The 144,179-nt window shown below is 38.3% G+C and overlaps 7 protein-coding genes and 1 long non-coding RNA gene across 13 annotated transcripts in view; 3 read left to right on the top strand and 5 right to left on the bottom strand.

Annotated features, from left to right (window-relative positions):
* Positions 1 to 3,898, top strand: part of LOC311296710 (NACHT, LRR and PYD domains-containing protein 3-like) — a 24,149-nt gene extending 20,251 nt beyond the window's left edge. Inside the window, exon 9 of the mRNA XM_084418586.1 lies at positions 2,001 to 3,898. Coding sequence (XP_084274712.1) covers positions 2,001 to 2,002 — 2 coding nt within the window. The 3' untranslated portion in view covers positions 2,003 to 3,898. The remainder of the gene's footprint in view (positions 1 to 2,000) is intronic.
* A 15,977-nt stretch (positions 3,899 to 19,875) lies between these two features.
* LOC311296715 (NLR family CARD domain-containing protein 3-like) lies at positions 19,876 to 41,590 on the top strand. Of its 2 annotated transcripts, XM_084418591.1 has the most exons (13): positions 19,876 to 20,059; positions 20,936 to 21,028; positions 21,188 to 21,304; positions 21,607 to 21,711; positions 22,054 to 22,170; positions 22,636 to 22,749; positions 22,889 to 24,688; positions 27,945 to 28,118; positions 28,333 to 28,503; positions 29,629 to 29,793; positions 37,037 to 37,210; positions 37,598 to 37,768; positions 40,290 to 41,590. In XM_084418591.1, exons 2-13 carry the CDS (start codon positions 20,979 to 20,981, stop codon positions 40,456 to 40,458), a joined length of 3,327 nt encoding a protein of 1,108 aa, XP_084274717.1. In that variant the 5' UTR covers positions 19,876 to 20,059; positions 20,936 to 20,978; the 3' UTR covers positions 40,459 to 41,590. The 2 variants fall into 2 exon arrangements, with proteins under 2 accessions (XP_084274717.1, XP_084274718.1); XM_084418592.1 differs by lacking the exon at positions 19,876 to 20,059 and having other exon boundaries at positions 20,717 to 21,028.
* On the bottom strand, positions 31,151 to 33,893 carry LOC311296766. The gene is made up of 3 exons (XR_014628700.1): positions 33,840 to 33,893; positions 31,549 to 31,700; positions 31,151 to 31,438 (listed from the first exon to the last, which is right to left on the bottom strand). It is a non-coding gene; the product is annotated as an uncharacterized lncRNA (long non-coding RNA).
* A 10,816-nt stretch (positions 41,591 to 52,406) lies between the features above and the next one.
* LOC311296725 (NACHT, LRR and PYD domains-containing protein 3-like) lies at positions 52,407 to 72,229 on the top strand. 3 transcript variants are annotated; one of them, XR_014628691.1, is made up of 12 exons: positions 52,407 to 52,780; positions 53,410 to 53,573; positions 53,726 to 53,842; positions 54,089 to 54,211; positions 56,170 to 56,220; positions 56,825 to 56,911; positions 60,548 to 62,356; positions 62,710 to 62,883; positions 63,015 to 63,188; positions 65,446 to 65,624; positions 65,981 to 66,103; positions 71,410 to 72,229. XR_014628691.1 is itself a non-coding variant. In XM_084418603.1 (11 exons), coding segments are annotated over exons 2-11 (2,766 nt in total). In that variant the 5' UTR covers positions 52,407 to 52,780; positions 53,410 to 53,523; the 3' UTR covers positions 65,983 to 72,229. The 3 variants fall into 3 exon arrangements, 2 of the variants coding, with proteins under 2 accessions (XP_084274729.1, XP_084274730.1); XM_084418603.1 differs by having other exon boundaries at positions 65,981 to 72,229; XM_084418604.1 differs by lacking the exon at positions 54,089 to 54,211 and having other exon boundaries at positions 65,981 to 72,229.
* Positions 72,230 to 72,232: 3 nt separating this feature from the next.
* Positions 72,233 to 110,226, bottom strand: grik1b (glutamate receptor, ionotropic, kainate 1b). 3 transcript variants are annotated; one of them, XM_084418608.1, is made up of 16 exons: positions 109,690 to 110,226; positions 95,230 to 95,397; positions 93,875 to 94,132; positions 92,947 to 93,128; positions 92,162 to 92,215; positions 90,580 to 90,753; positions 88,725 to 88,868; positions 84,334 to 84,441; positions 84,185 to 84,223; positions 82,712 to 82,825; positions 82,437 to 82,640; positions 79,557 to 79,780; positions 77,814 to 77,932; positions 76,993 to 77,210; positions 75,446 to 75,671; positions 72,233 to 73,837 (listed from the first exon to the last, which is right to left on the bottom strand). In XM_084418608.1, the coding sequence occupies exons 1-16, from the start codon at positions 109,856 to 109,858 to the stop codon at positions 73,548 to 73,550; spliced, it is 2,691 nt and encodes an 896-aa protein (XP_084274734.1). In that variant the 5' UTR covers positions 109,859 to 110,226; the 3' UTR covers positions 72,233 to 73,547. The 3 variants fall into 3 exon arrangements, with proteins under 3 accessions (XP_084274734.1, XP_084274733.1, XP_084274735.1); XM_084418607.1 differs by having other exon boundaries at positions 84,185 to 84,226; XM_084418609.1 differs by lacking the exon at positions 84,185 to 84,223 and having other exon boundaries at positions 72,589 to 73,837.
* Positions 110,227 to 114,782: 4,556 nt separating this feature from the next.
* On the bottom strand, positions 114,783 to 122,706 carry cldn8.1 (claudin 8.1; the record flags this gene model as incomplete). The annotated part of the gene is made up of 2 exons (XM_084418892.1): positions 121,842 to 122,706; positions 114,783 to 115,805 (listed from the first exon to the last, which is right to left on the bottom strand). The coding sequence occupies exons 1-2, from the start codon at positions 122,649 to 122,651 to the stop codon at positions 114,783 to 114,785; spliced, it is 1,833 nt and encodes a 610-aa protein (XP_084275018.1). The 5' UTR covers positions 122,652 to 122,706.
* Positions 122,707 to 125,518: 2,812 nt separating this feature from the next.
* Positions 125,519 to 132,862, bottom strand: cldn8.2 (claudin 8.2). The gene is made up of 2 exons (XM_084418893.1): positions 131,765 to 132,862; positions 125,519 to 126,812 (listed from the first exon to the last, which is right to left on the bottom strand). The coding sequence occupies exons 1-2, from the start codon at positions 132,427 to 132,429 to the stop codon at positions 125,891 to 125,893; spliced, it is 1,587 nt and encodes a 528-aa protein (XP_084275019.1). The 5' UTR covers positions 132,430 to 132,862; the 3' UTR covers positions 125,519 to 125,890.
* Positions 132,863 to 138,867: 6,005 nt separating this feature from the next.
* The window catches only part of tiam1b (TIAM Rac1 associated GEF 1b), an 86,748-nt gene continuing 81,436 nt past the window's right edge, over positions 138,868 to 144,179 (bottom strand). Inside the window, 6 exon segments of the mRNA XM_084418648.1 lie at positions 138,868 to 140,443; positions 141,808 to 141,980; positions 142,785 to 142,872; positions 142,977 to 143,082; positions 143,260 to 143,318; positions 143,573 to 143,681. Coding sequence (XP_084274774.1) covers positions 139,938 to 140,443; positions 141,808 to 141,980; positions 142,785 to 142,872; positions 142,977 to 143,082; positions 143,260 to 143,318; positions 143,573 to 143,681 — 1,041 coding nt within the window. The 3' untranslated portion in view covers positions 138,868 to 139,937.

A 144,179-nucleotide genomic window follows, 5' to 3' on the forward strand; every position in this document is an offset into this window, starting at 1 on the left:
TTGCCTTTTTCTTGCAATACTTTGCGTTATATATATATTGCGTTGCATATATTTGACAATCGGAATATCAGATATTTCATGCCATAGCTAACAAATGTAAAAAAGGAAAAATGACATAAAAGCAGATCATCATTCATTCAGCGCTGTTGTGGATGCGGTGTGTCATGTAACAAGCAATGACGCGTCACCATGGAAACCAAACAGACAGCGACTTAAGCGCATAGACTTGTTGCATGTTAATGTTTTTTCCTTTTTTGGAAACTCAAAAAAAATGAGAAAAAAATGTTTGGTAACCGCTTGCACACCTGTTTAGTTTTTCCTTTGATTTGTCTGCTGTTTCTTTGCTCCTCTGGATTTGTGAATGTATCCTGACTGATTCCGTTTACTGACCTTTATCGCCCGGCTTTCGACTAATTTACCGTTAGGCCCATTAAATAATAATAAGGATAAACAATATTTAAAAAGTATAGGCTATAATTATCTAACATCTGACTAATTAAAAATTAACCCCAAAACATAACATGCTAAAAATTATCCCCCATTATAAAAATATAAATTATCCCCCATTATAAAAAATTTATTGTCATAATGTCGTCTCTCAGTTGTTGAATTTCGCGCAGACATTGCCACAACGTAAATGTGTTTGCTCAGCCCGATCTCGTGAAAGTGCGAATACCACGAATTGTATTTGTAGTGCTTATGATACGCAGTTTTTTTTTGCGTGCATATGATACGCACTTTATAGCGTGTAATAGGCACGCGCTCCGCACCCCTAATCCTAACCAAGGAGTTTACAGTGCGTAGCATATGCATGCAAAAAACATTTTTGGCGTATAAATGGCACGAGAAATAAAATTTGTGGTATAGATACGCACTTTCATGAGATCGTGCTTCATAATCTGCTACTGGGCCGGCCCTCTGTCAAATTTTAAAACCCAGTGTGGCCCTTGAGCCAAAAAGTTTGCCCACCCCTGCTTTAAATTGACAAAATTTCAGTGACAGGTCTCATATGTGTGTAACTGGAGAATATAAGATAATAACTCAGCTCCACTTTAGTCTCTGTAAACTGTTTTTAATAAGAGTTTAATTCTGTGATGTGAATATGATCTATGATAGGCTAGGTCTATATGAATATTTTCATCTCTTACATGTTTACACGCACAACTTTTGTTTCAGTTGGAATTAATTCATTACGATTGATGAATCCAAATGAAGTGTTTACATGAGCGATAAATAAAATGATCGGGTTGATGTGTGTGTTTATATGTCACAAGCTTCAAATGGGAATTGAGTTTTTGACATGCACACACTGCACGAATATTTCCCGCTGTTTGCACATACTATTCTCCTACTTTATTTGTTTTAAACAGCAGACTTAATATTTATATATGACGGGTCAGGTCCTAATTAGGAGACAGTGAGCACATGAACCGTTGTGCCGTGCTGCTTATATTTATCACACAGTAAAAACACCCGTACCTGCACCCGAAACAGCCTGTGGATGAGAGTCTGAAAGAAGGACTGAAGGCCGTGAGATTGTGTTGGTCATTCATGACACTTCATTCAACAACTACAACAGCTCGTACTCATCATACGGCATTACGTCATTGCACACGCACAGAACTTTCCAGATTCGGTTTTCAATCTGATCAAGTGTTTACATGTCCTCTCGATCAGATTAGAAAAGGAATAAACCACCCAATCCGGTCGAAATTTCATTCAGATTGAGTTCATACGATTAAGGTGTTTACATGAAGGCTTTTCAGTGCGAGCCGTCAATCTGATTACTAACAGATTATTTGTTTGCATGTAAACGTGGTGTGTGTGTGGGTGTGTTTAAGTAAGTGATAAAGTGAGAACTGTTTATCATTTGCTGTTATTAATCTATTCCAGTTTTTCATTAATATCTCTGGGTGTGTTTTTCTGAAATGATCTCCAGATGTGATGTGACTCAGTAATGTCTCATACTCATATTTGTCTGTCTGTGTGTTTTATTGTAGGACTCTCAGTGTTTAGACGTCAGTTCAGTTTCCTCAGGATCAGCTGATGGTGAATAAAGAGCCGCTACAGAGACTGAAGACACAGAGACACACAGCGATCACACTGACGTGTGTGTGTGTGTGTGTGTGTGACTTCACACCAGTTTCTTGTTTTATAATAATAGCTCATGAAAATGAAAACAGCAGCTTTGAATTGTTTCAGATTTGTTAGATTTTGATTACAATGTAGATGGTGAAACACTAATGTTATTTATTATATTACTAATTGCAATGTTAAGTTCTATCATATTCCTCTTGATGTATCTAGTATTTCTAAAACCAACAACATAAAAACAGTGATATGAGTGCAGGCAGTGATCTGATCCAGAAATCAATCCGGAGGGTGAGTGTTTGTTACACTAATCTAGTTAAAGTTTATTCATAAACGAAAGTGTTACTTATTATTTGTATACCGCGCTATATATTATTTACCTTCATACTCTTACGTTTCAATGACCAAACGAGAGCATGCATGGGTCTGGTTTCTTGTGTGTTTTAAGAAACACAATGGAATCAGAAATATGCAGTGTTGTTAATAGAAATAATAAGCTTGCTTTGTAGAATATAATGCATATATGTGACCCTGATATTCAGTCTGCATATTGCATATTAAATGGATTTCTTTCATCTTATGTTAGATTTCTGATAAGTTTAGATAATCATATAATATGTGCCCTGTAACCTGTATCCTTATAATATTCTGGGGTACATAAACATAAGTAACCTAGAGCTGTTTTATACACTACTAATATGTTATCCTGGATCACAAAACCAGTCACGAGTCGCACGGGTATATTTGTGGCAATAGCCAACAATACATTGTATGGGTCAAAATTATAGATTTTTCTTTTATGCCAAAAATCATTAGGATATTAAGGAAAGATCATGTTCCATGAAGATATTTTGTAAATTTCCTACCGTAAATATATAAAACATTTATTTTTGTGAGTGAATGCAGCACAATCGCAAACATAAATGGACAACTTTTTGAGATTTTCTCAATGTTTTAATTTTTTTGCACCGTCAGATTCCAGATTTGAATTGTTTTAGATTTGTTAGATATTGATTACAATGTAGATGGTGAAACACTTAAAATACGTTGCAAATGGTTAAAGCAAAGTGAAAACAAGCCTTAGACAATAGATTTATTGTGCAATACAGACAGCGTTGGGAAAGGTTTTATAAGTTTTATCAAGAGTCTGACTACAGAAGAGATGTTGTAAATTATACCAGCAGAGGAAGACAAAGATTATGCAAATAATTTCACTGAACATTTATTTCTGTCAAATATTTTTTTATTATTAATCGATTTTTTATATGATGATCTATTAATGTTTCCAAATAAATCTTCACATTCTTTTATTGGTTTCTTGTTTTTTCCCCCTCCTGCTTCTAAACACAGTTAATTACTAATTGCAATGTTAATTTCTATCATATTCCTCTTGATGTATCAAGTATTTCTGAAGCCAACAAAAAAAAAAAACAGTGATATGAGTGCGGGCTGCGATTTGATCCAGAAATCAATCCAGAGGGTGAGTGTTTGTTTCACTAATCTACTTACAAAGTTTATTCATGATCTAAAGTGTTACTTATTTGTATCTATTATTTACCTTCATACTCTTACGTTTCAATGATCAAACGAGAGCATGCATAGCTCTGGTTTCTTGTGTGTTGTAAGAAACACAATGGAGTCAGAAATATGCAGTGTTGTTAATAGAAATATATAAGCTTGCTTTGTAGAATATAATGCATATATGTGTGTTATTGTGAACTGGACAGCACTGCATACTACTAGAGCTCAATGAATGATGTGCTATCCTCCTTATCAAGGACTCTTGCATTATAATAAAAGATCATCAAACATTAATGTATAAAAGATCATTCATTTGTAAATGAAAATGTCACATAATTTAATTTATTTGCCTTTTTTTTTTCTGAAACATTACATACTTGAAGCATTAACTTTAAAATAATTTTAGATTTTATATTTTTTATTAATTGTTATTATTAAATAATAATAATTAATATATTAAACTGATATTTGTGATCACATGCCACACTGACACTGCTTGACAAACATGCATATGTTTGTTAATATTATTTTAAGTGTTACCCAAGTTTACGTCTAATTATAATTGAGCTTTTTCTTGAACTTTCTTGAGAAAAATTAACAATTTTACGGAAAATCCTTGAAACATTGTTTTATTTGGATTTTGCTCCCTCATTCAGGTTCAGCTACACTGATTCAAGAAAAATGTATTTAAGAAAAAAAATAACAAAAATATGAATAAAATAATAAAAACAGTAAAACAATTACCAATAATACTAATGATTTTATCATTCACAAATGTTAAAATAAGTGATTGGAATCAGACCGCCTTGACCGACCTGCGCAGCGCGACGGACCTCTCCCTTCGCACTACGAAGATAGCAGCACAGGCTATCGGGCGATCCATGGCCTCGCTCACTGTTACAGAGCGCCACCTGTGGCTAACGCTCGCTGACATGGGTGAAGCTGAGCGGTCCGTCTTCCTCAACGCCCCGCTCTCCCCCACCGGCCTCTTCGGCCCAGCAGTGAGTGGCCTCGTGGATCGTTTCTCGGAGGTACAGAAAGCTTCGCAGGCCATGAATCTCTTCCTGCCTTGCCGCTCGAGTTCCGCTGCAGGCCGCCCTCACACACAGCCTCCTGCACGCAGCTCTATTCAGCGCTCGTCTCGTCCTCCGCCTTCGCAGCAGCGTCAGCGTGGCCGCCCCAGGTCGCGTTCAACCAGCCAGCACAGGCCGCCTCCCCCGCGGGGCCCCCGGCCTAAGGTTTCGCTGAAATCTGAGCCTGCGAAGTCCTCCTAGCATGCGCCGGGAGAAAAAGACGGTTGAGTCCCGCCGCGGCCGGACCACCGTCAAAGCTCGCCTGTCTACCTCTGCCAGTCCCCTTAGAAAAGGCTACTGCAGTAGTGTTCACCGCAGCCAACAAGCCAGTTCTACAACTCGCTCGCCTGCACTCAAACGCCGTTTTTACGGCGACCCAGATACATCGCAAAAAGAGCATAAAGTCTGGTCATTCGGCTCACGCCGACAGTGTTATGAGTGTAGTAAACATGCCCACACCCCAGTGTTCATTTCTACACACAAGCACGATCTCCCCTGTGTATCCCACAGAGCACACTCACATAAAGCGCGCATTTGCCGCTCGAGTGTTAAATGTAGGAAATGTGCCCACTTCCCAGTGCCCACGCCTACACACTGCCCGCTCTGCTTCACATACTCGGGGTTTAGATCTTATAAAGCCCCCTGCCACCGGCCGTGTTGTAAAAAAGAGTCCTGTGCCCGCTCTCCAGCGCTCACACTCACTTGTAAACACTCCCATGCCCGCCCCGCCTTCGCGCCTCGGGCTGCCCATGACAGCGCGCTCTCAGTCCCAAGGGGCCGTGTTCATGAGCGCTGTTCAGCCGGTTGTCGCTATCAGCGAGCCCCCGTTCCCCAGCACCGACAGCGCTTTCGTCGCGCTTTCGCCGCTTCAAGTCCCCTGTCCCGCGCTTTCGGGCTCGGATCGAGACGAAAGTGAACACGGAAGCAGCCCATCTGCTTCATACAGAAATAGCGAAACTGTTACGCAAAGGGGCGATAGAGCGAGTTCACCCTTCTTTGGCCGAGGCAGGCTTTTACAGCTGTTACTTCCTCGTCCCCAAGAAGGACGGAGTGCTCAGACCTATATTAGATCTGAGATATTTGAACAAAGCTCTCATAAGACGGCCGTTCAAAATGCTCACGACCAGACAAATCCTCGCGCAAATTCGCCCGAGGGACTGGTTTATTTCTCTCGATCTGAAAGACGCATACTTTCAGATTCAGATTATACCCCGTCACAGGCCATTCTTGAGATTCGCCGGCCAGGTATATCAATACACCGTCCTTCCGTTTGGCCTGTCTCTAGCACCCCGTACATTTACGAAGTGCATGGATTCGGCCCTCTCTCCCCTGAGAGGACAGGGGATGCGAATTCTGAACTATTTGGACGATTGGCTCATTCTGGCGCAATCGGAGGAAGAACTCATTTCTCACAAGATAGCGCTTCTCAGTCATCTAGAAAGCCTGGGTCTTTCTGTGAACTGGGCCAAGAGCTCACTAATCCCCAGCCAGTCAATCTCCTTTCTGGGAATAGAACTGGACTCGGTGGCCATGACGGCCAGGCTGTCAACACAGCGCGCGCGCCGTGTTCGACACCTTGCCGCGTCTTTTCAAAAAGGCAGGTGTTTCCCCCTGAAAACATTCCAGAAGTTGTTGGACCATATGGCATCAGCTGCAGCAGTTCTGCAGCTGGGCTTACTGCGAATGCGCCCGCTCCAGTGCTGGCTGAGTTCGAAAGTGTCCCGCAGAGCGTGGATTTCAGGCTGCGCTCGAGTCAGCGTGACTCAGGGCTGTGTCTCAGCCCTGCAGCCCTGGCTGGCAGCCGAATGGTACCAACAGGAAGTTACGATGGGGGTAATCTCACACCGCAAAGCGATCTCGACAGACGCGTCCAACCTGGGTTTGGGAGCGCTTCACGAGGGCAGACCGGTCTATGGCCTCTGGTCAGATCGGGAAAAAAGCCTTCATATAAATTGTCTGGAGATGCTGGCGGTCGAAAAGGCACTGAAGCATTTTCTCCCATACCTGCACGGATACCATGTGCTAGTCCGCACGGACAACATGTCAGTGGTGGCCTATGTGAACCGTCAGGGCGGAATCAGATCCAGAACCCTATGCGCTCTGGCGGAGCGCCTTCTGGTCTGGTCTGGGCTCAGGGCTCACTGCGCTCTCTGAGAGCCGCGCACGTGCCCGGTCGCCTGAACGACGGCCCGGACAGACTGTCCAGGGACTACGTTCCCCCCGGGGAATGGACTCTACACTGCCAAACAGCCCAGATGCTGTGGCACCGCTTTGGCAAAGCAGAAGTCGACCTTTTCGCCACGAGCGACAACGCTCAGTGCCAGAGGTTCTTCTCGAAGAGCGAGGATGCGCTGGCCCAAGTTTGCCCCAGCGTCCCGTTGTACGCTTTTCCCCCGATCTCGATGCTGCCACAGGTGATAGCGAAGATCAGGGAGACGCGCTGCGCGGTGCTCCTTATAGCCCCGCACTGGGAAAACCAGTCATGGTTCCCAGAGCTGACGGAGCTGTCAGACACAGCCCCATGGCCCATTCCGGTGAGGAGAGACCTTCTCTCTCAAGCCCGAGGTTCAATTCTACACCCCCATCCAGAGCGCTGGTCTCTGCATGCGTGGGAAATCAACGGATATTCGTTGATCTGCCAGAAGGGGTAGTTAACACGATCGCGCAGTCCAGAGCTCCCTCGACGAGGCGGCTCTATGCGTCTAAATGGTCAGTGTTTAACAAATGGTGCGCGGGAAAGAGTCTAAACCCTCAGTCTTGTGGGGTTCCACAGGTTCTGAACTTCCTCCAAGAGCTCTTGGACGCAGGCAGGTCCCCCTCCACGCTCAAAGTTTATGTTGCGGCGATTGCTGCGTTCGCCGACTCGGCGTGCAGCCGCGCATTGGGAAGGAATGAACTCATTACCCGCTTCCTCCGAGGGGCCAGGAGATTGAATCCTCCGCGGCCGCCCTCGGTCCCTATCTGGGATCTGTCTTTGGTCCTAGAGGCCCTAAAAGCTTATCCCTTTGAACCCCTGGACTCTGTGGAGTTGAAATACCTGACGTTTAAAACCGTTTTTCTGTTAGCTCTGGCTTCAGTGAAACGCGTGGGTGACTTACACACGCTATCAGTTAGCGCGGCGTGTCTTGAGTTTGGACCTAATGACTCGTTAGTCATTCTCAAACCGAAGCACGGTTATGTCCCCAAGGTGTTGGGTACTCCTTTCAGAGCTCAAGTCATTTCCCTCTCAGCCCTGCCGCCTTCTGGCAGTGAGGCTGGTAGTAACCTCCTTTGCCCTGTTAGGGCTTTAAGGTGTTACGTCACACGCTCCGCCGCTTTCAGGCTCTCGGAGCAGCTCTTTGTTTCGTTTGGAGGGCGCACCAAGGGTCTCGCCGCCTCGAAACAGACTCTGTCCAGATGGATAGTGGACGCTATTGCAGCGGCTTATGCGTCCAAAAACCTGCAGTGCCCTCTGGGCATACGGGCTCATTCCACCAGAGGCATGGCCTCATCATGGGCATGGTCCAGCGGAATTTCCATTCATGACATTTGTATGGCGCCAGGCTGGGCCTCCCCCTCTACATTTGTTAGGTTCTATAACCTGGAAGTTCCCGCCCTGCAGGCTAAACTTCTGTCAGTCTAAGTCGTGTTTATGCCCTGCTCAGAATTATGTGCGCAGGCTAGTTACTCGATTTAGCTCTCCTGGTTGAGCTGCACCTTTTAGGGTTGCGTCAGTAGATGTATAGACCGGCGCCGCCGCTCTATTTTCCCTAACGTGTGCTTATGAACATGTGTTGGCCCGCCCCCGCTGGCCACCTATTTTTTCCACTTCAGTGCTCCTCGGGCTTCCCGGGAGTTATGTGTGGATGCAAGGCGCGCACGGCATTGACAAAGGGTTCCCGCAGCGTAAGCTAGCTTACGCAATACGAGAGAACCTCACGTAAGAGAACGATACTTGGTTACTAACGTAACCTCGGTTCTCTCAAGAAGAGGGAACGAGTATTGCGTTCCCTGCCGTGCTCGTGTTACCGGCCTCAGACCTAGGGGATATCTGGACTGGTAGCAAAGGACACACAGGCAGTGGAGCACTGTGTATCTGTGAAAACACTGTGAATAAATAAAGAGACAGACAAAATGAGTGTCGTTCCTTTGGTGCGTTAGTTTACTTCTGAGATCATAAAACTTTAGTAACTGTAAACACTTCTTGAGTTACATACACAAATAACATCTGCACATTAACTTATGTTATATGACTCATACGTGTACACATAAGATATATGAATACATACACACCTGTATTCCATAGCCTGTTTCACATAAAGGCAATATATGATTTACATATTATGTGGAAAGAAGTGTGTGTACAGAATAAATCAATAAAGATTCACATAAATGTCACTCTCATTACTCACATAACTAGAAAGATGACAAATGTGTCACTTAAACACACAGAATGCATAAACTAAAATCCAACGCCATTTTACATACACCACTTCACCCTGATTGCCTCGTGTCACTCATTAAACATGTGCGCAAAGCACTCAAAATGGCGATTGAATTGTTAATGCACAGATAATACTCAACTACTCAATTAAAACACAAAAATAACAAGCAACCTCGCACTACCAATGCACTCAAACATCACAACAATGCTGTATGACTTAATACTTTTGAATGCATAACTAAATAAATCGTTTGCATTTGAGACCCTCGAGTTAATTCAATTTGTATAAAACACATTAGAACATGAAAAAGTTACTCCAAACACTTTCACAATTACGTTCCTAAACCTTCCTATAGTCATGTGAACAATCAGAAGAACGTTTAAAGTGCATATTATTTTACCTGTGAATAAATAAAGAGACAGACAAAATGAGTGTCGTTCCTTTGGTGCGTTAGTTTACTTCTGAGATCGCACCCGGGAAAAAGCTAGTCTCTATAGTGTGCTTCACAGGAGCGCTCAAGCGCCATCCGCTGGCGTAGCGGTGAACTGATTCTGAACTATTGGTGTTCACATAAAAAAAATAGGGAGGTATAGGTTTTCAATTAATTATTGAATAAACATTTTAACACCCTTTACACTCTCCCCTGCTTTTAGAGATGCCTCCGGGCATCCAGAACTAACCCAACAGAATAGAAGAAAGTTATTTTTTTCTTTTTTTTTCTGAAGATAAGAGAAAAGAGCTATCAGTCTGATGAAAGGACAGGTAAGTATTTGAATGTCAACAGTCCTGCCTCATTTGTCCTTTCTTAAGTCTAATATGCCCACACAAGTGGTGAAGGATAGTGACGAGCATCAGGTATGACAGGGTAAGCATGAATAGGGTACAGTACACAGGTGTGCATTGCATTCGCTCCTGGTCTCCAAGGCTGGTATGTGGGTTGTCCCATTTGATTATATGTGAACACCTCCTTTGGCTTTACTGCACGTGCAGACCTCCGCAGGGTGATGTCTTCCCCATTCATTGGCTGTGCAACCGGCTCCACTCCCAGGTCAGTATCCTCATTACTTCTTCCAGCTATGCAGTCATCTACTTGTTCCTGAGTTTCCAGAGATGGCAACAGGTCAGCCAGTGTTTGCTCTGGTTCTGGTGTCACAAACCGGAGTGGTTGCTAATATGTTTGAGGGTTATCTGGCTCAGCTCTATGGTGTTCCGGGTGAAACTCTGGTGCCGCTACTCGAAGATCACTACCTAGCTCATGATGGGACTGTTCGAGAGTGACTTTTCCCCTTTCATATACTGGGACTGGTCTGGGATTACAAGCATATTCTTCCTCGTCCCCTGAATCACCGGGGTCGTGCTCTAAGGTATCAGACCTGTGATGTCGGCTGTTCCTGTGGTGTTGTCTCTGCCTTTGTTGTTTCCGTGTCAGATTGTCCTCTCCATTATGTTCAATGGGCAGATCATTCACAGGCAAAAGAAGATTACGGTGCAAGACACGTAGAGTGCGATCACCAGTTTCGGCTTGAATTCGATACACAGGACCAACTCCCATCCTCTCAACAACACGGTGAACCTTGTTCTCCCAGTAAGGACGGAGTTTGCCGGGCCCGCCTCTCTCTGACAGGTTGCGTACAAGCACGCGATCACCTGGCTGAAGCACAATTCCTCTGACACCACGATCATAGTATTTTTTCCCTTTTGCAGAGCTCTTTTTACTATGTTCAGAGGCGATCTGCATCCGGGAAGCCCACTTCTGCGCATATTCCTGACGGGTTTCAGTCTGTGGCTCAGGATCCAGGTTAAAAAGCAAATCAATGGGCAACTGTGGGGCCCTTCCAAAGAGGAGAAAGAATGGTGAATACCCTGTGGCTTCATGCCTCGAACAATTGTATGCATGCACTATGTGTGGTAAGTGGTCTTTCCATTCAGATTTCTTTTCCTCTGACAGTGTCCGTAGCATCTGAAGAAGTGTTCTATTCAAGCGCTCAACGGGGTTCCCCTGTGGATGATAGGGTGTCGTTCGAGAATGGGTAATGCCAGCCAGTTGCTGAAGCCGCTGGAATAAGTTATTCTCAAATTCGCGGCCCTGATCATGGTGAAGCTTTTGTGGATACCCAAAGCGTGGTATAAAGTCAAAGAAAATCTTTTCAGCAGCCGTTTTTCCAGATTTGTTCCGCGTTGGGTAGGCCTGGGCGAAACGAGTAAAGTGATCTACAAGAACCAAGATATACTCGTAGCCACCCTTACTCGGTTCAAGATGCAGATAATCAACAGACAGTAGCTCAAATGGTACACTCGTCGTAATTGAGCCCATTGGTGCCTTTTCAGGAACAGCAGGCCGCTTTTGCTTAATACATGGGCACAGGCGGATGACATAATCTTCAATGTCACGCTGCATGAAAGGCCAATAAAATCTTTGCCTTGCCAGGTGGGTAACTTTGTCAGCCCCGACATGCCCCATGTCATCATGAAGGTGTTTGAGCACAAGAGACTTTAGAGAATCAGGGAGAACCAGCTGTCTGTGTTGCCCGGTCTGTCTGTATAAAATTCCCTGGTCAAGTCGAAGTTTGTTCCATTCGTGTATGAGCCGTCGTGTGGTGGGTTCCATTCGTCTCTTGTCTTTGTCACTGGGGTTCCATCCTTTCTCTTTCAATGCAATTACGTCAGCGATGGAAGCATCTCCTTTTTGGGCAGCTCGAATGTCTTCTGGAGGAAACAAGGGCATACTGGCCGGAAGCATATTATCATCAGTGGAGCCCAGCTGAAGGGCCGCAACCCACGGTACTTCTCTTTCTCTCTGAGCTTTATCTCCCTGCCATATGGCAGACACAACATCTGGAGGTAAAACCTCAGAGTACTCTCTGATGTGGTCCTGGAGCTTCACTGGGAACCGTGATAGGGTGTCAGCGTCAGTGTTTGTCTTGCCTGGTCTATATTTTATGGTGAAATGAAAGTCGGCCAATTCACCCACCCAACGATGCCCAACAGCACTCAACTTGGCGGTACTCAGGATATAGGTAAGGGGATTATTATCTGTGAATACGGTGAACGTGGGGGCGTAGTAAAGGTAATCTCGAAATGTATCGCAAATGGCCCACTTTAAGGCAAGGAACTCAAGCTTGTTAGAATGGAGATGATAATTCTTCTCAGCGGGTGTGAGTGTCCTCGAGCCATAGGCGATAACGCGTAGTTTACCCCCTTGTTCCTGATAGAGTACAGCCCCCAGACCTTCATTGGATGCGTCGGTGTGAAGGACAAAAGGTAAATTAAAGTCTGGGTATGCCAAGATAGGAAAGGTGGTCAACATGTCGACAAGAGAAGCAACCACAGCACGGTGTTCAGGGGTCCACTGGACTGGTGTCTTGGATGGCAGCTGACCTTTTTGTATACTTTGCTTAGTTGTCCTAGTTTTGACAGATTTCTCTCCAGACTCCTCGGGACTCTCTTGGAGCTTAAACAGTGGTCGGGCTATTCTGGAAAAATCCTGAATGAAGGCCCGATAGTAGCCCAAAAATCCCAAAAGAGCTCTTACTTCTCCAACATTCTTTGGTTCCCGCTCCTTCCATTGCATCACTGCTTCCAAGTCTTTGGGATCGACTTGAATGCCCTCACTTGTAACTAGGCGCCCAACATACCTCACTTGGCGTTTAAATAATTCACACTTCTTAGGTCGTAATTTCACACCATGCTCCCGTAAGCGGCAAAAGACTCTCTTCAAATCTTTGACGTGGTCCTGAAAGGATTTGGAAAAGCAGAGAACATCGTCTAAGTAGGGAAAACAGCATTCATCCCTCAGACCACTCAACACACCTTCCATACACCTTTGGAAAGCCGCCGGTGCATTGGAAAGGCCAAAAGGAAGACGGATCCACTCATACAATCCCCAAGGCGTGCTGAAAGCTGTCAGGTGCCTGGAGTTCTCCTCAACAAAGCCCTGGTGATATGCACTGCCCTGGTCAAGTATGGAAAACCACGAGTAACCTCCCAGGCTATCTAATAGATCCTGAATACGTGGAAGGGGGTGACGGTCGGGGATAGTTTTGCTGTTTAGTCCACGAAAATCAACACAAAGGCGTAGGCTCATATCTTTTTTTCTTACGCAGACCACGGGAGAGGAATAAGGTGATACAGACTTTCTAATCCATCCATGATCTAGCAGCTTTTGAACATGTTCCTTAACCTCTCTATACAAGGGCTTTGGGACTGCGTTGTAGGACCTTTGGACTGGTGTATCATCTTTGTGTGTCTTTCTCGTGAAGAAAGCATTTAAGGAAAGTATTGCCTTTTCTGTCTTACCAGCAGAGGGCGATAAAAGCTGAAAATTATTATGGCCCGAGCACAGATGGTGTGATGACCCTTTTGGAATTGCTCCGTTTTTTTTTCTAGTACATTTTTAAGTGATGCGATAAAGATGGATGCTTAAAAAAAGCACAAAACCTGTATTATTCCCATTACAGAGGACACAGTGTTTGGTGTAACTGTAATTTCTGTAAAATCACATTCCTCTTCACCTATACAAAACAATCTGTACAATATTGTAAGTATGGTGGGATTTTCTGTCATATAGTGTATCAGGGGGGAAAATACATTCAAGGGCCCCATTGTACCCTTTCATAGATAACTGTTTAAAGCTGTTTAGAGGGTTAGTTCTCACAAAAATGAAAAAAAAAATTGTCAACAATTATTTGTCGTTCATCTAGGAAACACATATGAAGAAAATTTTAAGGAAATTTGAGAGATTTCCGTCCCTCCATTGACAGCTACGCAACTACCACTTTGATGCTTCAAAAAGTTCATAAAGAGATTGTAAAACTAATCCATATGAATAGAGCGGTTTCCACATTTTTCAGGCTTTTATTCACATATAAATATGCCCCTCGTTTACTTTCAAAAAGGAAGTAAAATCATTCACTGGCTTACCTGGTGACTCTGAGGTACGAGTAAATGTCCGGGTAAGACACCTCTGGCCACTGGGTGGGGTTGTTACACCAATTTGACGCTAAGTAACTTCAGATTTTTATTAAAGTGTAAATAGCAGGTTAACCACCACAACCAATTAATGTGTAAATTAAAGTGCTCAATATGTATATATTTAAATATTTCTTAAAATGCGTTAAAATAACATTTATTGGGGTTTCTTCAAAGGTAGATTACCACGGCAAACAATTTTTTTCTGTGTATTAACTTGAATGGATTAATTGTTCACCACAAGACTAGTAATATGTGCTAACAAAATAAATATGGTCAATTTTGATTTCATGTCGACTTTAATTACGAAAACGATTGTTTATATGTGCAAATTATTATTTTATTTCAGTTAGTTTTTTATTAACTGTTAGTTTCGTTTAGTTTTTCATTAATTATGAATTTTTTATTTTATTTCAGTTTACAAAAATGTTTTTTGACCAATAGTTTTAGTCTTAGTTTCAGTTTTCTTATACGAAAATAACCTTGGTATGTATCATTATCGCTAAATACAATGTTTTTTATTAGGAGATAAATTTTGGTCATATGGCCCATCCCTAACTGAATGTGAATTATTAGTAATTATATTACCTAGTAATTCATGTTAGTTAACTTATGTATATATGATAAAATACATTTCTGACCACACTCTATGAAATGTTATTTGCTCTCACACACACATGACAATGTTGTCTTTTTATACCTGAATTTGTCTCATTTTTGATAAAGTTCAATCATCATTGATTCTGTTTTCATGTTTATTACAGTGCATCTGCTGTATTGTATAAAACGCTGTAGAATAAATGTGACTTGACACAATTATGCTACCTCCTTTTTAAGGCTTTTTCGCCTTTGGCGAAGATGTCACTGCTAGTACTAGTGTGATGTTGATTAAACTAGAGAGATGGAGATGAGAAATAATTTTTGCCATTATTTTTTTAAATGTGAACTGCATACATTGTATGACTATTCTCACTTGAGGTGAAGGATATGAAGGGAGTTTGTGCTTGTAGACTTTTATTTCATATTTATAAATTCCCAATTATATACAGAAATATAATATTTAGAAAGATCACTGCCGTTTTGAGTTGTGAAGAAGAAAGTGAAGATAATGGAATGATCATAGTGTGTTTGAGCAGCAGAAGACAGCATAGACACTGTGAAAATGAGGCCTTGCCAGTGGGACAAATTTAGATATGATGCATCTAAACAAAGAGCCAATTCAATATACAGTAGCCTATACGATGGCAAGAATAAGTTTGTGAATCATTTGACAATATCTGGATTTCTGGAAGTCACACTTATAAACAAACAGTACTGATCTACTAACACACAAACAGTTATATTTTTCTAAATTATATTGAAGTCATTGACTGATTTAATGTTCTGGGGTCATTTGTGCGTTAGTAATTTACCAAAACAATAATTTCAGGGACATTGCGAGTTACAGGCTGATGTTTTTTCCCCTTCTGTGCATTATAAGTAAGGCTTTGTGAAACTACACGGCTTTTCCAGTTTTTTAAATGACATACTCCTTCCCACACCAATTTTTTTTTTTTTTTTTATTGCAGAACTTACACATAATACAAGCTCAGGGAAGTGAAACAAGGTTGTATCTCTTACAATGAACAAACAATGATACGAAAAAAAATAATTTGCATACAGCACATTATGTAATTATATAACCAAAGACGAAAAGCATAACAACAAGGTTAAGTCATATCTTTGAATAACTCATCATGATGCATCAACAATTTTGCACTTTTCTTGTTATTTATAAGTCTAAGGGATGAAATAAAAGAATTGAGGTCAGCAAGAAAAAGAGGGAAGTGCAAAGGAGACTTAAGACATTTTTGCTCAGCTTTATCATTGATAAATAGAGAGAGAGCAGGGTATACAAAGCGAGAGAGCCCTTCCACCTTAGAACCGGACTCTACCACATAATGAAAGATCTCTCTGAAGCCAGATTTTTTTTAGATGACAGATGACGTTTTTAGAATTTGTCATTTTATCAGAAAAGTTTAAATGATGCCTGCATGGTAACTGGATTTTTAGTGATATGGATACCTAGATATTTTACAGTTTTTAACTGGGATCCCCTCCAATGATGTCTCATCTATATCATGAATTGAGATAATTTCACATTTCGAAATATTGAGTTTTAGACCCGAAGCACATGAAAATTGTTCCACCAATTCCAGAGCATTAGGTAACTGTTTTTAATCCTCTAAGAATAGTGTGGTGTCGTCGGCTAACTGCAATTTTAAACTTCAGATCAAATATAGAAATTCCTATCAAACTTTTATTTTGGTTAATCCTTAGACAAAGTAATTCAGAGGCTAAAAGAAATAAAAACGGGGAGATGGGACAGCCCTGTCTGACTCCACGATGGATGTCAGACCTTTTTGGACGCATCATATTTGACGATCACTGAGCTGTAAATATCTCTATAAAACAAGGTTACAGTATCAATAAATGATTTACTGAATCCAAATAACAGTGCGGAAAAGGAATTTGTGTTCTATGGAATCAAAAGCTTTTTGAAAGTCGAGAAAAAGTATGAGACCATCTGAATGAAGTAAATTAGAATAATCCAGCACATCTAATACTAACCTTATATTATTAGATAGGCCTATGTGACGGCCTTTCATGAATCCTGACTGAGATTCTGAAATAATGTAATTTAGACCAGTACTTAATCTTTTAGCATAAACAGAGGCTGACATTTTATAATCTAATGTTAACATCTTCCAGAAGTTAGGACTCACCTGTGACCCTTACCAAAGTTACTTACGTATCCACCTTATTCCTATGCCCCATGACGCTTTGTGCGAATTATGGGTGTAACTTCCTTTAAACTGTAAACAATCAGTGAAAAGGCTAGCTCTATGAACGTAGTAATAGGCCGCCAACTGTCAATTAATAAAGGGTCCTTGCTTGACTTGGGTATAAGGGATATAGCCTAACTCCCTGTTTCATAGTAGAGGTAATTTCTCCCTGACTGATGCATTCCTTATACATATAAAATAAAGGCAATTTAATAAACTCCCAGAAGTGGAGATAAAATTCTACTGAAAGCCTGTCAATACCAGGGGATTTACTTTTATTCATTGAGTACAGAGCTTGATTAATTTCATCTATTGACAAATCAGTGTCACAAATTTGACTAAATTCACGATCAATAGTTGTAATACGGTGTTTAATTATAGCAATATAGCAAGCACATTTTTCACAGATGTCATTTAGAGGTATAAAGATTGCTATAAAATTTGGTTACAAATTCTGATATTTATTTTGGGTCTTTAGAGGTAACTCCATCGATGTTAAGTGCTGAAAGAGCTTTCCTCTGACCGTTTCTTTTTTCCAGGACAAAAAAAAATTGCTAGAATTATTTTTCCCCTCCTCAAGCCATTTTGCCCGAGACCTTATATGCACCTTTGGCCAACTCTAAGTAAGCTCTGTCAAAATCCAGATTTATTTCCATATCTTTTTCTTCTGTAATCTTATCTTTAGCTAGTAAAGTATATTAACCAACTCTGAATCAGTTTTATGTTTAATATCTTTAAGTTCCTTACTTCTTTTAACTGCAATATATCTCTATATTTAAAGAACTCCCAGTTTTTTACAAGGTATTATTAAGTTTCCAATAGCCCCTCATTCTCGGGTTATCATTGATGTCACTCAATTTTATTGCAACTAATTTATGATCTGATAAGGGGGCATTGACGTGAGAAGCATCTTTTACAGTTAAGGATAGAAGATGAAATTAGAAAAAAGTCAATCCTAGATCTAAGAGATAAACTTCTATTGGACTTTTGTAGAAGGATTAAAGAACCATGCATCAGTAAGGGAGAGCTCGGAGCACAGGAAAAAAATTAGATCATTATTCACCCTGCTATCAAGTCTAGGGGGGTATCTATCCAGGTGATCGTCCATACATTCATTAAAATCTCCCCCAAAATAAAATATGCGTTATTATATTTTTTGTGTAACTTTTTAAGCTTATCCACTAGATGAGAGAACATTACTCTATTGGATGCACAAGAGTTGTGTCCATATACACAACAAGCTATAAAGGTGGCGTTATCTTGTTTTATTACAGCACAAACCCATCTGCCTTCATCAGAGAATAAAGTTTCTAATACAGTCCCTTTAAATCTATGTAACAGTCCCAGCCGAAATAATACATTTCTTTTACAAAAAAAAAAAATTGCTTTTCTTTTCATATTGTCCCACAAACCTCTAACATTTAAAGTTACAACCAACAAGGAGTTAAACGTATACTCCATAATAAGAACCCTCAAACAAATTGAGAAAAAAATAACAAAAAAATGACTTTCTTTAGACTTAGCTACCTGAATGTAAAGGGAGAGGTGGATTACATCCTTATCGAGGTGATAAACAAATAAGGAGATTAATAGTAAAGGTAACAAAAATTAAAGAAGAACAAAAATATCATTAAGTGATAGGAAAAGCCTAGTTACAATACAATATATATATATATATATATAGATGGGTGAAATCTAACACAATCTTGGTCTTACTGTAGCAAAACCAAACCTTGTGCAGCTCCAGTGGCCTCACAAGGATCAAATGAATATTCACATGGGAAAATATACAGTATAAAACAAATTAAATTTTCTGCCACTTTTAGTGCAATCATATGGAATCAGAAGACTCGGCCATTACGATATTTTAAGTTACTTCTTCCCATACCTTGTTTGCCATGATCATTCTGCTTTCCACTTGACCTGAAATCACACAAAAAAATTATAATAATTTTTTACAACTCAGTAGGCAAGGCAAGGCAAAGCAAATTTTATTTGTATAGCGCATTTCATACACAGCAGCAATGCAATGCGCCTCACACAAAAATATATATATTAAAAAAAATGGAACTACATACAATTTTGGCAATAGTAAAAATAATTCAAATTCTATACATATAAAACACCAACAAAGAGTCTGTTAAAAAAAATAAAAATAAAAATAATAATATATTTATTTATTTATTTATTTATTTATTTATTTCGCATTAACTTCAGAAAGCATCTGAAAAAAGCTTGGTCTTTAGTCTAGTTTTAAAAATTGTGATAGTTGGAGCAGATAGTCAATATTACATTTACACATGTCAGAATATGTTCCACTGGGACAAAGCAAATCCTCAACATATGATCTGGAAGCTAAGCAGCAAGCAGGAAAGGCTAACAGTGATGTTTTGAGCTGCCATGTGATTTTAGCTATAGCAAAATGATTAATGCATTTTCTTAAAGTGTTAAAATCAGGGAAAATCCTGCCTTCATCATCACATCAGGCATTTAACAAAGCCAAAAAGGTTTCCAAAAAGGTTTCTATTTTATTATAAGATAAATTATAGTTTGAAGACTAATCATTTTAGTGATAGAAGAGTTGGCAACATAGTGATAGTTCAGAAATCAGATCAGAAATGTCAATAAACATGAGATAAGTTTATTAGGTGTCATTACAAAATCAAAGTCGGAGACTTTAGGTTTTAGACGATCTTACCTAATTGCCTAATTGCCTAATATAAATACCTAATTGCCTAATAACTCGATGATATGAGAGAAAACCAGAAAACACATAAATTTAGTAGGGATTAGATTGGATAACTGGCAAACTCACGTTGATATACTTTTAGCTAATCAGATACGCCTGAGATACAGTATAGGTCACATAATTAATATTCATATACCAAGTCTCATTCGCTCTGTTTATGGAGACATGTCTAATATCCTAACAGCCTATTCCCAAAGGTGTGTATTTACGCGAGGCTTTAATACAGATTGTTTCATACAAATCTACTCAAACACTTGACTGATAAAACAAATAAACCAAAAAAAAAAAAAAAAAAACCCCGCTGAAAATGGTTTCTTCCATGTTGACAAAACCACTGATCAGTTTGAAGTGAAAGTAAAAATTACAGGAGCCATTTAATATTAGAGAAACTGCGTCATAGCACAAAATGTGAGTATAAGGTAATTAATACACAGCTCACGTGACACCACTTGTAAAACTACAAACTAGGCATACGATTTTTCGCTTATTGTTGTACTGTTTGGACTATTATTATTACTCAATCACCTTTATTTTCTTGTTTCTTCGATATAGCCACCTATCATATCCTTACCTAACTCAAAGCGAATGAAATGTAATCGAAACGATACTGCAGGTCCTTACAACGTAAAAAAGAAATAGAGTATAAACCCATGTAGGCTAAACCCAGTTAAACCATCCAAATAAATCCATGTATGTAACGCTACAAAAATACAGCGATACAGTCATATTTAAGAAGAAAGTAGACAGCAATTGTTTATTCTGTTTCAATGACAGTTTGCCGATTTATTGTAGACGAACAGTTGTTTTGTAGCAAACGAGGGTGGGTGTGACTGTTTCTCAAGGTAGGCTATAGCAAAAAGGATCATACCAAGTAAATCGTAGTGGTAGGAGAGCAACTAACTAGTCCTCTGCCTCTAATAGGAAAATAAATATTAGGCATATATATATATATATATATATGCCTAATATTTATTTCACCTAATATTTTATTTTTCATATATATATATATATTAGGCCTACACACACACAGGAAATTGTATAAACTACTCGTGAGCATCTTTGCTCGGTCCAAGTAGCCTACTACAGTTAGGTATTTCAAATCTATTGACTACCAGTAATAAATGAACGTATTTTTACTTAATTAGCTATTTTACCCATGCCTTCTGTCTTTCGTGTTTATGAAAAAACACGATGTAGGCTACTTTAATGTAGTTAAATTTCTAGTTTAATTACTGTGGTAGAGTTTATTGTGTCTGAATCAGTGTTTCTGTAATTTCCATTCAGAGTCAGTAGAGGAGATCAGACGTATGCACCAGTGGAGGACAGAATGAGTCATGGACAAAAAATTAAAGATGGAGACTTTTCTCCAGGATACAGGTACTCTCATTCAAAGACAACAAGAAATCAGAATGAACCATTTTTACATTATTAATACACTTTTACTGTTTCTATTGTGAAAGACTCAGCAGTGGACATCATCAAAATAAAAAGTTGCTTTGCTGATGTCACCAAGCCTTCTTGTTTGCTGTATTACAGTTCAGTCCAGCTTGAGAGATCAGATTTTCCAGAGCCCAGCTGTGTGTCCATGAAGAGTGACTGGTCAATAGATCATCCACCCGAACTTAAGGATGGAGAGAAACGGCCGAATTTAAGGTGGAACCTTTTTTTCTGCACTGGTTTTGGGGCAACGTGAAATTTTGGAAATCGGTTTAATTGTGATTGGTTAAACAGAACTGAGAGTATACTGCACTGAAATTAGTAACTGAAAGTATTATCAAATTATCCACAATAATTAACAAACATACAGTGGGTGAATAATATGTGTAACTTCATAACTTTCCAATTCTTTGACGTTCTGCAGGAGCAGATTCCACGTGGACCTGCTCATGTGTTCTCATCATAAAGGATAAATACAGTAATTCAAAGATTTAAATATAACCTCAGCTCTGTTACAGTTCAGTCCAGCAGGAGAGATCAGATTTACCAGAGGCCAGCTGTTTGTCCATGAGCAGTAACTGGTCTATGGATCATCCACCAGAAATGAAGACTGGAGACAGAAGGTACACAATTGCTTATGGGATTACCGACCTTTCCTGGTCTCTTAATGGTATTATAAAATGGCAGCAACATTAATATGAAAAAGCCCTCCAACATTCAATAAATAGTTAGCATTTTGGAAATGGGTTTAAATGTGGTGTTAAACAGAACTGAGAGTACTGCACTCTAATTAGTAACTGGAAGTGTAAACAAACATGCAGCGGGTTGGTAATAAGTAAAACTTCCAATAATGTCCAGTTCTGCTGATATTTATGGATGCGGATTCCATGTGGACCTTCTCATAATAAAGGATGAATATACAGTAGTAATTCAAAGATTTTAATGTAACCTCTGTTCTGTTACAGATCAGTCCAGCAGAAGAGATCAGATTCACCAGAGGCCAGCTGTTTGTCCATGACGAGTGACTGGTCTATGGATCATCCACCAGGAATGAAGGGTGGAGACAGAAGGCAGAGTCTCAGGTACACAGTTGCTAATTCTCTGGTGGTTGCTTCTCCTAGGCTGTGTTTCTCAAAGTCATTGTGAGCTAAGGTGATCATAGAGTCCATTGATGGCAATGGTTCTACAATCTACTTAGATTTACAATGCTTTTTGGAAATGCAGCCCTGGTCTCTTTATGGTTTTATAAAATGACAGCACCAGTAATATGACCCCCTTACCAATATTCAATAAATGTTTGTATCTAATAATAATAATAATTTATGTGATCTTATTTCCATCAAGTAATCTAGTTCATTAGCCTCACTGTATCAGCGTTTTTGGCCACCAAACTACATAGCAATTGGGAACATTAATATAGAATGGATACATGTGTGTGTTTATCAGCATTTTGTCAACACTCAAGTGTTTAATAGAACTAATCAATTAGTAACAGAATTCATTGTCAACAAAGTATCTGATTATGTATCTACTTCTTGCTGTTTAAGGCGAAAACTGCGACCCAGACCAGATGTAACAGAACCCGTCTGTATGAAAACGAAATATGACGAGTCTATGAATCAACAACAAGACTTTAATGAAAGCACTAATCCTGGCATCAGGTAAAATACATGGTTTTGATGCTGCACAGATTCATCGTATAGTTTATAATCATGATATGATACATAATTGAAAGTCTTCCCTTGATTTGATGTCTGCTGTTTTTTTACTCACGTAAAAATGTGCACTTTAATTTTACAGCCATGAAGTCCTCAACACATTTAGATCAAGTCTGAGGAAGAGGTTTGAGTGTCTGTATGAGGGAACAGCACAGCAGGGAAACCCAACACTCCTGAATGAGATCTACACAGAGCTCTACATCACAGAGAGTGAGAGTGGAGAGATCAGTAATGAACATGAGGTGAGACAGATTGAGACACAGTCCAGGAGAGCAGCAACAGAGGACACACCGATCAAATGCAATGACATCTTTAGACCTTTACCTGGACAAGACAAACCCATCAGAACTGTGCTGACAAAGGGAGTTGCTGGCATTGGAAAAACAGTCTCTGTGCAGAAGTTCATCCTGGACTGGGCTGAAGAGAAAGAGAATCAGGACGTCCAGCTCATATTTCCACTTCCTTTCAGAGAGATCAATCTGATGAAGGACAAAACACTCAGTCTTTCAGAGCTTCTTCATGTCTTTTTCCCTGAAACAAAAGAAATTGAAATATCCAGTGACAAATATAAAGTGTTGTTCATCTTTGATGGTCTGGACGAGTGTCGTCTTCCCTTAAACTTCCACAACAATGAGATTCTACGGGATCATACCAAAGAGACCTCAGTGGACGTGCTGCTGACGAACCTCATTGTGGGGAATCTGCTTCCCTCTGCTCTCATCTGGATCACCTCCAGACCAGCAGCAGCCGATCTCGTCCCCTCTGAGTGTGTCCATCGAGTGACAGAGGTACGAGGCTTCAATGATCCACAGAAGGAGGAATACTTCAGGAAGAGAGTCAGTGATCAGAGTCTGGCCAATACAATCATCACACACCTGAAGTCATCAAGGAGCCTCTTCATCATGTGCCACATCCCAGTGTTCTGCTGGATCTCAGCCACTGTTCTGGAGAAGATGTTGAGCGAAGCAGAGAGTGGAGAGATTCCCAAGACTCTCACTCAGATGTACACACACTTCCTGATGGCACAGATTAGCATCAAACATGAGAAGGACTTTGAGAAGAATGTGACAGATGAAGACATGATCCTCAAACTGGGGAAACTGGCTTTTCAGCAGCTTGAGAAAGGCAATGTGATCTTCTATGAGGAAGACCTGAGCGAGTGTGGCATTGATGTGACAGAAGCATCAGTTTACTCAGGATTGTGCACTCAGATCTTCAGAGAGGAGTTTGGCTTGTATCAGAAGAAAGTCTTCTGCTTTGTTCATCTGAGCGTTCAGGAACATCTAGCGGCTCTATATGTTCACCTCTCCTTCACAAAATACAGAATAGATGCATTTAACCAAAGACATAATTTTTCTGACCGGTATCGAAGAGCTATCAATGATGAATTTTACCAGTTCTGTACCCATTCATTATCTGAGCTGCATCAGAGAGCTGTGGATGAGGCTCTGCAGAGTAAAAATGGACGTCTGGACCTTTTCCTTCGTTTTCTCTTGGGTCTGTCATTGGAGTCTCATCAGACTCTCTTACAGGGTCTAAAGATACAGACAGAAGGTTTCCACAACAATCAGGAAACTGTTCAATATATCACTAAGAGGATCAGGATGTGTCCCTCTCCAGAGAAATCCATCAATCTTTTCCACTGTTTAAACGAACTGGGTGACTATTCACTCATGGAGGAAATCCACCACTATCTTAAATCCGGTAAAATAAAAGAAATTGATCTCTCCCTTTCTCAGTGGTCAGCTCTGGTTTTTGTGTTGCTGACCTCAGAGCAGGAGATGGATGTGTTTTGTCTAAGTAGATATACAGGACCAAACATTACTCCAGATAAAGCTCTTCAGATGCTGATACGTGTGGTCGAAGCATCAAGATCAGCTCAGTAAGTAACCCTGGGAAGAATCATTGCAGTTCAATGACCAATGTTTAACAACACCATCACAGTACCAGATGTGAGCTCTTGATGAAACACTGAGATTACATTAAGATTTAACATGTTCTGGTATAGGTCTTTTTTAAAATATAATTTAGTCTGAACAGAGTTAAACCGTTTAAATATTTATTGTGTGAAAATTTTTTCCCAAAAATTATTACTATGCCACCATGTTTCCATCATTTCCACCACAATGAACAGAAGTTATTTAGTTTATTTATTTAGTTTCTTGTTACCAAGGACACAACAGTTTCCATAAAGAGCTGTGATGTATGAAGATATTTCCAATAAAGCTTGGTTCGTCACAGAACGATAACAATTTGAACCATGCTGGTAGAACACGTGTAGTGCACGTTAGAGCTTCAGAAAGAACCAATTAGGGTCCAGACCTGCCAACCTGTACGTATTTTGCGTAGCGGATACACATTTTGACTTCAAAGTACGCTGGTACGATTTGTCACTCTAAACTACGCAAAAACCTGGTGACGCCTCTGTGCACGCGCAGTCCTCAAATCAAGCTACAGCAAAAGAAGAAGAGTTCGACCAATCATAGTGCTGGGTTCATTCCCAAATAGCAAGCGGGGATGATTGACAGATGCGTAAGGCCTATCATTAAAGAGAGACTGAAAATCGACACCAATAAAGATTCCCGCTCGATCCCCCTTCCACTCCCGCAGCCGCCGTCTGACTGATTTCATAAGCGAGGACAGTAGGCTAGAGTACGGTACTTCTGACTCCTAACGGCCTGGGGTCGATGTGGAAAGTTGATTGTTTAGTTAACTTAATCTTTCGATGATTCGATGATCACACAGATCGCATGGATTATCTTAAAATACTCCGTTAAGTTATTCATGGTCACTCAGAAAAGAGGAAGACATCATTCAGTCATGCAAATAATAAAATGCTCAAGTAATGCTGAACTATAAATCTTGAAATCGCTATGGCTAGTGATTATGAAAGTGCTGTGATGTGTGGATTAGCCTACTGATAAGCGCGAGTCTGGAGAAACGGGCGTTTATTATTAATTCATGTGTTGAGAAACGTATGTGTTACGTTATTGTGTTAATTATCAGAAAGAACCAATGAGAGTCATTCTCGTGTTACGCATCACGTTTGAGCTTCAGAAAGAACCAATGAGAGTCATTCTCGTGTTACGCATCACGTTTGAGCTTCAGAAAGAACCAATGAGAGTCATTCTCGTGTTACGCATCACGTTTGAGCTTCAGAAAGAACCAATGAGAGTCATTCTCGTGTTACGCATCACGTTTGAGCTTCAGAAAGAACCAATGAGAGTCATTCTCGTGTTACGCATCACGTTTGAGCTTCAGAAAGAACCAATGAGAGTCATTCTCGTGTTACGCATCACGTTTGAGCTTCAGAAAGAACCAATCAGGGTCATTCTCGTGTTACGCATCACGTTTGAGCTTCAGAAAGAACCAATGAGAGTCATTCTCGTGTTACGCATCACGTTTGAGCTTCAGAAAGAACCAATCAGGGTCATTCTCGTGTTACGCATCACGTTTGAGCTTCAGAAAGAACCAATTAGGATCATTCTCGTGTTACTCATCACGTTTGAGCTTCAGAAAGAACCAATGAGAGTCATTCTCGTGTTACGCATCACGTTTGAGCTTCAGAAAGAACCAATGAGGGTCATTCTTGTGTTACGCATCACATTTGAGCTTCAGAAAGAACCAATGAGGGTCATTCTTGTGTTACGCAGCACGTTTGAGCTTCAGAAAGAACCAATGAGGGTCATTCTCGTGTTACGCATCACGTTTGAGCTTCAGAAAGAACCAATGAGAGTCATTCTCGTGTTACGCATCACGTTTGAGCTTCAGAAAGAACCAATGAGGGTCATTCTCGTGTTACTCATCACGTTTGAGCTTCAGAAAGAACCAATGAGAGTCATTCTCGTGTTACGCATCACGTTTGAGCTTCAGAAAGAACCAATGAGAGTCATTCTCGTGTTACGCATCACGTTTGAGCTTCAGAAAGAACCAATGAGAGTCATTCTTGTGTTACGCATCACGTTTGAGCTTCAGAAAGAACCAATGAGAGTCATTCTCGTGTTACGCATCACGTTTGAGCTTCAGAAAGAACCAATGAGACTCATTCTCGTGTTACGCATCACGTTTGAGCTTCAGAAAGAACCAATGAGAGTCATTCTCGTGTTACGCAGCACGTTTGAGCTTCAGAAAGAACCAATGAGGGTCATTCTTGTGTTACTCATCACGTTTGAGCTTCAGAAAGAACCAATGAGAGTCATTCTCGTGTTACGCATCACGTTTGAGCTTCAGAAAGAACCAATGAGGATCATTCTTGTGTTACGCATCACATTTGAGCTTCAGAAAGAACCAATGAGGATCATTCTCGTGTTACTCATCACGTTTGAGCTTCAGAAAGAACCAATGAGAGTCATTCTCGTGTTACGCATCACGTTTGAGCTTCAGAAAGAACCAATGAGGGTCATTCTTGTGTTACGCAGCACGTTTGAGCTTCAGCAAGAACCAGTGAGGTTCATTTTTCGTTTTACACAGCACGTTTGAGCTTCAGCAAGAACCAGTGAGGTTCATTTTTCGTTTTACACAGCACGTTTGAGCTTCCTCAAGAAAAATGCACTACACGTGTTCTACCAGCATGGTTCGAATTGTTATCGTTCTGTGACGAACCAAGCTTTATTGGAAATATCTTCACACATCACAGCTCTTTATGGAAACTGTTGTGTCCTTGGTAACAGAGAACGGTTTGGCCCGATGGTGAAAAAAATGGCTATTGTGGTAAATATAATTTCTGTGCAAATTAGTTTTGTCCTTTCCATTTCTAATCAAGCTTTAATTTCATTAAAATATGGAAATATGAAAATTATTATTTCATTGTTTAATGGAGTGTTTTTAGGGTAAATAAAATGCTTACTGTGAAATAAGGGGTCAGCCAAATTATTTCCATTTTATTCAAATCATTTCTATTACAGAATGCTATTACACACAATACATAATTTGAGATGTGGTGGAAATGAAATGACACTGTGATTACTCTATTTCCATAGTCTTAAAGTCCACCAAAAGTGCCATTAGTCAAAGAAACACCCATATATTTAGAGGTCACACTGGTTTGTGAGGTTTACTGATTAGTTGTTATACAAAGAGCATTTACAGAACAAATCTAGTTTATTGTGGTTAAAATGTGTCAACTTTCATTTTATCAGGCTTGATGACCGCAATTTAACAGAGATAAGCTTCACTCATCTGGCTTCAGTGCTCAGTTCAAAATGTTCATGTCTGAGAGATCTGGATCTGTCTGGGAATAATCTGGGAGATTATGGAGTAGAGCTGTTTTGTGCTGGACTAAAGAATCCACACTGTAACCTGGAGAAACTAGAGTAAGAGTCTCACACTTACTTTCGAAACAGTAATTTTTACCATATTTTACCTTTAATTCCAGTGCAGCCTGACATGTCCTTTTGAAAGTCTCATTCTTTATCTTTATCTCATTCAAATCTTTATTCAGCTCTCGAGGCAATTTACTGTACATTTTAAGGCTTTCTTTTAAATTAACTTTTCTTATGGAAGTTTATACGTCATCTTTGTTTGCAGGTTGATGTGTTGTGGTGTCACAGCTGAAGGTTGTGCTACTCTGGCTTCAGCTTTGAGATCAAACCCCTCACACTTGAGAGAACTCAATCTGGAGTGGAATAAACTGGGGAAAGGCATGGAGCTGCTCACTGATCTTCAGAGGAATCCATACTATAAACTTGAGACACTGAGGTGAGACCATGCATCTTTCTAACCTGCTTTTTTCTTGTGTCTGTAATTTGGTGACAATTGTATATCTATCCATGATTTAAAAAAAAAAAAAATCTTATTTTTGTTTGGATATAGTGCCTTATCAGTGTATTTATCCTTTTAACCTAAACCTTTTTTTAAAGATACATTTTTACAAAAAGACAACAGCAGCTTCAGATCCATCTTCAGTGCCCATACCATCCTTGTTGGTTTGTTGTTAGGTGAACGTTTGTTCCTGGTGTAAATAGCTCCATAGAAGTCCATTGTTTCTATTCCAAATTTTGAGGGATTTTTTATGATTTTAATATGTTCCTTGATGTTCACTTATAATGTTAATAAAGTTTTTTTCTACAAAAAAAACAAATATATATGCGGAAAAACGGCTCAGTTAACGTCCATTGTTATGATTGGCTAACATCATTGCATGGGAAATGGTATCAACAGCCACTCGTTATTGCATGTGATTGTTTTGGGGAAAAAAACATATAAAACCATCCTTTACATACAGAGTATTATGAAAGCTCTCCAATACACTCTGCCTCATTAACAAAACAATCTGCAGTTAAATGCTCTGAACAAACATATAATGCCAGTGGGTGTGGCCTATGGTGCGATGATGTATGATATCATATTCAAATGTATTTGCCTGTGTGACGTCACAGATCCCACAATATCCAAACGAAACATTTTTGGAGCTTGATAAAATAAATGATTTGTTTATAATGAAGAGGACGTTTTAAGCTATGAAACTTGCAGGATGCTTTAATGATACAAAGACATTTTATATGTCAAAAGATCAAGGCAAATTTGATTCTCGTGTCATGACCCCTTTAATGCTGGATATTTTCGTTTGGTCTTTAGATTTAACCAACAAAACATTTTGATGAGTCAAAGTCCTGATATGCTCAGAAAGCAAAATGAGATGAATTCAATCGCTTGTGGCCAGCAGGGGCCCCCTAAATCTCATTGTGTAGTAAACACCACTACTTTCAATGTGTCGTGAATTCAAGCGTCACCCAAGGAGCGAGAAGTGTGGGATTTATTCCGCATATATTGTTTTGAATATTAACTTTCCAGAGAAAATGTTTGTCATTGTTCTCTTCACAGGTTGAATGATATGGATGTCACAGCTGAAGGTTGTGCTGCTCTGGCTTCAGCTCTGAGATCAAAGCCCTCACACCTGAATCTGTGTGAGTGTAATCTGGGGGCATCAGGCATCAAGCTTCTGTCTGCTGTACTCGAAAATCCTGACTGTAAAGTGAAAACACTGGAGTAAGATCATTTCTCTCAAAGTCATCCAGGATCTGGTGTTTAGATATTATTCAATAGTGACTGAAGCATAGGTTTCTCTCAGGTGTGAGGGGTTTTAGTCATACAGGATTGGGGGCATTTTAACTCACATCCATTTTCACCTCAAGATCAACAGCACATTTCTAATGGGCTGTAATTTTCCTATTATTTTAAGTAATTCTATCACCAGGGTTAGGAAGGTTAACATACCCCTCCTGACTTGAATCATTAATATTAATTAGGGGAAGTGAATGTGGAGTCAATGCGGAATTAAAGCATTGTGGAGCTAATAGTTTCGATCAGGCGAGCACTGAATATTTCCACCGCTAAAACCCATTAATTTCAGCCCTTACAGAAAAAACACATGAACTTCACATGTGCAAAAACTCATGTGATCACATGTGACCACATGCACATGTGATTTTGCACATGTGAAATTTAACATGTAAAAACATGTGACTTTGCACATGTGAAATATGTGGATCACATGTGAAACATGTGTTTTGCACACGGGAAATGTGTGCTTTTGGAACATTTGCACATGTGATTGCATGTGAAACACATGTGATCACATGTGAAACCCATGAGCTCACATGTGAAACGTAAAATTCCTATGTGAAACCTATAATCACGTGAAACCCATGAGATCACATGTGAAACCCATGAGATCACATGTGAAACCCATGACATCACATGTGAAACCCATGAAATCACATGTGAAACCTATAATCACATGTGAAACCCATGAGATCACATGTGAAACCTATAATCACATGTGAAACCTATGATCACATGTGAAACCCATGAGATCACATGTGAAACCTATAATCACATGTGAAACCCATGAGATCACATGTGAAACCCATGACATCACATGTGAAACCCATGAAATCACATGTGAAACCTATAATCACATGTGAAACCCATGAGATCACATGTGAAACCTATAATCACATGTGAAACCCATGAAATCACATGTGAAACCCATGAAATCACATGTGAAACCTATAATCACATGTGAAACCCATGAGATCACATGTGAAACCTATAATCACATGTGAAACCCATGAGATCACATGTGAAATCCATGAAATCACATGTGAAACCCATGAAATCACATGTGAAACCTATAATCACATGTGAAACCCATGAGATCACATGTGAAACCTATAATCACATGTGAAACCCATGAGATCACATGTGAAACCCATGAAATCACATGTGAAACCCATGAGATCATAAGTGAAACCTGAAATTTCCATGTGAAACCAATAATCACATGTGAAACGTAAAATTTCCATGAGAGACCCATGGAATAATATTTGAAACCCATCAACAATCTATGTTAAACCTACACCCCACGTAAACCTGCAACTTCATGTGAAACCCATGTAAAAATCATTCAGCAATATACCACAGAAAATGGTAGTCCTACCATGTTCTTTTGTAGGGCCTATAGCCATGTTTCCCAACATTAAAACAAATAATTCAAATTTAGCTTTTATTTCATTTCAAAATATGCAGTACAAATTGAATGTTTAAAACAAACAAAGCAAAACCAAATTAAAATTATACATTTAAAAAAAGTGTATTGTCTCAGTCCTCTGTGTCTCCTTCAGCAGGCATCCTGTTTTGGGATAGAAAAACAATCAAAGATTAGGGCAGTGCAATATGTCTTCTCCTCACAGATATCACTGAACTCAGAGTGAAATCTTGGCAGATGAGTCTTTAACGCACCCTTTGGTTTTGAATGTACACACACAATGTATGTAAATGCAGTGAAGTGTTCTGGTCACGTGCCAGTGTTTCAGTAGATCTTGCTGTAGGAGAATTGACTGGCTTTTGTCAGAAAACTTGCAATGACGACAGAGCATCACTTTGGCTACACCCTGATGGAGAAATAAAAGTACAATTGATCATTAATAATAAAATAAATTAATAATAATAATAATTTGACGCTTATAAAATAAATAATGTAACATCACTATATTAGTTAGGCCTGTTTCCTTAAATTTGTGATGAAACCAGAGTTGCAACCAATTTTACTCCATATTGTAACGTATTTATAATTGAAATACACATACAATGGCTATACAATACAAAGTGTTTGCACATCCCTGGCAGTTGGTTTGTAAAATATCTTCATTGTTTTGACAGATATCTTTATTTTGTCTGAAGATATGCAGAGAAGTGTGTGTGTGTGTGTGTGTGTGTTGTTGTTGTTGCTGTTAATTAGGGATGCAACGATACCATTTTTTCAGAACCGATCCGATACCAAAAATTCTGAGTATCGGCCGATACCGATCCGTACCGATACCAGCACAGGTTTTTTTTAATCAAGTAGAATTTCTATAACTCTGTGTTGAACTGATAATAAGAACTGAAAAAAAGAAAAACAACAACAACAAAAAATATATGATCATAATCTGACATAAATGCTATTATAAACGAGATTAGTGGATAATTCAGTAAAATTTAGTCTAGAAAAATCCCGAGTGCACAATAATTGTATAAAATCTGAACATTTTGTGAAAAAAAAAAATTGTTTAGTGGGGAACAAATTAGAGACAATAAGTGTAACACTAAATCTGGTAAAACTTAGCAATTAATAGCAATTATTTTATATCCTACTATAAAATTGAGACATTTTTTAACTGTATAGCACAGCTGTTTAATGAGGTAGCAACATATGATAGATAGGACAGAACAAGAAAGGCTATTAATAATCTTTCATTGCGTCCCTGTATTATGATATGAAAGGCTCCAATACAGTGCGGCACAAAGCGCTTTTATGCGCATCCCGAGGGCAGAATGATGCGCTTGAAGCAACATGAGTCACAGCGCGCAGCGCGTCGAGTCCGCATTGAAAAGTTTCAAGCACAAAGAAAATACATATTGATGCGTAGTGTATTATACAGTATCTATCTATGCAATAGTCTATTCAGCATTTTCTTTTAACAGTTTTAAATTTCAGTTACTGTGCGCGTGAAGAACTGCTCTGACTTTACTCCAGTGTTGTGATCTAACAGACACCCGGTAGAAAGTAACATGATTAAGGTACAGCAATAAAATCTAGCAAGATAAGAGTTGTTTTATGCGAAACCATAGACCTGTATCTGCAGATCAAGTATAATAATAGTAACATTGAATCATCTTGGAGAGAGTTTCATCGTGTTAACTGTCGTAACCGAACGCGACGCGCTGTTTGAATGCTGAATGAAGAATGATTGACAGCCGCAGCTGAGAGAAACATTTACGTGATCTTGAATTTAACGACTTAAATATTCATTTATATCTCACATTATACTATATAATGGCTTCAGAACACTTATAATATTGTGCACAAAAATGTATGGTGCTTTATAATGTTTGTGTGCCTTTTGTGTGGCTTAACAATAACACAGAATAGTATACACACAATATCGGATTTGGATCGGCCTCGTCTGACCGATACCCGATCCGCCAAAAATGGCAGTATCGGAGCCGATATCGATACTGAGTATCGGATCGGTGCATCCCTACTGTTAATAAACTAAAAATAATAGGCCTATAATGTTATTAAACAATTGAAAATATTACATTGTAATTGTATTAAAAAGAAAGAAAAAAAAATCCTACAGTTTTTTTTTTTTGATTCTTAATTATGCATTAAATTCAGGTAGGCTACTGAGTCGCTGTCCTCAGTGCCGCAGAAAAGCGCCTACAATCAAAATCCTGATTGCCGCTAGTGCCTATCACATGTAATTTTGTAGCGAACTGTCTTGTGTGATTAAAGTTTTGAGCTTCAGAATTTCCGATAACATAGTGAGTTTTTAGGGAGCAAATGTTTCAGTGCACTGTAAGGATTTTGTGATAAAGACGGCCCTTAACCACTGACTACTGAGCTAGAGACCTGAGTGATATTTACCCAGAGTTTAGCACCTTGACTAGCTTGTTCAGGTGTGCTGGACTAGGTTGGAGTAAACCTCTGCATGTAAGTGGACCTTGAGAGACGATATTATATCTCCTGCAATATGTTCTGAACTTACAACACTGGTGTCCAGACCAAAGTTCTGCAGAGTTTCTGGTGATCCTGGATCAGCTGCTCATGTCTGCTTTATTGGGTTTGGGAGCTAAACTCTGTGATCAGGACTAGATGGCAAACAATACTGTAAAGGGGAGAAGACAAACACTATTATTATGTTATAAATAACTTGTTCTGTGTTCATCTGCTAACCTGTACAAAGTATGCATCATGAATAAGTGGTATGAATTTGCTCTTTTAATAACACTGTTTTACTACATTAATACTAACTACAAACCTGATAAAAATGACTGGTGGGCAATGGAGGAAAGGCTTATTTTGCCCTCCAGGTCAAGTACAGCTCGCTGCATCCTGACGTCACTTGATAACTATGAATTAACCATACAGTCCGTACTTTTAGGTTAAATAAATTAGACTATTCCCATTCATCCATTGACCAATTGTCAGCAAAACCTTTACAAAACTATCAAAATATCTCATCTACACATAATATGTGATTAAACGCCCATACTTACAGCTCAAGTCTATAGTTAACCTAACTTAACGTTAAGTTACCTCAAGTTAGCCTAACGTTAACGGTTGAGATGCTAACGGACTTTTGCGAAGACACTAAGCCATTTCTATAAAGTAAATATTCAACGGAAGCGAGTCATTTACATGAAAGAAAGTCTCAGAAACACTTGTATGTACAATCTGTGTAATTTTATGGACTAAACTTACCTTAAAGTAGTTAAAACAACAGTGAGAGACGGAGTTTCGCTGATTGTCAGTTGAACTGCTGCCTCGTTTCCATGGTAACGCCCTCCGCTCCAGTTCAAATGCTGCTTGAATATTCAGCGCGCGCGCCCATTAAAACACGTAGAAGTCACGCAGCATTTACATACATTTTGAATTGATGGAGTGAATTATTTGATAATCAGCTAAAATATCCTGAAACTCGATACATTATTAAGTGGATAGTAGGCTTGTGGCCATCGCAAACTGTAAATAGAATGAAAATATAAAAGCATTGAAAACGTACAAGTCTGTCAGTTATATATAATAGGCTACATTATAATATAATATATAGGCCTACCTTTAGGAATGGTAAACGCGGTGTGGAAACAAAATAGCAAAAACTACATGATATAATTATGAACGTTTTCTACACAAATTCACAGATGTGACACGAAGAACAAAGCTTTATTCTAAGTATTTTTTTAATGTATTTCAAATCTATTAAATGTATTTCAATATTTAACAGTGCTTTACATATGTGAATATATTAATATTCACATGTGAATATATTAATAGTGCTGTTGTTTATCGGGGTCTACAGTGTTTAAACTACTTTGATGTTTAATGTTTTTATGGATGCATTATAGGCATATTTAATGTAGTAACTGTTAACAAATATTCAGATATAGGTGTAATAATATTCAGCACAAGTTTTCAACGAGATACAAACCACTAGGGAGCGCTTTTTACTGGATTTATGCCAAATCATGTAGGTAGATGGTTTACGAACATAGGTGTTCACAAATAATGTATTTCTGGGATGTGCAGTGACACGTAACTTTGAAACTATTTCTACAATCTATTTATTCACTTGCTACAATAGACTTTAATTGTATTTATGCTATATTAGGGCTAAATGTGGTTTAAAACAGACGGACCAAACAAAGCCCGAATGTCAACGTCTATTTTTGGGCTAAATTAAGACAATGACGGGCCGACTTGATTCAGCCCAAAAAACAATGTCTTAATGACGTCTGGTGCTGGGTGGGCTTTCTCTCGACATGATTATGTATAACTTATAAAACATTTCTAATACCAATCACAAATACGTCTCAGGACGTAACAACACACAAAAAAACATTGAATATGGTTTACATTTTTGTCGTTATTAAGTCTAAAATTGATTATTTATTAACTGGCACTTACTTGAAGTTAAGTATGACAGTGACAAAATGGGACAACTTCCCATTACAAAGAAGCTGAAAATGTACAGTATTTGTGATGTGGAAACATGATTCACATGTTAAAAATTATTTTACAACATGTGCAAATATATTTCACATGAGCTCCACATTATAACCTATAGAAACATGTTTTCCACATGTGCCACATGCTCCATTATGTTCACATGTGGTGAAATGTTGTTCACATGTGGTGAAATGTTGTTCACATGTGGTGACATGTTGTTCACATGTGGTGAAATGTTGTTCACATGTGGTGAAATGTTGTTACCATGTGGTGACATGTTGTTCACATGTGGTGAAATGTTGTTCACATGTGGTGACATGTTGTTCACATGTGGTGAAATGTTGTTCACATGTGGTGAAATGTTGTTCACATGTGGTGACATGTTGTTCACATGAGAACACATGTGATCACATGAGGTCACATGTAATCACATGTGGAAAACATGTGATAACATGTGAAATTCATGTGTTTTTTCTGTAAGGGAGTGTTTCCCAAGCGCATTCGCTGGTAATTTGATGAAATGACTGCATTTTTTGACATTTTATCGCTTTAGCTGAGCTCACATGCATCTATATAATATTGGTATTTTTTATGTTGCCAGATAAGTTAATGTTTATCTTTAATTCAAGTAACTGGCTTTGTCAAAATACAAAGTTTCTTAAGCTACCCTGAATGAGTTTCTTTGAAGACTGCCCATTCAATGAAAAACTTATCTACCCTCTCCCTGGATATATTATATAATAAGTTTTGTTGAGAGCAATTAGTTGCCAAGTCACCTTTAAGCCACCTTTATTTGTATAGTGATTTATACAATACAGATTGTTTCAAAGCAGCAACATTATGCGTTAATATTTACTAAAAATTTCTGCAAATATAGTTGCTGCTGCTATCTGTCCCATTCAAGCAGGTTGACACCTTTGCACATGTCGCTGGTTTAAGCAATCACAAACTGATTTATATTCATGAGCTAAGCCCCATTAAATTGACTATACAGTAACATCCATATATAGTGCACAAAGCAATATATAGTTTTTAGGAAATAGAGACATATTATGTGCAATAATACTTTGTATAAATCATCACTAACATGGTATCATTTAAGATTTAACACAGTGTCTTCTCCCTATTATTGCCTGTTTCCTCTTCTGATGTCAATAATAATAATAAAAAATGGGAAAGGATTTTCCAAACATTTGAAGTCCAAAGAGCATTGAATTGTGTCATTGTTCTCTACAGACTGAGATATTGTGGTGTCACAGATGAAGGTTGTGCTGCTCTGGCTTCAGCCCTGAGATCAAACCCTGAACACCTGAGAGAACTGGATCTGACATGGAATCATCTAGGAGATTCTGGTGTGACACTGCTCTCTGCTGGACTGGAGGATCCTCACTGTAAGCTGCAAAAATTGAAGTAAGACAATCAAATGATGTTAATATTAAATCAGAATCTTGGCTTAGGGCTGTTGCTAGATTACTTTTTTTTTTTTTTTTTTTTGAATGGGCCAAAAATATATATAATTCAGCTTTGCATCACATATATAAATTACATTTGAACATGTATTCAATTAGAGAATAATTAATTTAAAGAGTAATAATATTTCACAATATGACTGTTTTTACCATGTTTTCACTTTGATCAAATAAATGCAGCCTTTTAAAAACTTGAGAGATAAAAAAAAAAATATTCCAAACTTTTGACCAGTAGTGTTTATATTTTTACACATGTAAATGAAAAATAAAACCAGGGACATAAATATTATGACTAAACTGATCCAAATTGTGTCATTGTTCTCTGCAGGTTGGAGCATTGTGCGATCACAGATGAAGGTTGTGCTGCCCTGGCTTCAGCTCTGAGATCAAACCCCTCACACCTGAGAGAACTGAGTCTGTCTTGGAATGAACTAAAAGTTGCAGGGAAGCTGCTCTGTGTTACTCTTGAAGATCCTCACTGTAAACTGGAGAAACTGAGGTAATATCTCTCTGATGACCTGTGTAACCTTGTTTTGTATTTGAGGATACACTCAAACGCTGCATCTGAATTAGAATACTTCCCTATATAGTATAAAAAAAAAAAAAAAAAAACAACAGTAGATGAAAAGTACCCAGATGACCTACTACTTCTGCCAAAATTTGATGGAAACTTTACTATCCCATGAGGCCATGGGAGAGGATTTATGAATGGCTGTAAAGCAACGTAATTGACGCTGGTAGGTTAAATGACAGTAACAACATGGCGGATGTAGTGCATCCAAATTTCATTCATGTCACCCATATTTATACTATATAGAACCATACTTTTTTAAACGATCACAAAGAAAGTTCAAATTCAAATGTACTACCTACTCAGACAGTATGTTATTTCGGATGCACCTACAGTTTTATTCATATAGTGATTTTCACATGACATATTGTTTCAAAGCAGCTAGAACTAGCAGGAGCTAGAGAACCTTTTGATGGGTATGCCAACATAAAGACAAGGAAGAGGATTGTAATCTTATCGTAGTTATATGTATCATCAAAGTCCCTTTCAAAGAAAGTCTGTTCACTCTATGGACATTTTTGCAATGCCTCTGGGCGCCTAATTATGGCATCGAAGACCAAGTCATATTTACTCTTATAGGGGAATCCTTAAATCTTCAAAACCTGCTTTTGAACCAACTGAACCTTGTTTTGCAAACTGCAGAACTGTAGTGCATAATCCTGTCATTATTATTAGCTTTTCTGCATTAGAAAACTGAAGGATCCAGAAAGAAAAGAAAATAAATAAAAACTTAACCAAATCCACAGTTCTCATGTTGCTGGATCTGTCTGCTGCGTTTGACAAAGTTCAATCCTAAAGACGAAGGGCATCTCGGGAACTGCACTCCAACCATTCAAGTCTTACCTCTCAGGTAGGTCGTTCAGGGTGTCGTGGAGGGGTGAGGTGTCTAAGTCACAACATCTAGCTACTGGGGTGCCTCAGGGCTCAGTGCTTGGACCACTTCTCTTCTCCATCTACATTTCATCAGTAGGATCTGTCATTCAGAAACATAGGTTTTCCTATCACCGCTAAGCTGATGACACACAACTCTACTTCTCATTCCAACCAGAGGATACAACGGTTGCTGCTCGCATCTCAGCCTGCCTGACAGACATTTCTAGCTGGATGAAGGACCACCACCTTCAACTAAACCTGGCGAAGACAGAGCTGCTTGTGGTCTCGGTCAACCAAACACTACACCACAACTTCTCTATTCAACTAAGTTCAACATCCATAACTCCATCAAGGTCACCAGAAACCTTGGAGTTGTGATTGATGATCAATTGAACTTCACAGACCACATTGCTAGAACTGCCCTGTCTTACAGATTTGCCTTATACAACATTAGGAGGATCAGGGCCTTCCTATCGGAGCATGCTACACAACTCCTTGTCCAAGCGCTTGTTCTATCCAAGCTGGACTATTGTAATGCTCTCTTTGCAGGCCTTCCAGCTTGCACAGTCAAACCTCTGCAACTGATCCAGAATGCTGCAGCAAGAGTGGTCTTGAACGAGCCGAAGAGAGCACACGTCACTCCTCTCCTCACAAAATTGCACTGGTTGCCAATTGCTGCTTGCATCAAATTCAAGGCACTGATGCTTGCCTGGAGTCTGGAGTAAAATCATTACTCCAGACTTACATGTCATCCAGAAGCTTGCATTCTGCAAGTGAACGTCGTCTCGAGGGGGCCATCTCAAAGAGGCACAAAATCACTTTCACGGACCTTCACCTTGACTGTTCCCTGCCGGTGGAATGACCTGCCTTACTCAACTCGACCTATGTCCGTAGTCATTTTCAAACGGCTGAGGCCGCATCTTTTTCGGCAACACTTGATTCATTAATACTAACTTACTTACTACTTACTTAGACTTAGACTAAACTGGGAAGGGTCACAGCACTTGTAAATTGTTGTCCTATTGTTAGTTTAACTGCTTATATTGCTCTCCTCATTTGTAAGTCGCTTTGGATAAAAGCATCTGCTAAATGATTAAATGTAAATGTAGTTAAACCTTCCCTGAGTCCTTAACTTCATTATTCTGATTTGTGAAATCTTTTCACAGTACAGTTTCGGTCAGTTAACCCTTCCCTGAGTGCCTAACCCTTCAAGGGTTAACTGACCAAAACTGCACCGTGAAAGATTTCATTTATATTGATCAGTGGTTCAGACATTGTACGTGCTCATACCAGTAATCCTCATTCTTTGCTCACACACAGCATCATACAGGTAATGTACTGGTATGTTTCAACTTCTTTACTGGTAAATTGCTAGAACAGATTTACAGATTTTTTTAAAAGGTCCTGTCCACACATGATTTCTTAAAAGTAATTTACCAGTGAAAACTATGTGTGAAAGGGGCTATTGTGATATCTGCTACACATTTGTGGTCATTCTTTGAAAAGCTAGTTTCTGCTCTTCTGATCTGCATGTTCTGGAGTAAGAGATTTAAGAGTGTGTCATTGTTCTCTACAGGTTGAGTTATTGTGGCGTCACAGATGAAGGTTTTGCTGCTCTGGCTTCAGCTCTGAGATCAAAGCCCTCACACCTGACAGAACTGGATCTGACTGGGAATAAACTAGGATTGCAGTTGCTTTCTGATCTAAAGAAAGACCCACGCTATAAGCTAGGGCTGCAACGATAAGTGCAATATAGTACAAATGCATATCCAAATCTCAAGGACAAAATGAAGCCAACAATTTGTCTGAAAAAAATCTGATTTAACTGAAAAATGTAAATTAGTCCAAATATACAAGTATTCTCAGTGGTAGATTTTTTTCAAGATTCAATTCTTGCTGTACCAAAATCGTATTGAACGGTTACTACAAAACTGAGGTATTCCAAAGTGTGAATTTTGTGTACCGTTGCAGCCCTATTTTTTATAATCTGGGCATACTCCGTAATAATAAAAAAAAAAAACATTTTCATTTCAAACATGCAAATTTGCAATTTGTTTTAAATATGTAAATGTCTGTATATGAATATTTTCACTATGTGAAGGTGATAAACCGAGAGAATTGTCTTATTATAAACTTGTATTAAGCATGTTTGCTTAGTTGTTTCCAAATTAGATCTAATTTTGTGTATCAGAAATTATGTCTCATTCGGCATGCATGTGTTATTTTAATATTGTTAAGCTTTTAGATACCAATGTCATATATGATCAGCTGATGGTGAATGAGCTCTAATTTGAGTTATTCCCGTAAACCAAATGGCTTAAATAACCTACTAAACTGTTTTTTTGAAAATGTAAAAATGCAGAAGGTTTACTGTGATGGGTAGTTTTAGGGGTAGGGTATACAGTTTGCACAGTATAAAAAGCATGTCTATGGAAAGTCCCTGTAAACAACGTGTGTGTGTGTGTGTGTGTGTGTGTGTGTGTGTGTGTGTGTGTGTGTGTGTGTGTGTGTGTGTGTGTGTGTGTGTGTGTCTTTTGTGTTCTGAATGAAAATGACAATGCATAATTTGAGATTCAAACTTCCAGAAAAAAAAGTCAAGCATTACAGAATGCCTGTGATGCATGTGTATATACACTGGTCATTGTTGGTAAAGTGTTCATTAGTTCATAGGGTAAGAATTTGGAAAAACATCCACCTGTGAGTAAATGAATAGTAAAAAATATATTATTAAAGTGAACGGGATGGAACAGACATTATAGTGTGTTAGATGTTCTTCACCAGCAGAGGGCCACATAGGCACTCTATCAAATGTCTTTCAAACATCTTTGGTGTATGGTCACATTAAAACTGTCTTTACATACATTTATTTATTTTTTTATGAATGAATGGGTTTTATGCTGCCTTCATGTGCTATCGGAAATTTCTTCCCATTTTGGGGCCGGTTGCAAGACTAGTCTTACGAGTTAGTCATCAATTCTTTTTTCTTTAAGATTGTTCATTAAACAAGTAATAAAAACTCAGTGAGTGTTTTAGCGCAATTTTCTGACGTCATGGGATCACAACACTAAGTAAATTTAAAAGTAGATTTAAAAGTAAATCTTTTTATGTTTTTTTTTTTTTTTTTTTTTGTGCGTTCCCGAGATTAGACCTTCCTTAACATAATGCCGAAAACCCGAAGTCTCTAGGTGGTCTGGTTGAGGAGGAGATAGAAGTGCAAGATTGGTGCGCACAGACAGAACAGAAATCATGAGTTAACAATCGCAATTTTGTCCGTTGGAAAATTGCGCTAAAAACGTAGATTGGCCTATTCTAATATCAAAAAGTAAGACTGACTGCCCCTTGACTAACTGCTAGTGGGTCGGTCCAGATCTTATTGTTGTGTTCATGCCATGACGTTACCATAAATAAAGCTGCGTATGCTTTCGAATCGCTCTTGCAGTACTTTGATGTCATACACGACCGGTCTAAACACCTCCGCTTCAAGTCGAACACACCTTAAAGGCCATGTTGCAGGTTAGAGTACCCAGTAAGCCAATGTATAGAAAAATAATGTAGGAACTAGATTTAAATATAAACATATACTTATAAAACGCTATTTAGGCTTCTGGAGTCGTTTTTGTGAGAAATTTTTACTTCCGCATTTGAAAATCGCTTAAACCGCCGAACCTGAAGTGACGTAACATGAGGTAGAGCGGTCAAAGTAAATCAACTAGCGAATAGGAAAGCAATGGATGACAGCTCGGAAAGGGAATTGTAGCCTAAATGTTTACTCGTATGATATATATATAATTCATTTATAATTGATATATATGATGATATCATATAATTATGAGCCTGATATGAAGCCAAGTGAGCAGGACAGGCCAGGGTTAGACAGAACAACGGTGAGTTGTGGTGTGAGGAGAACAGGGCGAGAGAACAGTGTTAGCTTATAGATGTATTCACGTTAGCCGACGATATGTACAACACTATGCTCAGATCACAATACTGTACAGATTATTATCATCATGTATCAGGCAATAGCAAAGCTAGTACTTAGACCCTTACCTGCATGATTGTGTTGTGTGTGTCAGCCATTAGGAGACAGTTTCCAGAGGAAGAGGGACTTTATAAAGGCTTTGAATTGACCCATTTGGTGACGATGAATAAAATAAATGATCACAATCACAACTGTCTTACTGTATAAAAACTTTATATGTAAACAGCCAACACAAACATTAAAGTCGGTTTGTACAGATTGAAAAAGAATTATAGAACATAATATATTATATTTATAATAATAATAATAGTGTCGGCTGCAGACTAATAACAAACACATAAATGCATTACATTACAAGTTTATGTAGGATATGTTAATTAATTAAATTAAGACAAGGCACATTTTGTAAAACAGATGTACAATAAGTGATCTCTGACGGATCCGTGAGCGTCATGTTTCCCGCTGGCGGCCGAACCACATGCTGATGGCGGACCGTCACCGGGCGACCCGATGAAGGAGCTGGGACAGTGTGCACATATCGCCGGGATTATAATCATTCGGTCCACACTACCGCGTTTTTCAAAGCAGAAGCAGAAGTGAAGTCCCGTCTCTTACCCGGCACAAAACGCACACTGGCACGGAAAATTGCACCGTCCTTTTTCTTATTCGGAAACCTGTGGACTCGATGTCCTGACAGGCCATAATTCACAATCATTTACCACGACGATGATTCATTGAAATACAATAAGCACAGAAAACACACTGAATCATGACCGCTCCAACTGACTACCAACCATACCTGTCAACATTTGGATACCAAAATACGGGAAATCTGAAGGGGGGGGGGGGGGGGGGTTCTTTATTTATTTTTATATTTTTTTATTTATATCATGTTTCTTTATTTATTTTTATCAATTGCAACAATTAACTGCATTAATTAATCACGATTAATTGCCATTAAAAAAACTTACTTTTTAACATTTTATAATGTAATAATTTCACAATTAATCTCCAAATTAAGGTAGAAAAACATAAAACAGTATATTTTAAATATTTGTCTAACAGGTAGGAAAAATATACAGAAATTGAAGTTATCAAACAGTTTGCACTGCATACAATTTAAATTGTACATAGATTAATCCTTATTAAAGTAAAAAAGATCTTTAGTCAAGAGCAGTGAGTGCTTTTCTCTGTTACCTTTGTTCTTTGATTAACTTTACTGACAGAAAGCTTTATTGGCTACTGTCTCTTTAAAAACAGCCGCTGACGGATCTCACTCGCGTCTCATTCTCTCACCTCTTTGCTTTCATTTACGACTTTTTTTAAAACTAATTTAAGACTGCTCAGACTGCTCTTATGAGGATACTCGACAAAACGGACATTTTGACATAATTGCGTGTGTTAATGCCATCTCTCTCATGTTCGTCCATCCTCGGATGCTGCTGTTCTTCTTCGCGCGATTTTTTCCCCCTAACTACTTCAGTGGAAATCCCGCCCTGCAGCCGATTCTAAAGATTTTATTGGTCATGTGAATCACAGTACTGATTGCCTACACCAAACACTGATCCCTAAACCTACCCGTCATTGTAACCTTAACCAATGAAATTAGCTGCAGGGCGGGATTTTCGCTTAACTGGTTTGCGCCCATTGGGATTTAAAAAAAAAAAAAATTATAGAAAGATTAAAAATACGGGAGAAATACGGGAAAATATTTAAACGGGATGATAGCGGGATAGCAATGTAAAATACGGGAGAATCCCGGGAAAAACGGGAGGGTTGACAGGTATGCAACCTATCTCTGCACTGAGCGCGAACGCAGAGCCAAACGACTACCTCATGTGACGTCATATGACGCGATGGTGAAAAAAAGCGCTTTTTCAACACGGTCAAGGAAATGGTCACGTTTTCTATTAAATTTGTGCCCTTATGTCTTGCAAAACAATTTTTAATCCTGCATTTACTTTTCATATGGTATTTTCATACAAGGTTATATTAATAATAATAATAATAATAAAACCTGCAACATGGGCTTTAAATCTGCAGTGGCCAGGTGGTACAGCAGCCACGTGGTACAAGTCATAGCTCTCAGACAATTATTAGATTAAACATTGTAATTACAAGTTCAAAAAGCACGTGAAGGCTTTTTACAGTTCATAAGCGCTCGGTAATTAACATGGCGTGAATGCATCTTAAAGGTGCTCTAAGCGATGTTGGGTGACGTCACTTCTTGTTGACGTTTGAAGTATTGTCAAACAAAACGGAGGCTAGCTCGACCCTCCCTCCTCCTCATCCCGTCCCCTCCCCCTCCCTTGCGTGCTTCCTGAAACAGTCATGAATGCCAGACTAGATTTACCCTGTCCAGCAAAAACAGAGCCACCTGAATGTTGGATTGAAAGCCCTTCTGCCGGCGGAGTTCTCGCCACCTTTCGAAGGCTTTTCCGATGTAAATTCGGGACTTCGCGCATTCCCTCTCCTTTTCCCTATTTTTTGTTATTTGTTCATCGGAACGTCGTCTCTTTGGTCGTGTGTCGGCCATATCAAAATTCTCAAGAATATACAATTTTAACGTTAGTCGTTGTCTAGGTCTAGGACATCTCTCCTCTAGCTAACTTCCCTCTTCATGCTTCTCTCTCCTCCACTCCCCACACCCCCCTTCATGTGCACGTGCACTAACACCCCAGCCCCCACCCCCAAATCATTCTTGTCGGTTATAGGCTGGAACACTGTTTGTTATGTTTCGTGGTCCAGGCTGGGCCAGTTTGTTTTTGTTGCCGTTTGTGGAGCCTAGGCTATCTACAAAGACCATGTTTTTTTTACAGTGTGTTCAGAGGACAGGCAGCTAGCGGATAGCGGGGAGATGTTTGCTGTATGTGACAAGAAAAAATTCGGCCTAAAAAACATGTGACATCGCTTATAGCACCTTTAAAGTAACAATTAATACACCACTGTTAAAATTATACACTCATGACATGTATCATAAATCAAAATGTACGATGACTTCCGGTTTGGCGATGTAAGAGAGGGCAGCAGAGGCGAGGACCTCCTAACCACACTCCTTTAAAACATATTTATGCGTCTTCTTTTTCTAATCTAATTGATTTGCAACATAACATAAGTATTACACCTAGCCCAGAAAGCGAAATGAGCAACTCTAAACAGAAGCAAAGTACCGCACCAGCAACACGGTCAGGTGCAACCCTAGCGAGTAAGCTAGCAGTAATGGCGGCTAACGACACAACTACTAGCAACAAGGATATACCTGTAAAAGACAATACGGATAACTTGACAATGAGTCAACTAGTCTCCGAACTGTCAAAACAGCGGGCCAGTTTAAAAGAGGACATGGCAAGTTTAATTCAAGATTCAATCAAGCCGTTACAGGCCTCCCTCGAGACGCTACGCGAGACAGTCGGCTCGTTTCAGCACCGACTTACGTCTACCGAAGTACTGGCCGGTGAAAACTTTGAAAGGCTAGCCGCCGCGGAAGCGACGATTAAATCCTTGAAGACACAGAATTCATCTCTTCTTGACCAAATTGACGATCTTGAGAACAGATCCAGAAGGGCTAACCTGCGTATTATCAACCTTCCGGAAGGCGCTGAGGACGGAAAAGACCCCATTGGATTTATATCTGGGCTGCTTAAAGATGCCATGGAGAGCGTGTTTGACAAACCTCCTGAACTTGAGCGAGCGCATCGCGCGCTTCGCCCCAAACCTGGAGCAGGGCAATCTCCAAGACCATTCATTGTCTGCTTCCACCGATTTCAGGAAAAGGAAAAAGCACTTCACTGGGCCAGAAGACATGATACTAAATTCAACGGAGTGTCACTGCGGCTATACCCGGATACGAGTGCAGCTTTAGCGAAAAAACGCGCCGGATTCAAAGAAGTCAAACAATCCCTCTATCAAAAAGGCATAAAGTTTCAACTTCTGCACCCTGCACGTCTCCGTGTGAAATTCGGAGAGGAAACTCACACTTTTGATTCACCTGAGGCGGCCGAGGCTTTTTACAAACAACGCGTCCTTGTACAAGACTAAATACGACTCTGGCCGTAATATGTTGTCTATGAGCTTAAATGGCACAGACAATATACTTCAAGTAATAAGGTGACTTTCTCCGCCTATTCTTCCATCGCAAATTTATCTAAAACTTCAAGAAAAGACGGCATGTTTGTTTTTGTTTATTTTCTCAAAGCTCATTCAGTACATTGCGTAATATTGACGCTATGCTGTATTCAACGTCAATATTGTGGTTTGGAGTCTCTCAAGAAGATCGAGAGGTAAAGACTGGATAATCGGGAGCCATGCAAGTTATATAGGTTTCTGCGGCTTGTTTCAGTTGGGGAAGCAAGCATTAGGAAAATGTTGGGAAGTTTGGTTCTAAGTTTCATTTATCTAAAAAGTTTTGGGAAAGTTTTGTTTTATGTTATGTTTTTATACAAACTGAATAGTGAGGAAACATTTATGCTGTTGTTTGCATTTTTGATCAGTGAACTCTTGACTAAATGTATATTTGTTCATGTCTGATATGGCTGATTTAACTAAATCTCATGGGGGGTCGAAAGTTAGATTTGTTAGCTGGAATGTCAAAGGCCTAAATAGCCCAATCAAAAGAGGCAGAATTTTTGCATACTTAAAAAAATTAAAATCTGAAATAATATATTTACAGGAAACCCACTTACGCATTGTTGATCATCTCAGAATTAGGAAATCATGGGTGGGGCAAGTTTTCCACTCTAACTTTAACTCTAAGGCAAGAGGAACTGCCATTTTGATACACAAAAGCATTCAATTTACTGCCTCTGCTTCTATTGCAGATCCTCAGGGAAGATATGTTATAGTCTCTGGGATATTATACAATGTTCCTGTCGTATTAGTTAATGTATATGCGCCTAACTGGGATGATGTGAGTTTTATTAATAAGCTAGTCTCTTTATTGCCAGACCTAAACTCCCATCTTATGATTTTTGGTGGTGACATAAACTGCGTAATGGATCCGTCCCTTGACCGCTCTAATCCCAAATCTTTATCCCGTTCTAAGATGGCCCAAGCCTTATCTACATTTATAGAGCAAGTAGGGGCGGTTGATCCTTGGCGATTTCAATTTCCACACAGCAAAGAATATTCCTATTTTTCACATGTTCATCACTCCTATTCAAGAATTGATTATTTCTTTATTGATAAATCTCTCCTTCCTTCTGTTGGACAAATTGAATATCTACCTATTGTGGAATCAGACCATGCTCCTTTGCAATTAGACCTTATTTGCAACTTGAGGTATAACGAACGGCCTTTGTGGAGACTAAACACGGCCTTGTTATCAGATCCTGCGTTTTGTACATTTGTATCAACAGCTATAGACGATTTCCTATTACATAACAGGTCCGAATCTATTACAGCATCTACATTGTGGGAGACACTTAAAGTAGTTATTAGGGGAGAAATAATTTCATATACCGCAACTCTCAATAAAAAACGTAAACAAAAACTGGACGATCTAATTGATTCTATAAGAAGGGTAGACTGCCTCAACTCTACGTCTCCGTCACCTGAACTTTATAAAGAGAGGTTAAACCTTCAAGTTCAATACAATCTGTTATCAACAAATAAAACTGAATGGTATTTATCACGTTCTAAAGGTTATATTTATGAACATGGAGAAAAGGCAGGTCGACTTCTAGCCCACCAGTTAAAATCTAAAGCTGCCTCTCAACTTATACCTCAAATTTCGAACAGTAATAATGATTTAATAGTTAATCCAATTGAAATTAATAACACTTTTAAGAACTACTTCTCAAATTTGTATACTTCTGAAAGCCCTGAATCTAACTCTGAAATCTTTGAATTTTTAAACAATATAGATATACCCACCCTCAATTCTGTGCAGAAAACTAATTTGGATAAGCCCATACAAATTGAAGAGATTTTAAACTCAATCACATTAATGCAGAGCAAAAAAACTCCTGGCCCTGATGGTTATCCAATAGACTTTTACAAAAAATTTGCAGATAAATTAGCCCCTATTCTTCTTGATATGTTTGAGGACTCATTGGAAAAGGGTAGCCTGCCACAAACCTTGAATGAAGCAAACATTATACTCTTACTAAAACCTGGAAAAGATCCCCTGAAATGTAACTCGTATAGGCCAATCTCTCTCTTAAATTCAGATGTAAAAATTTTGGCAAAAATCCTTGCTTTACGATTAGATACAGTAATAGAGAATTTGATTTCAAAAGACCAGACAGGATTTGTCAGAGGTCGACACTCTTTTAGTAATATCCGGAGATTGTTAGGGGTAATACACTCGTCTAAACTTTCTCAAAACCCTGTTCCTCAAGTAGTCATCTCGTTAGATGCTGAAAAAGCATTCGACAGGGTGGAGTGGAAATATTTATTCTTTGTGCTGGAAAGATTTGGTTTTGATACATCTCTTCTCTCATTGATTAAGTTATTATATTTTTCCCCTAAAGCATCTGTAATTACAAATAGAGTATGTTCAAAGTATTTTCCCCTATCACGGGGTACAAGACAAGGATGCCCTCTTAGCCCTTTACTTTTTACTTTAGCCATCGAGCCCCTATCTATAGCATTAAGACATTCACAGTATTTCACTGGCATCATCTGTAAGGGCATAGAACATAGAGTATCCTTATATGCCGATGATATGCTGTTGTATCTTTCAGATCCGATCTTAGGTATTCCACAGGTAGTTAAAATTTTGAAACAATTTGGAACTTTCTCAGGCTATAAACTGAACTTTTCGAAAAGTGTCTGCTTCCCCATAAACAGTAAGGGCCTCCAGATTTCGAATACCAATATACCTTTTCAGTTGTCTACATCGGGTTTTAGATATTTAGGTATAAACATCACACAGGGCTTCCCTAACCTTTACAAAGAGAACTTTGTCCCTCTAATTGACAAGTTAAAATTAGACCTCAAAAAATGGAATTTGCTATTTCTCTCTCTTGCAGGTAGAATTAACTGTGTAAAAATGAACATTTTACCAAGATTCTTGTACTTGTTTCAATGCATTCCAATATTTTTAACAAAATCCTTTTTTCAGAATTTAGACAGACTTATTTCATCATTTATCTGGGGTGGAAAAACACCTAGGATTAGGAAGGAATTTCTCCAGAGACAGAAATCTCAAGGTGGTTTAGCGCTTCCTAATTTCAGGTACTATTATTGGGCTGCAAATATCTCGAAAGTACTTTATTGGCTTCAGAACCCCAAAGATGTCTGGTGTATCTCAGAGGCAAACTCCTGTACCTCATCATCCCTTCCTGCTTTAGCTTTATCTAAATTGCCCCTTTGTATTTCTATGTATACTCAATGCCCAGTCGTCGCAAATACTCTCAAGATTTGGTTTCAATTTAGACAATGTTTTGGTTTTAAAGACTTCCTCATAGCCAGTCCTATATGCAAAAATCACCTATTCCTTCCAGCTCAATTGGACTCGATCTTCAGTCAGTGGCAGCAGACAGGTCTTGTCAAATTTAGTGATCTTTTCATTGATGATTTTTTCGCCTCTTTTTCCAACCTCTCCTCAAAATATAATCTGCCAAGTTCACACATGTTTAGATATTTTCAGGTTCGTCATCTAATTCAAAATCTTTGTCCCACATATCCATCCATTCCTCCCAGTACAGAATTGGATGCAATTTTAAACATTCCCTTACATTTGAAGGGAATAATTTCTAATATATATAATATTTTAATGTCAATAAAAAATATTAATCTAGATAAAATCCGTGCAGAGTGGACAAAAGATTTGGCAGTGGATATTTCAGAGGAAACCTGGAATAATGCATTATCTAGAGTGAATGGAACAACCTCCTGTACACGCTTGGGTTTAATCCAGTTCAAAGTCCTCCACAGACTTCATTACAGCAAGGTTAGGCTGTCTAAGATATACGCAAATGTGGCTGATACATGTGAGCGTTGTCACTCTGCTAAAGCAGACCTTGCTCATATGTTTTGGACTTGTCCCAGACTGCTGGATTACTGGACAGCTATATTTAAAATTTTGTCTGAGGTATATGTTAAGGATATCAGGCCTAGTTTTGAGATGGCTGTCTTTGGAGTACCTGAACAAGATGTGGTCATGTCCAAAAAGTGTCAGGACGCATGTGCTTTTGCATGTCTTTTGGCTCGTAGAAGAATATTACTTGATTGGAAGTCAAGTAAACCACCCTTAGTTTCACTCTGGCTTAGTGATGTGATGCTGTTTTTGAAACTGGAGAAAATTAAATATTCTCTTAGAGGATCCACCAAACGTTTTTATTCAGTATGGTCCCCAATGATTTCTTATTTTGAAAAGGATGCAACTCTCCCCCCAAACTAAAACTAATTATTATTAAAAGGCTTGTGCACATTGGGTTGGATGACGTAATCCGACACAGTTGGCTGACAATATTGTCAATTATTTTCTCACTGTTTATAATATTAGAACTTTGAAAGTTTTTTTTTTTTTTTTTTTTTTTACATCGTTTATATATTGTATTATTATCTTTATTTATTTATTTATTTATTTATTTATTTTTTCTCTCTTTGTTCAGTGGGTGGGTTGTGGGAAAGGGAAAAAATTGTAAAAACAAGGAGTATTGTTAAACTCTTTATGTATGTGATACATCACTTTGTTCTTCCTTCAATAAAAAAAATTATAAAAAAAAATAAATAAATCAAAATGTACCTCTGGCTTAACCATATTCAATTGTAAGCTAAAATGTAATTGACACCCTGAGTTTTGTGAATCCTTTGACAATATCTGGATTTTCTGGAAGTCAGACACAATCTGCTTATAGACAAACACAATCTGACTGATCTACTAACATACAAACAGTTATATTTTTCAAAATTATATTGAAGACAATGATTTATCATTGACAGGATAGTATGTGAAACTGTGTTAAGACTTCTCCAAAAGATAACCAGAGTCAGTTAAGGAAATGAGATTGAAAGTGTGGGTCACACAGGTGCCATGTCCTTTAAATGAAGGCACACAAAACCTGGTTACTGACAAATATGAAAAAGATGGGTTAGTGTGAAGGATGCCTCAATCCAAAAAGCTTTCACAGGCATTCATTCATCTACCTGAAGACCCTCGGATCCGGTGCTGTGGATAATCAGCCATTTTTTTTAATTTTTTTTATTATTATTAATGTTCTGGGGTCGTTTGTGCGTTAGTAATGTACCAAAACAATATTTTTTTTCCCCTTCTGTGCATTATAAGTAAGGCTTTGTGAAACTGCACAGCTTTTCCAGTTTTATGACATTCTCCTTCCCACACTACGAACACATTTTCTTTCATGTATGCCTATAAAAGACAATGGAACCAATCAGAGTAGGTATGGGGCGGGACAACACGTGCAGCCACGCCCCGATCTGCAGGCTGCAGCCAGGTCCTTCACGCCTGGTTCTTCTTTGATCGTCAGGATTGTTACTGCACTCCTTTGAAGCTGCAATGGCTTAATCCTGCGGTCATAGGCGGAGTTTGGGGAGTTTAGGAGTTATCATCTTAGTGCAGAATGAGTAAAGCTGTTTGTTGTTAGGATAACAACAAGTTTTAAAAGTTACATTTTTAGGATAATTACATTTTCAGGCTGCTCTGCCTCAGTGGTCTAAATGCGCTCGTCAATGTCAAAACTATCGAGCTAGCCAATCAAATCAAGGAGGCGGGACTTACTGTTTCTCTGTCACTCGCAACAAGTTCGTGGAAAGAAAAATAAGTAGCTAACAGCTAACTGTTTTACGATAAAACATCTTCATCAACCGTTATAGCCTATGATGCAAACGACTTGGCAAGAAACGTTTGCATTTTAGACATTTTCGACACACGAATGAATAAGAGTGTGTGCACATTTAAAATAAAAATATTATTTGCAAATATTTTAAATTGATTTCTTAGACCTAGAATGTATTTTACAATTTTTATTTATTCATTCCATTAAATACATTTTAATATTTTAATTATTTAAAACCATTTAAATGTTTTTTTCCCGACGTCGCCTCAAAGAAAGTGAAAGTTTTTGTCAGGGGCCATTTTGTGCATAAAAGAACTGCTTCACGTTGTCAAAATAGCAAAGAGAGTGAGTATTAAAGATGATCGCTTTATAGGCTTAACAGCATGCGATAAGTTTGTTTGTAGTATGCTATGTATTACCGTAGAAAGACGCTTATCTTGTAGTGAGGTCCGTTTATGTCAGTATCACCAGTTACGGATCATAATGTATAGGAAAGTTAGTCACTGTCCATTTAATCTTTGAGTAAGTTAATTCTGTTTATAGCATACTGAATCACATATCTGTGTAGTGTGGGTTATTAAATATGAAGAATATGAACTGCAAAATATTTTAAATAGAATAGTTTATTTAATATTTTACATTAAGGACACTATAAAAATATATAAATATTAATAAGAATTATATCACCATTCTGTGAAAGTTTATCCAGGTAGGGGGCAAACATTTTTTTCTTGCTTTTTATAATTTAGCACGTGTCCAAACACAAGATAAGAGAATATTTTCTTTATTTTATTAACTAGAATGACAACCACATTGTATTACTAACTAACTAACTAACAGCCTTACATTTAGAAGACTCACAACCGCATTTTTGGTAAATCTTTGCTGCTTAAAATATGAAAGTCTGGAGTCACTGGACTCTACTGTATATGCAACAGTCAGCAGATTTTACAGTTGTTTGTTTGGTTTTACAGTTGTTTACGTGCACTTCTCAACGATTAGGCAAAACTCTTCTCAACTCAATATGTGAAAAATTATGTGGATGGATGTAAGATAAGACTCATCTGATCCACCTATGCAGCTTCAATATGGATGACACACAGACATCCGGTAATGGAGATTTTTGTTCAGGATTCAGGTAGGCTACTCTTAAAAGACTTGAAATGTACTGATGCTCCAGTAAAATATCACATTGGTGTCACAAGTTTGTGTCTCAGGTACTCAATTTAAGTAAAGATATGCCAATATTCATTCACATTCATTCATAAAGCAGTTTCTTTACTGTTACAGTTCAGTCCATCGTAAGAGAACAGAATCTCCAGAGCCCAGCTCTGTGTCTATGAAGAGTGATCAGTCTATGGATCCTCCACTACGTTTTAATAACGGAAACACTTCATCTGGCTGCAGGTACAGATAATATTTATGCAAACATACGGTATCAGTGTTTTGTCTACATTGTTGAATGAGACAGGAAATTCATATTGTTAATTATGTGCTGCCTGTTGTGCTTCACAATGCTGTTCACACAAAAGCACTTAGTACTTCTGCATTATGTGAGCCTTTATCTGCATTATCTGTTCTTCCTGACCTAAGGACAACATGTTTATATATAAAAAATCTGCTTTATAAAGCTATATCTCTAAACTCTTACAGTTCAGTCAAGAAGAAGAGAACAGAATCTCCAGAGCCCAGCTATGTGTCTATGAAAAGTGATCAGTCTATGGATCCGCCACTACGTTTTAACAATAGAAACACATCATCTGCCTGCAGATACAGGTAATATGTATGCAAACATACAGATCAGTATTGTATACATTGTGGAATGAGATAGGAAATTTATAGTGTGAACTATATGCAGCCATTTAAATTGTCATCGAAGTTTTCATGTTCATGAAGCTGTTCACACAAAAGCACTAATTACAGGATACAGCTTTGCACTTCAGCTCTTTGTGAGCCTTCTGTTCTCCCTGACCTAAGGACATTATGTTTGAATATAATAAAATCTGCCTTATAAAGCTATAAACTCTTACAGTTCAGTCCTTCATAAGAGAACAGAATCTACAGAGCCCAGCTGTGTGTCTGTGAAGAGTGATCAGTCTATGGATCCTCCACTACGTTTTAATAACGGAAACACTTCATCTGGCTGCAGATAAATTTTTTCTGCAAACTTATTCTAAAAATGTATGTAACATTTATAAAACATGCGATACAAATAAATATGCCTACAGTGTTTTGCATTGGATTTTGTGAAACTGTGGTGGGTGGACCTCGGTCCCTCTAGGGGCGTTCGGAGGCATTGCCCCCCCCGGAATTCTTTTTTGTGAATTTTAATGTAAAATTTATCAATCTGGTGCACTTTGAGAGTTCAAAATTAAGAGCTCCAACCCATATTCAGTGTCCAAATAGAACAAAGAAAAAAGTCTGTGCAGACTTGTACCTGAACTTTAAAGGGGACTCTACATTACACTACATAATAATAATAATAATAATAATATAGTTATAATATTAGTCCTATGACAGAAATAGCCATATATTGTCTAACAAATACACTGAAAAATAAATTAAACTTTCATTATTAGTTTTGTCCTAAGTTCTATACCTGAAAGAGATAAACATGTGAGCTTTTATTTTGGCAGAAACTGCAGTCTAGCTTTTATGGTAGAAAACATGCTTACAAACACGTCTCATTACAAATCTAGTAAAATGCGGCAATCGTCAACTATGCAGATGTGAAAATAAGGCGCAACTTGTGCCCACCACGTTCCCAAATGCACAATAAACTCAGCACATGCACACATCAAGTTCACTGATCTTTTAAGAATATTCTAATGCTTGGCTTAACTTGATTACATGTAAGTGGTTGTATGTTGTATATGGGTTGCGTCAATTAAAAAAAAAAAAAAAATGGGTTGCTCTTAAAAAAGTTTGAAAACCACTGCCATGCCGATCTCTGCTAATAGGACAATATAAACATTGCTATTGGCTACTTTAGTTCCCCTCACTCCTCAACAAATCCTTTAAATTTAACAGTATTCAGAACAAAACAAAAATTAAAAAATATAGCCAAAACAAATGAACTTAAAACAAAACTGAAACAGAAACCGGCTTTGGGCTCACGTAGCCTACCTCTCCCATTGGGTATGAATCCAAATGTTTCCATATACGCCATGTATGGATGCTAAACTATTATCTATTATGTATACTAGGCTTTGTACTTCACTCGTGTTCCAATATTCACATAAAACATCATTCTTCACATGTGCAAAAATGTGTTTGGCTGAACTGCGCATTGTACTACTACGCCCTATTTAAATTGAGCAGTGTAACTTTTTATATGTTTGATAATGAACAGACTGCAATCTCAAGTTCAACATATTCTAGTTCTGTTGTTTATCCTGGTATTTGCACATGTAAAACTAAACAAGTTTTGTAAAAAAAAAATGTTTTGCTATATTTTATTTTTAATGTAACTTATATACATATACATTTTCCTTAAATCTTGGCGACCCATTTTTTTAAGTCTGTGACCCAGGGTTTGAAAACCTGTGTCCTATGGCATAATCACTGGCACGTGATAATAGCTAATGAGTTGTATGTATTTAATTAAAAGAAAGTCCCTCGAACTTACATATGGAAGTACATTTTGAGGTAATCATTCCTCAGTCACAGCCTGTTTTATTAAGTACCATTATCATTCACCAGTTGGTCTGACTCTTCAATATCTTTATGCTTAGTTTACGCATAGGACATCCACACCAGAGAACAGCTGCATCAACTGTTTTCAGGTAACCTGAGATATTTTTTTATTTTAATTCAATGATCAAAACTTTTAATGATATAACTTTTATTTCATACACCTCATAAAACTTTTACTAGGCATCCCAACTGTAATATTAAGATTATATGTCTCACTGCATAGTGTAAAAGTATATATTTTAAAATATTCCACATGGGAAATGACTGCTGGTTTAAAAGTTTTAATATTTTCAGTCATAGTTACTGAAAAAACTGCTTTTGTTACTGTAGCAATATGGGATTTTTTTTTGATAGATGTTTACACTATAAGAGGCTTCGTTCATACAGTAAATAACATGTCGTGTCACAGTCAAGGTCAGTTTTTTTTTTTTCACTCAGTCACATGTGCTTCCTTTGTCTAGTTTCCTGCCACTTATAAATTGTCACGGTTACTGATATGGTTAGTTCTCTTAGTTCAGCTGTGTTATTAACCTTGTTTGTACTGTACCACTACTTAAGTTCCTTTGGTCCCTCAGTTCATTGTCCGTTGTTGTCTTTGCACTAGCACATTGTTTCGTATGTTGGCTTGTTATTCTGATTTCATAATAAATCTTATGTTCTTTTATAATCATCTTCGTCTTCTGTGGATCTAAGCATTACAGCCGGACCCTATAGATCATCATGTGTTCCAAATGATTACCAACCTCCTCCACAGAACAACCAGTCTAGATCTGCTTACAGGTGATTTTATGTTTGAATATGTGTTCAATACCAGCATTCATTTTGTCTGTTTGTTTCAGCAGTAACAGCAACAACATACACAGATCTAGTCCTTTAAAATGATAGTTCTCCCAAAAAATTAAAAGTCTCTCATTTTATCTTTCTCTTGAAAGGGAATGTCTCAGGTTACTACTGTAACCATTGTTCCTTGAAGGCAACAAAAAGTTGCGTCGTTCTGACATACTTCCGGCTTGCCATGGTATTGGACTGATTTCACACGTGCTTCAAGACGCAATCACAGAGAGGCGTTCTCACACCGTCGCTACTATGACACAGAGTCTCGTTCCCTTCTCAGGAAACAATGGTTACAGTCGTAATCTGAGACATTTTTCCATTTGGAGATAATGGTTGTCAGTGTAGTTCTTTTGAGTCCAAGAGCCTTTGTTAGGCCTGTAAGTACTTGTCGGACTTAACTGGCAAGGCTTACAAGGCCTTTGGGGAAGCCGCCTCTGCACGCCATGGCGTTGCTGCAGGTCCATCAGGCCAAGGCACTGAAGGAACTGCACAAGGATGGTCACAATCCACAAGTTCTCCAAGAACTTCGTGCTGCGACGGACCTCGCGCTTTGTGCGACGAAGGTCACCGTGCGGTCAGTGGGTCGTGCGATGTCCACTCTGGTGGTCCAGGAACGCCATCTCTGGCTGTATCTGGCTGACATGAGGGAGACCGACAAGCTCCGGTTCCTTAACTCCCCCGTGTCCCAGACTGACCTCTTCGGTGACGCGGTCAAGAACTTGCACAGCAGTTCTCGGCTGTGCAAAAGCAGACTGAGACCATCAAACACATCTTGCTGCTGCCTCCACCCCACTGCCCGCGGCCCCTCAGTCTGCTCGTCGCCGGGGGCGGCCTTCTGCGTTTGCCCTCGCTCCCAACAGCAGTCTCCACCTAAATGGCGCCGTGGAGTCAGTCGCAGACAGGCCCTCCCGCCCGTCCAGGCCCCCGCCAAGAAGGGTGGCAAAGCCAAAAGCAAGCGTCTTTTCCACCGCTTCCTCCCCCTGAAGAGGGTCGGGTGGAAAATCCTTTGTTCCCTTTTGTTTTTGTTCCGCCGCTGGCCTCAAAACCAGCGGTACCCAAATTCTCAATAAAAGAGCAGTTTCTTTCATTTCTGGGTCCGAAGAGGGCCCGAAGAGCAGTGGGGGGAGAGAATCCTCACCACTCTCATCCGATTTTTCTACCGCCAGCGGGCAGCAGTGTGCAGTTCGAGAGCGCAACCAAGCCGTCTCCTGCACCTCCTACCCCATGGAACCAGGTAAGTGTTGCTCAGCACACTCAGACTCCGCTACGGGCCGCCTCACAGAGAGAGCCTCCCGAGCCGCGTCCCTGTGTTCCACCTCTGCAAGCCTGGTTAGCACTCCCCAGTCCGTTTCGCTGGCTCATCTGGACCATCAGGCTCGGCTATGCGATTCAGTTCACCCGGCGTCCCCCGGGCCATCCACTCAACATCCAAGTTTCGGGCCATCCACTCCACTACAGTGAGAGCAGCCGATGCCCATGTCTTGCGGGCAGAGATCGCAGTCCTACTGGCGAAGGACGCGATAGAGCCGGTCCCTCCAGCCGATATGAGGTCAGGGTACTACAGTCCCTACTTCATTGTACCCAAGAAAGGAGGTGGGTTACAACCGATCTTGGACCTGCGAGTTTTGAATTGGAGCCTCCACAAGCTACCATTGACAGGAAGCGAGGTGGGAGAGAGACGGGGGAAGGGATTGGGAAAGGTCCACGAGCCGGGACTCGAACTCGGGCCGCCCGTTGGTAATTGAAATTCTTTCAGAGGCTCCTGGGGCATATGGCAGCGGCAGCAGCGGTAACTCCGCTCGGGCTGCTCCATATGAGAACGCTTCCCGAACGAGTCCCCACATGCGTGGCATCACGGCACTCACCGGGTGACAATCACACCGGCATGACGCCAGACCTTCAGCCCGTGGTCAGACCCCTCGTTTCTGCGGGCAGGAGTCCCCTTGGAACAAGTGTTCAGGCATGCTGTGGTGTTCACAGATGCCTCTGCCACCGGCAGAGCCGACAAGATGGTCATCAACCGACAAGATGGTCTACGTTCCTGTCGCATGTCGCAACTCGCCCGCCATCTCCTCCTCTGGAGTAAGAAGTATCTGAGGTCGCTTCGAGCCATGTATGTCCCTGGTGTGCTCAACCGTGTGGCCGACGAGCTGTCACAAGCTGTGCTCCCGGGAGAATGGCGACTCCACCCCCAGGCGGTTCAGCTGATCTGGAGAGAGTTCGGGGAGGCTCAGGTAGACCTGTTTGCCTCCTCAGAGACCTCCCACTGCCAGCTGTTTTACTCCCTGACCGAGGGAACACTCGGCACGGATGCACTGGCACACAGCTCCGCAAATATGTGTTCCCCCCCAGTGAGCCTACTTGCGCAGACCCTGTGCAAAGTCAGGGAGGATGAGGAGCATGTCCTTCTGGTGGATCTCAGAACTCATGCTCCTTGTGACAGTCCCTCCCTGGCCCATTCCTCTGAGGAAGGACCTCCTGACTCAGAGACAGGGCACCCTATGGCACCCGCATCCGGACCTCTGGAAACTCCATGTCTGGTCCCTGACTTACCCCCAGAGGTACTTGAGACGTGCGTATGAGACGTGCGTACGCCTTGAAATGGAACCTGTTCGTTGAGTGGTGTTCTTCTCACCGAGAGAACCCCCGAAGATGTTTGAAAGGGTCCGTGCTTTCCTTCTTGCAGCAAGGGTTGGAGCGAAGGCTGTCTCCCTCCACCCTCAAAGTACATGCAGCCGCAATTTCAGCATATCACGACCACATAGATGGCAAATCAGTCGGAAAGCCCGACCTGGACGTCAGGTTCCGTAGGGGGACGAGACGGTTAAACCCTCCTCGACCTCCCTCCATACCCTCTTGGGACCTTTTCCTGGTGCTTCGAGCACTTCAGGATGCTCCCTTTGAGCCATTGCAATCAGCAGACTTAAAGCTTCTCTCCTTGAAGACTTTGCTGCTGATTGCACTGGCCTCTATCAAGGGACCTGCAAGCATTTTCGGTCGACAAATCGTGCCTAGAGTTTGGGCCGGGTGACAACCATGTTGTACTGAGACCCCGGCCTGGCTATGTGCCCATGGTTCCTACCACTCCCTTCAGAGACCAGGTAGTGAACCTACAAGTACGACCAGCTCATCAGACTTGGCTCCTCAGCAAAAAACTGTGCAATCGCACCTTCTGCTCATTATATACCCGCGCTGTGTGGCTGAGCAGCAGATGCAAATGATTGCACGCCAATAGGCTCATTTAGTTTCACTCGAAGTAGATTGGCCTCTCTAGCGAGATTCCTATTAGTCGGTCCGACGTACGTCTCCATTCCCTCCTTCAGGGAAGGAGGGTTACCATATGTAACTGAGACATTTTTATTTCTGAAACAGTTTAGTATGAGATATACACAAAACAGAAGGAATTTTAAAGCACTATTTTAAACTTTTAAACATACACCTATCAAAGTCATATGCAACTGGAATGGCATAAGTAATGATGAGATAATTTTTGGTTGAACTATCCCTTTAAATAAGTATTTTAAATAAATTAGAGAGTTGTCATGTGCACAAGTGTAATAATGTGTTATTTTCATTTTACAGCCATAAAGTCCTGAACACATTTAGATCAAATCTGAAGAATAAGTTTCAGTGTCTTTACGAGGGAACAGCAAAACAGGGAAACCCAACACTCCTGAATGAGATTTACACAGAGCTCTACATCACAGAGAGTGAGAGTGGAGAGATCAGTAATGAACATGAGGTGAGACAGATTGAGACACACTCCAGAAGAGCAGCAACAGAGGACACACCAATCAAATGCAATGACATTTTTAGACCTTTACCTGGACAAGACAAACCCATCAGAACTGTGCTGACAAAGGGAGTCGCTGGCATTGGAAAAACAGTCTCTGTGCAGAAGTTCATCCTGGACTGGGCTGAAGAGAAAGAGAACCAGGACATCCAGTTCATATTTCCACTTCCTTTCAGAGAGATCAATTTGATGAAGGACAAAACAGTCAGTCTTTCAGATGTTCTTCATGTCTTTTTCCCTGAAACAAAAGAAAGGAATATACCCAGTGACAAATATAAAGTGTTGTTCATCTTTGATGGTCTGGATGAGTGTCGTCTGTCTCTGGATTTTCAGAGCGATGTGAGGTTGTGTGATGTAAGTGAAACAGCCTCAGTGGACGTGCTGCTGAAGAACCTCATTGTGGGGAATCTGCTTCCCTCTGCTCTCATCTGGATCACCTCCAGACCAGCAGCAGCCGATCTCGTCCCCTCTGAGTGTGTCCATCGAGTGACAGAGGTACGAGGCTTCAATGATCCACAGAAGGAGGAATACTTCAGGAAGAGAATCAGTGATCAGAGTCTGGCCAATACAATCATCACACACCTGAAGTCATCAAGGAGCCTCTACATCATGTGCCACATCCCAGTGTTCTGCTGGATCTCAGCCACTGTTCTGGAGAAGATGTTGAGCGAAGCAGAGAGTGGAGAGATTCCCAAGACTCTCACTCAGATGTACACACACTTCCTGATGGCACAGATTAGCATCAAAGACACAAAGTACAATGAAAAGAAGGACACAGACAAAAAGATGATTTTCAAACTGGGGAAACTGGCTTTTCAGCAGCTTGTGAAAGGCAATGTGATCTTCTATGAGGAAGACCTGAGAGAGTGTGGCATTGATGTGACAGAAGCATCAGTTTACTCAGGATTGTGCACTCAGATCTTCAGAGAGGAGTTTGGCTGGTATCAGGGGAAAGTCTTCTGCTTTGTTCATCTGAGCATTCAGGAACATCTAGCGGCTCTATATGTGCACCTCTCCTGTACAAACAACAACAGAAATGTGTTTGATCAAATCGCCCAACGAAGTTTGTTGTCTAAAGTTAAGGACTGGTTTAAACACAATTCATCAGAACATGTGTCATTATCTGAGCTGCATCAGAGAGCTGTGAATAAAGCTCTACAGAGTAAAAATGGACATCTGGACTTTTTCCTGCGGTTCCTTCTGGGTCTGTCAGTGGAGTCTAATCAGATTCTCCTACGACCACTGATAAAACAGACAAGAATAAGATCTGAAAGCAATAAGGAAACAGTTGATTGCATCAAGAAGAAGATCAGGACCATTGACTCTCCAGAGAAATTTATCAATCTGTTTTACTGTCTGAATGAGCTGGGTGATCATTCACTGGCGGAGGAAATAAAACAGTATCTGAAATCTGGAACAATAAAGGAAGCCAAACTCTCTTCCTCTCAGTGGTCAGCTGTAGCCTTTGTGTTGATGACATCAGAGGAGAAGCTGGATGAGTTTGATCTCAAGACATTTGTTGTAGGAAACAATAAAGCTGAAAATATGCATGTTTTTCAGAAGCTGCTGCCTGTGATTAAAGAGTCCAGATCAGTTCAGTAAGTATCATTGAGAACAATCACTTCACTGTTAAAACATTTTAAAAATGTCTACGTTAAAAGCTCATAAAGCTTCAGTGCTGCGGGTGTTGATGATGTTTTGTGTTTTCTATACAGTTCTATCTGCAGATTAGTTTTAAACAAGTTTAAAGTTACAAATGAATCAATACAAAATATTGAGTTAATTCAAACTGAAACTTGGAAAAGAATGTGTATGAATAGGTTTTTTTATAACAGAATGAATGAATTACATTGGAAATGCAATTTATTGTTTATTACAGGAAGTACATTTTTTTGTTGTTGTATGTTTTCAGTTCATAGTGTTTACAAGTATGATTTTCATCTCTCTCCAGCTTGAGTGACTGTGGTCTCACAGATGAACGTTGTGCTGCTCTGGCTTCAGCTCTGAAATCGAACCCCTCACACCTGAGAAAACTGAACCTGTCTTGGAATAAACTAGGAAGTTCTGGTGTGACGGTTCTCTGTGCTGCTCTCAAGAATCCTCACTGTAAACTGGAAATTCTGTGGTAAGATCATATTTGACCCTCACACATGAAACAATGTAAAGTCTGCTGCTGTGAGTTCAGCTGATTGAACTGTAAATGATTAAACACTTTGAGATGATATAGAGTTAAGAGTGTGTCGTTGTTCTCTACAGGTTGTGGGAATGTGGCGTGACAGATGAAGGTTGTGCTGCTCTGGCTTCATTTCTGAGATCAAACCCCTCACACCTGAGAGAACTGGTTCTGTCTTGGAATAATCTACGAGATTTGGGCGTCAAGCTTCTCTGCACTGGACTTAAAGATCCTCACTGTAAACTGGAGAAACTATGGTAAGATCATCTCTCTGATAGTCACACGTGTCTGTCCTTAGCAAGACAAGTCCTTTAATATAAATTCTAAGACTAAAATCATCTATAAATAAATGCTCTGTTAAACACACTAAATCTCAGCACAAGTGACTCTGATGACTGAAGATTAAATTCATTTCATTAATCTCCATCACATCACATGACCTACTGCTGTTTTTGACACATCAAACATTTACTTCAGTTGCTTATGGTAGTTTGATAAATACTGAACTTTGAGATAACATTAATGTTTAAAAATAGTAATTTAAAGCCTCTGTGACTTACCACGCAGAGGACGGCTGACTCAGAGGTTTAGAGTTGAACAGACAAGAGTCTAAATGTGTTTAGTTTGAACTCACTACTACGGTGATCAATGAGTGAATGAAGGCTATAATCACTTTAGATTTCAACAATGAAAGGAAAGGCCTTCGCTCTAAATGGGTGATGATCTGAAGGAAATGAAGCTCGTTAACATGATTTCAGTGCATGTTTAGGCTGTAGTTCTTACATTGTACATTAAGACTTTGAATATATCTATTGAGTTCATCACATTTCTATTTACACTGAACAAAATTATAAACGCAACACTTTTGTTTTTGCCCCTATTTTTCATGAGCTGAACTCAAAGATCTTAGACTTGTTCTATGTACACAAAAGGCCTATTTCTCTCAAATGTTGTTCACAAATCTGTCTAAATTTGTGTTAGTGAGCACTTCTCCTTTGCCGAGATCATCCGTCCACCTCACAGGTGTGGCATATCAATATGCTGATTAGACAGCAGGATTATTGCACAGGTGTGCCTTAGGCTGGCCACAATAAAAGGCCACTCTAAAATGTGCATTATATACAACATGATATGTAATATACGACAGCGTGTTCCAGGTCCTGCCAATATCCAGCAACTTCGCACAGCCATTGAAGAGGAGTGGACCAACATTCCACAGTGTTGGAAAGTTTTTCTTTCTTCAAAGCAAGAACCAGGAGAAATTGGGTTCACGTTCAAGAAGTTATTCTTTATTGAGGACTTCGAGTTGACGCGGCTGCAGTTCTTCCAAAATCTGACTAACTTAACTTTACATGGTATCTTATAGGCATTTTGAGGAGGAGGGACTTTTGGAGGTGGAGACAAATTCAAACAAAGCATGTAAATGAGTATACAGGTTAAGGAACCAGCCCCAGACCCCAGCGGGTTACCAGTCTCAATTTAATCAGCATACCTATTCAAATGCTGATACTGGCCAGGAACTCTGGTTCCTAGGGCCATCCCAGAGCCATTAAAGACAAAAGGTGCGTCTGGGGGTACTGGCTCGAGCCATTAACGACAAAAGGTGACTTATAATAGAGAAAACAGGTCTGGCAGAAACTGTTGATACCATTATCCTAACCTAACCTTAAAATGCTAACTTCAATATACTCAACTTTTACTGTTGCAAACTAAATTAAACATTTAATAAATTTGTAACACAACAACAGCCCAAAATCAACAACCTGATCAACTCTATGCGAAGGAGATGTGTTGCACTGCGTGAGGCAAATGGTGGTCACACCAGATACTGACTGGTTTTCAGCCCCCCCGGACCCCCCCAATACAGTAAAACTGCACATTTTAGAGTGGCCTTTTATTGTGGCCAGCCTAAGGCACACCTGTGCAATAATCCTGCTGTCTAATAAGCATCTTGATATGCCACACCTGTGAGGTGGATGGATGATCTCGGCAAAGGAGAAGTGCTCACTAACACAGATTTAGACAGATTTGTGAACAATATTTGAGAAAAATAGGCCTTTTGTGTTCATAGAAAAAATCGAAGTTCTTTGAGTTCAGCTCATGAAAATTGGAGGCAAAAACAAAAGTTTTGCGTTTATAATTTTGTTCAGTGTAGTTTATAAGCTGCCTGATGAGACAAAGCGTGTGTTTGATCACAAGAGTTAATAAATTATATGTAATGGGGACCACGTGGGTCCTGTGAAGCAAATGTGGGAGTTTATTAGAGGAGCAAGTGACTGTTTCTAAAGTCAGAACAGTCTTTTATATCACTTTGAAACAATATCTCTCATTCAACTCTGTGTGTCTGTTTAGCCCTGAAGCACATGACCGTTTCAAACAGCACCACTGAGCATCAACATGCATAAATTTCATTCTATCAGTATGTGGCAATGCTTGTCGTTATTTCTCCTCAGCGTGAACCATAAACTACAGACATTTAAACTACAATTTAAACAGTGTCATTGTTTTCAACAGGTTGAGGGATTGTGGCGTCACAGATGAAGGTTGTGCTGCTCTGGCTTCAGCTCTGAGATCAAACCCTGAACACCTGAGTCAACTCAATCTGTCTGAGAATAAACTAGGAAGTTCTGAAGTGCAGATACTTTTTGATCTAAAGGATGATCCACATTATAAACTGGAGAAACTAAGCTACTGTGGGTATATTTTTTATTTAAAGCTTTTAAATTGGCCCAAGTTCAGTAACAGGCCTCATATGTTTGTAACAGAGAATATAAGATAATAATTCAGCTCCACTTCAGTCTTTGTATTTTTTAGTTTAATTCTGTGATGTGACTGATCTATGAATATACAGTGTCTCTGTGCAAGTGATTAAGAGAGAGTTGTTTATCATTTATTGTTGTTAATCTATTAGCAGTTTTTCATTCATATCTCTGACTGTAATATACATATTTTAATATCTCTGGCTGTTTTTTCTCAAATGATCTCCAGATGTGATGTGACTCAGTAATGTATCATACTCATATGTGACTGTCTGTGTGTTTTATTGTAGGACTCTCAGTGTTTAGACGTCAGTCCAGTTTCCTCAGGATCAGCTGATGGTGAATAAGGAGCCACTACAGAGACTGAAGACACAGAGACACAGCGATCACACTGACAAGCGTGACTTTGTAATGTAATTATTTTGTTGTGTCCTTCTCTTTTTGCTGGTATTTTTATTGTAATATCTGCTTTCCTAATGATCTTACACTCTTGCTAAAATAAGAGTATAATATTTTATAAACATTTTCTATACATTTAAGTATAGGTGAAAGCATGGTGTTACTGAGGGAAAGAATTGCCTTTTTTATCTTACCAGCAGATGGCGACAAAAGCTGCAAATTATTTATTACTTTTTAGTACATTTTCAAGTGATGTGTGATGAAGATGGATGCTTAAAAAAAAGAGCACAAAACTTGTATTATTCCCATTAGAGCACACAGTGTTTGGTGTAACTGTAATTCATTTCTGTAATTCAATTTAATTCCACTGTTAAAATTCCACTGTCTAATTTTTTAGACAACTTTAGACACTGACAGTGAATGAATTTGAAGAATTTTCAAAGCTATTAACACCAGCAGCCATATCCCCCTGTAGCCCAAGACTGGTTGCCCACTGAAGCTAAGCAGGGCTGAGCCTGGTCAGTACCTGGATGGGAGACTGGGAAAACCAGGTTGCTGCTGGAAGAGGTGTTAGTGAGGCCAGCAGGGGGTGCTCATCCTGTGATCTGTGTGGGTCCTAACACCCCAGTGTAGTGATGGGGACACTATACTGTCAAAAGAGCACCGTCTTTTGGATGAGACGTTAAACCGAGGTCCTGACTCTCTGGTCATTAAAAATCTCAGGATGTCCTTTGAAAAAGAGTAGGGGTTTAACCCCGGCATCCTGGCCAAATTTGCCCATTGGCCCCATCCATCATGGCCTCCTAATTATCCCCATTTACTGATTTGCTTCATCATTTTGTCTCCACTCCACCAATAAGCTGGTGTGTGGTGTGCGTTCTGGTGTAATATGGCTGCCGTCGCATCATCCAGGTGATGCTGCACATTGCTGGTGGTTGAGGAGATCCCCCCCCCCCCCCTTCCATGTAACGCTTTGAGTACCCAGATAAGCGCTATATAAATGTAACGGATTATTACATTTTAATTTACTATTATGTAAAAAGAAATGTTAAAGATGAAAGTTGTATTCTTTTTCTGGACAATTTCAATGACGTTTGCCATTTTATAGTATTTTGACTTATGATATTAGTTAATGAACGATCAAAGATGTACATCTTTAGAGCTACAGCTGAATTTACTATATGTATTTCACAAATTAATTACATTGTTACTCTCCAGTTAATATGAACCAATTTATTTCAATAATTACATTCCTTTTCACTTATGCAAAACAATCAGTACAATATTGTAAGTATGGTGGGATTTTCTGTCATATAGTGTATCAGGGGAAAAAATACATTCGAGGGCCCCATTGTCCCCTTTCATAGAGAACTATTTAAAGCTGTTTAAAGGGTTAGTTCACCCAAAAATGAAAATGTCATCAATTACTCTCCCTCATGTCGTTCATCTTCGAAACACGAATTAAGATATTTTTAATGAAATTTGGGAGATTTCTTTCCCTCCATAGACAGTCCACGCAACTACCACTTTGACGCTTCACAAAGTACATAAAGAGATTGTAAAACCAATCTAAATATGAATTGAGCGGTTTAGTAAAAATAATTCAGGCTTTTAATTTACATATAAATCTGACCCGTGCTGGCAAAATGAGTCGCAATGATCACATTTTCAAAAATGAGTTAGTTATTTTCTATAAAAAAAAAAAATTCAAAACAAGTTGTTGGAATTAGACAAAAAATAAGTCTATTTCAAGTCGATAGAGTCAGCAAAGTAAATTGAGTAAAATAGAGTTAGTTTTCTGAAGGTTCCAAAACAAAATCACCTAGCAACCAGATCTTAAAATTCCTTGTAATAACACAAATTTTGTCACACATCAAGTCAAAACCAAAATATTTATAGGAACAATATATTTTCACCCCTTTTTTCCCCATGATACAATTGTTTGATTAACATTGATGAAACCGACAGCCTATGTAATAAGACCTACTGTACCGCATGGATCTAATACAATGTTACACATCAAAAGTTTTCCCCTACAGTTAACCAAACGTTCACTAAAGACTTAACAGATAATGTGTGCGTGAATACCAAGATAGATATTTTGAAATACTGTACTTCTGTGTATACACTATTTGTATTTTGGGATCGCGTGCTGTCTGAGACATCTTTGTGCTCACGCTTCAGATCTGTCAGTTAGCGCAAGTAAGATTGCCTTGTTTACATCAGTATGAGTTTGAAAATCACATTTCTTTGATTCAGGATCATACCATCGAGAATTCGCTTTGCAAATGCACAGAGTTGGAATGCAGTGCTTTAAAACGATACCAAAGTTGTGCTGAGGAAAGCGGAATCATCGAAAAGCGAGCAGAGAAAAACATTTTTCATGGACAAAGGAAAGGTACTCCTCTCAGAAAACGAACAAATAAAGATACTTTTAGATGTTTAATTGCTATTTGGAGCACTGGGATCACTAGATGAGGGAGTAATGAAACTTTTTTTGTAATGAAACAAAATTTAAATTTTTCACTTGTTTTGTTCGTAGCGTGTAATTAGCCTGTACGCATTCCGACCAAGTGTGCCACACACGTCCAGGGGTGTGTTTCCCGAAAGCATCGTTAGCCAACTATGGTCGCAAGTTCCGTCGTTATCAGCATAGTTCAACGATTTGGTGTTTCCCGAAACCATCGTTCCAACGAACGTTCGCAAACAGCATCGCAGACTTGTGTGGCTGGAACGACAGCTCTCGAGCTGTGGTTAGAAGCATAGTTTCTAGTTTACATGAGATGTAGACTGAATAAATCCTTATCTTTAGCAAAATAATCAAGATGACACTCAGTACAACCCGTGTTATTTATTTAGAATACATACAAAAGTAATTTACGTCTTTTAGTTTGTCAAGAGATTTAAAGCACCGTTTTTGAAGACTGCGCATGTGTGAACGTGCTCTACTATGTAAGAACGAGACAAATATTGAGTCTGGCAATAAAGCAAAATAACTGAGAAAAATTAGAAATGGTCTTCAGATGCCATGTCTGTAGCTTATATGACAAAATCTAGCGTTAATTCGATCTCAAACAGATTAATTAAAATAAGTTATTAGTCCACCACGTGCGAGACGTCATAAACCAACGTGGTTGAACGATACTTTGCGACATACGGTTTCGGGAAACAGTCGTGACTAGCTAGTTGATTTCTCCAACGATGCATCGTACTATGGTAGTTAAGCGAGCTATATAGTTGTACGGGAAACGCACCCCTGAATAGTGAAGCCAAAACGCCCCCAGGTGGTTGGTCCCAGTATAGGTCATAAACCCCGCCCTCTCCATGTATTCTAATGGGACATGAGGCAAACTAAACAATCAAATTATACTTAGTATTTTTATCACGCTGATGTGTTCGTTTCAAGTGTTAATTTTTTTAAATAAGTTTGGTTTTAGTTAGTTATTTGATGCTATTAAACGGGAGTGTAACGTCATGATTGACAGCTGAGATTGACAGCTTCTCTGAGCGAAGTAGTGAGGCACCAACTGACTTTTTTCGGGATTATCGGGAGGAGATTGGAACTTCAGTTTCTACATTTCCATAACTGTTTATTTCACACCGACATCATGAGTCGTTGGGCCGTGATAGTGCGGCTCCACATGCTCACTACTGCAGAGACTCGGGTCCTGAGTCAGCGCAAGATGTCACCGCCAAATTGGGACATTGGCGACTTCACTTTTCTGCAATGAAAGAGACTGAAGGTGTGTCATCCATCTTTTTTTACAGTCTATGATTCCTACTCATTTTCCAGCACGGGTCACAAATGTTGATCAGCTAAAATAAACAGATGCTCAACCGTAATTACTTGCTGCACGAGAATGAACCTCACTGGTTCTTGCTGAAGCTCAAACGTGATGCGTAACACGAGAATGAACCTCATTGGTTCTTGCTGAAGCTCAAACGTGCTGCGTAACACGAGAATGAACCTCACTGGTTCTTGCTGAAGCTCAAACGTGATGCGTAACACGAGAATGAACCTCATTGGTTCTTGCTGAAGCTCAAACGTGCTGTGTAACACGAGAATGAACATCATTGGTTCATGCACGTCAAGCAATCTAAATGAAATTAAATTCAATTAAATCTGTTCATCATATAACCCGATCGTGTCTTATCAGAAAATTTGGACTGAATCTCCCAATTCATATGGTTTAGTTTTACGATCTCTTTATGATCTTTTTGAAGCATTAAAGTGGTAGTTGTGTAGCTGTCAATGGAGGGACAGAAAGCTCTCAGATTTTATCGAAAAGATCTCAATTTGTGTTCCGAATATGAACAAAAGTCTCACGGGTTTAAAACGACATGAGGGTGAGTAAATGATAACAGAATTTTCATCTTTGGGTGAACTATCCCTTTAATGTGCAGACGCACTGATAATCCTTCTATTCAGACCACCGATATGAAGACGTACAATTTGTCTACAACAACTTAAAAACACACACACATCGCACATACAGAGAAAGACACAAAGAGTCCGATTATTCCAGCCGCCACAAGCGCTACAACAGCGAGAGCTGCTGCGAGGAGGAAACAGCTGTGCTGCAGCACAAGCTCATAGATCTGTAATCCTGCGCAACGCTAGATTAAAAACTCCCAGTTTTGATTAAGAAAGCAGGGTTAGAGGATTACGGTCCAGTGAACTAAAATGAAAGCAGTTTTAAACTCAATCCCAGAGTTCATCAAAATACACAAACCTCAGACTGTCATCTCCACCGCAGATTAATGCAAAAGCTTCTTTGAAACTTCTGTGCGGCTCAAACTCTCATTCAGCCGAAGAGATGCTCTGAGGAAATAAAGTGGAATTTATGAAATTAAAAAGTCATTACAGTAAAAGTTTTTTTTTTGGTGTGTGTCATAATTCAGTTTGTCATGATTATGACTTTTTAATCCTATAAATTTAACAAAGGATGTTTTTTCTTTTTTTTCTTATGTGGTGGAAATGGGCTTCCATACTATTCCCTTGTTCACGAACTGGACAAAAATACACACGGGTTAAAAAGACACTATACCGTTTACTTTTAATGGCAGACTAATTGTAAAGTGTTTTGTGACCCAAAAGATATTTTTATATCTTGACTGCTGTTGCATTAGAATGAAGAATTAAATCTGCACTTTAATGCTGCTGGAAAAATATAATTTTTGTAATGTAATTACTTTGAATGTTTTTTGTTGTTGTTGTTGTTGTTGTTGTTATGTCACTGACTGAATGAGTAAAAAGTGTTAAAGCAGTTTCAATTTAAACCCATTTTTGAGGAGGTCAACGTGTTGTTTCGGTCTTCAGGTTCTAGAACATGAACATCGCATGGACAAATTCAAAAGGTCAGAAAAGGGTGGAAGAAACAAGAATGCAAGACTTTTTCCATTCAGTGTTCTCTCACTTAAAACCCTCAATGCCTTTGAAGGGAGGCAGAAATCACACACACACACACACTTCACACGAGACGTCTGATCTGATCTTCATTTGCATGGAATCATTTCATTCCTCTTATGAATTCAGAGATGATTCTTTTGAAGGGTCGAGCCCTGAAGCCAGCGCTCATAATCATATGGAAATTGTGAGACATGAGAACTGAAAAACTGACAAAAACCGGCACCTTCATTGCAGATAACAGAGGTTTCAAGGAGAACCTGTGAAATCAAGTCCTTGAAGAAGCTGCATACTTGTTCCTCCACATGGTCACCGGCTCTTGATTTATTCAGAAAAGACTTGGTAAAGGAGTCAAAGCAAGCTCACCCAAAAGTGAAAGGTTTCACATCACTGACACCAAACAGGATTGGATGACATATGCGTAATGAGAGCTGAAGCATACGGGACATTTTCAGAGAATAGAGAATCTGATCCTCAAAGAAAGATATTGGACGACTTGAAATATTGTGCACAAATCATATTAATTACTTTTATGTTGCTTCTTATTGTTCTTTGGAGACAGACAGCTGTGTTACTGTTAACTGTTGTTGTACAATACAAACCCTAAATGAAGATTATTCATAATTTTTCCATACCTTTTGGATTAGTAAATGATGATGATTTTCATTTTTGGCTGGATGTTTCCTTTAACGATGGATGAAATGGAATTAAAATGTAATTGTCTGACCTATAATTTGTCGTTTTCATTACTTGATTTTATTGATAGAAATCGATGATCGGGTTTTCCCAGTATAAGCCCATCAGCAAAGTGGATCAATAATAAAACACACGTCCATTTTAGTTTCAGAGGCAGAAGATTGAAAGTCCATCTGTGAAAAAAACATTAAATATCTGATCGACTACAAGAGGCAAATAATAAAAAAAGGAAATTAATCAAAGAATCCAAAGAAAACACATATATTGTTCTCGTAAAGAAATCATTTCAATGTGATAAAATATTTATATGCATTTTCATAAGTGTCAACCAATACAAAATACAGAAAGGATGATGAAAAATGAAGACAAAAGTCTTGCACCAGTAGACTGAATAAAACATAACCAGTCTGTTAATCTGAGGTTTAAAATCTCTGCGAACACAAAAAGAGCCGCGACAAAAACATTTGTGTTGTGTTGCAGATCCAAATCCATTCATCCACACTACGTTGCACATTAAACGTATGCGTTGCGTATGATCAGCACAGCATTTTCAATTTCAGAAAAATTTACTTGAAAAATGACTTGTTAGGACGTCCGCAATGCTGGATCTGCATGTTAAATCTGCATTATAGACATAAACAAGGGGTTCATATAACACACGGCTTTAAGACAAATGTTACCAACAGTCGTGAAATAAAATAAGCCATTTTATAAGAGAAAGGCTAAACCGGTCAGCATGAGCCTTTAAAGGTGAAGTATGTAATTTCTGTATCGCCAAATGAAATAAATGACTTTTCCATCTACCATTTGACATTTCAGGCATGTTAAAACTGTTGTTCGGGAAAATCAACCGTTGAATGAACGACTTATAAATGACTCTGCAAATTAAGCTTGAAATGAACATTTTAACATGGAAAAATTACTCACATCACCTATAATAAAACCCACAGACATGGCTTATCATAAATTAGATTAAGAAGGAACATGTCTGTAAAGAATAAAATGTTCAAGTCCTTTAAATCTAAATACAAACTACATGGATGCGAGCTACTCTACAATATATTAACTGGTGTGATAATTGAACTGCAGTTCACCTTAAACTAACACTCCTCTCTTTATTCATATTTCACTGACTTTTCATCTCATTGTCCATCTCTGAAAATACATCTGAAAATGTAAAATAAAAAAAGTTGATGTTTAAAACTTTGCTCAGTGTCCAACGTCGCCCCCGGTTATAACACAGCTGACATCATGTAACACCGCAGGTAATGTTCAGTCAGTGTCTGTCCGGCTTTAGGAGAGTCGAGGAGCAAAAGTGTGAAACTGAAGTCCTGTGACGTCCACCAGCTCCTACATCAGTACTTATTGTGCCATTCACACTGTCCCACGCTCACCTCCTCGATGTCCAGGTTCTTCCTGGACCTATAGACGAACTCCCCGATGGCCACGAACACGGAGAGGACGAGTCCGGCCGCCAGAACGATGAAGATTCCTCCGATGTTCTCCACACCCAGAGCGCTGGCCTCTTTACTGTCCTCCTCGGGACAGCCGTTTCCTCGCCACCACTTCTCCTTCATCATGTGGAGTTTCCCCTCCTCCTGTAACTGCAGGATGGCGATGGTCACCTTGTCACGATACGGGGAACCTGACAGAAGCCCAGGGTTATTATCAGTATCTAAAACCAAAGCCATGAAAAAGAGCATCTACAAAGACACGCCTCCTTCAAAACACATGAACACACACACACACACACACAGAGCAGAGTCTGCAAAGCGTCACGAGACTACCTCAGGAGATCACGTTTTAATATTGTTTCACACGTTTTAATATTTAGACCACTTCTATTATTGATTGCCATCAGGATGTGAAGAGAGTTTAACCGTATAACAAAACGTATTTGTAATTTTTTTTTACATTTTTGTTGTTTATTTCAGGATTATTATAGCCAGCTAAAACCATAAAAGAACATGTGTTGCTTGAAACAAACGTTAACTGAAATAAAATAAAATGAAATATAAAAAACTTTTTATTTAGGCAACATTTCTAATTTTAATTGACTTTCCACTTGATGTACTAAAGTAATTACAACGGAAATAAAAATTTATAAAAACTATATAGACCTAAAAAAAAAACTACTTAAAATGACAAAAACACACAAGACAACTAACACTTTAAATAAAAAATGATGCACAATATGAATAAAAAACTATAATAATATCTCAAAGATACTAAAATAACACTGGTTTATTTGAAGTACTAAAATAACACTTTTTTTTTTTTTTTTTATTATATAAACATATTTTTAAAAACACAAATCTAATAAAAAAAATGACAAAAACACAACATAAATACTAAATCTTTAACTACAATATAAAAGTTCAAATACAAAATAAACCAAAATATATTAAAATATAAAAAATCAAATCTAAGGTACAAAATAGTAAAAAAATAACAATGCTTCAAGTCCATTTTTCTAGGATTTGTCATTTCTAAATATTTTCAAAAGGCCAATACTTTTATTTGACAAGTTTAAAGGTGAACAACATTTTTGCATTTCTGTAATCAGCATTATTCACCACACTGATTTATTGACATGTGAATAAATATGATGAAATATTACAAAATATCACTGGTTCAAATTATGGTTTCTCTAACTGAAAGAAAATAAAACTGAAAACTAACTAAAAGTTTTTGACAGAATATTTATAAAGATTTATTAGTAACACTTTACAAGGCTTCATTTGTAAACATTAGCTACATTAAAGTCAAGATTACCTAATGCACTGTGAACTGACATACTTCTATTAACTAACATTAACAAAGATTAATAAGTGCTCTAAAACACAGCATTAATCAATGTTAACAAATGAGACCTTATTAAATGTTACCAATTTATTGATATTTATTGATACTGTAATAAAGTTAATTTAGAGACCTTAAGGAGAATTAGTATATATATGTGTGTGTGTGTGTGTGTGTGTGTGTGTGTGTGTGTGTGTGTGTGTGTGTGTGTGTGTGTGTGTGTGTGTGTGTGTGTGTGTGTGTGTGTGTGGTTTACATACCAGATCTGACCTTTAAAAACGATTCCCACTGGTGTAACTCAATTTACTCAGGTTGATTCAATCATATCATAAGTATCATTTTCAACTTATTATTTTTTCATTTTTAAACAACACCAGGTGATTCAAATGCTACTACATGATGCAGTTTCTTCTGAAACACTTTTGACCATCATAGTTTGATGTGCGCGTACCGATAGGAGTGCCCACTCCGTAGCCCTTGGAGTCGATGAGTCCGCCGATCTGTGTGAGGTTGCAGTTCCTCTGGCTGATGTACTCGATGCTGGTGGACTCCATCAGGAGAGCGTAGTCTGTGGTCAACACACGCTGGATTCCCTCGCGGTTGTTCTTCACCAGCGCTGTGTTCTTCCGGCTGCTCATGAACGCCCACATCTTCTCGTAGGTGGAGATCTTTGATTTCTGGGAAAGATACGTCATAGCTTTATTGTAGAGCAAGTGCATGGGTAAGATTTTCAAGGGAATATATACCCAAATGACAAATGCATAAATTACAACTTTTAATGCAAGTATACTTGAAGGTGTGTGGCAGACTTTTGAAAAATACACTAGTTGTGTCAGACACTGACAGACTTTATCAGATGAAATAAAATAAAATAAAATTTATATTAAAAGTTTCGTCTGTACAAAACAAAGTGTTTTATTGCTTTTATACAAAAGCAACAGCATTTTGAAAAAGACACTAATTATTAATCATTAAAAATATTCTTTTTGAATATTTTTGCCTTTGTGTTTGTGAGTATATCAACAATTTTATAGTTTTGAATGTTAAAATAAAAGTATTGTCTGTAAAAACAATCTAAAGTGTTTTATTGCTTTTATAAAATTTCAGCAACACAATATGATAAAAGGCACCAATTATTAATCATTAAAAATATTTGTATTTTTCTGCAAATTAATCTAGTTCATTAGTCTTTGTTTTTGTTTTTTTGAGTATATCAACTATTTTACAGTTTTAAATGTTGATCATCTAGTTAAGGAATAAAATAGGAGAGGTTGTATTATATAAGTATTTTTTAAGTATTTTATTAATATGATATTTTATTCATCAGATTCATAAAGTGTCATAAATAGATCTATTGGTGAAATGTAAACTAAGTTTCATAGTTGTTTCTGATATAGTTGATATATACATTTATTAGGCACAGTATCACCAACCACCTTCCAGGACCAGAACTATCCATTTTATAATCATATTTAAGAGCCAAAACTATCACTTTCCATAAGACAATATTTACAATCTCTATTTTCAAAAACCATATGAAATTATTTACAGCCATAGAGCAAATTTTCCATTTGAAATTGAATGGTTTTTAGAAGATGAGCAGCGTTTCAGACACGTTTATTGTTTCCGCTGTGAATAAATGTACAGTACGCTGATCTTACTACTGGACTTCCAGTGCTTATGCCATAAAATCCTTCTTAGTCAGTGCTGTGGCAGATGTCCTCATAACCCTCTCTTCCTCTATAAGCTGCTTTAATTCGCTCTGTACATGTTGAATTCCCGCTGGCTGAGGTTCGTGTCCTGTAATCATTCCCGCCAATCTGTGCATGTAAGATCACAGGTCTGAGTGTCTGGAGGTGGAGATGCTGTCAAAAACCACTTCTCTCAATTCAGTGCCAAACCAATGTATCACAAAACACACAGATACTGCATCATATGTTTAAACAGGCCGAATTTTGTATATGAGACCTGGATTGCCTGATCTAAAAGTTGCCTAACCTTAAAGAAAGTCATAGTGGATCCATCCCTCACGGCGCCGTACTCAATCTTGGTCTGTTTGGCCAGGTCATCGGCCGAGTCTATGGGCGAGTCCATTCGCTCCACGGTGAGGAAGGCGGCCAGGTTAGCCGTGTAGGACGAGATGATGATGAGGGTGAAGAACCACCAGATCCCTCCAACAATCCTGGTGGACAAAGCCTTGGGCATCAACTCCGATCCTGACCACGAGAAATATTCAACCAGTTAACAAACGAGAGGTTAAAAATGCTGGTTAAAAGTCAAGAATGTTTTTCGCTGTTTTATTGTTATTTTGTTTCGACTTGTGTGTTCAAAATTAAATTAAATTAAATTAAATTAAATAAAAAGTTAAATTAAATTAAATTAAATTTACATTTTATTAAATAAAACAAATGAATAAAGTTGTGGTCTTAAATAATTAAATAAAAAACAGAAAATGTAAGTGGTTAAACCAAAAAATTGGTTTCAAAACACAAATATAATATAGTTTATATAACTTGTTTTAGCTAACATAAAAAAGATAGATAGATAGACAGATAGACAGACAGACAGACAGACAGACAGACAGACAGATAGATAGATAGATAGATAGATAGATAGATAGATAGATAGATAGATAGATAGATAGATAGATAGATAGATAGATAGATAGATAGATAGATAGATAGATAGATAGATAGATAGATAGATAGATAGATAGATAGATAGATAGATAGATAGTTTCTGGATATTGTACATGTGTAGATTGTAACACATTTGGACATTCCTCTACAGAAGGAAAGCACAGGTGTTAAATCTCATACCCTGCTGCATAAGGGCTCCAACCCCAAACCAGACACTGTTGATCAAGGTGAAGTTGTTCTCGACCACATCAGAGTCAGGGTTGCAGGGATGAGGGTTGTACCATTCATACGGAGTAAACCTGCAGAGACACACAAACACACTCAACATTTACTGTATATGCACATAACTCACATTTCAATATAAGACATTTGTCATTGATAACAGAACCACTGAATTATAGTTTTCAGTCAAAGTTAATAATAAGGTCCCTTGATGTAATTTGAATTATCTACATAAAATTCTTAAAAAATTCAATGTTAACATATTTTAATGCTTTCCTACTTGCCAACACTAACGGATTTTGCTTGTGAAGTTTAAAACATAGACACTAATAAAACAACAAAAATTATTATAAAAAAAAATCACAATATCCACAATTATTGTTCATTTTATCAGCAAAATCACAATCACCACAGATTTATTGTGAATATTCAATATAATCCCTCTAATATTATCACCACTAACCGTCACCAACAAAATGCCAGCCATTATTTCACAATACATGAAATAAACTGTATTTTACTCAGACAATAAACATCCATAAAATCAATAATTTGATATTGCATCATTGTTTTTGATTTGATTATGTAATTTGCAATGCATCATATTTTTTCTTCTAACATTTTGCCCTCATCTTTCCCTGGTGTGTTTGGTGTCCTGACCGCTGTTTGACTTCTCTATATGATTGCTGTCCAGACAACAGATCTTGCTTAAGTGGAAAATCCCCCATCACTATCACATTCTTGATGGATTTATAATGCCTCGTATTTCATTAGACTCGAGAAAATTAGATATTCCCTCCATCAACCCAACACATCATTCTCTAAAACCCGGACTCCCTTTCTAACATACATGCTCATAACTCCATAACCCCATTTAACTGATTAACCCTTTCCACTCCAGACATCTGGACAATATGTGGCGCTGAATTAATTTGTACTTCTTTGTGCTTTACTTTCATGTATTAAACTGATCATTCATATTTGCCATTTTTATTTTATTTATTATATATATATATATATATATATATAAGAGACAATACTGATAAAACTGATAAAATACTGAATACTGATAAAATTTACAAAGCAATCTTTTATATTTGAGATAATTTGTGTCATGTTCTCAACCTTTTTCATGTTATATTCTTTTTCCCACACAAGGCCGTATTGGAGGGGCCCAAAAATTTATTTTGTCTATGTCACAATATGAGGTAAATCCGGCCCTGTTCCCACCAACAAAAAATAAAGGTTTTCTTTAAAGATTTTTTTGACGCTCAATAAATAGCCCAAATAGAGGCCCAGAGATCTGACAAAAACTACAAAACCCAAAGAACAGGCGGGAGACCAAAGGAGGAAATTATATATTACAATACTTCAGAGAGGAAAAATATATAGAGAGAGAGAGAGTTGCATGACAAGATTCATCCAGACAAATATTATATTTCTGAAAATATTGAGTTTTTCAATTTGGGCATTATAAATACTGGACATGTGCTTGAATTTGACAGAAACGTTTTTAAGAAAATGTAACTGAAGTTTTAGAAGAGTTAACTGCAATAAAAGTACCACTGTATTTGCATTTAAAATGAGCTGGCCAAGTTTTTGAGCTGGCCAGTAAAACACTAATTAGCTAATTAACCGCAAAACGTATAGAATTGAATTGAATCCAATCTAAAGGTTAAAATGTGTTAAACCGATCAGTACCTGGCGATGACGAACAGCACACAGCTGACCCCGAGGCAGGCCAGCAACACGTACATCCAGATGTCCGGAGAGAGCGGGTTCAGGAACGAGAACACACCTGGATTCGTGCCATTGGGTTTGTGGTAGAGAATGGAGATTCCCAGAGTCATGAAGGGCTTGGAAAAATCGATGACTTTCTCTCTCACGTAAGTGATGGTGAGCGGCGCTACGGCCAAATCTGCCACCTGTGATGAAGCCAGTGAGAATTAATTCATAGGAACTTTCTTGACTCTTTAAGATCAGGGGCCGGTTTCACAAAGCTATTTTAGACCGGTCACAAGTCTAAAATTTGCTCAAAAACTAAAACTAGTCTAATGCAAGTTAGACTGTTTCACAAAAAACTTAGACACCTTTACCCCCAGGCTAACTTAGGTCTAAGACTCTATGTTACCTTGGCAACCAGCAGTAACAATCAGTTACATTACAAACAGCCAAAAGAAAAGGGAAAATGGCTCATAATTTAAACATTTCTTCTTGTTACTACATTCTCCGCTAAATTTCCCAAGTAAAATGTCCTTGTAACTGTTAAACTCCTCCAACAAACACATATTTTCCGCTGGGGTAAACTGCACTGAGCAGCTGAATGCGCTTACTCAAGGTCAAGGTCAAAGTTTATTTATAAAGCACATTTAACAAGCAGTCACTACTGCCCCAAAGTGCTGTACAGATACAGGTAACAGCATAAGATAGAAAGCATAACAATTAACCAAAAAGAAAGAAGAAAAGGAAAAAAAAACTTCTAAAACAGAATATACCAAAAAAGCTCAGCTTACGTTAAAAGCCAGTGCAAAAAGATGAGTTTTTAAAAGTGATTTAAATTTCTCGATAGAGCTAGCTGCTTTAATATTAAGAGGAAGAGAATTCCAGAGCTTAGGACCTAGTACTGAAAAAGCTCTATCCCCTCTGGTTTTCAGTCTGGATCTTGGACAGTCTAAAAGCAACTGGTCAGTAGACCTAAGTGCTCTGACCGGGGTATGCAAAATCAACATATCAGATAAATATGATGGTGCCAATCCATTTAAAGATTTAAAAACAAACAATAAGAACTTAAAATGGATTCTGAAAGCGACAGGCAACCAGTGGAGAGACGACAGTACAGGGGTGATGTGGTCACAGTGCTTTTTCCCTGTCAGCAGGCGTGCAGCTGCATTTTGAACTAAAGACTGAAGACTGTTCAAGGCCATAGTACAAAGAGTTACAATAGTCCAGGCGATTTGTGATCAGGGCATGCACAACTTTTTCCAGTTGACTATGGGGTAGGTAACCTTCCCAAGAAGTCTAAGCTGAAAGAAGCTTGTTTTTACCACTGAGCTAATCTGTTTGTCGAGTTTAAACGAACTATCAATGACAACACCAAGACTTTTTACACACGGGCGGCAGTTTGAGAATAGTGGGCCAAGAGCACTGTTCAAACCATCGAGACATCGGGCTCCCCAAAAGTTACAACTTCAGTTTTTTTGTCATTTAAGTGTAAACATTTTTGTGACATCCAATCTTTTATTTCAAGTAGACATTTTCTCAGTGCTTCAACTGAATTTGTTTTAGTATTCAGAGGTAAATAAATTTGGACGTCATCTGCAAAGCAGTGAAAGGAAATGTTGTATTTTTGGAAAATTGATCCCATGGGCAGCATATACAGCGAAAACAAGACTGGGCCTAAAATTGAGCCTTGAGGCACCCCGCTGTTAATCGGTGCTTTACTTGAGTAAAAAGGCCCGAGGTTTACAGAAAAAGACCTGTCTGTCAGATATGACTGAAACCACTTCAGAGCTGTGCCTTTAATGCCTGCACACAGTGCACAGGACTCGAGTCTTGACAATAAAATCTTGTGGTCAACCGTATCGAACGCTGCAGTCAGATCTAAAAGCACTAACACAGCAGAGCTCCCAGAATCAGAAATTAAAAGAAGATCATTAAAAACTTTTAAAAGAGCAGTGTCCGTACTGTGACAAGATTTAAAACCAGACTGGAATTTTTCAAAGATGTTGTTGGAATTGAGGTGCAGTAAAAGTTGCGTATAAACCACTTTTTCTAGAACTTTAGATAAAAAAAGGCAGCTTAGAAACTGGCCTGTAGTTGGACAAAACAGAGGGGTCCAAATTGTGTTTTTTTAGGAGGGGTTGTACAATGGCCTTTTTAAAAGCTGCTGGGACGGACCCAGTTGAAAGAGACATGTTTATCAGATTTAAAATATAAGGCCCAACAGTGTCAAAAACATCTTTAAAAAGCTTTGCTGGAAGGCTGTCCAATGAACAGACCGAAGGTCTTAAACATTGGATCGTCTTTGACAAATCAGACAAAGATATTGGCATAAAATCTTCAAAAATAGCTGAACATAAGGGTATGATACTGGGATCTGGCGCAAAACAACAGGTTAATGCCCGGATACTGGACACCTTATCAGTGAAGAATTTACAAAATCTGTCACACAGAATGCCACTAGGAATAATGCCAGTATGTTCAGGGGGATTGATGATCCTATTTAACACATTAAAAAGGACATGAGGTTTGTGACAGTTATTTTGCACAAGGTTTGACATATACTGAGTCTTTGCAGCTTTAACAGCTTTTACTCGATCCGCCATGTTTTTTGTTTTGAAAAGTGTCTTATTTTACCCAGAATGCATTGCAGTGTAGTCCTACTTAAGATAGTCAGAGTCTTAAGTGCTTTGTGCAACGGTCTGATTTTGATGTCTATCTGAAGTCTGACTATCTACTATATCTAAGCCATAGTCAAAGTCTATCTTTGTGAAACCGGCCCCAGATGAAACGGCTTGATGAGGACACTAGCATACATACAGCCATGGACTAAAAGCAGCAAAACTCTTCATTTTGACTTACATGATCGATTAGCTCTCTGACCATGCCGTTCCACTCTCCTTTATCATTCTGGGCTCCATATTTCCCGTCAGACACCAGTTTGACCTCATAGGAAAAGCCCAGGATATTGGACAACTCCTTCAGCAGGTCCAGACAGTATCCTTCAAACCGGTCGTTCCCATACAGCGGCTTATCTGACTTCTTGTACATCACATATGGGTTTTCCTGCAAGGGCAACAACACTATCAGCATGTGCAGTCTCTAGGTCTTGTTGATGTGAGTCGGCTAGTTCCTACCAGAATCGTGGTGACAACAAGTGTCCGGTTGGCCATGGAGTCGGTCACATTGGCGTTTTTGTCTTTGTTACTGTCTGTCAGGTTAAGGCCAGTGTTTGAGTTCCACACACCAATCTAAACAGAAGCAAAACCACAGTAAAAACATTTCATGCTTTTTAGAGGACAGATTAAAGGAATAATTCACCCATTATTAATCTGACTAGATGACAATATTCATTTAAATATGATCAGAGATTTTAAATGTATGTAGAGTATTCAAATGTCTGTGGTTTAAAATTATATTTAAAGGTGAATTGTGTAATTTCTGAATTATAAAATATAATATAATTAAGAGATATGTACTGTATATATGTATACATATACACACACACACACACACACACACACATATGTATATATACAGTATATATATATTATATATGTATATTATATAATTGAGATATGTACTGTATGAATATATATATACACATATACATACATATATAACATAATTATAATAACATTATTATGAGATAAAAATATTTTCTTAATAAATTGTTTTAAAAAACCCACTTACATAAAATTATAAATTAGTTTAATACATTTTATAAATCTACGTATTTATTTATAATATAAATACACTAAATTATATTTTCCTGACAAGAACATTGTGTTGATATTAAAAAAATAAAGACATTTATTAAATCTATGATTTACTTCTTGTAAATAAATAAATAGACTAACAAACAAATAATGGAAAAAAAAAGGTAAAAGGAAAACAAGACAAGGGAAAATAAATTGAAATAAATGAAGCAAATTAATGCATTATGTCTGAGGGAAAATAAATCTAGAGAGCAATGAGCCTTATAATAAACAGACTGAATTTTTTAGTTATCTACCACATATATTACTGAGCAAAAGCAAGTGCTTCACATCACCATCATCCATCTATTCACGCCGTCTTTTACATGATCCACTGATATAAATCCAGTCTCTCCTCTGAGATGCTCTCTGTGTTTCTGTGTACCGCAGTATAGCTTCATTTGCTACGCTACGTCACCACTGTCTGAACGCTCTTTTAAAACATACATTAAGAGAGTGCGATTAGTGCTCATAAACAGATGTTTAATAAAATAAGCTCTCTGCATTGTTGACTCTATGAGTGATGTGATATTTCATAACTGCATGCAGAGCTCTTGGAAGCTGCTGGCTTTGAGCCACAGACTGAGAGTTTGAGTAATTGAGTAATAAGTTGAAGTAATAACTTTGAGTGTCAAAAAACTAACTATAATCCATAACTAAGCCATGTGTCTCTAATGAGACTTAAAACAAACCAGCACAAGAGGTGTCAGCAGGTTGAGGGGCACGGATGAAAAAAGTACCATGGTAATACCATGCTTTCTAGAAAATAACAAGGCAATCATTCAGTACCATGGTACATTTTGCAAGGGGAAAAGGGACTTGAACGTCACATTTCTGATATTCAATACAAACCTTCCTCCATACTTTGTTAAAACGACCACTTTCCATAAACTGCTTGTGAAAAGAAAAGAAAAAGCCAAGATTTGACATGTACAGTATGACACATATTAAGATAAGTGGCTTAGACAGGTGAAGATCATGGGAGCATCTTCTGCTTTTACCTTTTCCATCCCATCCTCTTTCAGGCTGATGATGTCGAGATCAAAATCTTTCCTCAAGCCGTCCGTCTTGTTTATAACTATCTGTCCGGTCAGGCCGTTCCACTGAGCCTGCAGAAGTGAGGAGAAGAGAAAAGAGGATCTGATTTTAGATTAAACATGAGGGGGTCGTAAAAACTCGGCAGCATTATTATCATCATCATTATTGAGAATGTGTGTTTGGTACAAAACCAGCCCAGTGTTTATAACTTTACCTCTCTGTATTAGCTCACACACACTGTTGTGCGTTTTGGGGGGCTTTCTGACATTATTTTTGTATTTTTTATAGGCCTAGGGTATAAGATTGAGAGAGAGGGAATGAGATTCTTAATAGATTATTTTAGTAAAATAATTTTTTTGTCAAAAAAACAACAACATGAAATACATTAATTCATAAAATAAAAATATGATTAATTTAATACATTTTATAAATAGAAAACCTTGTATTTATATGAAGTAAATAATCATATTTATTAAATAAAATAATAAAATAACTATTCATTTAATAAATTATTGTAAATAAATAAATAATTTTAAAATACATAAAATTATTTGTTATATTATTCTATTATTATCGTTTATTTAATGAATTCTTTATAAGTAAATTAATTAAATTAATTAATTAATTCAAAATATTATAAATTTGATAATTTAATGCATTTATTTATTATATAAAACATACAATTATTTTTCTAACAAGCACTTTGAATTTATATTAAATATATCAATATTTTTATTAAATAAAATTATTATTCATTTAATTAATTATTGTAAATAAATCAATCAATAAATGTAAAATACATTAAATATTTATTTCCCATTATTCTATTATTATTATTAATTCAATGAATTCTAGTTAATAATTATAGTAAATAAATAAATAAATGACAAACAAGCACTTTGTAGTGCCAGGACCTTAGGATAAGGCTTGTAATGTGTAAAGTTAAATTGAAATGTAAACCATAACTTCCTTGGTTACTCATTACTCCCTAGTTTGTTTCTATGGTTACTTATGATTTACACCTGTGTCTCGTTTATACTCCCTGTTTGGCGTCTATGTGTGGTTAAGGTTTATATTTCTCCAACAAATCCCTGTTCTCTTTCCTTATTTACTTAAATAATTAAACATTATTTATAGTGCCCGCTACCACTACACGTGTCTTCAACCTTGCTACCTTCAAAATTTATCTCTGCTTTTTATCATCTGTCTAAAGCAGACCCATTCACCCAGTGACAAACAGCTAAGAGAAACAATCTAGAGATCCATAGATCACAAATAGTCACATGATCAACGAAGTGCCCAGAGCAATAGATCAGCTCTGTTCTGCAAGGAGTTGTTAGCAAATGGACTCTATAATGAACCTCACGGAGTGGATACGTTTGGATACTCTCCAAATGGAGAGACCGATCTCCCCAACAGTGGATCTTCCCAGAACATGTGAATTTACAAGGATGCAGCGCCTATATAGTCAACAGACATTCAGTAAAGCCTGATGTGCAAATCCAGTGGATTATTTCTTTCATTTGCTGTGGGGTGGGTAGCATTCATAATCTTCACATACAGTAGTGGAGATCTTAAAAGACTTGCTTCATATACTTACACTGAGACCGCATGACCTTTGTCCAGATTTGTTCTAGTCATTATTCTCTGGTGTAAATCTCACTAGATCCTTCCTTTTTTATCACATCCTGCTCTCGATCGCATGTACAGTGAGCTCCAATTACCAACAGGCCAAGATTAAACACACCAGACCCAGCTGTGCTTAGCCTGTACTAACTGTACCAGTGGCTCTCATTAAGATCAAGAAGATGACATCATCATCATCATCACCACCAGCACTGGATTAAACAACTTCAGAGATGCATTCACTAACATCGAGTTCAGTGAAAGTGTCAGAAAACATCTAGAGCTGTGCTGGAATGGAATTAAAATTTAACAAAACATTTTGTAATCTGGAAAAACTACATACAAACTTAACTAAAAATATACTTTTATGGCTCTAAAACTTTTTTGTTTGTTTTTATTAATTTAATAATAATAATAATAATAATTATTATTGTTGTTGTTGTTATTGGTTGTTTAAATAAATTATTTATAAATTATTATAAATAATAACTGATGTTTTTAGTTTGCTTTTAAAATACCTGTCAATTCATGATTAACAATAATAATGATGATGATAATAATAATAATAAATTCATTCCTTTTTAATTGTTTTTACTATTATTATTATTTTTTTTAAAACAAATGTATTTGTAATAATAATAATAATAATAATAATAATAATTATTGTTGTTGTTGTTTTTTGTTAATTTTTTAAATACCATAAATAATACATTTTAAAACCTTTAAAACCCATCTTCCTTAAACAGGAACATGCCAGTAAATGACAGAAAAATGTAATAAAATAAAAACTATGATCCATTCCTTGCTGCACTCCATGATCTGTTTATTAAAGTAAATAGGCAAAATAGAAAAACTATTTTGAGACAATATAAAGAGAAAAACATCTCCAAATAAATATCTGAGGAGAACAACATAAAAAAATATATTTACATAAAAAAAACTAACCTAACCTACCCAATTATTGTAAATAAATAAATAAATAATTGTAAAATACATTAAAAAAACATTCCCATTATTATATATATATATATATATATAAAAAAAAAAACATCCTTCCACACCGGTCATGGTTCAGCCAAACAGGTAATCCCGCCCCCAAATTCGAGAGATTGCTCGCTGCAAAGACGATGGGTGGAGCTAGAAGATCCAAAAACACCCTAACCTACCCATAACCCCATCACTAAACACAACTCCACCCATAGGTCCACAGAGGCGGACGTCATTTGGCTCTTGCCAAATTCACTCTATTGGTTGAGTCCATGTTATATCGGCCTATTCGGTTACAATTCCATTGTGTGCCTCTAGTGGAGCAGAAATGACACGCTTCACCTTTAAATGAAGACATCCTCAACTATAATGAGTTCACCCGCACAGCCAGCATCAGTAATTCAGCTGGAGTCATTACACACTCGACTCGTCCAACACACATTCATCCTCCAGCCTGCAATGCCAACATGCTGACTCAACAATACCTCCTCCAAAACAGGAAGACAAGAACACTTGGAAGATGTCATTGGGAGAGAGAGAGTGTCTGTACATAAATCACCGCAGCTGTTTAGAAGTGCCGCAAAACACTTTCCAGAAAACTGAGTACTCATGCATTTGGACTGAACCCTCTATCCAAGTTCAGGAGTGTCTGACACGGTTTAAAAGATTATATATGATAATTCTGTCATCATTTACTCATCCATGTGTCATTCAAATGTACATGATGAGTGAATGATGACTGAATTTTTTTGGGGGGTGAACCTTTTCATTTTGGGCACAAGGGTTTAAAAGGGATGGTTTGGAGTCATTTCAACCTAGGGTCCTTTGCACCATGACCTCGAGCCAAACACACCCAGAGGCTTTTTTTCCCCTTAGTCGAACATTATTAAAGTTAGAGCTTATTAAGAGATATCAGACGAATGGCTTAGTGCAGGCGCTAATGGATCCAAGGTTGTATCTCGTAAATTACCCCACTAATAATGCCCAGAATGGTACCAAACTTCTACAGTAGTACAAATAGATTCTGTACTCATAAAACGAGGCATTGGAAAGTTTGTAAGTACATCGGGAGTTTATTTAAATAACACTTGCCTGATGTCTCATGCTACCACTAACCCGCACGTCGAGGTTACTTCCGAGATTTGGGAAAAGCCCGTAAAAGTCCTGGCAGAAAGCGATGCATAAGGATGTAGTGTAACGACGTTTAAAACGTTTAGCTGAATTTTGAACGTTTTATAAATGCTTGTATTTTCAGATCAACACTTAAAAAGTATTTCGAATATCATCCAGCTATCAAATGGAGTGTTAAATTCACTAGCTTTTCCCTTACACTTGTGAGTTTTGCAAAGGACTTTTACGAGCTTTTCCCAAATCACGGAAGTGACCTCGACGTCCAGGTTAGCGTTAGCATGAAATGTCAGGCAAGTGTTATTTAAATAAACTCCTGATGTACTTACAAACTTTCCAATACCTCGTTTTATGAGTACAGAACCTATTTGTACTACTGTAGAAGTTTGGTACCATTCTGGGCATTATTAGTGGGGTAATTTACCAGATACAACCTTGGATCCATTAGCGCCTGCACTAAGCCATTCGGCTGATATCTCTAAATAAGCTCTAACTTTAATAATGTTCGACCAAGGGAAAAAAGGCTTCTGAGGGGGTGTTTGGCTCAAGGTCATGGTGCAAAGGACCCAGGTTGAAATTACTACGAACCATCCCTTTAAGCAGGAGCATTTACCTCTTTGAACAGGCTGATGAACCTGGATCCGAAGCGCCAGGGTTTGTGCCGGTGACACTGCAGTGAGCTCACGGTGATCTGAGACGCTCGCTGGGACGCGGCCGCGACCATATACACCGCGTCGTACATCAACGCTGCTTCAGTCTGAGGCACACACAGAGACATGATTCATCAGACATGCTACTACACTAGATCAATCTGTTCAAATAATGACTCACTTCTTTCTAAATTCAATTCTGGGTTCAAAAGACACTTGATATTAAGAAATATTATCGATTTTACTGCACTGACACTGAGAACAAGAGATCAGCAAGAGAACAGGGAACAAGAGATCCCCTGATATTATTGTAAAGCACTTTGGATGTACAGTAGTACATATGAAAGCGCTATATAAATGCCTCATTCATTCATTCATTCATTCAAGAAAACTTGAATTGACGGACACTTATTGAACTGAGCTGAATCAACACTGAACTGACTCAAGCTGAATAATGACACTATTATCTTCTATAGAGCTGCTTTACAGTTCAATTGAGTTCATTTCATAACTTTGCAACATTGACACTGTTACTAAACTAAACTAACACTGAACTAAACTAAGCAGTCGTTTCTTCTGTAGAGCTGAAATTGAATTTGTTTCATAATTGAAGAATTTTGTGTTATTTTCGTGTTTATTAATGTGAAACTGCTTTGAAACATCAGTATATAAACTGGACTTGGTCAATGCACAATAATGTATAATTTGATCAAGTATTATGGTAAAACCATTTTGTGAAGATGTCTTTTTTGGACTATGGTAAAAACATGCTATCTACCTTGGAGTGCCATGATATCATGACATATATCATATATATATTATACATGTATAACTATAATATAACTAATCATTCAGTATCATCCAAGCTAACAGAAATATGTTCTGAATGTTTTTTTAAAAATGTTTCAAAAACGTTTTTTTTCTTGATTATGTTAAGGAAACATTCCATTTTATCATTCTACATCCACCAACATTATGGAAATGTTACTTTTGAATGTTTTCTGAACATTCCGAAACATTTAAACATTTACATTTAACATTTAAAAAATTAACATGAACGTCGAACTAAAACGTTTTCCGAAAGAAAAAAAACACACTCTCCTTGAACGATGTATAAATAATGTTGGTAGCACTTTATTTTACAGTCCTGTTCCGCATGTACATATGTACATATTATAGTAATTATAATAACTATCATAACTAGGCACTAACACTAAACTTAACCTTAACCCATGTAGTTACCTTATATGTGACCCTGGACCACAAAACCAGCATAAGCTTTCCATTGATGTATGATTTGTTAGGATAGGACAATATTTGGCTGAGATACAACTATTGAAAATCTGGAATCTGAGGGTGCAAAAAAATCTAAACATTGAGAAAATCTCCATTAAAGTTTCGCGATTGTGCTGCATTCACTCACAAAAATAAATGTTTTATATATTTACGGTAGGAAATTTACAAAATATCTTCATGGAACATGATCTTTACTTAATATCCTAATGATTTTTGGCATAAAAGAAGAATTTATCATTTTGACCCATACAATGTATTGTTGGCTATTGCCACAAATATACCCGTGCGACTTGTGACTGGTTTTGTGATCCAGGGTCACATATAACCAGTACTTTCTTGGTTTAGTACACTGTATGTTAACGTTTTGAGAACATTATTAAAGACCAGGCAATGTTCCCTGTTTGCTGGGATAGTATATGTCAAAATACCATAGTGTTGCTTTGTACCATTTTTTTTTTGTACTAGAATAGAGTAAAACTTGACTATCTGTAATATGATGATATATATAGAGGATGGACAGACTGTCATCATTCCGTCCAGCAGGCCGGTCTCAGGTTTAGGTGGAGCCTGCAGTCGCTCCATGGACCATTTCTCCACCACTGACGCCACCTGAGGGTTGCCGATGTTGAGCAGACGGAAACCCGTCATGTTCACCCCGCTGTATCTGTACGGCTCCAGGTCCAGCGCAAACAGATCCTGTGGCATATCAATACATGACCTCACTCCTTACAGATGAAATTAAACGCTTTAGAAAGAATATTTGTTTTCTAGCTATTGAGTGCAGCAGGGATGACGTATTTTTGTAGGCCAAACCCCAGAAATGAGCATTTTAGCACATCCGGTTCCATCGTCCTGAAGTCAGTGAGTTTCTGTTTAAATGCCTGAAATAAGGTCTGGTTAACAGAAGCTCAAGATATGTTCATATTTTATTCTACATCATAAAATAATAAGCAGTAAGTCGTGCGATCATGGTATAGTTTGTTGGTAACACTTTACAATGCGGTTCATTAGTTACCATTAGTTAACTATTTTAGGTAACATGAACTTAGAATGAACAATACTTCTACAGCATTTATTAATCTTAGTTAATGTTAATTTCAACATTTACTAATATGTTAACATTAGTTAATGCAACATGAACAAACAATGAACAGTATGGATGCACCAATATGAACATTTTGGCCAATACCGATAACCGATAATTCTTTATATTTGAAAGCCGATAACCGATATATTGGCCGATAAATCTAAATCCAAATTTTTATATGATTTTTGAGATCCTGATTACAAAACAAGTCACCATTAACAGCCATGTCCCAAGATCACAATTATAATGATGTTCTCATTATAATGTAATGCAGCTTATATGGCAGTCTTGTGCTGCACATGTTGCACTTTACTGTATTTTCCTTTTTGAAGTTATTTCAAGCAATTCAAACCCTTAATGGCGAACAGTGTCCATCTGAAGTGCCTCAACTGAAGGAAATAATCCATTATTTATCGGCTTAAATATATCGGCCAAATTTTCTTAAATTAAAAATGAACATATATCGGCCGATACCGATATGGTGGCTGATATATCATGCATCCCTAATGAATAGCTGTATTTTTATTAACTAACATCAACAAAGATTAATTAATACTGTAACAAATGTATTGCTCATTGTTGGTTCATGTTAGTTAAAACATTAACTAATGTTAACAAATGAAACATTATTGTAAAGTTTTACCAGTTTGTTAATAGCCTAACTTTTGCTTTTTACTTCTGATGACTATATTTAGGCTTCAAAATACATAAAAGTTGTGTTCACTTGTGAATATTATCATGATGAACAAAATGTGTAACAATCAAATTTGTTCATAACAGAGCTTATTTTTTTGGCAACAATCCAAAAGGAAAATGGAAAAATCCTATTGGGTTTTTATCAGGGGAACCAGAGTGATGCGAACTTACAGGTTGGCCTACAAAAATACATCCTCACTACAGTATCTAGAGACTGAAAACATTGAAGAACACTAAATACAAACCAGCAGAACACATTTAGTTAGTCAAAACAATGACACAACCAAAGAAAAACTCAAAGAAACCATGTAAGAAACTCACCAGAGTGGTAAAAAAGAAATGGTAGTATTCTGTCATCATGCCCATAGACAACAGCTAGAGCAGAAAGAGAGAGAAAGAGGAGAACGTGTTAAACCTCCTTCTGCACCAGCATACTCACATAATGAGCATTAGATATCTAAAGACACACATGTACAGTATTTGCTCTGACCCCACAAGACCTGAAATCAAAACACTGGAATAAAGCATGACTGTGTCTTTTTGTAACATCAGCCACAAAGTGGAGCAATCAAACGCATCACATTTGATTGGGGATTTAGTTTAGGGATTTGTATTTGTATTGCTGTAACACGGTAAATGGGATTTGATGTCGTCAATGAATGACATCAGACATCGGTGAATAATGTCAGAACATCACACGATATCAAATTCAAAACAGGTAATGCTTTAGTCTTTTACTTTACTACTACAATCTCTTTACTGCTAAACTTTTAAACAAGGCTTTGCTTTTCCAGTCAAAAATTGCAGTCAGTAAATCTAATTTTGTGTTGTTTTCTTAAATCAAGATAAATTTAGTCGAGAAGCCAAAATACTTAAAATTCATGCTTAAAACAAGAAATTTGCCAATGGGGTCAGAAAAAATAAGCTTAATCCTTTTTTTCTTTTTCTTTTTTGCAGTGAATGAATGCATTCAAACATTTACATTGGAATGTTTGCTTCCTCGATTCAAACTGGAATTAAATTTAAAATGGAATTGGAATTTGGAAATGGAAAAGGCATTCCCAACCCAGCTGTGAATGTCGCTCAGTCCCGGTGTGTTACTGTACCTGTTTGAGGACGTCTGCTCCGGTCTGGTACGAGCAGTCAAAGATGACACAAAACTCTTTCCCCTTCTTCATCTCTTTAAGAAGCGGCCGGGCATCTTTACTTCCTATCGGTAACTGCCGGATTTTGATCTTGATACTGTACCGCGACGGAGCCTTGATCAGCTCCTGAAGACGAATTAGCCCTAAAAATAATGCATAGACAAAATCAGCAAAGATGATAGAAACACACTACCATTCAAATGAAATTTTATTCAGCAAAGACACATTAAATTAGTCAAACATGACAGTAAAGATATTTATAATGTTACAAAATATTATATTTCAAATATTTTTTTAGTTTATTAATTTTGAACTTTCAATCAAAGAATCACAGTTTCCACAAAAATATGCAGCAACACAACTGGTTTCAACATTGATAATGATCAGAAATGTTTCTTGGGCAGGAAATCATCAAATCATGCGAGCCAAAGTTGATACTTGGGTAACACTTTGTTTTAAGGTGATGTAGTTACACGTTACTACATGTACTTACTATAGTAATAACAGTAAATTATGCATAATTACAAGTAACCAACCCTAAACCAAACCCTAACCGTAACTCTATAGTAAGTACATGTAGTTAATTAATATTACTCAGTGCTTATTTGAGTAAGTACAATGTAACTACATTACCTTAAAATAAAGGGTTACACGTTGTTACAGTGTAATTATATATTTAAGTACAGATTAATATTATTTAACAACATGTACTTACTATAGGGTTAGGGTAGGATTAGGGTTTGGTTGAGGGTTAGTTGCATGTAATTATGCATAATTTACTGTTATTACTATGGTAAGTACATGTAACGAGGACACGTGTTCCCAAATAAAGTGTAACCGATTCTCCTGAGAAATGAAAGAGAAACATCTGAGCAATGAGTCTGCCCACCTGTTGCGTCCTCGTACACCACCGTCACGGCTTTCCACTTGTAGAACTGCACGATGTCCAGCACAGCGCGGCTGATGGAGACGTAGTCTGGGAACAGGTTGATGTAGAAACTGTCTTTGTTGTCCACAGACGGGTGTTTCCAGCGGGTCTGGATGTGAGGAACCTCCAGCGCGTTACAGATGGACTGGACCGCACTCACTGAAGAACTGTGGGACGGGCCGAACACCGCGGCCACACCGAGAGCCAGCTGATCACAGGCTGACAGCAAGACCAAGAGAACATCAGGGACTTTATTAACACACTGATCAAATATTCCCCCTAATTCAACTTAAAATGTTAAGTTCAGCTGCCTTAAATGTTTTAAGTATAATCAAACTGGCCGTTCAAGTCATCTCAACTCATTTTTTTTTTAAATCTTGTCTACACTCTTGAAATTAAAGGTTCCAAAAGGATTCCCAAAACATTCTTTTCTTAGTGTGAAGAACATTTTATAATCGTTTTCCACTATAAAGAACCTTTTGTGCTTTGAAAAGATGCCATGGATTTGAAAGGTTCTTTATGGAACTATTGATGGCAATAAAGAACCTTTACTTTTAAGAGTGTTGAATCTTGTACAACTTGAAAAAAAAAATAAGTTGAAATTGGTTCATTTATTTTGATGAAAAACATTACATTACATGTAATAACTTATCGATCATATCATTTTTATAGTGTATATTCAAATGCAATTATATAAAATAAACTACTAATAGGTACACAGAAAAAAAATTTGGTGTAGAAACAATTTTCACTCCGAAATTTCTAGTAAATTTCACGGCAAGTAACATTGGTGCTATTTTAGTTTTTATTTTAGTAGAGATTGATTACTATTTTAAATTAGCTTTTGTTTTTAGGTTTCATGTTAATTTTAGTTTAACTTTTAGTCATTTCGTTATGTGCTTTTGCCGTTTTACTACTTTTTTTTTTTTTTTTTATATTGTTATTTAGGTTTAATTATTTTTATTTCAGTTTTAGTTTTATTTAGTTTTAGTTTCCAGTAAATTATTTAATAACTTTCCAAAGCAACCTTTTTCTAATTCAAATTTTTATATTACTTTATAAACTAATATTTATATTTAATTTTATTTAAGCTTTATTTTAATCAACAGATATGTTTTTAATCGTTTAATACACAATGTATATAATCATATTAGGATTTGCTTTGAGCTCTCTTTGCTACCATTCCTGTAGCTCAAATGGTAAAGCATGGTGCTTGCAACACCAAAGTCATGGGTTCGATTCCCAGGCAATGCATGAACTGATCCTGTTGCTTTGAATAAAAGTGTCTGTCAAACGTGTAAATGTAAGAATCACACCTCGTCTAGAGGCCTCGAAGCTGTCGAACAGGTTGATTCTCTGGATGTCGTAGGTGAGGGTGGTGTTGGGCATTAAAGTCCTGTTTCTGTTAATGTTGGTTACAGCGAATTTGAAGGCAAGTTCCTCCACGCTAATCGGTTCATTCTCAAGTGTCTCGAAAATCCCCCCTGCACAGAGAGAAAAAGGAAAAATTGTTTGGTCAAAAAAGACATTAGTAATCTCAAATCTCCTTTAGAGATCGCAACAATGTCTCAAATGCATTTTATAGCTCTATACTTTTACTGTGTGTCAACTAAGAAGAATTAGAGTTTTCAGTCATGCTTCATTCAAGAAAAGATGTTTCTCCAAAAATTGAAACTTAGAAACCAATAAGGTAACGTACATGTATGGTGAAGGTTAAAATTCTTCAATTGAAACAGTTATTACCCTAAGATAAGAGCCATACTGATTGTCTCACAATCTCTGTTGTTTTCTCAAGCTGCGGAAGCACAAAACAGTTTATGAATTTTCGGTCGTGACGTCTCTAATCCTTAAATGATCTTACATCTACACGACAACTAAAGACACAATACGACAAAACAAATACAAAATCTGCTTTAGTGCACAGCATACACGCATATCTGTAAAGGAGCACAGTTTTAAATTATTATTAGTCAAACCTCAGAGAAAACACATATATACAGTAGTGTGTGATGATAAATGCACAACATACAAGCATTGTTGACTATATGTTCTTTTAAGAACTTTTTACTGATAGGTTCTTTGGGGAATAAAAAATGGTTATTATAGCATCAGTGTGAGACAAAAAAACAAACCCTTTTGTAACCTTTATTTTACGTGTAAGAAAGCGAATTGACCAGCATTTCAAATGAAGGTTTTACATTTCCATTCTTCAAACAAATTAAAGGACAAACAGTTACAGTCCTTAAAAATATCCTGTTAATGATGTACATTTGATATAATCTGACAAACCTCCAGTGAAGTTCATGACTTGTATGTACTGTATATGTGACAATAATTTTGACCTAATGTTACACTTATACAGTATATACTGTATATATAACTATAGCACAGTTGTTGCCCTAAGTGACACAAAACATGACCAAAGGGTGGAAACACCTGTTAACTATGGGATAAAATGGGATTCTATCAGTACAGTTTTAGTTAGTCATTTTATTGTGTTACGATGAGTAAAAGTCTATTGTTTAACATTTATGATATTTGACCGAAATTGTTCTTTAAATCAAAATTGTTCTTGTTTAGTTAACCTTTCTTGTTCCCCACGAACCACATCAAATCAGCACATTGTTTTTTCAGTCGCCTGTCTGAAAGATGACAACTCTGGAACAATCATCGCTCAGACGCCAGCGATTGGCTGCGAGCACCTCGAAAAACAACTTCAACAGGATTTTTTTTGGAGAGATTGTGATTGATGTTGTAAGAGAAGAGAGGTAAAGAACGAGAGGGCAAGACCTCCCCTCTGGGCTCTGATTGTGAATGACCTTTTTCTTCCACTGAGAGACCCTTGTGTGGGTGAAACGCTCAAATCCAGCCCGATAAACACCAGGGTTAATTACGGTTAGCAAACCACACCACGCAGGAGCTGCTCTCCTCCGTGGGGAATATTTCATTCTCACAGGAGGGATAAAAATACAGACTTTCTCAGCGGTAAGCTCAAGGTAATGACATTTCATTGTGGCTGTTCGAGCAGAACCTCTTACAGGCTTATGTGAAAAGGCCATGAAAATCAAATATGTACTAAAGCTTCAGATGTTCAAATTATTCCTGTGGAACCGCTCAAATTCATTTCAATGGTCTTGACAGCTTCATCGTTCCACTGTTCAACTGCCATGCTTGCTTTAATGATGCTTTATCTTATGATATGCTGCATGAACTAATTACATTATTTACTTAGCAAAGAATGCATTGTGTAAAACACAGACAGCTAAATATCTTTGTATACCAAACATACGTATAAAATGTTCTATCTATCTATCTGTCTGTCTGTCTGTCTGTCTGTCTGTCTCTCTGTCTATCTATCTATCTATCTATCTATCTATCTATCTATCTATCTATCTATCTATCTATCTATCTATCTATCTATCTATCTATCTATCTATCTATCTATCTATCTATCTATCTATCTATCTATCTATCTATCTATCTATCTATCTATGGTGTTCCAAATAATGCTCCTAATAATCCTTATGATGTTCTTTTTCATTTAGGATGCTGCCTAAGAAGTATACAGTATACAGCAAGGAAGATCACTATAGGTTTTTGGACAGAACCATAGAGTGCATGAGAGATATTTAGCTCATGTTGAATATATGACATTTAAAATATTTGGTATAGGGTTAGAAATGCATAAACACCTCTAGATGGAAAATACATGACAGCAATCACACACTCTCTTATTCATTCTTCACCAACCAGATTATGTTAGAATATTAGTGTAGAGCAGCTCTGCAACAACAACATTCGTTATTTATTTCATTAAACGGTATTCTATTTCAGACTTAAAGGGATAGTTCACCCCAAAATTCTGTTATCATTTACTCACCCAAACACGTAAGACTTTTGTTCATCTGCTGGAAATAAAGATCTTTTTGATGAAATCTGAGAGCTTTCTGTCCCTCCATTGACAGCTACACAACTTTCACTTTGACACTTCAAAAAGTTCATAAAGAGAAAGAGATCATAAAACTAATCCATATGAATTGAGCGGTTTTGTCCACATTTTCTGAAGAGACACAATCGCTTTATATGATGAACAGATTTAATTTAGGCTTTTATTTACATTTAAACATTGATCAGCGAACATTAATAGAAGCTCAACCGAACCTGCTTGACGCGTGAGAATGACCCTCATTGGTTCTTGCTGAAGCTCAAACGTGATGCGTAACACGAGAATGAACCTCATTGGTTCTTGCTGAAGCTCAAACGTGATGCGTAACACAAGAATGAACCTCATTGGTTCTTGCTGAAGCTCAAACGTGATGCGTAACATGAGAATGAACCTCATTGGTTCTTGCTGAAGCTCCAATGTGCTGCGTAACACGAGAATGACCCTCATTGGTTCTTGCTGAAGCTCAAACGTGATGCGTAACATAAGAATGAACCTCATTGGTTCTTGCTGAAGCTCCAACGTGCTGCGTAACACGAGAATGAACCTCATTGGTTCTTGCTGAAGCTCAAACGTGATGCGTAACACGAGAATGACCCTCATTGGTTCTTGCTGAAGCTCAAACGTGATGCGTAACATGAGAATGACCCTCATTGGTTCTTGAGGAAGCTCAAACGTGATGCGTAACACGAGAATGAACCTCATTGGTTCTTGCTGAAGCTCAAACGTGATGCGTAACACGAGAATGAACCTCATTGATTCTTGCTGAAGCTCAAACGTGCTGCGTAACACTAGAATGAACCTCATTGGTTCTTTAGGAGCTCAAACGTGCTGCGTAACACTAGAATGAACCTCATTGGTTCTTGTTGAAGCTCAAACGTGCTGCGTAACACGAGAATGAACTTCATTGGTTCTTGTTGAAGCTCAAACGTGATACGTAACACGAGAATGAACCTCATTGGTTCTTGCTGAAGCTCCAACGTGCTGCGTAACACTAGAATGAACCTCATTGGTTCTTTAGGAGCTCAAACGTGCTGCGTAACACTAGAATGAACCTCATTGGTTCTTGTTGAAGCTCAAACGTGCTGCGTAACACGAGAATGAACTTCATTGGTTCTTGTTGAAGCTCAAACGTGATACGTAACACGAGAATGAACCTCATTGGTTCTTGCTGAAGCTCAAACGTGCTGCGTAACACGAGAATGAACTTCATTGGTTCTTGTTGAAGCTCAAACGTGATACGTAACACGAGAATGAACCTCATTGGTTCTTGCTGAAGCTCAAACGTGATGCGTAACACGAGAATGAACCTCATTGGTTCTTACTGAAGCTCAAACGTGCTGCGTAACACGAGAATGAACCTCATTGGTTCTTGCTGAAGCTCAAACGTGATACGTAACACGAGAATGAACCTCATTGGTTCTTGCTGAAGCTCAAACGTGATGCGTAACACGAGAATGAACCTCATTGGTTCTTGCTGAAGCTCAAACGTGATGCGTAACACGAGAATGAACCTCATTGGTTCTTACTGAAGCTCAAACGTGCTGCGTAACACGAGAATGAACCTCATTGGTTCTTGCTGAAGCTCAAACGTGCTGCGTAACACGAGAATGAACCTCATTGGTTCTTGTTGAAGCTCAAACGTGATACGTAACACGAGAATGAACCTCATTGGTTCTTGCTGAAGCTCAAACGTGCTGCGTAACACGAGAATGAACCTCATTGGTTCTTGCTGAAGCTCAAACGTGATGCGTAACACGAGAATGACCCTAATTGGTTCTTGAGGAAGCTCAAACGTGATGCGTAACACGAGAATGAACCTCATTGGTTCTTGCTGAAGCTCAAACGTGATGCGTAACACGAGAATGAACCTCATTGGTTCTTGTTGAAGCTCAAACGTGATACGTAACACGAGAATGAACCTCATTGGTTCTTGTTGAAGCTCAAACGTGATGCGTAACACGAGAATGAACCTCATTGGTTCTTGCTGAAGCTCAAACGTGATGCGTAACACGAGAATGAACCTCATTGGTTCTTGTTGAAGCTCAAACGTGCTGCGTAACACGAGAATGAACCTCATTGGTTCTTGTTGAAGCTCAAACGTGATGCGTAACACGAGAATGAACCTCATTGGTTCTTGTTGAAGCTCAAACGTGCTGCGTAACACGAGAATGAACCTCATTGGTTCTTGTTGAAGCTCAAACGTGCTGCGTAACACGAGAATGAACCTCATTGGTTCTTGCTGAAGCTCAAACGTGATGCGTAACACGAGAATGAACCTCATTGGTTCTTACTGAAGCTCAAACGTGATGCGTAACACGAGAATGAATCTCATTGGTTCTTGTTGAAGCTCAAACGTGCTGCGTAACACGAGAATGACCCTCATTGGTTCTTGCTGAAGCTCAAACGTGATGCGTAACACGAGAATGACCCTCATTGGTTCTTGAGGAAGCTCAAACGTGATGCGTAACACGGGAATGAACCTCATTGGTTCTTGCTGAAGCTCAAACGTGATGCGTAACACGAGAATGACCCTCATTGGTTCTTGCTGAAGCTCAAACGTGATGCGTAACACGAGAATGACCCTCATTGGTTCTTGCTGAAGCTCAAACGTGATGCGTAACACGAGAATGACCCTCATTGGTTCTTGCTGAAGCTCAAACGTGCTGCATAACACGAGAATGAACCTTTCGTTCATCTTCGGAAGACTTTTGTTTAAAGACTTTTATATGTTCATCATACAGTATAAAGCGATCGAATCTCTTCAGTTTTACGATCTCTTTATGAACTTTTTGAAGCGTCAAAGTGTCAGTTGTGTAGCTGTCAATCGACGGACAGAAATCTCTCATTATTAATATCAATCTCTATATTATTTGTGTTCTGAAGATGAACGAAAGTCTTACAGGTCTGGAACGACATGACGGTGAGTAATTAATGACAGAATTTTCATTGTTGGATGAACTAACCCTTTAAATAAGAGCAGTTTCTCTCTCAGGAAGCGAGGAAGTCAACCATGACGGGTCCTGATCTGCTTGTTGCCGGGTTACTGGTTAAGGCACCTGGTTTTCTCAGAGCTGTGTGTAAAGTCAATGTCTTCAGAAACAAATGCACCGTCAAGGTTCACAGGGCAGCAATGCCTCACACGGACCAACAAACACACAATGGGTTTTGCTGAGCTTGGAAATACTGTACATGATATATGCAAATAGCAATAATTCAGTACCATTATACTTTACAGTACAAACCAGTCTGAAACCATGAGAACAACCTAAAGCTGACGCTCTTATCTTTCAAATAAAAAAGGCTAATCCAATGCATATTTACTATCAAAACAGCTTGTGCATCAGGAGTTAAGAAAGCAATCAAACCCGTTACAGGCTTATTTACTCTGGGGAAGCTCTCTACAAATTCAAAGTCACCTTGTGCACATGCTAATCCACGTCTGTAAACACATTGCACTCACCATTTTGAGATTAACTACCTCATGAACGGCAAATCCGCAAAGTACCTCAAAGTGACCAGTTTCCACAAGACTGCATGTAAACCTCTCTGATTTGGTGTACCAGCGTGGAGCCGCTGTTGACATGAGCTTCATGCTGATGCTCGGAATAATCAGGGAAAATCCACCGATCCCAACGAACACCTGACAAACAACCTGGAGTCATCCTTCAATTTTACTTCCAGTAAAACAAGTCTTTTCCTTCTTAAACTCTCCTGTTCACTGTTTATGTCTGATAATACTTAACAGTTGTTGCATTAGGTTTCCCAGCAGAACCTGTAAAGACTACTTGAAAACCATACTTGAGTAAAGGTACAGATACCTTACAGCGAAAATGACACCATTACAAGTATTTTACTCGTACTTAATGTAGGTTTAACCCTTGTGTGGTGTTCATATTTTTGTCATTCAGGCCAGTGTTCGTGGGTCTGGTGGACCCGCTGCATGTTTGGGTTTTTAATTCAACACAATCAAACAATTTTATGTTAAAATACTCAACAGATGTTTACTTCATCCCAATTACAAGCAATATAAACAGCATATATGGTTAATATTTTCTCTTTACCTTTGTTAGATCACATTTAAGAATTGCAACCCTGTGCGGGAATGGCAGGGGTAGAAACACAAAAATCACTCTTGCACTCCCACTCTCTCACAGTTACACACAATCTCTCTCTCACATGCACACACACACAACACACACACACACACACTTGTACAGTACAGTGTGTGGTCATTGAAAATGTGTTCTGATATATATTCTTCACAGAAAATGAGCCAAGGCCAATGAGTCTGAGTTTGAACAAATAATTAATCGTATCATATTTCTTTTGATAAAAAATGAAACCGAGTCCTACAGACCCGAACACAATGCAAGGGTTAAAGATGCACTAGTCCTCAACACCTGAGAGACATAGCAGTGAAAAACAAGAAACTGTTGATTTGTGAGGAGAGCAATCACATGTTTATTTTCTAAAATCAAAATAAAACTGAACACCTCAAAATTGCAATAAATCAAGGTTCATATAACAGTCTCTTAAACGCCTACAAACTCTCAAGTCTCAGTTAGGCTCAAGTGCTCAAAAAACACACACAAAAAAACACAATATCCTTCAAAAAGTTCTCTTCAATATGACAGATACATAAAATAATGTTAAGTAAAATTAAATATTCAAAGCCTGGTTGCACTGGATGTGCTGGTTTCGGCCTCATCACCGGCTGTAGTCATGTTCTCATCTCATATATGAAACACCTGTGATTCACAACTACCTGCTAATACACTCACATTCGCGTAAACTAGCCTTGTTGATGAGTTTGGGCGAGTACAGGCAAAACGCACAAGATATAGTTCCTTCAGTGCCCTGTAGATGGCGATATTCTTTTATAACAAAAATAAACTGCTGTAGAAAAGGTTAGGTGCCATGCAAAGGCTGCGTCCGAAAACTCGGGCAGTGACTTGTTGCCTCGCTGCCCTATCAGGCAATGACTTTACAGGCAGCGTCTTCGGACTGACTTCTGAGGACACGTTACAGTTTAATGATCAACAGCAAAATAGAGCGAGCTTTGTTGAAAAGTAGTATTTAAGTAAGGGATAATGTAGAGCGAGGCGGTTGTTATAGCGAATACAACCCTGACAGGCTGATCGGGACCCCGACGCGAAGCGGAGTATTCGCTATAACAACCGCCTCGCTCTACATTATCCCGCTTATTACATGGCTACCTACCAAATAAATCAATAATTTGACACAAAATATTGATTTAAAAAGGAGTTTATTGATTTAAAAACGACTGTATTGCTTCCGCTAAAGAAAATAGTCCGTTCCGTCTCTAGGGTTAGAATCCTGCGTCCATAGCAACGCTCTGTTTTTCATGGCAACGGTGTGTTATACTTAGCAGCGGTCTGTTATCAAGAAATAACACACCGCATTCTACATTAGAATTCAACCAAGCCATGTAATAATAGTATTTACTGACTACAATAGTAAATTCTCGCTAGAAATGTTGATCAGAAATGTACATTGATTTACACACAAACTGATGACCAGACGCAACTTTCAGACGCCATTTTTCTAGCTCAACTGTCACAGAATGGAACGCACAGGATTGTGGGATATCAAAGGCAGTGAAGGATACATCTACTGTATGTTGCCTTCAAATATCCATCAGATGAAGGTCTCTCAGGAGACAGGAAGAGAAGCTAACATTGCATTCGGACGTGCCTTGATGTCCTTAGACCTTGGAATACGTCCTCTTTCGGACGCAGACAAAATGTAACGAGTAACTGCATTACTCATCACAAATGGATTGGAGTAAAGAGTACATACTTATTCAAAAATGTAGTCAAGTAGAGAGTAAAAGTTGCTAATATCTTTGCTACACAGTAAAGTATAGTAACTAATTACATTTACTTTAATTCTTTACACCACTGCAGATAACTTTGTGAATTGCAGGCTTGCTGTTTGTTGACCGCTGCAAAATTATATGTGAAACTGAAACACTTTTGTAATCACTTAGGATCTGCTAAATAAAAAAAATAAATATTATTATTATTATTTTATTTTTCTTACATGCAGTGTTGAGGAAAGTTACTTTTAAAAGGTATCCAATATTACAATATTGTGTTATGGAAAGTAATGTGATGCGTTACTTTTTCTCACCTGGGCTGGGCTTGCTTGAATTTTAAGAATTAAGAATAAAAAATTTTGTAATAAAATGTTTTATAACTTTTAACTTTCACTTCCAGTTCATTTTTCATTTTCACTTCCAATAAAAACAAGTCTTTTCTTTCTCAAACTCTCCTGTTCATGTGCAGCACTTACTTATTTACAAATACAAGATGGAGGTCATCTTAAGAATATTATTCAAAACCCTATTCTGGCATTTGCGTATAGAGCAAATATAACCTGAAAAGCAGCAGAGCATTATGGAAGCGAATTACAGCAGTGATGAAAGTGAAAAGCTGAGCAGTCAAGCAAGAAACACTGAACATGCCAGAATCCTCTAACATCCTCACCTTCATGTGACTTCCAGAGGAGATGTAGCAGCACAAATGAGGATAGCTTTTCATTAGAGAAGCGTTCCACTATGCTGAGCTGCTTTGGTAGAAATGATGTCCGGATTACGGTGGTTTCTATTGAATTTTGCTGTTCTCAGATTCAGAGAGCGGATGCATCTGAACCTGAATATAGTTTTTATCATTCAAAACACAGTTCAAAACATTTCTAACCTTCAGAAATATACAGCGATACACAATGGGTTGGACCTTCAAGCAGAGAGAAATGATATGATTGGCTGACCTGTTGACCTGTTATATAATCATCCAATCACAGACCAATTAAACAAACATGCATCTTAGAATCTGGGAACAAACTGGGCACAGTTTCAGAAACACTTGATGAACCTTCATCATGATGCATGAAGTTCATTCAGATTTCAACCGGCTTCTATATCTCATTGGCAGACATGTCTTCAGCTCTGACATCATCGCAGGGGTTTGGGGTAATGAGATGCTAATCAAATGAAGGCATCAATCAAAAGCGTGACTTTGACAAATTGCACAATCCGCCGTCAAGTGGAATAAATCGGAATTAATTGATTTCAGGCTCGGGGTTTGTAATGTTTGCGTGTCACACGGACAACCTTGGTGTGTCTTTGAGACTATAAAGATGTGTTTCACTTATGGACTGAAACTCCATTAAAATATAAAACAAATGCACAAATTCTACTTAAAGCTGCATTTTACAAATCATAAATTGTATATAAAATAATACAAATGCATCTTCAAATACATGAATGGGGCAAAAATGCCACCAATATTAATAAAAATGCTTCCAAACAACCAAGATATGGTGAAAGACAAAGTCTCCATATAAGTTATTGTATTTAATACTTATAAGCAATATCACACGAGAGAAAGTGCTGTGTTCCCAAATATCAGCACGTTTGGAAATGTGATATTGATTTTATACAACAATTCAATAAACAATAAGTTAATAGGCTATTAGGTGACTTACATTTTAGACACAATATTGTCCGTTTTTCCTCTATTTTGCCAATGAAAATAGTTCCAAACAGTAAAGCCACTGCGCTTCTCCGAGCAACACAGTTTCAGTTTCGTTACTGAATGAATCCGTGTTTTTGAACGAATCGGTCTAATGAGTGACTCGCGACTCACTCAGTCACTTCTGCTTTGTCCCTGAATGAATCATCCGTTTTGAAAGAATCGTTTGAATGAATGATTCAATAATTAATTCGTTAAGGCAGTGATTTGCCGCCACCTACTGGCGGCTTTAGAATCATTTAATTTTAGCTGAGGGACTGAAGGACGAAAATTTAAAGCTGTTTTTGTTTTCAGTTGTGATGTGAATGTAACAACAGTTGTGGTTAAAGAGATAGAGTGCTTTTATAAATAGACTATAAAGAGCGAAATATGAGATAACTTTGTTTCTCTGAATGTTTCTTTAAAACGGGCCTCCGAATTGCAAAGGTCACCAACAGGCAAGGTCTGAATCTTAACATTCCTGATGGCAATATCAGTCCTTCAAACCCACTAGCGCCACCTATAGTTCAAAACCTCACACACACTACTGGTCAAAGGATTTTTTAAAAATGTTTTTGAAAGAAGTCTCTTATGCTCACCAAGGCTGCATTAATAAACAGTGATGTTGTGAAATATTACAATATAAAATAACTGTTTTTTATTTCAAATGTAATTTATTCCTACTATAAATCAGCATATTAGAATGATTTCTGAAGGATCATGTGACACACAAGACTGGAGGAATGATGCTGAAAATTCAGATTTGATCACAGGGATAAATTATATTTTACAATATATTCACATAGAAAACAGTTATTTTTAAATTGTAATAATATTTCACAGTATTACTGTTTTTACTGTATTTTTTCGATCAGCCTCGGTGAGCATAAGAGACTTATTTTCAAAGATTAAAATAAAAAACATCTTAATTATTCCAACCGTTTGACCAGTCGTGTAGGCTTTAACTTTTTAATCAAATGGCCTAGAAGCAAAATTGTGATTTTTGGTGAAGGCCATCTTTATCTTCCTGAAATCTGTGTCATATAACCCTGAGACTGTGCCAGTGTGTTGCTGTGAGAGTTGTGGACGTGAGTGTTGAGGCTCAGAGACGGACTTCACTGTTGATGTGAGCCAACAGCTAAAGGAGAGAAGGACAAAGATGCAGTTGTTCCCTCCATTCATTCAACATCCCACTATCCCACATGACTGCATCACAGTGTGTGTGTGTGTGTGTGTGTGTGTGTGTGTGTGAGACTGAGATGTCTCTGTTCTGGGTACCTGATCTCTAGAACTGGCCAATAAGATGCTTTAAGCTTGTTCTGATTAAAAATACAGAGTAAACAGAGAAATTAAAATGTTAATTAAATAATAATCCAAAATTTTAATTAATCCCAAAATCTAATCCAATGCAGTTAAACCATTGTTTTGAATGAAATAACAGCATCTAATTAATGATCATAAACATCACAGGGATGCTTTCCAAAATGCACTGAATAGGCTATCACAAAATATTCCCCCCCCAAAAAAAACATGGTCATATTTCACATAAAAATTAAATAAAAGAAATAAGTACCTTTTTTGCATAGAAGAAATAGAGCCTTATTTATTTTCATTACAATTTAGCACATTTAACCCCTCTCCCCCCAATACATACATATATATATATATATATATATATATATATATATATTTTTTTTTTTTTTTTTTTAATGTTAATATTTATATTAAAATATTTTAATATTAAATGATTATAATAATAAAAAATATATTAAAAAAAGAATTATTATTATTAATGCTGTTCTGCAGCAATTATCCGACTCTTTTACATTAATGAGAATCTAGTGAGAATTATTATTTAAAATGAATGAGAATTATTCATAGGGTGAAAAAATGTTTTGATTTTTGGTGTGACATGTGACCTGGACATAAATCCTTATACTTTTCTAGAATCTAAAACTGTTTCTAGTCTGTTTAAATAAAATGTTAAACACTCTTAAGTAATAAAATCCCAACTTTTCACATCCTCTTTTGTAAAATCACTTTGGAGAAAAGCATTTGCTAAATGCATACATTTAAATGTGAATGTAAATAAATGTAGTCAGCATCTCATAATCAAACTGTTAGTAATATATTCCTCAATGCAACATCCTCGCAGAGCTTTGGCAGGGTCAGTCCGAGGGTCTCTGAGCAGAAAGCAGATTAGCCCGGCGTGTTTAACATGCTTAACAGGGACGATTTCTCAGTATTACCCAGCGACTGGGTTTCTGACCCAAAAGCTGAGAGGACTAATTGAAACGCTAACCATATGGAGCAGATTAAAGGTTTGCAGAGAAAAAAGATTAGATTCGACCTCAGACCAGGAGAAATTATAACAGCGGATTAAACGCACAAAGAACATTATTAAAGGCTCCAAAGAAACATAATCAGCCACCTCTGGTATACCAATCCATAAATCTCAATTGTTATTTAACTAGTTAACAACCACACTATGTTGTGAACAACATCACACAATCATTGGTCAACCGTCCTGCTGAGTTTTGCCCCAAACCAGATTTCTAGTAATCCTGAAGACCTTGGCCATGTCCGAAATCACCCCTTTACTCTTTAATAGGGAATTATTAGAGGGGACATCCATTAGTAGTGCTGCCCGAAACCATAGTGGACGTTATCTAGTGCACTCATTCAGTCCAACAAACGATGTACACTTAACGGCTAGAGAATACCCATAATGCACTGTAAGGGTCGTGCCGAATTGGATGCCGATTGAGCCGAATCTTCCATTTATTTTCCAAACTGCTGGTCCAATGTGGCTGTAGCCTTTTAAATTGATTATTAAATTGTTTAATTAAGGTTTGTGCATGCCAGTTTCCATGACAGAGTTCAAGATAAATCTTTTCATTACCACTGGAGCTGCCAGTTTGCTTAGTTTCAAATGATTATTAAACTGCAAGCACAAACTATGCAAAAGCAGCAGCCGTCAGTGTCTGAATCCACACACTCGTTTTCATTCACTCCCTCAAGTGGACTATATTAGTGAACTAATGTATAGGGAATAGTGAATGAGGGTATAGGAGGCGGTTTCGAACACAGGTCTTGATTTGCTTGTTCAGGTGTGCTTCATTAGGGTTGGAGCTAAACTCAGGAAAGTGGAGCTCGAGGGCCAGAGTTGAGCTTTACATTAATTATGCATTACCAAACTTACAACATTCATACACTGGACTGCATTAAATCAATAAAAACAACAACAGATCATAAGACGCTATTAGATAGTAGATTAACCTGCATTTTAGCCCCGCTCTCTCTCTCTCTCTCTCATAAAACAATAGGATTAGATGGAATGAACTGGAAAGTCCAATGAAAATGCTGCAGCTGGAAGCATCACCTCATACAGGCACAAAAGAGGCACACAAATTAATGACTCACGTTGAGAATTTATGGATGATATTCTGTCATCTAGATAGTTCAAATTGTGCTTCTAGTAAATTATAGAAAAAAAATCAAATAAATTGCGTGTGTGATCATAAGACTTAACATATTCTGATTCTGCTGCATTAGATTCCAAATAGACGGATTTAGTTTTACTATCCCCCCCAAAAATGACATTCTACCTCTTATGCAATTTTCAATATTGACATTTATCACCTCAGGATTGTTAAAAATAATTTTCTAATAAGAAAAATCATATGCAATCATATGTGATGACCAAAAGTTAAGTTGCGTCGGGTCAGAGGTCACTCTACCGCTGGAACTAGACTCGCACGACTGTTACCGGAAGCCAGTGATTACAGTTTATAAAGTTATAAATATGGATATTTTTCTTACAAAAACGCACCGCGTCGCTTCAGAAGGTCTTTATTAACCCCCAGGAGTAGTATGGATTACTTTTATGATGCATGGATGCGCTTTTATGGGCTTCAAAAACTACCATTCACTCCCATAGTTTGGAAGAGCCAGGATATCTGATTGTGTTTGAAGAAGAAAGTCATATAAACATAGGATGGCTTGAGGGTGAGTACATTATGGGATAATTTTCATTTTTGGGTGAACTATCCCTTTAAATGTAAAAAAAAAAATTCTTTCATACAAGGGACCACTTTTATCGCATAGAAGCATGAGGCATACAAATTAAAACCTAAAGAAGTTCTAATGCAATGACTTTCAGACTTTTTAAAGCAACTTTAAGTGTCCAGAGTTTTGGAGACACTGAAATGGCCAAAATGAAACAAACAAACATCACAGTCCAGAAATGTTAATTCCACACACAGCTGTTATTAATGAAGGGCTTTGATACTCACCGATTCTCAAGACCTGCTGCGCGCTGAGACTGACCTCTGCCATCAGACACAGCAGGATGAAGCTCACACCTGTCCCCTTCAGCATGGGACACCTGCAGGAGACACACTCAACATACATATCCTTCTTCTTTGTGTATCCATACAGGAATGATTTCCATCCGAGCAGCATCTTTCCACTCACTCGTACTGGTGGGAATCACCCATCCTCACATCCATAGGTGCTAACTGGGCATCACTTTCCAGAATAAGTCATCCCTTCCCGCGGTGCTTTCAGGACATAGTGGCGTTTCTGACAGCCAGGGACCGCGCGACTCCCAGTCCGTGCGCGCGAGCTCAATTGAGGGCACTGGCGACTCTCTGATCCGCAAACATGGATCCGTTGTGAAGATTAACTTCAAATCTGGCAGCAGTCGACCTCGACAACGTCTTTGCTCTTTGGTACACCGAGGAAATGATTAAATCTTGTGCCGGCGCTCTGATGGAAACGCACATCTGCCAGCAGATTAAATACCCGTTTATCTGTCACTCGCTGTCTGTGATTTCGCCAAAGGGGAAGACACCTTATTCAACAGCAGTTAACCCACTTTTAATAATATATATATATATTTAAAACAATCACATTATATAAAAATTACTAATAAAAATAACTAAAATGACCAGGTCAGAAGTGATAAGCAGTTTGTGTGTGAACTAGGCTACTGGTGGAGATTTGATTCATTCCAATGATTCAAATCTTAAACAAGCTCAGTAAAAAGAACAAAATAAATAAATAAATTCGATCGGATTGATCAGTGGTTGATTTCGGAATAGCATACTACTCTTACTATTTCTGCTATATAAAAATATGGCAGTGCAATTTCGGTAGTGTACGGAGCCTCTAAAGGGACATGGTGAAGAAGAAAAAAATAACATGGGAGGAAAAATTATTTGGCAACGCTTTTGCGTTCTCTCGCAAATGTTTTGCGTTCCCGAGAAACTTTGCGTTCGTGCGCAAAATGTTTGCGTTCCCCTGAGAAACTGTTTGCATTCCCCTGAGAAACTTGGCGTTCGTTCACAAAATGTTTGCTTTCCCCCGAAAAAAAATTGCATTCACTCACAAATAAATTTTCTTTTTTGCAAGCCAACGCAAAGTTTCTCAGGGGAATGTAAACATTTTGCAAGCACACACAAAGTTGTTTCTCAGGGGAACGCAAACATTTTGCAAGCGAACGCAAATTTGCCAACAAACGCAAAGTTTCTCAGGGGAACGCAAATATTTTGCCAACAAACGCAAAGTTTCTCAGGGGACCGCAAAACATTTGCGAGAGAATGCAAAATCGTTGACTCATTATTTTTCCTCCCGTCTCATATTTTTTTCCACCAGGGGTTCCATAGTAGGCTAATGCGCTATTATTACGAATTCAGCGTCTTTTGTGTGTCATGGGTGAGTAATTAAATCTTCACTCAACCGATTCTTTTGAACGAGTCGCTCGCAAAAGTCTGTCCCTGTCCCAAATGGAACACTAAATGTACTTTCGGTCCTGTGGACTTACAAAGGTGTGTCCGCGTCCGTTAAGTCCATCAGACCATCCTCGAGCTCAGCAGCAGACTTCTTCCCGATAGTCAAAGTGGCATTACGTCACGGAAGTGCGGACTCGTAGGAAGACAGCGAGTGTTTAGGGTGCCATTTGGGACAGGGATTCTGAATTCGGAAGCGAAGAATGAGCAAACGTGTACGTTTTAACCATTTAGTAGCATGCCTTTCCAAATGAAGAAACATTATTCTTCATCAAAATGCAGTCTACGTGCCATCTAGAGGAGTAAGTATCATAAAAAAAAATTCCCACAAATGTCAAAAAACAAAATTCATAATTTTGTCCATTATATAAACTGGCGAATAATCTATTTCTGTGTTTTGAACACCAATATGCCTAAAGGTCCCATCACACAAAGAACGATAACTATAGTAGCATACACCAACACACAATAGGCCTACTGTTCTGTTCAATCTAAAGATGTGTTCACGCTATGTAGTAATTACTGTAATTACGAGATTACGACTTGTAAAAAGGGTTTTCGCATCCTCGTAGAACTCATTAGCCTACAACTGGCCATTTTCTGAGAGCGTGCATTTCTCCGTTTCAATTTGGCACTGATAGTAATTACCATAGAAGTGCATTATTCCGAGTCCAATGACGTTAAAAGCACCAAAAAGCCTTCACGTGCTTGTAGAACTTGTAATTACAACGTGTAAACTCGTAATTTTGACCTCTGCAGATTTAAGGTGTGTTTGAAGCAGCGCTGTGCAGACCGATCGGTGTATGATATCATAGTCCCGCGAGAGCGATTTGAAAGCATACAGAGCTTTTTACTGCAATTACGACATGCTATAAACACAGCAGTAGTTTGTCGCTTTAAAGGTGCAGTGTGTAATATTTACAGCTAGGGGTTGAAATAGCTACTGCAACCCAATTTTAAAATATTTGAATTTGGATTCCTTCCCCCTCCTCAGACTCGACGCTCACGTGGGTTGCCAGATTAAGGACACGCAACAGGAACAAGCCTATTTACAATAGAAGGCGACAAGCCGTAAACTGTAAGTTGATGAGTTGAATTATACTCGTTTTAATAAGCCTTGTTCATAGAGCTTTTTTGATGGATGCAGAGGTCGTGTAGAATCTGCGATCTCTGACCCAGTTCATTTGCTGGCTTCCATCTCAGTGTTTTCCGCCAACTGGCAACCCAGGGTGTCGAAACACTATTGGTTAAATTGGCAGTGGGCGGAGTCACACAGACCAAAACAAAAACAAACATTCTGACTCACATTTCAAAGCAGAATAACTGGCTGTAGAACTGTTTTCCGGAGAAACAAGTATGTGAACTTATCATGTTTCCTAAATATCTGCAATTATGGCAATTTTATGCTTTACTACAGTAAAAAACAACAAACATAACATACGGCACCTTTAAATGCTCAAGCTCTTTAAAGCAGGATGGATTCTGATTGGCTGTCTATGTTTTTATGGTTCATCAGCTAAAAAAAAAAAAAAAAAAAAACTTTTTGAAAGTGATTCATCCACTCTGGATCTGGTTTAAGAGGTGATTTGCTACCAGTATCCTTTAGGTCTTTGTGACAGTGGGTTTATTCGGCATTAGAGGGATTACAGAGACAGGATCTGGATCACAGATCATTTAGAGAGGGAGGATAGCCTACAGTTCAGCCCCTGTAAACAGAGCCAGATAAAACACGACGCTGGTTAATGCATTTACAGGATGATTTACTCTAGAGGTGTTTACTTTGACTACACACTCGCCTATTAATTGTAATACATTTTTGTTGTCATTGTCTGTGTATTTCTTTATAGTTCAACAAAGGGAAGAAATCTCTGTAAGCTGTTTTGCAATACAACTTACAATTATCAAAATGACAACAAAAAAATGAGAATCACCAATAAGCTACACTTTTAAATGGTGAGGGTGATAACTACAGTAAATGCTCAGTAAGGCCGTCTACTGGTTAATCATCATAATGACAGTGGAATGTCAGGGCAAGTTATTTCAGGATTGCAATGAAAGGTGAACAAACACAAACAATTAATTGCCAAACCATTACACTCAAGATAGCTGAACTGAGACAGACTCTGTGACAACTAGACAATTTCCTCTATTTAATACATATTCTCTCACAAAGTCACAAGTAAGAAAAACAGCAGACCCTTGCATATAATAATTTACTAATTTATAAGTGGCAATACAGTACAGTATGATATTAGTCCCCTGTCTGCTGAAAAGAGAGAACCCTGGGATATTCGCATGAATATCTCTTCAAATATTGTCATATTCTCAGCTCCAGGACAAACTCACAGCTGTTTATTTAGAGAATAACACACCTCTTCTTAACTGCCAGCAAATATCATCCCACAGGGCTAAAACCGGTTTGATGTGCTGTATGCGGATTCAGTGTTTGCTGTCCACACGCCTCAGTGAGAAACAAAGGTTGTTTATAAGGGCTGGATTCATAACTAACAATCACAGCTTTGAGTTCACGACTTTATGTGCATCCACTGACCGTTTTATGGAGTTCTCCATCCGTTAGCTTTCACATTCGAGGGAAGTTGCTCATCTGGTGTGGGACCCTCTGTTTACTACCTGCATTCTGACATTTGATCTCATGGGACAAAGACTCTGGAGCTGCAGGAAAATTACACCATGACAGTCTTAAACCCTTCAGTAGCTTCTGTTCTCAGCTGTGGTGTCAAATCCATTTCACATTTTTAAAAGTACTACGGGGGAAAAAAAGGCACTGGCAAAATGATAGTTCACCCAAAAAGTTTCTTTCTTTTGTTGAACACAGAAGAAGATAGTTGGAAGAATGTTGGTAACCAGACAGTTTCTGGTCCCCATTGATTTCCATTTTTTCATATTATAAAAGTCAATAGGGACCAGCAACTATTTGGTCATCCTTCTTTTGTGTTCAACTGAACAAAGAAACTCATACAGGTTTAGAACAACTCTGGTGAGTAAATGATGACAGAATTCACATGTTTGGGTTATCCCTTTAATAAAGCTAAATATTAGTGATTTATATGTTGCATGCATTGCATAAATATTTTTCGTGGTTTAATCTTTAATGTGAGTTCTCACGGTCTTGAAAAATCTGGATATGAGGGAATTTTAAAAGTGTGATTTTTAGACCTGGAAAAGTCATGGAAATCAATAAAATCTTTAAAAAGTAATGTAATTTTTATAAACTATGTAATTTTGGGGGTGCAACCTGTCAATCCCACGAGATCCACCAATAGCAAACCACAACCATCCAACCATCCAATCAATTCTCCATGGACAAAATCAAGTCCCGCCCTACATTTGTTCTTGTTTGAGAAGCCATTTCACTCTGATAAACGTCACAATAGGCAAGAAAAGACGATCGCAACCTTAGTTTCATGCTGACTTTGCCACTTCTAGTTTCTATAAATAAAAAATGTTTGACAAATCTTTGTCGTTCCAGCAGAAGAACATTCTGAAATTGAATCTACTGGAATGATGGATTTTTAAAATGATTAGTATTTAAAAATAAATGTTGAAATAGGGCTACATAAAAAAACTAAAAAAACTTAGATCCGCAATTCAAAGCTACTGTCGGAGCTGTTCGACTGCACCCTGGAGTAGTTGTACCCTATGAAGAGCGGGTTCAGCGGCACGGGATGAAATGCGGATCCGGAGGTGAAGGACGTGTAGGGATCGCTGCCGTTGCTTCCTTTGAAGCGTGAGGAAAGCTGAGGGGGGTACAGTGTGTTTCTGGAAACATACTGGCTTTGCATCACATTTGGGCCATGATAGTTAAGGTCCTGAGGTGGCATGATGATGTGACTGTACACTAAAGACCCAGTGGTCACCGGTTGCACACTGTAGGGTGAATGTTGACCACTAGAAGGCGTAATGGAGTAGCTGAACCCAGAAGGATGCTGAATGGAGAGGCTGTTGTTCTGGGGAAAAGCCTGGTGTCTTATAGAGTTAAAGGGCTGGAAGCGGTTTAAAGCGGGTTTGTTAACATGTTGCTGAGAACAAAATGATGAGCCTGATTTTGGACCAACACGACGACAGAGAAATATAACTCCAGACGCCATAAGAAAAGCACTAGTTACCCAACCGATATACAGCGCCTCTCCTAGTTCCCTGCGCTGCGCGTCGATCAGTAGAGGGTTGTAGAAGTCTCTAATAATAGTGTGAGCCGTCCAAGAGACCGGGACGATAACGCAAACGGACGCCAAAATCTGCATCGCCCCCGAGGAAATCGCAACCATGCTTTTGACACGCGGTTGATCCTTGAGACACGACGTGCAACGGAGGCCGAAAAGAGACATGAGCAGCCCGAGTGCAGACAGCACCGGAGCGCTACACGTCAAGCCTCGGGACGCCTGCAGGTCCGGCGGGAGGAACAGCAGGGAGTCGTACATCTTGCACTGCATGTGTGTGTTGGCCTGCCTGAAGCACGTCATCCACAGACCCTCCCAGCGCGTCTCCATCACGATGATATTCTCCCCGATGAACGCCGTCACTTTCCACATGGGGAGGCCCGTGACGGCCACCGTCCCGATCAGACCGATGATGCCCAGGCACAGAGCGAGGAGTTCACACTTGCCCCGAACCATCATTGACCTCCGCCTCACACGCTTTTGTCTATTTCATTGGTTTTCCTAAAAGTAGAGAAACAAATAGCATATTAGAATGATTTATGAAGGATTATGTGACACTGAAGACTGGAGAAATAATGTTGAAAATTCAGCTTTGATCACAGGAATAAATTAGCTAGAAAACACATATTTTAATACACTGATTTACATTTACATTTACATTTAGTCATTTAGCAGACGCTTTTATCCAAAGCGACTTACAAATCAGGACTAAATTAAAGGGGTGGTTTACTGCCTTTTTTCTTTGCTTGATTGTGTTTATGGGCTGCAATATAACATGTCTTCGTGTTTCGTTTGTTAAAAAACGCCTTATTTTTCATAAATTTCACCTTTATTGTAAGCCGCTTCCTCCTCTGTCATTTGAACGACCGGTTGACTTCCTTAGTCTATGAAACCACTCCCTCAGAAACAGGCAATGAGCTCAGATTGGTTAGTTCGGCCGGTGTGTTGTAATTGGCTAAACTGCGTCCGGAATCTTCACGCCCATTACCTTTACGGGCGACAGTTGCATGTGCTCCGGACCCGGTCAAATGTAATGGTGTCAATATTGCCTCATCAGTTTGAGCCAGAATCAGACCCAGAGAGCGGTGATAAAGAGAGTCAAGCAGAACCTCCGCAAACACGGCTCTTACTAAACGTTTCTGAATGGTAATTTTTTTTTATTATTATTATTTTCTCAAATAATTTCCATACGCTGTTACTTGAAAATGCTACTGTTTGTTAGCTTTTGAGATACGGTTTCCCCCTGATTAAACATTTAATATAACTGAATGACTGAGTAATACCGTTTTTTAAAGATATTGTTTTATTGATAGAATGAACAACCGTTTAACTATTCACAAAACTTACCGGTAGTTTACTCAGTTTGTCGTTTTCTTACATGATAACAGCAGCTGAAGTTTGCTGTTGCGATAATTTTTTGAAGTTTGTACACGTTTCTTATACACACAAAATAACATCGAACTAACTAGCTACTATAACCAAACAGCTTTGGCATTGGTTTGCGTTCTTGATCAAATCAAAAAATTACGTCATAAAGTATACATGGAAAATACGTTTACAAAATTTCTACATATTACAAATTCGGATCCAAAATGTTTGTACGCATCTGTCATATAGCCTACTAAAGCCAGCGCTGGTATTTTTTTACATCCTTGATAAAACTAAAACATTACGTCTTAAATTATACAGGCAAATACATTTAAAATGATTAAATCTTATACTTGCAGGTTGTGGCCCAACAACTGCTGCCTCTGGTTTTAAAGCTGTAACTGCTTCATGTTGGAGTAATAGGCTAGTTTCTTGTTGAATCCGACATTGAACTCGTGTAGATTCTGGAAGCTGTCTTCCGTAAAATGCGCAGCACAGAGAGCTAAACTACGATTGTAATTGTCAGGAACATAATCAAACTTAAATTTTAACCATTGTTGACGAACTACAGCGTCTGTAGGAAGCCTGAACACAGAAGACCTGACAGCTACAGCTCTCCACTATAACTCCTCCTCTTCGACAGCAGAACATGTTCCGGAGGGAGGGTTGATGTAAATGTATGGGTTAGTTACGTATAAAACCCGGGAAGTATCTCGTTGTAGTCCCATTCGAGTCGTTTTTGTAGGCATTAAACTTCCTGATTTTTAAAAGACAATATCTCCGCTTACGTTGAACTTTCAGCGCAGCAACTTTGCAGATACTGTTCATGCACCAACAGCAACATTACACAGTATTTAAAATGAAAAAAGTGAAATAGCAATCAACCACCCCTTTAAGCGAGTCATCATGAAGAGGCAAAAGACAACAACAACGCAAGAAGTGTTCAGAATACGAAGTTCAGGCATTATTCAGAGTAGCATAAGCATGATAAGTGGGATTTTAAGGGAAAGGTTTTTTTTTTTTTTTTTTTTTTTTTAATGAGTTTAGGTGCTCATGCCTATTTAAATAGGCAAATGCTTAAGAGCCTATGATTGGATAATTATTGCAGTGATTATTATGTTTCTAGCATGTTATACAGTGGGGAGAACAAGTATTTGATACACTGCCGATTTTGCAGGTTTTCCTACTTACAAAGCATGAAGTCTGTTTGATTGAGTGTATGAACAGGTGTCTTTTATACAGGTAACGAGTTCAAACAGGTGCAGTTAATACAGGTAATGAGTGAAGAACAGGAGGGCTTCTTAAAGAAAAACGAACAGGTCTGTGAGAGCCGGAATTCTTACTGGTTGGTAGGTGATCAAATACTTATGTCATGCAATAAAATGCAAATTAATTATTTAAAAATCATACAATGTGATTTTCTGGATTTTTGGATAACAATTACAGACTTCTACATGCTTTGTAAGTGGGAAAACCTGCAAAATTGGCAGTGTATCAAATACTTGTTCTCCCCATATGTTTGGAAACAGTTCTTCTAATTGATGGAGTGTGTAGCATTTCATTTCTTAAACAACCATGTAGAAAGACACATCATGACCATATTCCAGGATGACAATGTCAAGATTCATCAGGATCAAACTATGAAAGAATGGTTGTGAGGAGAATGAAGAATCATTTTCACACAGGAATCGGCTCCTCTGAGTCCAGATCTTAAATTCATTAAACGTCTTTGGGATGTGCTGGAGGAGACTTTACAGAGTGCTGGACTCTTGCATTGACAATATAAGATATTGACCAAAAATGTATGCACTTCCTTGTGATGGAAATAACATCTCTACATTAATTTCCATCAAAAGGTGCAGCAATTTTTGGTCAAGATCTTGTACCGAGTCCAGCAAGTCTCCTCCAGCACATCCATGTAACCTGAACAGTTCGATCTTGATGAATCTTGACATTGTCATATGGCCATGATGTGTCTTCCTACATGGTTGTTTAAGAAATGAAAAGCTACACACTTTATCAATAAGGGTTAGAAGAACTGCTGCCAAACATATAACATGCTAGAAACATAATAATCACTTCAATTATGATCCAATCACAGACTCTTAAGCATTTGCCTATTTAAATCCAAACAGCGACTTTTTTTTTTTTTTTTGGCCGTGGCAGTGTATTTCACAATAGTGCTGTTTTTACTGTAGTTTTGACCAAATAAATGCAGCCTTGGTGAACATAAGAGACTTCTATCAAAAATGATGTTGTTCTGTGTCTAGCTGTTTTTGTTTTCAACAAAAGAACATGTCCTGAATGATTGTCTCCTCAAATGACAGGAAATTATCCCCAACAAATGAATGAATCCACTCACCCTGTTCTGAACAAAGATAATCCTGTTGGGCAGTGATTTAGTGTCCAAATCCAGAGGTCTCAGACTCAGTGTGTGAAACACAAAACACAGGTGTGTTAGAAAGGTAAATGTTGTTCCTATATCAAATAGGACAGTCAGTGTCCACATAGATCCATATGGCAGTGTGCTACTATACATCTTAATGATAACTCTTTTTGTTATGGGAAAGTGGCAGTGGTGTCTTCTGATTGGTCCAGGATGATGAGGGTATGTAGAGATGCTGATGTTGTGTTTACTGTCCAGTGTTCATATTCTGTCAACAACGGCATCTCTCATGTAAACACACTCAAATGAACAATGACCTTGACTAAGACAGAGTTATAGGATCCTCATATTTCATCACTAGAGGGAGCAGCTGCACCAATCTGGTTTTAAGTAGTGCTTTGGAGTTGCTTTTATCCTCCTTATTTGGCACCAATGCAGAAGTCAGCTATTTTCTGTGAATGTGCAAAACTTCTGATTCATTAGCCACTAACCCTAACCCTAACCCTAGGGAAAGAACGGGAAGAATAACAAAGTGCAGAAAACGCTAAAACTATTTGCGCTACAACTCAGTCTGTTCATGATTTCGATGATAAATGAAAATAATATGATAAGAAATACAAGTTTGCAATATTAATCAGCACGATGGGCTGTTTTTGTACAGCTAAAATAACTTGAACCATGAGTTACAAATTTCCACGCCGCTCACGTTAAAAATAAGGTGGATAGTCAGTCCGTTTTGGACAATATTTTTAGTTGCTGTGCATTGCATTGTCCATTTTTATTGTCATTTATTAACCATAAATTTACATTTGATCCAGAGCACCAGTTGTACACCATCTTTAGCGCCACATAGGCCCAATGACTTTTGTAATAGTCTAATCAAGGTCACTTCTCCCTGGTGACGACCCACATCTTTTGCATTAGCGGCCTGAACTATGAGGCCACCACAGTCCACACAGGCTCTGTTCTCAAACCCAGTGAGCTGCCTTACTGTAAAGACTGCCTACGTAGAGAGCGAACTTCCAAGAAAGCATCCTAACTAAAATGGAAACTCATAAGTGAGTGATTTAGATAACACTCTATAGGCAGTAACTATTGTATTCACACAAATAGCACTGAAATAGTGTTCTGCATTTAGCATATTGCTAAGGAAATAATGCAATACTCTCATAATTATAAAAATACAGTGTGTATTTAAATTTGGTAAAATAGTCATTTTAAAATAGCAAATTTTGGTTTGCACTTTATTTTACAGGACATGCACTTATGTGTACTTTGAAAGAAGAACATACTGGGTAATATAAGGTAACTACATAAGGTTAGGTTCAGGGTTAGTACCTGGTTATTACACAGTTATTGCAATTACTACAATAAGTACATAGTATGTTACATGGGGAACAGGACTTTAAAATAAAGTGCTACCTAATTTTGAATTAGACTGAACTGTTTTATCATTATTTTTGGTATTGAATTAAATGAAACATTTATCATTTATTTGGGTGGTGTTTTTTTTTTTTTTACCCCTTTCTTTCTTCAATGAGCTCATCACAGTGCATTCTGGGATTGGACTCTCCCAGATAGTTCTGATCCATTTCCTGGTTCTGTTAGCACTACTATACTAACACCAGCAGCTCTTGTGTAACTCACTCTCTCTGGGTGTGTCTACACAGAGACGCTAGAAACAATAGCCGTCTTACGTTTCACATCGGCTTTCTGTTTATCTGAAGCCGCAGGGCATAAAGATCTCAAACGCACTGAGCTGAACTAAATCACCAAATTCAGCACCTGCCTGTAACTCAGACCCCGTGACTTTTTGAGAAAACACGTCCTCTGAAGCTTAGAGATGAACAGATTTTTTCTAAGAACTATTACTGAGCAAATACACAAAGGAAACAGAACGCTACCATTTAAAATTACCTGTGAATGCGGAAAGATATGAGGAGGAAAAGCAAATATGTTATCATAAAAGATATTTCACATGTTTATTGATTCAAATCATTGATTTGTGCTTTCATATTTACAAAAATATCTGAATATTAAACATTTTTCCTAGTTTATCTTTTAGACAGCTTTGAAGTAATGCCTCAAGTGACACACTTTACAACGTCCGAGGTATGATCAATCATATAAAACAACAAAAAAAACTAAAACAATTTTTCATCTTTATCTCAGTCACAGTTCTCCAAAATGCTCCTACTTACAAAGTAAAAAAAAAAAAAAGTAATAATGACATTCAAATAGTCAAAAACAGCAAAGAATGATTCAGGGGAAAACCTTAAATGTGCAAGCACTGACTTACATTAATGAACTTTAGAGTTATGGTTAGGGTTTGGTTTAGGGTTAGTTACTTGTAATTATGCATCATTTATTGTTATTACTATATTAAGTACATGTAGTAACTTGTGACTACGTCACCTTAAAATAAAGTGTTACCTGAAACCTTTGGTTTGAAGCCTGTCCTTTCTGTTTCTCATTTGCTCTTAGATATATAGATTAGCTCTTAGTAGAAACTGTATTTAAATTCTAATAAACCTTTCCCAAGAATGAAACTGGCAAAAATGAAATGCATGACTAACTTTGTTACATTTAAATGTTACGATTTTATTCTTTTAAAAAATACGAATCTTTGTTTAGAAGTCCACCATTTCCATCATCTCTCTCTAACACACACAGACAGACAAAAACGCAAATACACAAGCCTGTGGGTTTCAGAGATAAGCCACTGCGCTGCGGGCGGATGGGTGTCGGGACGGTTGTATGAACGACTGCTGTCTGGTCGGTTGGTACGACGGCTGAATGAACGACTGCTGTCGGGACGGTTGATACGACGTCTGAATGAATGACGGTGGTCCTGACGGATGGCTGTAGTCCGACCGCGCTTGCGGATGGAAGGCCACGGGTTGCGGCTGATAGGCCACATAGGGTGCGTTCCTGTTGTACATGTACCTTGGGTCTGGGCCCTTGTCCAAGGGGCCGGTACAGCAAGTGAATATACAACCACCGGCGAACAGGAAAGCCGACGACACCCAACCGATGTACAACGCCTCCCCAAGTTCCCTACGCTGGGCGTCGATGAGCAAGGGGTTGTAGAAATCCTGTATAATGGCGTGTCCGGTCCATGAGATGGGAATGAGGCAGCAGAAGCAGCCCACTAGGATCATGCAACCGGAGATGATCAGAATCATGCGCTTGGCACGGTCGTTGTCTTGAATGCATGCCGTGCACCTCATCCCGACGATGGCGATTAGTAAACCCAGACCGGTCAATGCCACGGAGCAGCACATGAGCCCCCGTGCGGCCTGGAGGTCCGGTGACAACGCCAGCAGGGAGTCGTACACTTTACACTGCATCCGAATGTTGGCCTGCCGGTAGCAGTTCATCCACAAGCCCTCGTAACGGGTCTCCATCACGATGATGTTCTCCCCGATGAACGCCGTCACCCGCCACATTGGCATCCCGGTGCTGGCCGCCGCCCCAATAAGCCCGATAAGGGTCACGCACATTCCCACAATCTCCAGTGCGCTGTTCGCCATGACTCCAGAAGCCTGCGTGCCACAGATCAGCAAGGACAGGTTTCAACTGTGAGGATTTGCAGGTGTTCACCTGTTCCCAGTCTCCGCCCTCTTACTCGAGGGAGGGAGGGAACGCTGAGGCTGGTTGCTATGAAATCGAATCCCCCCGGGAGTGTTTATATCTGGTTTTGTGTCGCTCAGGGGGGAGGAGGAGCACGTAGCCGTGTTGATGTTTTCTCAGCAGGCTGTGTTTTCTGGCAGAGATCCTGTTGAGGAAACGCAGTGATCACTGAACCGCCAGATACAAACCAACACTGCTGTCAATGTTTAACGCCATTGGTGTTGTGCCTCATTAAATTGCTGTCTGAAATGTTCAAAAACATCAGCTGATGGTTTAACGCTGATGTTTTGCTTTCAGTGAAAGGTGAAGCGTGTCATTTTTGCACCATTGGAGATATCAAAAGAAATGTCATTATTTTTACAGTTCCATTTGATGCTGAGTGGTGTTTAGCATGTTTCTATGTGGTTGCTAGGGTGGTCTGGGGGAACCACTAAAAACAACCACATAGCAACATGCTAAGAACCACTCAGAACACTTTAGTAGTTGCATAGCAACACCCTAGCACACCTAGCCTGTTACTATGAGGTTGCTTGGGTGTTGCTATGCAGCTACTAAGGGGTTCTGAGTGGCTTTTAGAATGTAACTATGCTGTTTCCAGGGTGTTGCTATGCAGCTGCTAAAGAGGTTCTGAGTGGTTTGTAAAATGTTACTATGTGGTTGATCAGGTGTTGCTATGCGGCGACTAAAGAGATTCTGATTTTTTTTTTTTTTTGAATCTTACAATGCAATTGCTTTTTCTGAGGCAACCACCAAGCACAAGCAACTAAGTAGCTGCTAAGGTGTTCTAAATGTGGTTTTATCATGTTACTTTGAGATTTCTAGGGTCTTAACAGCTGCATAACAACACCCTAGCAACCTTTGTATGGTCAAGCGTCTTTGCAATTCCATTTGATAATGAACATTTTTTCCAAAAGTGTTCTGAGTGGGTTTAGCATGTTTCTATGGGGTTGAAAGGGTTTTTAGCGGGAACATACCAAAAGCAATCAGAACATATTGGCAAGAATTTTTGTAATTCCATTTGACTTTTAACCTGTTGCTATGCCTGCTTTTTATGCATGTTTTTAATTCATGATAATAAAACACACAGAACACCTTAGCAGCTTCATAGCAACACCCAGGGGCGTCATGCAAGCCAAAATTCTGGGGGGGCACAATCTGAGACGTTGCAATTGTTTTCTGACGGGTGATATGGATCATGTTAGGAGGGGTCAGGGGGTTTCTCTCCCTGAATTTTTTTTTAATTCTGGCTGCTAAACATACCATTTCAATGCAGTTTGGGAGGGACAGAAATACCTTAACGGAGCTAGCAGCAACCCTCCTCTATCTGAGGACTAAGTTAAAGTATCTATTTTGTAAGTTTATGTAAAAGACAGGTTGATGAAAGAACTGTAAGCTCAAATTCAAAAGCTTTTGAAGTCTACTTCATTAAAGCATGTTTACACACACACTTACTGTACACTTAGGCCTACTACACATGATTTTAAAAACAGTAGCCTACCATTGCAGTTTTTATGTTATGATTTTAAATTGGTATGTGACCTAAGAACGATCTTACATTAAAGGTACATAAAGGTGCTGAGGTCTGACTTTGTGGTGCTCTGAAATTAAGTTATTTTAATATTAATATGTGATGAAGGACTTTGAAAGAAGTTTGACAGACTTCAGTGCTGAAAACAATTGAACCAGCTGGAGACTTTGACACAAGACAAAACAGAACAGATGTTTCAAAACCGATCAGATAACGTTACTATGGCTTTGTATGGCAGTAACGTTAGCCAACTAGTTTACGGTTAGACTAGGCTAGCTATCGATAACGTTACACTGACACAACTTAAGTTAATGCTCTGAATTCGCAGCTAATAATCCATAACTTTTTGATCAAGTTAAAATTTCCAACCATTGTCAACCACAAATAATCCCACTACCTTTTAATATCATCCGATAACTAATTCAATGCCGATTTGTTGCTTTGCCCACTTACCACTTCAAGACCATCTGTAAAACATTGCCAGCTCAACGTGCGAGACGAGTGAGTTGCTTGAACATGCACAGCAAAGATTCTAGAGCGCTTTGCGCGTAGATTTGATACACATATTAGGAAAAAGGAGCGGGCTGATGCTGACCGATTTATTACACATCCAGAAGAATACATTTGAGTCGTTATAGGCTTTGGTATATTATGGAGCATAATAGGAATAAAGTTGTGACAAAAAAATTATCAGGGAGGAAAAATCTGAGGGGGCACGTGCCCCCTCACTTTGAATGGGCATGACGCCACTGGCAACACCCTAGCAACCTTTATATGGTCAAGCACTATTCACATTTTCTTTAGACAATGTGAAAAAAATCGAGTTTCTGTTCTCTACAATACGGCCGACAGCAGTAAGTTTGACCATAAACTTCTGGTATTAAGTTAATTTCCATCAGCAAGTCCAGATGAGAGTTTAGATCATACTATTGTTTTGATGCATCCACTTTTTTTTTTACAATAACATCTTAGATCACTTGCACATCTTTTTTTCTCACACAAAGTCATTGTCACTCATGTCTGCTGGTAAATTTGCATTAAGGGTGTGACATTTTGAGGATGTGGAACATTTCCTCTGACAACACAAGAGACACAAACACTGGAAAACCACATGAACTGGTTCGACCAGCATTGCCAAAACTAGGCTGAAAAAAAGCTAAATCATGCTGTCAGATCCAGGAAGGGAATGTTTTGAGACTACAGACCAGAAAATAGTACATCCACAGTTCTTTTTACACATTTTTTTGTAACTCTTTTTAATACAATTAAAGTCAAACCAGTGCTTTAACAATGTACAAAGTGAAAAAAAAGTCACAGAGTCAACTTTAAATCAGTTAAATGCTGTGTGGAAAATCCCACGTTGCCATATTTAAATTTAGCTCATTTCATCCTTTTTTTGTACAATTGTAAATTATTAACATAATTTTATAATATAGGCAAGAAGGAAATGCATAAAAAATCAAGCATCACATATACAGTCATATATTATCAACAAACAGGCTCCATAAGTCCTGTTTTCTTCTGAATGTTCGTTCCCATCTCAAGTTCTTTCTGCACTGGGGTCTCTATGGGAGATTTTAGTGGTAAAGTGCAGCACTCACTGTGTGTGTTTTAATATCTTGGCTGGTTATAGACTGAGGGTGGAACGGAAGAATAGGCTGGTTGGTATGTGGGTTGTCCGTAGGGGTATCCATATCCGGGCCTGTAGGAGTAGTTATACGGGGCCGATCCAGCACGATACATCATAGTAGCCATGTCCGCTTTGTCCTGTGTCCGCGGCGCATGTCGACAGAGCAGAATCACCCCGGCGCAGAAGAGCAAAGCAGAAGTGACCCATCCGATATAAAGGGCCTCCCCTAGCTCTCTGCGTTGAGCGTCGATCAACAAGGGGCTGTAGAAGTCTTGGATGATCGCGTGAGCCGTCCACGACACGGGGATGATGGTGGTCAAGCAGCCCGCCAGGAACAAACACCCTCCACTCACCAAAACAATGTGCTTGGTCTTGGGGCGGGAGTCCACCAGACGGGTACAGCGCATTCCTACGGCTGACACGATGCAGGCGAAGGCGGACAAAGCGACGGAGCAGCACATGAGACCCCTGGCAGCCTGGAGATCGGGTGGAAGGTACAGCAAAGAATCGTAGACCTTGCATTGCATACGGATGTTGGCTTGCCGAAAGCAGTTCATCCACAAGCCTTCCCAACGCGTCTCCATCACAATGATGTTCTCCCCGATGAACGCCGTCACCTTCCACATCGGGAGGCCCGTGACGGCGGCGACGCCGATCAGTCCGAAAAACCCGATGACTAGCGCCACCACCTCACAGCACAAGGACTCCCGTCTCTTCCTCTTCTCGATCTTGAGCTGCTCCTGGTATATTTCCTCGGCAGACTTCTCACCAGGATAGCCCGTGTACACACTGCCCCCATAGGCTTTGTCTGCGTAGGATTTGTCCGCATAGGACTTGGTCATATAAGACCCGGCCGTGTAAGACATGATGGTCGACAACAACCAGACACAGAACCCAGCTCTCCTTCACTGTGGTGTTTCTCAAATGAGACCGGAAGATCCAGATGACACGTATTTACAGCCAAGAAAGAAATGTTAATGATGTTATGTGATCAGACTGGTTCTCCTGCTTCTAAAACATCTGATAATCACCTCCAAGGAAACTGGCGATACTTGAAATGTTCAAACAAATGACTTCTGCTATTAGGCGGCTTCTAAATATGAGCATTCTAGTCACAATGCAAACTCAAAATAGCTTTTGCACTGTAAAATATTTATTTAAATTTAAATTTAAATGACAACTTTCAAGGTAAGATTTCAAGGTAATTTTCAAGTTATAAAATACATATTAATAATAAATAAAAAATTATAAATATATATATTTGTAAAGCTTAAGTTATCAAAATACAGTAAATGACTACTACTAAAAATACAGTAGTCAACATTTGAAGTTCATCAAAACCTTTCTTCAACGTTATATATGAATTTTGAACAATACCCGTTCTTGTCTTAGGACAACCTTGATTAACTTTTTTGATCCACGTCAAATTTTGACTACTGTAATATAAAATGAATAGGCCTAAAATATAAATACAAATAAATAAATAATTTTGTGAATCACAATGACTATTTTGACATTTATAACATGGGTAAATGCAATATTATTGCTCATATAACAACAACAATAATAATAATAATTATTATTTTTATTATAAATAAAAATAAAAATAATTCAATAAAATAAATAAATAATTATTGGGCAATCAAATAAAAAATATATTCAGCACTGTAAGAAAAATATATAAAAAATAACCATATACAATTTAAAAATTATCGCCAAAACTATATATAAAATTACTTTATACAATTAACATGCATATATACAATTTTATTGCTCTTTTATAGCTCTGCAGGAGATTCGAATTTCATTCAAGTTTTAACTTTGTCTCATATGTTTTTCTTAAGATTCCTTAGGAAAAACAAAAAAACCGAGACAATATTTTACATCAATTAAAAGTACAGAGCAACAAAATGAATGCTGACAGCAGCTCAGATCATTTAATGTTTCATCTTTGGAAGAATTTGATGATGAAAATGTTTCAGTTCATGGAGATCTATGATTTATTTTCTCAAAAGGTTCCTTAAGTTAAATTACCCATGATTCCCCTGAGCTTCTGCTGTTTCCTTCAGCTGCTGTATCACAGTGAGAGGTCAGGTGTGTTACAGGTATTACAGCACTTCCAGGTAAGAAACACAAATACAAAAGACGCTAGACAAGAGATGGAGGGTGGAACCTGAGATGGCTAGTGTCACACACACACACACACGCACGCGCACGCACGCCCTTCTGTAGATATCTAAATCTAACATCAGTCCAGCGTCAGTGTATACAGACCATGATGTATGCGCCAGAGAAACAAGCGCGCAGCCATCTTTACAATATTGTCTTTGAACTTCCGGTTTTGCGGTCGCTTGTATTTCTATGGCATTGCTGTCCAAGAGTAATTAGCTTTTTAAGTGGATTTACTTAATGTAAAGTTAATGAAAGTTATCATGAGGATTGTAATGTTTAAAGCAGATGTCTTAACGAATGTCAGTAGACCGGGAAGATTTTAACCCTTGTGCATCCTTGAGGACATTTTTGGCTTTTTCAGTTTTGTTTTTTTGATCACTTTGCCTGTGTTAATGCTAACTGCATAAAATTTGGCACAGGTGTGTATTTTTATTGGAATTTTACTATTTCATCATCATTTTCTTTAAAAAATCAATTTTGCACTAGTTACACAAAATACTTCCTCTCAGGACCTTAAGGACAAAAATGTCCCCATTGAAACCCATTAAAACTGCATTTTTTAATCCCTGTGCCGTTTAACTATAAAATGATGCAATCTTTTTTAATAGGCTTTCATTCTGTTGGCAAGGCTTCAAAATTGACATTTTTACCATTTTTTATCAGATGGTGCCATTTTTTCAGGTTAGGCCTATAAAGCAAATACTCGCTTTATTCCTGTTTTCTGCTTCGGCATATTATAGAGCCAACTGGATAAATTATGCAACGATAATTGTGTGGGTTTGTTGGTATGGATGTCTAAGTGTGGTTGGTATGTGTGTTATAAAAAAAAAATGTGTTTGTGTGCATGTGTGTGCTTGTAATATTTGAGAGAGAAAAACTCAACTGCAAATCGAAAATTCAATCACTGTGTTCACCAGTGGAGTTTTGCTGGCATCCAATGGGGAAAGTCTGGTACTGCGCCCAAACAAAATCTTACTGAAAGCTCATTTTTTGAGATATCATCCTCAAATTCGGAACACAACCTGTTTAGATTTATGGCTTTGAATTTATATCAGTTTTAGACTTCCAAATGTTTCATAAAATATATATTTTATATAAAATATTGATTATAATGTTCATAAATATTTTTCATAAACTTAAACTTCTATAACATTTTTTTGGTTGCACTTTTTTTTCAATTTTTTCACTTCAACAACAATCTGCCAAGGGTCTTCTTTAAAATGAGACCAAACTTAAGTATTTGCTCCCAAGCATAACATTTTTATGAGAGTTTTTTGACTTGGACATTTTTGTCCCTTTTGGACCTATGAGTAAGTTTTTTTTTTTTTTTTATGTTAACTGCATTAATTTTGGCACAGGTGTCTATTTTTATTGTAATTTTACTATTTCACCCCCATTTCATTTAAAAAAAAAAAAATGTTGCACTAGTTACACAAAATACTTATATATATTTTATATAAAATATTGATTATAATGTTCATAAATATTTTTCATAAACTTAAACTTCTATAAAAAAAATTTGGTTGCACGTTTTTCACTTTTTTCACTTCAACAACAATCTGCCAAGGGTCTTCTTTAAAATGAGACCAAACTTAAGTATTTGCTCCCAAGCATAACATTTTTATGAGAGTTTTTTGACTTGGACATTTTTGTCCCTTTTGGACCTATGAGTAAGTTTTTGTTTTTTTGTTACTGTTAACTGCATGAATTTTGAGCTATTATAGAGCCAGTTGGATAAATTATGCAATGATAATTGTGTGGGTGTGTTGGTATGGATGTCAGAGTGTGGTTGGTATGTGTGTTATAAAAAAAAAAAAAGTGTTTGTGTGCATGTGTGTGTTTGTAGTATTGAGAGAGAAAAACTCAACTGCAAATAACAAAGCCAATCACTGTGTGACCAGAGGAGTTTTGCTGGGATCCAATGGGGACAGTTTGGTACTGCGCCCAAACAAAATCTTACTGAAAGCTCATTTTTTGAGATATCAACCTCAAATTTGGAACACAACTTATTTAGATTTATGGCTTTGATTTTCTAGCCGTTTTAGAGTTCAACTTGTTTCATAAAATATATATTTTATATAAAATAATATTCATAAATAATTTTCATAAACTTAAACCTATATAACTTTTTTTTGGATTTACTTATAAAAAAAAAATTAACTTCAGCAATAATCTGGCAAGGGTATTCTTTAAAATGATACCAAAGTTAAGTCTGTGCTCCCAAGCTTCAACTTTTTATGACCGTTTTTTGACATGGACATTTTTGTCCTCTTTGGACCTATGAGTAACTTTTTTAAATTGATGCACAAGGGTTAAAACGAGCCGTTGATTCATAAATACGCAAGATCGCTGTGAAAATACAGACCGGAAGTCAAAAGACAACAAGCGCAGCGCTGAAAAGGGGGCGGGGCTACATAGCTTTCATTTATTTTCACTTACAGTAAATAAATGCATGTGGGTGTTGCTCAAATATCTAAGCATGTCAGATGCAAATCTCATGCAGACTGCATGCCAGGGTTTTTCAGGTTTTTTTTTTTTTTTTTTCAGCCTGTCTACTTTGTATAGCCTGCAGCTGGGTGCAGTCAATCTTATCTGAATAATGCATTTTTTGGGGTTAAAAGCACAGCGTGCCAAAATCAAAGAATCATGCATCAAACTTAAAGGGTCAAGCAATTTAAAAAATAAGACCTATTTAATATCACAATTATTTCTCATACACAGACTTTTGCTGAAATCTTCAGCTTCTCAGATGTGTTTCCTGACATCCTGAGGCAAAGATTTTAATATGAACATTTCTCATCCAATTATTTCACAGTCAAATGATCTGAGCTGCTGCACATTCATTTACAGCTCTAAACTGTCTGGCTGTATGTTTGCTGTCTTATTTGTTTCCACTTTTATTCCTCCAAAAGAACTTTGAGAAACATCTGAGACAGACCATGTTCAAAGTTTTCTCTGAGAATCACACAACTTTATTGTTTAAATGATCCTTTAATATCACTTAATTTTAACTTGCACATTTAATATTACAATAAAATCTTTCAATTACAAAATTAATTAGTCCAGTATTTATAAGTATAAATATTAGATAGCCTAATAAATATTTATAATAAAATAATATTTGATCATAAAAAAAACCACATTAAAATGAACTGAATTACAAGTTTTTTGTGCAATTAATGCATTTGAATGATTATCACGACAGCTTTTAGTCGTATTCATAACTGAACAATTCAGATATAAAAGTTTAAAAGCTGGGTAAATCATATAATCAAATTAATTTCAGTGTATTTTTTTGGGCAAATGATGAATTTTAGATGATTACCATGACAGATTGTTTAGTCTCATTCATAAATGAATGATTTAATCTAAAAACAGAAATAGGGAAATCATATGTTTGTGATAGATGCACAAGTTCCTTACAAGTACAGAACTACAATAAATCAGTTCAACCCAAAATGTATAAAAAAATATAATATATGATCATATCATGTTACACTTCATATAGACTGAATGCATTTAGTTAGTTTAAGTGAGTAACATTTAATCTAATTAACCAGAATTAACCACAGAGATTTTCCAAGATTCATCAGACCAAGACGGCAACTAAAGCTTGAAAAGTAATACAGCTAAAAAGACACGCATAAATAAACAACTGGACTGAATCAATCATTTATCTCGGTCAGACGTACTGACTCTTCCAGTGAGAGTTAGAAGATGGAGTCTGTTCCAACATGCTCATTCCCACCGGGACATACGGCCCGTCCTCCTCGTCCTTCCTCTGTCGAGGGGCGTAACGGCACAGCAGGATCACCCCCGCAACCAGGAGGACCAGGAACGTGGCGAAGCCCACGTACAGCGCCTGTCCGATCTCACGCTTTTGCGACTCCAGCACCATGGGGTTATAAAAGTCTCGTATGATGGAATGAGTGGTCCAGCTGACGGGAATGAGAGTGGCGAGGCCGGACGCGACGAAGAGACACCCGCCCACCAGCAGGATCACATTCTTGCCCCTGCTGTGGTCCTGAAGGAAGTCTGTGCTCCTCATCCCGCAGACGGACACCAGGACGGCGAGGACGGCGAGCGTGATGGACACACACATGAGCCCGCGGGCCGCCTGGATGTCTCCCGGCAGGATGAGCAGCGAGTCGTAGATCTTGCACTGCATCCGGATGTCCGCCTGCCGAATGCACGCCATCCACAACCCCTCCCACTGCGCCTCCATGACGATGAGGTTGGACCCGATAAACGCCGTAACCTTCCACATGGGGAGCGCAGTCACTGCGATGGTCCCGACCAGCCCGGCGGCGCCCAGCACCAGGGCCAGGATCTCCAGTTTAGCCCTCATGTCTACAGTGGCTTCGACTCGTGAGCAGAACTGATGTGAAACGCCAGCGTATTCGGGTTATCAGACAGGAATGAGGTAGGAGGGGTTTGGTCCATCCGTGCTATGCGGTAACGCTGGTTTCTGTTAGCTGATGACAAACGGACCTGGTTTTGTTTTTAATGGAAGTCTGTGACTTCATGCATCTGTTGCAACCGCAGTTACTGCTCTACTGGTTAAACACATAACCGGCTCCATAGTGAGGGCCAACATGAGCTACAGCAGTGGCCCTTAACCACACACACACACACACACACACAAAAAAGGAAATTTCACAATTAATTACAAAAACAAAACAAACAAAAAACAGCAAGACTTGAATTAAAAGAGAAATTTTGAGGTCGAAAGACTGAAATAGTATTTTCTTTTTTACAGTAAAATGTACTCTTGAAAAAAAAAAAAAAAAAAAAAAAAAAAAACTATGCACTAGTCAACCCAAAAAGCGATGCGTTTTTGTAAGAAAAAACATCCATATTAATAACTTTATGAACTACAATTGCTGGCCTCCGGTAATGGCTCTACGCCTCTCGCAGTTTAAACAATTAGGGCTGGGCAACAAAAAACAAAAAAGTGAGTAAAAGTAAAAAAAAAAAAAAAAAAAGAACGAATATTCGGTATCAATATACAGATATTGACTTGGGACTATATTGGGGTGAAGCACAGGCGAAGCACTGCTACTTGGGCGCAGAGATATCACGCAACACCTGAAATTCGCTATCTCTGCGTCCAAGATATCTGATATCTCTGCGCCCAAGTAGCAGTGCTTCACCTGTGCTTCTGTGAATACACAGGCCACAAGAAGTAATTCGTTTTTTTTTTTTTTTTTTTTATCACTGTTACTCACGACATGCTATCCGGCAACAAAGGATTCCATTCATTATGCTAAGCTAAGCTAGCGATGGCACTGCCAGACTAAGACAATGAATGCACTGAGACAAAAATGCGTTTGCCCACCTATCTAAATGTAGGGAAGACGATGAATAACCACTAGTTCATAAAACGGTGGCGTGTTCCTTTAAACAAACGAAGGCCTTTATTAACCCCCGAACACATTGAACACATTTCGAACACATGAAAAGGTACAGGACTGTGAAGCTTTGGGGGTGTTGATGGACTCTATATGTATTGATTATTGTTTGATATTGTATGTTTGGATATTCATACAGCAAAATATTCTGGGGGCCATAAAAGTTTTGTGAAAATTACCTAAAAAAAAACCTGGCAGAGAAAGAGTTAAAATAAGCTAAATATCAAAATCAAGATTTTAAATTCTCCTCTCAACCATTTTATTTTAGAAAAGGTAAGAAAAAAAAGAAAGAAATATATATAATTTTAAAAGTGTCATTTATAGACCTAGAAAAGTAAACAAAATTAATAAAATACACTCACCTAAAGGATTATTAGGAACACCTGTTCAATTTCTCATTAATGCAATTATCTAATCAACCAATCACATGGCAGTTGCTTCAATGCATTTAGGGGTGTGGTCCTGGTCAAGACAATCTCCTGAACTCCAAACTGAATGTCAGAATGGGAAAGAAAGGTGATTTAAGCAATTTTGAGCGTGGCATGGTTGTTGGTGCCAGACGGGCCGGTCTGAGTATTTCACAATCTGCTCAGTTACTGGGATTTTCACGCACAACCATTTCTAGGGTTTACAAAGAATGGTGTGAAAAGGGAAAAACATCCAGTATGCGGCAGTCCTGTGGGCGAAAATGCCTTGTTGATGCTAGAGGTCAGAGGAGAATGGGCCGACTGATTCAAGCTGATAGAAGAGCAACTTTGACTGAAATAACCACTCGTTACAACCGAGGTATGCAGCAAAGCATTTGTGAAGCCACAACACGCACAACCTTGAGGCGGATGGGCTACAACAGCAGAAGACCCCACCGGGTACCACTCATCTCCACTACAAATAGGAAAAAGAGGCTACAATTTGCATGAGCTCACCAAAATTGGACAGTTGAAGACTGGAAAAATGTTGCCTGGTCTGATGAGTCTCGATTTCTGTTGAGACATTCAGATGGTAGAGTCAGAATTTGGCGTAAACAGAATGAGAACATGGATCCATCATGCCTTGTTACCACTGTGCAGGCTGGTGGTGGTGGTGTAATGGTGTGGGGGATGTTTTCTTGGCACACTTTAGGCCCCTTAGTGCCAATTGGGCATCGTTTAAATGCCACGGCCTACCTGAGCATTGTTTCTGATCATGTCCATCCCTTTATGACCACCATGTACCCATCCTCTGATGGCTACTTCCAGCAGGATAATGCACCATGTCACAAAGCTCGAATCATTTCAAATTGGTTTCTTGAACATGACAATGAGTTCACTGTACTAAAATGGCCCCCACAGTCACCAGATCTCAACCCAATAGAGTATCTTTGGGATGTGGTGGAACGGGAGCTTCGTGCCCTGGATGTGCATCCCACAAATCTCCATCAACTGCAAGATGCTATCCTTCTCAATATGGGCCAACATTTCTAAAGAATGCTTTCAGCACCTTGTTGAATCAATGCCACGTAGAATTAAGTAGTTCTGAAGGCGAAAGGGGGTCAAACACAGTATTAGTATGGTGTTCCTAATAATCCTTTAGGTGAGTGTATATTGGTAACACATTACTTGAGGCCTTTATATATAATGCATTATAAAAATACTTAATGCATTAATTATGCCTTTTACATTATATTGCATTGAATAATCTCATGAATAATTGTAACCACATTTACACATTATAATACTTATCTACTCATTGTTACACCTTTATAGAGTTTATTTGGTAACACTTTACAACAAGGTATTATTTGTTAACTTTAGTTGACTACATTCATTAACATGAACTAACCATGAACAACAGGCTACTTCTACAGTGTTTATGAATCCTAGTTAACTGTAATTTTCATCAAAAGATCAAAAGATGTATCTGTTAACATTAGATAATGCACTGAACTAACATTAACAATGAACAATTGTATTTTTTAGAAACAAAGGTTAATAAGTGCTATAAAAATATATTGTTCATTATTAGTTCATTTTAACTAATACATTAATGTAAACAAATGAGACATTTTTGTAAAGTGTTACCATATAGTTAATTAAAACACATGACACACAACTAATTTTTAGATGTAAAAAGGATTCTGTACATTATGAATACCTTTCATGTGGTATAAGTGTTACCTAAATATATAAATATAATACATGTTAATACATAATAACATTTTCTAGTTATGCCAAGTTCTAAAATATTTTATCAGGTAGAAAATTGTGAGTGAAAAGTATAATTATTTTTTAGATTTTAATATTAAAGATATTTTAAATATTATTATTTTTTTCAAAAGAAAATCCTTAAACCTTACCCAAATAAATCACAAACAACTGGAAAAAGGAAATAAGGGAAATATATCCCACATTAGGGGCCTTATAATATTGCAGTGAACAATGGGGGTCAAAAGGTCAAAAAGGTTGAGAACCACTGGGTTATTAGAATATTTTTTTTTATTATTATTTACTCACCCTCATTTTGATCCAAACCTGTTTGCTGTAGAACAGGAGAATTAGTCTTCAAGCAGCTCTTTTCCCTTTCATCATCACGCCTGCTTTGAAAGCTGCGCAAATAATAATAAAAAAAAACCATATAAACATCCAAAAAGAATTCCCTTAATGATTCTGTTAAACTTTAACCAGTTATTTGAGAAACTGGTAATAGTGAGATACTTATTTAAGATAGTAGAACTACAGCTGCTGGCAACCCGAAATTAACATTCATCAAGTGCACATACAAGTGAAAACTGACTTTGGCGAGTAAATAAAACAGTTATTGCTAATTTTGTAAGGACAGAACAACATAATATATTGTATAAATTGCATTGTAAGAACAATAATCTGAATGTTGCTGTTCTAAGAGATGTGAACAAATAAAATCAACGACACTTGTTCAACTTTTACCTCAATTTACAATGAGATGTTTATCTAGGATGCCTACAGTTTTCAAATCTTCCATGCATTAAAACACGGAAATGAAAATATGAGGAACAAAACATTTTTTTTTGTGACGTGCAGTTTCACTGAGCGTATATGATGATTGATGCTATTTGCCACCATTATGCATGGAAGCAACAACATAATCCCATATCAGGAAGAAAAATATACTTATAATAAAAATAATGCAAAATGCAACGTTCAAATTTAGTAAGAACATGTTTATGGCTCCTAAATGGTCTCGGTTTATCCTCTACTGGCAGGTATCAATGTTCATTTTATTCCTGGTTTTATGACTATATAATCTGTTTCTTTTGTAATTTAATGTGAATGCATTTTTTTACATTGAAATCATGTTGAGCACATTTACAGGAGCTCACAGAGAGCAGAAGCTCGTCTCGCCTGAGCTTAAATGTCACTAGTCTTCATGTAAAACACTGAATTATAATCAGTAAGAGGTTCACTGAAGAGTCAACAGAAACTTTCAAACCTGTCTGACGGGTCGGGCTGCTGTGACTTCACCTGTGACTGAGTTTCATGTGTCAACTCAGACGTCCAACCTCAGAGAACAACAGTGACATTTAACAACATATGATTATGACTTATATAAATGTGTTCTGTCAATATCAGATTTTGCTATTAAACAGCACTTCACCTTTTACTTAGACAGTATAAATGTTTCACTCCTGCACTGATAGAGAAAACCAGTATACATGCTCAGAAAATATGGGACATTTCTTTTCTAGAAAAAAAAAAAAAAAACAATGTTTATATTTAAAGTAAATGAAAATGTTCCTCGGATTTTCATATTTACACGAAATGTTTGTGCGCCATCTTGCGCATCTGTGTAAAACTGCACGTTCAACATCAAAATCACCAGGGAAAAAATACTAAATTCCACAGCATCCAATTAATAAATAATAATAATAAAAAAAGGTATTATTTTATTGTTTTTACACATACCACGGTTAAAAGTATACATACGTACTCTTTTCACGTAAATATCACAGTAATTTACTTGGTAAAATTATGGAACCAGATGACAATATAGTGAATGATTAGCAAGAATGCTAACGTTAATCATTCACTACGTCGTATTACCATCTGGTTCCGTCATTTTACCATAGTAGCACCACAGTACAGGCTTTTATGAGCTGTGAAGGTTAATATTTAAGCCTAAATGTTGGTTCATTTAGTACAAAACTCCCTTAACTTGACAAACTTGCCTTGTTTTTTTTATCACTTTTCTCTAGTGAAGTGAAGTCGACCACAGAATCCTTCAAGTAGGCTAAGTCAGGTTCAAGGTCAAAGTATTCATTGTTTATCTTCTCCACATCTATGTCAAAACTGTAACAGCCAATAGACAGAAAGACAACAAAGAAATTACTTTCAACAATACAACAGAAACGTAAGGAACATAGTAGGCTAATAAACTTACCGAAACCTTTAAGTGTCAGATGTAATGTAACTTCGAGTTCGACATGAGGCTTAACATTTCTATGCATTGCATAACATCTCAGTTATACACTCACAATAACGGTTTTGCATACTTAATGTGTACTAGCCTAATATGCAAAAATATGGTACCACCTTAATTCGACCACTGGGAGGCAGATTGCTTTTTTAATCTAATGGTTACAAAAAATATATACAAAATATATCCATAAGTAGATGTTATACATCTTTATATAGCCTTAATATATTCATTTATAAATATATAACTTATTATAAATAATACATGTTCAGCTGTATAACAATTATGAGATTAAAAATAATTTATGAAACCACAAAAAAAGTATTGTAAAAAAATGCTAATATCATTGTTTAGAAAATATAATTATAAAATTGTACAAAAATAAACATGCACAACAGCAAAAAATGATTGACAATTTCTTAAAAGCCCTGACGTGACTTTTAAGAAAAATTCACTCAGAAAGTTAAAATCTACCTTCATTACTACTCTGATCTGAATGCCACATAAAGCAAAAAAAAAAAAAAAAAAAAAATTTCTTCAGATTACTTATAATAAATATTCATGAATTAATTTCTATGAATGATGTGCACTGATGATGATGATGCGTGTGTGGTCTGATGATGTCGCTCTGGCCTGAGGAGAGGAACTCTATCAGCTTGTATATCTCACATAGATCTGAGCGCTGAGAGATTGATTGCTTCACTCATCCTATATTTCACTCCTGACTCCAGAGTTTCCGCTCAAAACATTCAGCCCGAAGCGATCCTGGCACTTCCATCTGTCATCCATGCCAAGCAGTGCCGTACATCTAAAATTCCAACCGTAATTGGCTTGTATGCATAAAGGGCAAGATCACACACGCAGGTCAAAACATGAGAGCTTCATATTAACAACAGGTGGAAATGTGACTGGAAATGAAGAAGCATCCACGAATCACAGGGATCGGCTTTGGATATGTACGAAACCAGTTTATTTGATATAATATCAATCCACAGCTCTATGTACAAAATAAAAATGCAGTCTCTATAGCTCAATGGGAATGTTTTCAATTAGAATTCATTATCATCTAAAATATTTTCCAGTGGCTTTTCTTGATTGCATTCAGCAAATTTTGGAATTTTAAAACACGAACCAAAAGTTGCTTGTTTAACTGAGGAACTCACAGCTAAAACAGAACAAAATAAATGAAAAGGTCAATTAAAAAAGAAATGACACTGACTGTACACATTTTGTCTGCGTAAAGGCTCGGATCGTCTTCTATAACGTGAGTGTTGATTAATGTGTCAGTAATGCAGGGCCGAACCACAACAAACCATATAAACGTGAACAGAACAGTCCATCAGCTAAAAATCATATTGCATTTATCAACAAAATTCAAGTAAAACAGGACATAGTGACCCTAGAATGAGCTGTAAAAAAGGAAAGGAATCATAAAAAAATCCGTTCAGCATTATTTTGACCTGAGATCAATCAATATTCAATATTCAGCACAATTACTCAATGAATATTCAACTCGCATGTATTTTTCAGGTCAGAATAGTGCGCAGTATTGTACATTTCAGATAAATTGAAAAGAAATAAACGCAAATATATACAACTCCAAAAGGAAAAAAAAGGGTGTTTACGGCTTTTCTGTACAAACATGAGAATGTTAAACGAACAAAAATGCATCGTATTTTATCCGGCTGTTGTTTCGTCTTACATCTAAAGGACATAATAAATAAATCACAGCCCTTATTTTAGAAACAAACCATGAAAATGTTTGGCAGATGTTGGCGGCTGCCAACGGCGAATGTGCAATTCTAATTCTATTGATTGTACCACCACGTTCCCCGCGGTTTCTGATTGGCCACAGCGCACACGTAGAGTCATCTAATGTGTGTAAGTGTCTATGGTGGATAAGCGTCATATCTTACAGCTATTTCGACAGGAATGTCTAACATTCGGGAATATTAGTGAGGAGAAACCGTCGTCATGCATCGGCCGAGCTTTCACTGAGTCCGTCTCCTGATGCGTTTCAGCTCTGGGTTTCGTTTTCCGCGCTGCTGTCCCGTCGCACCCAGATGACCTCATCAGGCAGCGCCTGCTCATCCACACTGGCCACTGACATGGCGCACTGCTTCCCTACATGGGAGAGCTTGGCATGCTGGGATTTGTAGTCCTTCTTGCTCTCCGCTTCCTCGTCCTCGTCCTCCTCGGTGTCTCCCTCCAGCGAGAGGGCGGAGAGCGGTCCCTCCAGGTCCGGCTCGGTGGACGGGCTCAGAGCGGACTGAGAGAAGTCGTCGTCGTCGCTCAGGATGTCCGTTTCCTTCACGTCGTGTTCCTGCTCCTCGTAGCGCTGGAGGTCGAACTGTTCCTCCACCCAGCGGTCGGTGTCGCCCGCCGGGATGACGCTCTGCTGCTGAGCATGCTGGGAGTCCGGCGAGTCGCTGTCGGGCTCGGTGTCGAAAACGATGTCCGTGTCGATGGTGAAGCGGTTTCGCACCAGTTTCCTTCGGCCCAGAGTGCGAGTCGGAGCAGAAACTGAAAAGATACAAAACATTGAGCATTACTCGCATATCTGCAGAGATCTTACAGCTTTTATTGTCATTTTGTTCATTTGTTTGAGCTAAACTCTGCTTCCAAACCTTTGGGCAACTAGTTTACAGTGTTAACCACACGAACCCACTGAAAAATAAGTATTTTATGCTTACTGAGGCATTCATTTGATTAAAATACAATATAGTACAACAATTTAAAACAACTATTTTCTATGTGAATATATGTTAAAATTGCTGACTTTTCAGCATCATTAGTGTCACATGATCATAAGCAGTCTTCAGTGTAGTGTTCATTTCGGAAATCGATGATGACAAATGAAATCTATGACAAAAAATGTTCGTTGACAACCTTTTTTCCATGACAAAGACGAGACGATGACCAGGCGACACCAACGTCATTAAATGATAACTGTTGACGTTATCAGCATGCAATATCGTTAACAAAAATTACGAGACTAAAATATAGTTTTATGTTTTTGCCGAATAAAAGAGGAGACAAAACATTACGGACTGTTTTTAACGAGCTTTTCGTGCTTATGGTTGCCAGATTTCAAGAAATTAAATCCCCCAATCAAGGTTTTCTACCCGGTGTTTTACTGAAAACACAGACGAACAAGTAAGCAGCAGTTCAGAGATTTCCATTTGAGATTTTCTGCTTAAATGAAAGTGTCATTCAGTCGCTCTGTGTTCTGTCATGAGCCACTAAATCTGAGATCAAACCTTCTCAGTGATGAACTGTAATAAATCCAAACACGAATCTCTCGACTATTTATGCGATTGCTGAATGAATGCACTTACATTAATGTGCCACTTAACTGGTAGTACCACTTACAGTGGTAGTCGCTATCTGACAATACAAATTTGGAGTTTTTTGTTTTTACTAGTATATGATAAATAGCCTATATAATAATTCAGGAAACAAGATGAGGTAAAATAAACCATATGCATATGTGTTGACATTCTCTTGATGTGCAATAATTCTAATGATAATTTCTATTTATTATAATTTTGAGCAAAATAATCGTGATTTTCAATTCAACCATTATACAATTTTCATTGACTAAAACGAGACTAAAATTTTCAGACATTTAGTCGACTAAAACTTAGCTAAACAAAAACAGGACAAGGTTGACTAAATATGATACATAATAAAAAGTACATCTGACACAGGAGTAAGACTCAATTAAGAATAGTTGACAAAATGAACACTACAGTACTTCAGTGTCACATGATCCTTCAGAAATCATTCTAATATGCTGCATTTGCTGCTCAAGAAACATTTCTGATTATTATCAGTGCTGAAAACAGTGTCCTGAAGTCAGTGTTTAGCATCAGCTGTGTGTGTACCTGCTCTGTTCATGGCCGGTCGGGCTCCTTTAAGAGCGCACAGGCGTTTTCCTCCAAAGGGAACGTACTGCTGATTTAGAGGAAGACTTTCCGTCTTCAACAGCTGACGGCGCTGTTTATCTCTCAGGATGGAGTGGACCATCTTCAAGAAGTCTTTCTTACTCTCTGGAGAGCTGCAGACACCATTTAACACACACATTTGCACATTGATATCACATCAGTTTATTCACGTTGATTTTAGACATATAACACTTATAAATGGGTCAGATAAATATGGTTTGTATTTGTGTTTCACAGAACAACAACAGCGCATTTCAGTTAAAGGGATACTTCACCGATTAGCATTAAGCTTTGTATCGGTAGAAACCCGGTAGTATTTTCGAATGGCCGTGCTTCCCTCCCTCATGTCCCCCTCAGACGAGAGATTTCTGTATTGTGTGTCTGGAAAAAAACCTCAGATTACGCAAAACTCGTCATTTAGCGTCATCAGAGGCTTTTTTGTCCAGAGGCGAGAGACTCCAGCCAGTAGGAGGAGCTCGTCCCGCATGTCTTCAACCCGCCCGTAGGGGGATCTCACAATAAAACGGTGTCTTCTCAGTTTCGAGTCGACTAGTAGCCTAGTTGTATCATTTCTTCCGACACTGCCGTCTGTAACCGGTAGGCGTGGCTTGGGAGTGGCCTCGTAGGGCAGTGAAGCAAGTGCATTCTGGGAGTTGTTGTCTTTCATCCACATGAGCCAAAAATACATTTTCTGGCTTTTCTCAGTCTAGAAGACACCAACTTCTAAAATAATTTCACATTTCTACTACATAAATGACCCAATTTAAATATATCTTTCCAGCGGTGAAATATCCCTTTAACATGCACATATATGTACATAAAAGCTGTACAGGGTTCCTCCACCAGAGGGTGCCAGTTTTCCAATGAATGATGTTTGTTAAATGTATGCGTGTTGTTTTATTGCAGGAGACACTGACCTGCAGCAGAGCTGAAACACTCTCTCTGGTCTTCCCTCTGATTCAGACTTCACATGGATGATCTCACAAACGGCTGCGCTCTCTCCGTCTGTAACCACACACAATGTGATCAGGTCCCCAGGGTTTCGTTTGGGTCTGACATCTTCATGCATTGATTGTTTGTGTGTGTGTCACACTCACTGGTGAGCTTACCTGTATTGGACAGTGTGCGCACCTGAAGGGCATCAGTGGGGATCATGTGGCGGAAACGGAACGGATCTTTCTCCTCACCCGAGACCGATGCTCTATGAGAACCACCCTGAGAAAGAGAGACAGGCGCGTGTGAATAATGTGCTGTTATTATGAGGGTGTGAACGCTGTACAAAACCGCATGAAACAAGAGTGTGAATACAACACCCAGTTAACTGATGAATACGGGACAGAGAGAGGGAGAGAGAGGGGTGTTTGGGATTATCGTCCACATCACAACACTCACCATTTTCTTCTTCTGCTTGGAGTAATCTTTACAGATGAACACAACAGCGGTTTTAAACACTGGAGAAGAAAGATACAACATTACTCTTCAATTCACTTCAGAACTTCACATCTACCTATCTATCTATCTATCTATCTATCTATCTATCTATCTATCTATCTATCTATCTATCTATCTATCTATCTATCTATCTATCTATCTATCTATCTATCTATCTATTCATTCAACCATCCAATTAACTAACTAACTAACTAACTAACTGACCAACTAACTATCCATCCATGAGTTGAGGTTGTGTGGAGATTGAACGTACCGAATGTGGCCAGCTGTGGCTCTTTCTTGCACTTCCCTAGTGAGGAGGACGGGTTGATCCATGTGACGCTGGTGTGGAGGAGTAAATCTCCCATAGACAAGTCAGCAACCTGTAATCATAGCAGACGCCTCTGTTAGAGAGCTCGCACAACACACACACACACACACACACACACACACACACACACACACACACACACACACACACACACACACACACACACACACACAGCTCGCAATCTGCAATCCAGAAGGAATCACGTCTGTCCCTGGCTGCATCGTTCAGGGCTACAGCTATATTATGCAACTAAAGTTTCATTGTATTCACATAATAAGCTGATAAGATTTAAATATGCTGTCGATAAACACAGGAATGAAGAAGGAAATCTGATCCGAACGACTGTTTTAACATTTTATCGGCTGCAGAGCATGAAATGTGGTTGAAACCCCATGGACTGAGACTTAAGTTCTGCATTATCTTAAGTTATACTAAAATGCAACCAAAAATAAAGAGAGAACTGACACCATGTGAATGACACAATATCACTTTTATATCGATATCTAGTACATAAACAAGAAGTCAATACTGAGCAATTCACATTTAGACA

The sequence above is a fragment of the Rutilus rutilus genome (assembly GCF_951802725.1).
Source record: "Rutilus rutilus genome assembly, chromosome: 9".
Taxonomy (NCBI): Eukaryota; Metazoa; Chordata; class Actinopteri; order Cypriniformes; family Leuciscidae; genus Rutilus; species Rutilus rutilus.

Excerpts from the sequence above, each read along its gene's own strand:
- LOC311296715 (XM_084418591.1), top strand. The coding sequence starts at position 20,979 with ATGAGTCATGGACAAAAAATTAAAGATGGAGACTTTTCTCCAGGATAC. Across the intron at positions 21,029-21,187 it reads GACTTTTCTCCAGGATACAG|TTCAGTCCAGCTTGAGAGAT; the intron begins GTACTCTCATTC and ends GCTGTATTACAG. Across the intron at positions 28,504-29,628 it reads TATAAACTTGAGACACTGAG|GTTGAATGATATGGATGTCA; the intron begins GTGAGACCATGC and ends TTCTCTTCACAG.
- LOC311296725 (XM_084418603.1), top strand. The coding sequence starts at position 53,524 with ATGGATGACACACAGACATCCGGTAATGGAGATTTTTGTTCAGGATTC. Across the intron at positions 54,212-56,169 it reads TCATCTGCCTGCAGATACAG|TTTACGCATAGGACATCCAC; the intron begins GTAATATGTATG and ends CTTTATGCTTAG. Across the intron at positions 56,221-56,824 it reads GCTGCATCAACTGTTTTCAG|CATTACAGCCGGACCCTATA; the intron begins GTAACCTGAGAT and ends TGTGGATCTAAG.
- grik1b (XM_084418607.1), bottom strand. The coding sequence starts at position 109,858 with ATGCTGCTCGGATGGAAATCATTCCTGTATGGATACACAAAGAAGAAG. Across the intron at positions 93,129-93,874 it reads GGTGTACGAGGACGCAACAG|GGCTAATTCGTCTTCAGGAG; the intron begins GTGGGCAGACTC and ends CATTATTTTTAG. Across the intron at positions 82,826-84,184 it reads TTAACAAAGTATGGAGGAAG|ATTGGTGTGTGGAACTCAAA; the intron begins GTTTGTATTGAA and ends GCTTCTGTTTAG.
- cldn8.2 (XM_084418893.1), bottom strand. The coding sequence starts at position 132,429 with ATGAGGGCTAAACTGGAGATCCTGGCCCTGGTGCTGGGCGCCGCCGGG. Across the intron at positions 126,813-131,764 it reads TGGAAGAGTCAGTACGTCTG|GAGAGCTGGGTTCTGTGTCT; the intron begins ACCGAGATAAAT and ends ACCACAGTGAAG.